This window comes from Ananas comosus, linkage group 16 (genome assembly GCF_001540865.1).
Source record: "Ananas comosus cultivar F153 linkage group 16, ASM154086v1, whole genome shotgun sequence".
NCBI classification, from domain to species: Eukaryota; Viridiplantae; Streptophyta; class Magnoliopsida; order Poales; family Bromeliaceae; genus Ananas; species Ananas comosus.
The window spans coordinates 11,012,093-11,152,283 of NC_033636.1; the positions used below are offsets into that span (position 1 = coordinate 11,012,093).

The 140,191-nt window shown below is 40.2% G+C and overlaps 16 protein-coding genes and 1 long non-coding RNA gene across 35 annotated transcripts in view; 7 read left to right on the top strand and 10 right to left on the bottom strand.

Annotated features, from left to right (window-relative positions):
- On the bottom strand, positions 5,319-7,990 carry LOC109722595 (transcription factor ABA-INDUCIBLE bHLH-TYPE-like). The gene has a single exon (XM_020250691.1). It carries the CDS (start codon positions 7,418-7,420, stop codon positions 5,615-5,617), a length of 1,806 nt encoding a protein of 601 aa, XP_020106280.1. The 5' UTR covers positions 7,421-7,990; the 3' UTR covers positions 5,319-5,614.
- Positions 17,555-20,828, bottom strand: LOC109722338 (B2 protein-like). The gene is made up of 5 exons (XM_020250363.1): positions 19,890-20,828; positions 19,214-19,314; positions 19,045-19,128; positions 18,317-18,427; positions 17,555-18,215 (listed from the first exon to the last, which is right to left on the bottom strand). Exons 1-5 carry the CDS (start codon positions 20,554-20,556, stop codon positions 18,174-18,176), a joined length of 1,005 nt encoding a protein of 334 aa, XP_020105952.1. The 5' UTR covers positions 20,557-20,828; the 3' UTR covers positions 17,555-18,173.
- LOC109722237 (PP2A regulatory subunit TAP46) lies at positions 23,003-27,539 on the bottom strand. Of its 2 annotated transcripts, XM_020250189.1 has the most exons (9): positions 27,325-27,538; positions 27,069-27,191; positions 26,575-26,661; positions 26,313-26,417; positions 25,537-25,698; positions 24,863-24,898; positions 24,659-24,730; positions 23,748-24,028; positions 23,003-23,453 (listed from the first exon to the last, which is right to left on the bottom strand). In XM_020250189.1, the coding sequence occupies exons 1-9, from the start codon at positions 27,403-27,405 to the stop codon at positions 23,219-23,221; spliced, it is 1,182 nt and encodes a 393-aa protein (XP_020105778.1). In that variant the 5' UTR covers positions 27,406-27,538; the 3' UTR covers positions 23,003-23,218. The 2 variants fall into 2 exon arrangements, with proteins under 2 accessions (XP_020105778.1, XP_020105779.1); XM_020250190.1 differs by lacking the exon at positions 24,863-24,898 and having other exon boundaries at positions 27,325-27,539.
- On the top strand, positions 27,795-29,853 carry LOC109722238 (30S ribosomal protein S6 alpha, chloroplastic). Its single transcript, XM_020250192.1, has 2 exons — positions 27,795-28,254; positions 29,437-29,853. Exons 1-2 carry the CDS (start codon positions 27,880-27,882, stop codon positions 29,674-29,676), a joined length of 615 nt encoding a protein of 204 aa, XP_020105781.1. The 5' UTR covers positions 27,795-27,879; the 3' UTR covers positions 29,677-29,853.
- LOC109722136 (protein RKD3) lies at positions 33,992-35,745 on the bottom strand. The gene is made up of 3 exons (XM_020250021.1): positions 35,693-35,745; positions 34,819-35,305; positions 33,992-34,183 (listed from the first exon to the last, which is right to left on the bottom strand). Exons 1-3 carry the CDS (start codon positions 35,743-35,745, stop codon positions 33,992-33,994), a joined length of 732 nt encoding a protein of 243 aa, XP_020105610.1.
- Positions 40,479-43,965, top strand: LOC109721983 (putative protein ABIL2). Of its 6 annotated transcripts, none has more exons than XM_020249826.1 (9): positions 40,479-41,022; positions 41,582-41,670; positions 41,820-41,898; positions 42,112-42,211; positions 42,399-42,497; positions 42,600-42,639; positions 42,746-42,858; positions 43,018-43,121; positions 43,524-43,965. In XM_020249826.1, the coding sequence occupies exons 1-9, from the start codon at positions 40,915-40,917 to the stop codon at positions 43,692-43,694; spliced, it is 903 nt and encodes a 300-aa protein (XP_020105415.1). In that variant the 5' UTR covers positions 40,479-40,914; the 3' UTR covers positions 43,695-43,965. The 6 variants fall into 6 exon arrangements, with proteins under 6 accessions (XP_020105415.1, XP_020105416.1, XP_020105412.1 ...); XM_020249827.1 differs by having other exon boundaries at positions 40,480-41,022; positions 41,582-41,664; XM_020249823.1 differs by having other exon boundaries at positions 40,486-41,022; positions 41,820-41,970.
- On the bottom strand, positions 44,067-47,992 carry LOC109721982. 4 transcript variants are annotated; one of them, XM_020249822.1, is made up of 3 exons: positions 47,888-47,992; positions 45,724-46,537; positions 44,067-44,879 (listed from the first exon to the last, which is right to left on the bottom strand). In XM_020249822.1, the coding sequence occupies exons 2-3, from the start codon at positions 46,515-46,517 to the stop codon at positions 44,384-44,386; spliced, it is 1,290 nt and encodes a 429-aa protein (XP_020105411.1). In that variant the 5' UTR covers positions 46,518-46,537; positions 47,888-47,992; the 3' UTR covers positions 44,067-44,383. The 4 variants fall into 4 exon arrangements, with proteins under 4 accessions (XP_020105411.1, XP_020105409.1, XP_020105407.1 ...); XM_020249820.1 differs by having other exon boundaries at positions 45,724-46,586; XM_020249818.1 differs by having other exon boundaries at positions 45,724-46,637.
- On the bottom strand, positions 49,893-65,429 carry LOC109722437 (the record flags this gene model as incomplete). Its single annotated transcript, XM_020250504.1, is given in 16 exon segments — positions 49,893-50,430; positions 50,546-50,724; positions 50,830-51,039; positions 51,578-51,711; positions 51,797-52,020; positions 52,496-52,927; positions 54,014-54,070; positions 54,252-55,580; positions 55,693-56,070; positions 56,382-56,621; positions 56,739-57,011; positions 57,879-57,961; positions 59,192-59,417; positions 60,692-61,154; positions 62,001-64,718; positions 64,943-65,429. Coding segments are annotated over 16 exon segments (7,454 nt in total), but the record flags the coding sequence as incomplete, so codon positions are not given.
- Positions 72,194-74,566, top strand: LOC109722137 (protein DYAD-like). The gene is made up of 5 exons (XM_020250022.1): positions 72,194-72,320; positions 72,522-72,613; positions 72,759-73,260; positions 73,366-73,891; positions 74,542-74,566. The coding sequence occupies exons 1-5, from the start codon at positions 72,194-72,196 to the stop codon at positions 74,564-74,566; spliced, it is 1,272 nt and encodes a 423-aa protein (XP_020105611.1).
- On the bottom strand, positions 74,716-75,477 carry LOC109721978. The gene is made up of 2 exons (XR_002219334.1): positions 75,232-75,477; positions 74,716-75,075 (listed from the first exon to the last, which is right to left on the bottom strand). It is a non-coding gene; the product is annotated as an uncharacterized LOC109721978 (long non-coding RNA).
- LOC109722015 (late embryogenesis abundant protein 7-like) lies at positions 85,841-87,360 on the top strand. Of its 2 annotated transcripts, none has more exons than XM_020249859.1 (3): positions 85,841-86,029; positions 86,174-86,593; positions 86,851-87,360. In XM_020249859.1, the coding sequence occupies exons 1-3, from the start codon at positions 85,973-85,975 to the stop codon at positions 86,983-86,985; spliced, it is 612 nt and encodes a 203-aa protein (XP_020105448.1). In that variant the 5' UTR covers positions 85,841-85,972; the 3' UTR covers positions 86,986-87,360. The 2 variants fall into 2 exon arrangements, with proteins under 2 accessions (XP_020105448.1, XP_020105447.1); XM_020249858.1 differs by having other exon boundaries at positions 86,839-87,319.
- LOC109722138 (germin-like protein 3-8) lies at positions 88,001-88,663 on the bottom strand. The gene has a single exon (XM_020250023.1). It carries the CDS (start codon positions 88,661-88,663, stop codon positions 88,001-88,003), a length of 663 nt encoding a protein of 220 aa, XP_020105612.1.
- LOC109722353 (zinc finger Ran-binding domain-containing protein 2-like) lies at positions 100,354-102,081 on the top strand. 2 transcript variants are annotated; one of them, XM_020250388.1, is made up of 4 exons: positions 100,354-100,714; positions 100,960-101,295; positions 101,633-101,703; positions 101,838-102,081. In XM_020250388.1, exons 2-4 carry the CDS (start codon positions 100,973-100,975, stop codon positions 101,840-101,842), a joined length of 399 nt encoding a protein of 132 aa, XP_020105977.1. In that variant the 5' UTR covers positions 100,354-100,714; positions 100,960-100,972; the 3' UTR covers positions 101,843-102,081. The 2 variants fall into 2 exon arrangements, with proteins under 2 accessions (XP_020105977.1, XP_020105976.1); XM_020250387.1 differs by having other exon boundaries at positions 100,363-100,714; positions 100,955-101,295.
- LOC109722068 (biotin carboxyl carrier protein of acetyl-CoA carboxylase 1, chloroplastic) lies at positions 103,990-121,792 on the top strand. 3 transcript variants are annotated; one of them, XM_020249951.1, is made up of 9 exons: positions 103,990-104,270; positions 117,426-117,650; positions 119,018-119,085; positions 119,723-119,782; positions 120,016-120,249; positions 120,324-120,386; positions 121,268-121,336; positions 121,446-121,491; positions 121,583-121,792. In XM_020249951.1, the coding sequence occupies exons 1-9, from the start codon at positions 104,261-104,263 to the stop codon at positions 121,648-121,650; spliced, it is 843 nt and encodes a 280-aa protein (XP_020105540.1). In that variant the 5' UTR covers positions 103,990-104,260; the 3' UTR covers positions 121,651-121,792. The 3 variants fall into 3 exon arrangements, with proteins under 3 accessions (XP_020105540.1, XP_020105541.1, XP_020105539.1); XM_020249950.1 differs by lacking the exon at positions 103,990-104,270 and adding an exon at positions 104,319-104,660; XM_020249952.1 differs by lacking the exon at positions 117,426-117,650 and having other exon boundaries at positions 103,993-104,270; positions 119,011-119,085.
- Positions 122,079-124,937, bottom strand: LOC109722067 (probable amino-acid racemase). Of its 4 annotated transcripts, none has more exons than XM_020249948.1 (3): positions 124,799-124,937; positions 123,431-124,604; positions 122,079-122,739 (listed from the first exon to the last, which is right to left on the bottom strand). In XM_020249948.1, the coding sequence occupies exons 2-3, from the start codon at positions 124,112-124,114 to the stop codon at positions 122,443-122,445; spliced, it is 981 nt and encodes a 326-aa protein (XP_020105537.1). In that variant the 5' UTR covers positions 124,115-124,604; positions 124,799-124,937; the 3' UTR covers positions 122,079-122,442. The 4 variants fall into 4 exon arrangements, with proteins under 4 accessions (XP_020105537.1, XP_020105538.1, XP_020105536.1 ...); XM_020249949.1 differs by having other exon boundaries at positions 123,431-124,631; positions 124,799-124,899; XM_020249947.1 differs by having other exon boundaries at positions 123,431-124,285; positions 124,410-124,893.
- Positions 125,580-129,291, bottom strand: LOC109722070. Of its 2 annotated transcripts, none has more exons than XM_020249954.1 (3): positions 129,066-129,291; positions 126,438-126,669; positions 125,580-126,340 (listed from the first exon to the last, which is right to left on the bottom strand). In XM_020249954.1, exons 2-3 carry the CDS (start codon positions 126,648-126,650, stop codon positions 126,044-126,046), a joined length of 510 nt encoding a protein of 169 aa, XP_020105543.1. In that variant the 5' UTR covers positions 126,651-126,669; positions 129,066-129,291; the 3' UTR covers positions 125,580-126,043. The 2 variants fall into 2 exon arrangements, with proteins under 2 accessions (XP_020105543.1, XP_020105542.1); XM_020249953.1 differs by having other exon boundaries at positions 129,052-129,291.
- LOC109722295 (mediator of RNA polymerase II transcription subunit 17) overlaps positions 133,512-140,191 on the top strand; it is an 8,563-nt gene continuing 1,883 nt past the window's right edge. Inside the window, exons 1-7 of one of the 2 annotated variants that reach the window (XM_020250293.1) lie at positions 133,512-133,676; positions 133,776-133,980; positions 134,789-134,902; positions 138,773-138,858; positions 138,928-139,324; positions 139,405-139,872; positions 140,098-140,191. The exon at positions 140,098-140,191 is cut by the window's right edge and continues 227 nt beyond it. In XM_020250293.1, the coding sequence (XP_020105882.1) occupies positions 133,564-133,676; positions 133,776-133,980; positions 134,789-134,902; positions 138,773-138,858; positions 138,928-139,324; positions 139,405-139,872; positions 140,098-140,191 (1,477 nt within the window). In that variant the 5' untranslated portion in view covers positions 133,512-133,563. Of the gene's footprint in view, positions 133,677-133,775; positions 133,981-134,776; positions 134,903-138,772; positions 138,859-138,927; positions 139,325-139,404; positions 139,873-140,097 lie in introns of those variants that run through there. The other variant, XM_020250294.1, reaches the window with a different exon arrangement.

Consider the following 140,191-nt stretch of genomic DNA (forward strand, 5'->3'; position numbering starts at 1 on the left):
AAACAAAACTTAGACATAACAAAATGTACATCACTCATGTGGGTCTCCTTTCTCTGCTACTGCTTCACCGATTAAGAAAGAAACGCTATAAGAAAGAATCCTACAACAGTTACCAGCAAGATCACGAAAATTAAAAGCTATAATTAATTATTTTTGAGAAAAAGGTAGCACGCTACTTGCTTCATTCATAGAGGATAAATTAGGCTTACATAATGGAGGCAGCCGGGGCCTCCGACGGGAGAAAGAGCGTCAAAAGCCAGAATAACAAAGACAAGAAACGAAAACGACAATAGACNTTTTTAAACCGTATTTTTCAACGAACTTAGAAATTAAGATACGAATTTTATTCATATTTTATCCGTATCGAATTTTTATCGTATTCAAATTAACTAACTATGGTTTAAAAACATGAGGTTTAATTTAGAAAAGGTAATAATACAAAGATGGAATATTGGAGGATAAGAATGAAGGAAGGTGGGATATTCTAAATTTAAAAAAATAACATGTTATGAGGATGAAAATTTACTAAAATACCCTCATTGCAAACTCCTTGTAATAAAAAATTTTTTGCCCTTATTAAAGTGGTGACCGGTACCTATACCCCGAAGTATCGGTCACCCTTTTTTAATAGATCTATCGTTACCGTCCATTTAAAGAATTTTAACGGTTGAGATTTGTTCGGTGCATAGAAGCATTGCTCTTATATTAATTTTGATATAATTGGTCACGTCAACTATAATAAAATCTTTTCTTGCTCGTATAGTTTATGGTCATAATCCGGTAGCCCACAATTAATTTCAGTATTAAATTTTTTTATATATTTTCCGAAAGAGTCTATTAGCACTTCCGACTCAGATGCTAGGGATGTTAACGACTAAAAAAAAACATGCAATAATAGACATCTTACGCAATATCGAGATAGTCGTAGACGTCTAAAAATTAAGACAATACAATACAATTAATTCGGCTTGATATGATGGGCGTGCATATAGAAAAAAGAAGTTAGAGGCCAAAGTTACAAAAAAAAAAAAAAAAAAAAAAAAAAAAAAAAAAAAGAAGAAATTTTAAAAGGCTAGGAACGATGAATAGAAGTTTGAAAACCAAAATCAAGGCAAAACAGAAAAGGGGAAAAAAAGGGGGTCAGAATCCAATAGTGCAATTAACGCAATTACTGAAAAAAGGTTGTTGCATGTAACTCGTGCTGCGGACGCATGCCACTCACTAACTTCCACTAAAAACGAGTATCATTTGTCGAATCAACGTACGATTGCATCAGATATTTCCTTGTTGGACAATTTTGTATCTTTTAGACTACATCACTTCTCCCAAACGTGTTTCTCGTTTCTCGTTTCTCGTTTCTCGTTGGGTGGGGAGCCTTTTTTTATTTTTATTTTTTATTTTGGTTGATTAAACAGGGATATACTATACCCTGTCTCAATTGGGTGGGGGAACTCTAGCAACAGCAGCAGGGAAGGAGCGTTGCAGCGTCGCCATCTACCGTCCTCGTCGACTGCAGTGCTGCCAACTATACTGAGGCTTGCAGCTTGCTATAAAAAGCAAGTGTTGGCAAAAGCGTCCGTACAGACGCGCTCTCTTTTTTTTTTTTTTTTTTTTTTTTTTTTTTTTTTTTAGAGATCTTTTTTTAAAAAAATATCCATTCAAAAACTATTCACTTAATTCAATTAGAAAAAGATAAACTGTAGCTATATGGATGTTTTGAGAGGGGCGGAAACAAAAAAAAAAAAAAAAAAAAAAAAAAAAAAACAGCAAAAGCTGGGTGTGAGGTCCATTCACAATGGCTACCACCAAGCACATCTTCACGGTTTGATTACCACACAGACAAAAGCGTAAACTCCAGCAGCCACGGCGAGGGACGCGTGGCAGGTGGGGAAGCGCCGCGGCAGGCAGGCTCAACTTGGCCACTTGGTATGTGATTTGGTATAACACCTGCTTCATCACCTTTGAATTTTGGCGATTAATGTACAGTCATCGTTGTAGATTTATAGTCCAATGATGACGCGGATTTAATGTCTAACAACCGCCGGAAGTGACGGGGAATTGCTTCCCGTTCAGCTTGGCCTTTATGTTGATATGCTCTTCGGTAGTCTTCTGTTAGGCATCTTCGAAATTGTGGTTGTTTTTTTATAGTTTGTTGATTTCTAGTCTTCTTTTAGTATACTAATTTTATATGAAAAATTAAAGACTTAGGTCAATACTTTTAATTTAGTCTCTTTTTGAAATAGATTCAAAGATGGTCTTGTTGTATTTTGCACTTTGGTTATTAATCGGAAGCTAATCAATTAGTTCGTTGCACTAGTTCTGGTATATAAGTCTCTATTTAATCATTATAGAATGTAAAAAATGTAAAGGCCAACAATAGTGATATTGAAGAGAGTAGCTACGAATCTCGGCCTCTCAACGTTGAATGGCGTGGCTTTGAATTATAGCAGAGTTTTGCTCGATATAGGACGCGCAATTATTTATCTGTTGTTTAAGTAAATTAAAAATACTAAGAATTTTCTTTTCTAAAGAGAATATTAAGACACAAGTTCTGGAATTTAGAATATCGTGTCTCCTCTCGAAAAGAAAGCGAAAAAGAATTGTAGAAGAGACACTACATGAAATTATTAATTTGACATTATCCCATTGTTTATTGCCAGTTTTAGTCGTGTATTCGTTGTGGATATCATTATCATGGACTAAGAAATCAAAAGAGAATAAGAATAAAAAGCCACTTAGCAACATAACGAGGTGTTAATGGTAAATATTATAAACGACGAAGTTGATTGGCAGAATCACAGAATAATTTCGCTACTCGTTTTTATAAACGAATGGCTTAGGGGAAATAGTTTTGATGATGTGCCGGACTCTCAAGACAAAAATGTTTTCAGGATTTGTTGACATGATGTAACGAATTACACATTACGACAAGTTAGCCGAGTAAAATATGCACAGGTGATGTTGCCGATGTTCAATGCTATTGCTTGTAGGATGAATGTGTTGTTATTATTATTTTATTATTATCCAAGGCAAATAGCATAATATTACAGTGCCCAATGCAGAAATAGAGAATTTAAATGCTCACTAATAGTACAACTGCTTGAGTGATTCTAATCTAAAAGAATCTAAAACGGAACATGCGATCAGATACTTATGCTTCTTCTAAGGCTAGAAGCTGCGAAACAGTTCTACTGAAAATTATTATTAATGCTTATTCTAATAGTCTCTCGGAAAAGACCTAACTAAGGTAAAAGCTTAGCTAGCCTGATTTTTGGAACTCGAGCGAGAGGTAAAAATTGAGCTTTAATAAATAAAAAAAAAAAGAAGGTTTTGGAAAAGTAGAGGGCATTAATGTTTGGGCTTTGAAAGTGAAACCTTCACTTAACTATGCTATGGGCTGATGGGATGCAGAGAGAGAGAGAGAGAGAGAGAGAGAGAGAGAGAGAGAGAGAGATCAGAAGCTTCCAAATAAGAAAAAAAAACAAAAGAAGTTTTCGATGCATAATTTTGCTCATCGGTCGTATTTAGCACATTTAACTAAGAATTTACTTATTGATACTCGAAATCTCAAATTTAAAATTAGTTATTTTACATTTCTAGCTGAACTTTACTATCTTTCTTTCTATCTCACAAAAATAAAAAATAAATTAATAGTTTAATTTTGCTCATTGCTAGCTAAATTTATTTTCGAAAAATAAATAAATTGAATAACTTGCCGTCTTTCTGTCATACAACAACAACAACAACAACAACAACAACAACAAAAAAAGAAGAAAAAAAAAAAGGTTTTGCTCAATGCTGCGTATGGCTCCGGCCGAACAATATTGACCCTTATTAGGATTAAGACACTGTGAGAGTTCGATTATGGATTCACTGGTTGTAGCGTTGTCCTCTTATACTGTGTTCTCATCGGTATCTGTAATTAATTGTTGACAATAACGATATTCTCTTTACATCACTATTCAAACAGGTGGTTACAGTAGCAAACAAAATCATTTTTGACACCGGAGGCAAAATTGCTTGGCAAGGGCTTCACAAATTATTCGTTTGAGAACGTAGAATCGATTTATTACATAAGCGTCGGGCTCCCAAATCTCCGGGCAACTTTAGTGTAAGATATAGCTTTAAGTTTTCCTTTCCTCAACTATTAGTGGGTTCAAAACTTTTTCAGATCCGAGATCCAAGTTCGAATCCTAATTGATTTACATTTTTAACTAAGTTTATTTCTAAATGAAATAAACAAAGCGGATAGTATACTTCCTATCTTTCAAAAAAAAAAAAAAAAAAAAAAAAAAANCATAATTGGTCCCTTAAAAATGAGGTTGTGATAAATCTTCAGACGCGGCATTTGAGCTAATTAAGATAAAAGCTTCTAAAAACCCAAATCCCTAATATGCATACAAAACTAGCACTTTGGCCTGCCAATAACATTAATTATTCCCAGCAGTACATGCCCATGTCGTTATGCAGAATTTTGCTGCAGAAATTATAAATCACAAAGTAATGAAACAAAACTTAGACATAACAAAATGTACATCACTCATGTGGGTCTCCTTTCTCTGCTACTGCTTCACTGATTAAGAAAGAAACGCTATAAGAAAGAATCCTACAACAGTTACCAGCAAGATCACAAAAATTAAAAGCTATAATTAATTATTAGTTCCCTGCAATTCATATATATATGCAAGCATTCAAGATTAGCACCAGCACCTCGGCGGTCGATTTAGCAATACATTCAATTTGAGAAAACCATAAAATTTCTTCCACACAATATTTACCATGGACATAATATAAAAGTTTTTTTTTTTTTGAGAAAAATGCAGCACGCTACCTGTTTCATTCATTCAGACAATAAATTTAGCTATATAGAGTGAGATAGCAGGAATCTCGAGAGAAGAAAAAAAAATAAAAATAAAAAAAAAATTAAAAGGACAAAATAAAAGAAGAGTAATAAAAATATAAAAAAAATAATTACAGCGTCAAATCAAATACACGAAAATATCACCCAGCATGATCCGTTGCCAGTTTCCCAATGCGTTGTAGTGTCAAATCAACATAATATAAAAGTTGATCATAAAATTAAGAACTCTGCTGCTAAAAATAAAAAATAAAAAAAATAAAATCATGAAAATTGATTTGTCATTCACCTCTACCATATTGAATATATATATATATATATCAGAAAAGGCAATGTTATTACACCGAGATAAAGCTCCCGCTAGACAAGCTTGTCTTGTTGGGGATCAGGGACTCAGGAGTTAAAAGAAAGAAAAGGAGAGCAGTTTACATATACGAACTAATTAAAGAGGAAGGCAAAATTAAAGAAAAGGAGATGAACTAATTAACGCTAAAGTAAAATTGCCCTCTTACACTGCATTATTATTTACATAAAGAAGACTATGCAGTTTTCGTCAGGAATACTACTAGTGGAATTTACTAAGCGCTATAAACCTCAACAAAAGATCAAAAGATCAAAAAAAAAAAAAAAAAAAAAAAAATCTGAATCTGCTCCGAGCCTTAAATTTGCTCGATCCTCTTTAAGTGAACAGCACAATTCGGTGCATGGCTGAGCATATATATATATAGAGAGAGAGAGAGAGAGAGAGAGAGATCATCACTGCGACTGGGACTGCGACGTGGTCATCTCACATGAAATGGCGGCGACAATCTTATCTCGCGTCGCTTGCTCGGAATCGGGCGGCGACTTCACGACGAAAGTATGCAGCACGGAGCCATTGGTGGCCAATACATTAGAATCGACGACACTGACGTTAGACTCGTTGAAAGCCTGGATGACTCTGGACAGGGGATGGCCATCCAAAGGACTGGTGACCCGAACAATCACCTCATCGTGCAGCGCTTGGATCTCGACCGAGGGCGGCTCGAGCTCGGGGGGTCTGGGTCCGAGGCCGGGGTTGTTCCAGCGGGCTCGGTCGGACTCGAACTCTTTGAGCCGGCTCTGGAGCTCTTGGATGTAGGCAATGGCGTCGCCCAGCAGGGAGGCCTTGTCCATCTTGGAGATGTTGGGCACCACGGCCCGGAGGGCGTAGAACCGCTGGTTCAGCTTCTCCCTCCGCTGCCGCTCCGCTTCCACGTGGTTGAGCGGCTCCTCCCGCCCATTGGCCGGCTTCCGCCCTCTCTTCCTCGGCCTACGCTCCTCCGCCGCCGCCGCCGCCGCCGCCGTAATCCTCCGATCATCCTTGCTCGACGATTCCACGTCCGGAAGGTCCGAGTCTAATGCTAATGCGCCGCCCGATTGGGCTGCAGCGGGGGACGCCGCCGCCGCCGCCGAAGTCGCCCCACCACCATTGCCGAAATCCACTGTCCCAAGCGGCGGCGGCGGCGGCGGCAGCTGTTGCGGACGCGGACGCGGACGCGGACGCGGCTTTTGAAGCAGGGATTGGCTGATGCGAGGGTGCTCCTCCGTGAACAGGTCGGCGGGGCGAGGGATCGGTCGCTGCAGCGACGGCGACGGCGACGGCGACGGCGACGGCGTTGAGCCCAATCGGTCGGCGCCGAACCCTCCTAGCACGCTGTTGAGGAACTTGTTATCATCCATCCGGTTCCAATTCAGCCCGTTAACACCGGCATGCACCGGCCTCTCTTCAGGCCCGGAGGCGGAGATCTGGGGCGGGCGACCGATGCTGGTGAAGTCCATTCCGAAGATTCTGGGAATGGACTCCTTCAAGCGATTTTCGCCGCGGGAGAACACGGACCGGATCATCTTCATGGCTTCGAAGCCCTCGGGCACACGATCGAGCGAGCCCAATTCGACGACCCCGCCGCCGTCGAGGGGCACGAACGCGACGGTGCGGAACCCCGCGGACCTCGCGAGGAACGCCCTGACGCAGAACTCCGAGGAGGAGGAGGACGACGACGTGGCCACGTCCGAGACCCAGAAGGGCTTCCCCGACGCGAGCGCCCTCCCGGGTCCCCCCTCCCCGAGGGGGAAGGAGAAGTACATGGAGATCAGGAAGTAGGCCTCGGCGTCGGTCACGCGGTCGAGGCGGATCGCCGCGTTCTCGTCGCCGCACCCGTACACCGCGTCCAGCTTCTGGAGCACGCGCTTGATCATCCGCTGCCGCCGCTCCTCCTCTCTTTCCGCCTCGCCGGCGCGGGCGACGATGCTGCGGCCGCGGCGGCGCGGCTCGGCGTCGCGGCAGTGGCCGTCGCCCCAGACGAGGAGGGCCTCGCCGGTCCTGGCCCGCGTGGCCTGCCAGAAGATGGCGTAGGTCCAGGGGCGGCCCGATGGGCCCTCCACCACCTCCTGCAGCTTCGTCTGGAGCTCCGCGTCCACGTCCCCCGCCACCACGCCCTCCGGGGACACGCGGCACCCCGACAGGTACTCGAACGCGCGGGGCCCCAACACCGCCGCCGCCATGGCCCGCTCCTCCTCGGACCATAGCCTCCCCATCACCATTAAAGCAACCCTCTTCCTCCTCCCTCCTCCCTCCTCCCTCCTCAATAGTCAATAGTTAATTCCTCCCCCTCCACCACTCACAATCAAACCCTAATCCGACCTTCTAACTACGACTGTATCCGGCGGGGGGTAATTATTAAGGAATAGCTTAAAAGAGGAGACGAAATGGAATCGGAGGGGGGCTAGAGTCATTCGTTTGAGGATCTCTTTTTCCGCAAGGTGTTACTTGTTAGGGGGCGGGCTAGGGTTTAATCTCGCCTCCTCCTCCTCCTCCTCCTCTTCCTCCTCTTCCTCCTACTCGCGTTTCGCGTAAAATTCGTGGAAACGAGGCGAGGCGGAGGAGTGCGTTAGGCGGAACCAAGTCGGCGAGGGCTTGGATTTAAATACGCGTGTCAGCACCTCGCTCCTCCTCGAACCACTACAATACACCGCACCGACCGCCAGTTATCCTTAGACCCGGTCTACAGACCCCGAGGAGCATCGAGCGGAATCAGTAGCTTTTGGAGGCGGTTCGAAAATGACGTGGTCCACCGGGTACAAACAACACTGTGGCGCTGCGAGCGACTGGCGAGCCGCGTGCTCGCCCACTAGCGTTTACACCGAGCCGATCCGCGCTGTGGAGTGTGGACCGAATATGGTTTTACATGGGCTTATTTGGGTCCTACTTCGCAGATGGGCCCCAGTCCTGTGCGACGGTTACATATCACGTTTGTTGGGGTCCCACAGGTCATTTTCACAATTTTGATTCGAGCGCGTTACCCCGTAGATTTTTGGGCCGCTGCACATGTTCGTGAGCCGTTGGTGCGCGTTACATTGTAGATTCATGCGGCATCGTACGCCAGTTGGTGAGCTTGTCTTTAAAAAAAAAAAAAAAAACACATTGTGCGCATGCATAATATAAAATATAGTTGTGTTGAAAATTTGGTACTTCTTCTTAAACATATTGAGATTCTGTAACAGAAACATTGAATCAAATTTTTACTATAAATCTGTCTCCTCAAATATGATATAATTATAAAAAAAAATAAAATAATATACGAATAAAATAAGATTTACTAAATAAAAAAAAATTATATCTGAATCCTCTTCTGTAACAGAGCAATGTCAATCTTTTTAAATCTATCGTATCTGTTTCTCGTCTTTTATAAACCAAAAAAACTACTCTTTTTTTTTTTTTTTTTTTTTTTTTTTTTTTTCTCCTCCCTTNGCCCGGGGCCCCAACACCGCCGCCGCCATGGCCCGCTCCTCCTCGGACCATAGCCTCCCCATCACCATTAAAGCAACCCTCTTCCTCCTCCCTCCTCCCTCCTCCCTCGTCAATAGTCAATAGTTAATTCCTCCCCCTCCTCCACCGCTCACAATCAAACCCTAATCCGACCTTCTAACTACGACTGTATCCGGCGGGGGGTAATTATTAAGGAATAGCTTAAAAGAGGAGACGAAATGGAATCGGAGGGGGGCTAGAGTCATTCGTTTGAGGATCTCTTTTCCCGCAAGGTGTTACTTGTTAGGGGGCGGGCTAGGGTTTAATCTCGCCTCCTCCTCCTCCTCCTCTTCCTCCTCTTCCTCCTACTCGCGTTTCGCGTAAAATTCGTGGAAACGAGGCGAGGCGGAGGAGCGCGTTAGGGCGGAACCAAGTCGGCGAGGGCTTGGATTTAAATACGCGTGTCAGCACCTCGCTCCTCCTCGAACCACTACAATACACCGCACCGACCGCCAGTTATCCTTAGACCCGGTCTACAGACCCCGAGGAGCATCGAGCGGAATCAGTAGCTTTTGGAGGCGGTTCGAAAATGACGTGGTCCACCGGGTACAAACAACAGTGGGGCGCTGCGAGCGACTGGCGAGCCGCGTGCTCGCCCACGAGCGTTTACACCGAGCCGATCCGCGGTGTGGACCGAATATGGTTTTACATGGGCTTATTTGGGTCCTACTTCGCAGATGGGCCCCAGTCCTGTGCGACGGTTATATATCACGTTTGTTGGCGTCCCACAGGTCATTTTCACAATTTTGATTCGAGCGCGTTACGCCGTAGATTTTTGGGCCGCTGCACATGTTCGTGAGCCGTTGGTGCGCGTTACATTGTAGATTCATGCGGCATCGTACGCGAGTTGGTGAGCTTGTCTTTAAAAAATAAAAAAAAATAAAAAAAACACATTGTGCGCATGCATAATATAAAATATAGTTGTGTTGAAAATTTGGTACTTCTTCTTAAACATATTGAGATTATGTAACACAAACATCGAATCGAATTTTTACTATAAATCTATCTTCTCAAATGTGATACAATTATAAAAAAATAATAATAATATATGAATAAAATAAGATTCACTAAATAAAAAAAAATTATATCTGAATCTTTTTCTGCAACAGAGCAATTTCAATCTTTTTAAATCTCTCATATCTATTTCTCGTCTTTTATAAACCTAAAAAACTACTCTCTTTTTCTTTCTTTTTTTTTCTCTCTCTCACATGCGCCCATACATTAGGTGCATGCAACCATGGACACGCCCATTTAGTACGATCCGCTGATGACTTCAAGATACCTCATCCTACACTCTTGTTGGAGAACCTCAACCGGGGGATAGCAACTTCAAGCTTTAACCATTTATAAATAATTTATATATAATGCTAGCTCCACTAAAACATACCTCCAAATCTAGTATAACTATAATTCTTACTCTAATTAATATTTAAATTTATATTAATTTATTTCTGATAAATTTAAATATTTATTCTATTTTATTTAGAAATAGACTACAAATTTTATCAAATTGTAATAAATTGTCATTTTCAATCCGTTTGAGAATTTTACTCGATATATATATATATATATTATACGATTGCAAATCAATTGACTGGGAGCTGATCTATTTTTTACTAACTTTTTATGTCGTAAGCTGATAACTAAACTAATCGAGACAATAGTAATTAAATGGTTAGTTTACAAACAAAAATAAAATTTGACTCGTATTAATCTATGCACTTTTAAAAGCCTCCAGATTCACTTTATTAATTTTTTAAGGGAAAACTTCAAAAACCCTCTCTGTGGTTTCACATTTTTTCATTTTAGTACCCTGTGGTTTAAAGTTTATCAAGTTAGTACCCTGTGGTTTCTCACTTTATCACTTTAGTACCCTGTGGTTTCACACTTTATCACTTTAGTACCCTGTGATTTAAAAAACCACAGGGTACTAACTTGATACAAATTAAAACCACAGGGTACTAAAGTGATAAAGTGAGAAACCACAGGGTACTAACTTGATACACTTTAAACCACAGGGTACTAAAGTGATGAAGTAAGAAACCACAGGGTACTAACTTGATACATTTTAAACCACAGGGTACTAAAGTGAGAAAAATTGAAACCATAAGGGGGGTTTTTGAAGTTTTCCCATTTTTTAATTTAGCAGTGCTGTTCCTCCACATATATTTGGATGATGGTCTCAAGTGGAGGGCGTGTGTTATCTTTCCAATTCATCTTCTAGAAATTATAGAAAAATCTCTCTTCCTCAAAGCAAATCTCACAAAAAGCCCACTACTTTGACAGTTTGCGCTGACAAATAGTCTAGATGAGCCACTTTTTCTCTGATCCCTATAAAAACCAACCAAACCAAGAAAATAAATAAATAAATATTCAACAAATTATGGTTTGACTTTAATTTGGTAGCAAAAGTTAGAAGCCCCCATTTCTTTTCGGTTGAAGTTTTCATAATTACAGCTGGGATGAAACCTCAATTTTTAGATGTTGATTTACGTACGCTAGGGTTCTAATTGCACGAATGACACATACCAAATTGTGCAGTAATGCTTTTATCGATTAGGAACTTTGACGAATCAATGCACTTTCCGAATACTCATAATTTATTACAGTAGGTATGGACTAAAAGAAACCCACACAAGGAAGAGATTTTTATTAATCGGTGAGTTAATTATTATTATTATGAAAAAGATAGCAAGCTATATATATAACCGTTTCGCTTATTTTTTAAAAAAGATCTCAGCTAATTAAATTGCGAAATAATTAGTTTTGAACTTGAAGTCTCAAGTACCAACAACTAAATTCGTAGTCAACAGTGCGGTCCCAAGCATGATCAATAATTAAATATTATTTTTAGTTCGCATCAAAACTTCACCTATAGTTATGATTAGTTCTATCCTAAGTTTGTTTCTCTTTTTGCATAATTTAAGTCCCTATTTACTCCCAATCCTTATATGAAAAGGCCCAAAATATTCTTTTATCACCCGTAAGGACGCAAATGGACGTGGGTTGGTAGCGCTTTTGCCCTAATTTGCTCGGGATGGGATGGTAATTAAGTGAGGGTCAAAAATAAAAATATAATAATATGTTCCGATTTCGTCTCAATCCTGCTAAGAAAATGGAGCGGAAGAGGCGGGAACCTTTGCTTGCTTTAATCAACCTTAATTTGTCAAAGATTTATATATTCCGGTCTCCCCCAATTTTGAAATTAAGAAGCGATAAATAAAAATAAAACACAGGATATATAAAAAGATATATATCCCGAATATGCTCGGAGCAACCAAGAAATAGGGCAGAAGGTGGTCCGTTTGCAGTCCCATTCGCTCTCTTGAGTTTCTCTAATTAAGAAACGAAAATTAATATATTTGAACGAGAGAGAGCAGATGGGGCCGAGTGGCCCAGATTGGAATTGTGGTCATTGATAACACCGTCCTTAAAGGGCGCATAGAGTTCATTAATTACTGCAACTGGACATGAACAGGTCCCAGTATTTCTCCTCCTAGGTTTTCTGGTGGTTTCTGCTGCGGCTCACGAATTTGATTGGCGCAGAAATAATTAGCCAGGAATTCTTTCTTTCTTTCTTTCTTGCTTGCTTGCTTGCTTGCTCGTTCGCTGCCGATCGATATATTCTGTTCGATCAGTCGAGGGATTGTCTTTCGCGTTGGGAATTGGGCACTCGCACTCTCGCAGTGGTGACTAGTGAAAGCGAGAGCTCCTACGTACATTGTTGTATCTTTCAGCGCACGTGAACGGTTCCCTCTGTTCCCCGAGCTTGCACCCACACCCCCACACCATTAATTATAATCAATTGTACCTAAGTGTCCTTAAATTCGTATGCGGAGCAATGAAATAAATATAATAATAATATACACAATGTTGTTTAGATAATTACTCTGAAATTTTTATTTTTTATTTTTACATTTAGTGCAGGCACATTCTATTTATAGGACCCCTTAAAGATCGATCATTCTATTTGTTCGCGTGGGTGCAAAGGGAGGCACCTTGTACATTTATTAAAAATTAGGTACAAATTATTTTAATACTCTTTCGTCTAAGAGTTAGTATTTTCTTCCTAAATTAATAAAATATTATAAAATTTATTTTTTTTAGATAGAAAAAATATGCATTGATTTTGTACTACGTATATATTTTTTTTTATATATATGTGGATGTATCGGAGACGTTACTGCAGCGCGCTCGCATCTCCGTCCGTTAACACCAAGGTTGTTGTGCCTTTATATAGTTCAAAAAGTTTATTGTGTCCCACTTACACCACATCATTAATAAATTGTCAATTATATTTTTATTTTTGAAAAAAAATATAATAAGATATTTTTATAATGATTATGATGAAATCTGTAAATTTAAAATATATATAATCTAATTAGTTGTGAATGCTACATCACACTCTAGATTAATTTTTTCTACCTAGGCACAGGCCAAATGGTGGGTCCCACTCGAGAAATCTTGGGAATGTCACTATCCTATTGTCTAGTAATTAATCATTTGGTTCCGATTGTAAAACACACGGTACTCAGCTACTTAATCTTCTCTCCACGTCAAGCGCCCCGTCCAATGAAAAAAATTTACTGTATTATACTTACACTATGTTACCGAAAATAAATCAATCATATTTTTCTTCTTGAAAAAAAAATATAATAAAAATATTATTTTATTAATTATAATAGTACGGGTGAATCTAAGGATATAATTTTATTGGTTAGAGATGTCACGTCAATAATATAATCGGTGCACTTTTTTAGGACCGTTTGGTTGCATGTGATTACAGCTGCAATGCAATTGTAATCGCATAGAAATACAAATTTAGTATTTGTTTTATATATTTAACTCCAACTATTGTAATAAAAACTGTAAGAAGAGGCCTCATTGCAACAGTTAAAACTACGCTCAAATTAGCCGCAATTCCAACTGCAATAGTTAGAGAAAACAACTTTAAACTTATCTTCTTAATTATTTTTTAAATAATTTTTTTTTTATATTGGTAGTAATCTTACCATCATATATATAAAATAATAAGTTTTTAAAATTTCTCAACTGCATGCAACCAGATAAATTATTTATAGTTACTACATCTAACTAAAAAGGATATATATAGTTATAACTGTTAAATTTTTAACTGCATTTATTTTCAACTATACTGTATTTATTATTATATCTAAACAAATGATCATAGATTTTTGGTTTTCCATCAAGGGTGACGAAAATGGCCTGTTTAATTACCTTTCCCTTTTTTCAGTTCTATTTTTTTAACTTGTGCGCTATTTTCTTTTTTGTTTTTTTTATTTGTTTATTTTTTTTGTGCGGTATAATAATTCTAGGAATCACGAGAGTGGTCGCGGATGTTGGCTCACGCTCCTACCTATTCTTTCACGTGAAATCGCTGGCGCGTAAGTAGCTCAATTTTCATCGCCATTTTCTACTCCTCCAGGCTCCAGCCGAGCCGAGCCGAGCCGAGCCGAGCCGATCGAAGAATCAAAAATCGTCTACATATGTTTCACAATTTTTTTATTTTTATTTTCATTTTTGTTGGCATTCGGAAAAGAGTGCCGAACATCTTGCGAAGCTTTTATAGCTTGGACCATGTGTGTGGATGGGGTTTACGTAAACGACCTTGTTGATGATCTCTATTGGTTGGAGAAACTATCTACATGGTTCAGAGTTTTTTAAGAAGGGAAAACTTCAAAAAAAACACTTCATGTGGTTTCGTGCTTTTTTATTTTAGTACATTATGATTTAAAGTGTATCAAATTAGAACCCTGTGATTTCGTACTTTCTCATTTTAGTATCCTGTGGTTTAAAGTGTATCAAGTTAATACTTTGTGATTTTATTTTTGTATCAAGTTAGTATCTTGTGGTTTTATTTTTGTATCAAGTTAGTACCATGTGGTTTAAATACCATGTGATTTTTAAACCACAGAGTACTAAAGTGAGAAAGCGTGAAACCACAGGATACTAACTTGATACACTTTAAACTACAGGGTACTAAAGTGAAAAAATACAAAACCACAGGGTACTAACTTAATATACTTTAAACTATAGGGTACTAAAGTGAAAAAATACAAAACTATAGGGTACTAATTTGATACACTTTAAATCACAGAATATTAAAGTAAAAAAAGTGAAACCACGAGAAAAATATTTGAAGTTTTTTTTTTCAAGAATAGAAGAAAAAAAAAAAGTATTAAAAGGAAAAGCGTGGCTCGACGCTATGAATGGAAGGTTCGGCGGACTCAGGGAAAGCACGTGAGGCAACACGTGAGGACAGCGTGGGCAGATTAAGTCAACGTGATCCGCATTGACCTTTATTGGTAACAAACTTCCTAATTTATTACGACCCGAAGAAGCACCACGGAACTGTTTAATGAGCTGATTAATTGGGGCGGGTTATACGTGGCGTTCCCCAAGGGGCGATTTTTTTGAGCTCTAAATTGGATCTTCAAAAAAAAAAAACAAAAACAAAAAAAAAAACTCTCTAGTTCCTTGCTGGATTGTAAATTCTATTTTTTAAAAAAATTTTAAATGCTTAATTTCTCGTATAGGATTTATTCCGCGTTGTTGGAGTGCTTAAATAAATGCCATCTTAAAAAAGACAGATATTTGAAAATACAATGGCGATTATCAATTGAATCTTGGCAATAATGAAAAATCCTGAGATTTAAAAGTCAAAGATTTAATAGTTGTCTCAAATAGAGAAATTACTTAAAAAAACCAAGCTAGTGAACAAAGACAAATTCTACAACTTGACGATGTCCTAGAAACACTCCCCAATGGCTCCACACTTGCTAACAGCGAAATTCGTCACTCGGTTGTCAGATTATTTGAATAATATTATAATTTTTTCACGAAATTACTCTTCATATATTGCTAAATACGTTGGCAAATAAATGCCGCATGTTGCGTGTACGAGCTAATTAGAAGTTATTTTATTTATTATACATTATTACAAGGCTAACATATACAGAGATAATATTGTAAAAAATTAAAATATTCTTCTATTTCTCTTTTAGGTGTTCTGAAGGAGAGAGGGGATGATGATTCAAAAAACGACAAAATCGGTCGTACGGACAGGCGAAGCATGTGAAAGGCGTGAGTGTGTAAGAGTTCCTTACCACCACGACACTGCCGTGAATCCTATCAATGAACTTTATATGGAAGCGTCCTTTGACACATAAATGGTAAATTATACCAGTACATCTATTTTAATTAGATGTATAAATTATACACCTTAGACTCTAAACAAGATCCAGATTTACTCACTTATTTATTTTTTTAATACTAAAAAAATTAAAAATTTTGGATCATGGAGTATAAGATGTATACCTTATAATAAATTATGCATAAAGCATTTTTCTAAAAATATAATAAGAGGAAAAAAAAAGAAGAACATGATGGGTTCATTTATTAAGGGCTAAAGTGCAGTGCTTCCATGAGTTAAAAGTATTGTGTCACTCCACGAGGGAGTGCATATATGCCTCCCTTGTGGAACTATTGCCTTGTCAGGTCTCCTTTGGGGGGGGGGGGNTCTTATTTCTCAATATGTCAAAAGTTACAAATTTACCATTATTCTTATTCTCATATTTTGGCAGCTGGTTCTACACGTGTAATAGACTATTCATTTATTATTGATAAATATTACTCTGTTGAGGCACTAACAATGATATGACGTCCTAAATTTAATCCTATAGCAGATAAGGATTATTGACAGCCATATTCTGATTATATCTTAATTCCAAACGAGTCTATGCGGAGGTCAAAGAAGAGTTGTCTAAAATCAGTATGGATTCGTAACGATATGGACATAAGAGAGAAGAAAGCGGATTATATATATGTGAAATGTGCAAACAGAAAGAATGTAATAGGCGAAAATGCCTTAGCCGAAAAAAATAAGGCTAGATTAGAGAAACGGAAGATGAGAGAGAAAAAAATAATCTCCCACCCACTAAACATATTAACCTATATAAAAGTTATTAACTTTTTTTTTTTCTAATCTATAAAAAATAAGACTAGATTAAGAATATTTTTTAAAAGAAGGCTAGATAGAAAAAAAATAAATAAATAAAAATTCTCTAAAGAGGCTAGAGATGGCAATAGTTCTCACTCGTGATCATTTTTAGATGGACCCCTAAAATTAAATGTAGGGTCATTGCTTGTTTTTGGGTCCAATTTTCGGACGATTTGCCCCGACTAAGGAATCTCCGTTTGCGTCCCCACTTTCAAATGAAACTTGTCTTAGCCAGCCTTTTATTTTCCTGTCCGGCTGTCCCCACCGCACCCCACCCCACTCATCCTGATTATGTTAACGCGGATGGATAAGCCCGAAGGGAGGCGACAAAGATGACGAACGGTGAGAGAGGTTTAAATGAAAGGGCATGCCTTGCTTTATTTTTATTTTTATTTTTATTTTTATTTGTTTATTTATTTTTGGGCGTGAACTGTGATGACGCCTGTGGACTTCACACGCCCATCCTGTCTGTTCTCACTTATAGCAGAATTTCGGAACTAGAAAGCTTAGCCTATCTGAATTCTGAAACCCATGATGTAGACCGAATATGAATGACTCTTTTGCGCTTTTCCTTTTGTTTCATGTACATTTCACTTCTCAATGTGAAAAATCCGAGACAATCCTGCTTTCTCTATACTTTTCAATTTTGGAAATTTATCTCTTCATAATTAGTACTCTAATTTTGGGATTTCAATCACAATAAACTTCTGCAAATTTTTTTTTTTTTTTCTTTTTTCCCACATCCTAATATAAGAAACAGCATTTAAACTGGATGAAGATAAACGTGCGATTAATTCCACCAATACGTCTCTGAGAGAGCAAATATCAATGCGAAAGGGAAGGCAAAAACTTTTCAAAGTCGATTTTTGTTTGTAACATTTGAATATGATTTCAAAGGAAACCTCGAAATAAATTAGGTAATTTGTCACGCTTGTTGAAGCATCGACTGAGATAGGAAGGACGATTAAGCCCAACGGGCCCAGGCCCAATTTGCGTAGACCACCGAACCTCAAACAGCTAAGCCCCAATTTACGTAGGCCACCAAGCCCAACGGGCTGGGCCCTAATTTTCGTTGCAAGCCCGGCCCACTGAGGCATTATCTTATTAGGCGGCACGGCTAATGAACTGATAAGAATTACAACCCTTCAGATCAACCAATCCAAGTCCAAATCCCACCATTTTGCATTACTTATCATGTGGTTTTCTATTTGATAATATATGAACTTCCTCTATCCACGCAAACACACAAGTTCTAGCCTCAGTGATCAGGGCTTCAGGGCTTCGGTGCTCGCGTACATGGCACAATATTATAGTTGTGAAACCTCAAAATATTTTTACAAGACAAGCCATGTTTATTCGACAATCCTATACAAAATTTATACAGCTATGTATTGTTTCCTCCTCTTCTGATTCTCTTTTAGTAAAAGTAGTAACTGCAAGAGTAGGCCCAGGTCGCTCATGCAAAAAACTCATGCATTTTGTTCTGCAAATATATCAAGAAGAGCTAGAGCCTGAAATACAGAGAACAGGTCCATTAGTTACACAATAAATTACCACCGAAATTAAGGTTGCTCGAAGTGGAAATATTTATAGGTGCTTGTAAATTATGTACCTCTTGAACATTGAGCTCGAGCCGGAACTTAGGGCCGTCGTAGTGATGGAGAATAGGCCGGAAAGCGTCCTCCTCTAACGGCTCACAGAGCTTCCTCGTCATTACTCTCACCTAATCAAAGAGAAATAAGCAACACAAACAAAGATTTTATATGCGCAGAGCTAATTATCTAATCCATCACTCGCTATATCAAGATTATGAGAAATAGAATCGAAAGACAAATGTAGAGGTTGGTATTGTCTGCCAGTTAACTTCTGATAAACAAGAAGCCCCTTCTATATAAAAGATAGATTGTTTAAGGCTGCTCTATATGCTTCAAAGTTCAAACAACATACTAGTAAATGAAGCCAGATGATCGAAAGACCAATCTCAATAGGATTCTAATTAATCAAATGCATGTGATTGAGGATAGCCTAAATCTCATCTAAGGCCTCTAAGCAAGCCAGAGAGAGAAACACACTTCAACTTCGACTAGCAAGTAAACCCAGAGACAGGCGACACGCATAACAGTCACGCACCGATAGCAAAGATAATTCTGTACAAGCTAATCCCAAAAGTACGACCCTTTACCTACGTGTAATTTTTTGCCTAGCCGTTTTATTACTGCTTACATATCTAAGTATCCAATTTCCGAACTGCGGATATCAGAAATCATTTCCTTAAAGCGAAGATGCAGGCCAATAGAACTAGCAAATTAGGCTGCACAAAATGAAAACAGGAACACAAACCTGGGCGGGGAAACGGGACTCTCCGGGGCATTTCTTGTCCTCCCAAGCTATTGGATCAATGTTGGTTCCTCCAAAGCTAGTAGCCTGCAAACCAAATTCAGAATCAATATACATAACATTCGCTAAAGTCAGTATTAAGACGGGAACGATGGATGGTCAAATGTCGCACCTCAAAAATACCGTGGAGCTGGTGTGTCGAGTAATTGTAGAGGAAAAGCGGCAACCCTGGTGTAATTGCTCTGACCGAGTCTCTATACCTTGGTGGAAGACCTGATACCAACCAAAAATGCAAAGAGTTTCATCCTTGGATCAATACTGGAATCATGAGGGTGTAGAATTTTTCGTCGACTATCATTCGAAATACGGAATTTCAAACAACAGTTCTAACACGATTCATGAAGCACTATATCACAGACATGAAAGACGCCTAACTTAGCTTGCGACATAGGGTCGCCAACATTCCTGGAAGAAACTGTACCAGTACTCAAGCATATGAAAAGTAAGCATCTCAAGTGTGAAACCACTCTTCACTAAATTATTATGAAATCATCTAATTAAGTTCCAATAGAGGGTTTAAGAACATATCTGACCAATTATTTATTTTTTCTCTTTATTTTTTTACCCGGCATTTACGGCTACAATTCAACTGATTTTTCATTATATACTACTATTATATTTGATCCGTCAAAACCATCTAACACCATATGAATTCGACGTACGCAATAGAAATACACATAAAATTGAACCTTAACCGAAAAAAATTCGATCTTTTTCAAAGAGATCATTTAAAAAAGAAGAAGAAGAAGAAGAAGAAGAAGAAGAAAGAAGTGATGTTGATCACGTACCAAAGAGTTGCCTCTGAAGATTCTCCTCCATGGTCTCGTTGTTGCAGACGAAGATGTAACCCCCCACCGCCTCATTCCTCGGCAGAGCTTCCGAGGGGGGCAGCGTCTTAAACCTCTTATCCACCGCTCCGTTATTCCCGTTACCGCCGCTGTTATTTTTCCCGTTACTGCCCTTCTTCTTCCCACTCCCTCCGATTCCATCGTTATTGTTCCCGATTCCATTCCTGCCGCCGCCATTCCCGTGCTTATTGAAGTAATAATTTTTGATCTCTCCGTTACTGTAGTTATTGTTATTATTGTAATAATTCCAATTTTTTATCCCATTACTAGCATCGCCGAATCCCTTCTTGCTAGAGTTGTTGTAAGCGCTGTTGTCGGCGGCGTTGTGGTTGTGGTTGTGGTTGTAGCTGTACCTGTCGGTGGCGGTGGCGGTGGCGAGCTTCTGAGGAAGGGCGAGGCCCAGCTTCCATCCGAATTCGGAGGATTGGGCGGAAAGCGGGCCGTCGAAGTTGCGGCGGTCGTCGGCCCGTTTGGCGAAGGAGGAGTCGCTCCAGATGCTGTCGCCGAGGGAGAGATTAGACAAGTTGGCGGTGGTCTCCAAACGCAGCTGGTCGCTGAACTGCCAAAACGAGCTTTGCTGATCCTTTCTGTTATACACCCCCTCCATCTCTTCGATTCTCCTGCTTCTGCTTCTGCTTCTGCTTCTGCTTCTGCTGCTAACTAATTACTATTATTATTATTATTAGTGAGGAGTGCGGGTGAGGAGAACCTTTGTTGTAATTATACGCTGGGGAAGTGGGGATAGTTGTGGAATGACATGGGAGGATTACGGGGATGGCATAAGCGGGGGGTGTTTATATACTTTATATATAGTTCATGCCTTCGGCCCGAGGTTAGGAAATTTCCGGGAAGGAGGGGGGAGAAGGAAAGCGCGTGCAGATGTCGCACGCGCGGGAGAGAAAGAGAAAGGGTGGAGGGCAGACGATGACGGGAGGGGGGAGGGAAAAAAAACAGAGAGTAATAATTACTTAATTAATTAATTAAGTAATTAGTGCGCTAATAGGTGATAGGATTAGATAGACAAATAGATAATTACAGTGGGCGTGGGATGTTAATTAGGACGGAGATTAGCGACGCCCTATCTGTCTCCGTCTCGTTCTCGTATAATACTATAATTAATTAATTAATTAATAACGCTTGCATATTAATATACAACCTGGGCGAGAGGCTGACATGTGGTCCCAAGCTGTGGTGGGCTCCACATTTCATTCGACGGCTTCGTTACGCTCGAACCTCAAAAATAACAATTCCGCGTTTCTACTTTTTGACTTGTGTGGCCTTAATCTCGACTTTGCTTCGTCGCTAAGACTCTCACTGCTGGCTCACTCACTGGACTTTCGTGGGTTGGNCCTAAGCGAAGACAAATGCACAGAACTTACGGTCCAGATCGCTTGGCACCTTTCGCCGTCGGTATGATTGAGACCGTTGATCTATCCAACTGCACCGCTTCTTGTTCTTAACGGGTCACCACCATCCTCCACGATCGACGGCGATCGGGCACGTGTACGCTCACCGACAAGCCACGTGTCCGCAACACCTGGCCCGATTGAATATTGCTAATTACAGATTTACAGTCAACCCAACCCACGAAAGTCCAGTGAGTGAGCCAGCAGTGAGAGTCTTAGCGACGAAGCAAAGTCGAGATTAAGGCCACACAAGTCAAAAAGTAGAAACGCGGAATTGTTATTTTTGAGGTTCGAGCGTAACGAAGCCGTCGAATGAGATGTGGAGCCCACCACAGCTTGGGACCACATGTCAGCCTCTCGCCCGGGTTGTATATTAACATGCAAGCGTTATTAATTAATTAATTAATTATAGTATTATACGAGAACGAGACGGAGACAGATAGGGCGTCGCTAATCTCCGTCCTAATTAACATCCCACGCCCACTGTAATTATCTATTTGTCTATCTAATCCTATCACCTATTAGCGCACTAATTACTTAATTAATTAATTAAGTAATTAGTGCGCTAATAGGTGATAGGATTAGATAGACAAATAGATAATTACAGTGGGCGTGGGATGTTAATTAGGACGGAGATTAGCGACGCCCTATCTGTCTCCGTCTCGTTCTCGTATAATACTATAATTAATTAATTAATTAATAACGCTTGCATGTTAATATACAACCCGGGCGAGAGGCTGACATGTGGTCCCAAGCTGTGGTGGGCTCCACATCTCATTCGACGGCTTCGTTACGCTCGAACCTCAAAAATAACAATTCCGCGTTTCTACTTTTTGACTTGTGTGGCCTTAATCTCGACTTTGCTTCGTCGCTAAGACTCTCACTGCTGGCTCACTCACTGGACTTTCGTGGGTTGGGTTGACTGTAAATCTGTAATTAGCAATATTCAATCGGGCCAGGTGTTGCGGACACGTGGCTTGTCGGTGAGCGTACACGTGCCCGATCGCCGTCGATCGTGGAGGATGGTGGTGACCCGTTAAGAACAAGAAGCGGTGCAGTTGGATAGATCAACGGTCTCAATCATACCGACGGCGAAAGGTGCCAAGCGATCTGGACCGTAAGTTCTGTGCATTTGTCTTCGCTTAGGTTTTGGTTGATCGCGAGCGACGACCGATGTAGGGTGTAGGTCCTCCCGTTAGAAGCCAAAACGTAGCAATGCGTGAGTTTGTTGCCACAAGTACGGTAGGAGTATACTTGAATCTTACACGCTCACCCGCGTGAATTTACACAACCGCTTTTAAAAAATTATTATTATTCTTATTGAAAAAATAACAATGAAAAATAAGAAATATTAAAACTTCAATAAAATGGGTGTAAAAATATAATAATAATAATAATAAACCTTAATAAACAAGTAAGATTCCTCGCTAATTAATCTGCACACTACAACAGGCCAAACAGAAGAGTTTTGCCTCTAATGCCACTTCACACCTTTGTAGTTTGTAGTTTGCAGTCGTTCTTATCTGGGAGTGGGTTATTCAACAAAAAATGCGTAGGACGCGGGGGAAAGGTGGCCGGTGTAACAAGTCTCGAGCTGTTGGTCGGCGAGGCTCAGGAAGTTTTTAAGAAGTCAACAAATACGACAGATTGGAACAACCGAAGCAAAAAAATTTCAGATACTCAAATGAACAGAAGAACAGGAGTAGTTGAACACTTGAACTACCATGACCCTCAGGTAAGGACTTATCCGCACTAAATTCCCCTACTAACATATGATAAACAAACTAGTAAACAAACACAAGTGCAAACTTTATTACTTGTTACACGAAGAAATTTAAGTGAAAGAGAAAGCATGCAACATTTTCAGCCACAGGGAGTGAGTTTCTTATTGCCTGCACCGCGAGGATTGTCATCTTTCCAATCATCCCACGCCCTAGCTCTCTCTTCTTCAGCTTCCTCGTCCTCCGCCGCTGACCTGGGACCGTCCTTGTGCCACGACGAATTTGCTTCTTCCATCAGCTTTGCATTTCTCTCTTGCCATTTCTTCATCATCTCCATTTCACGTAATCCAGCTTCCTCAATGCTCATGGTAGGCAACCTATTAGAAAGGGGGGGAAAAAACAAGAAAACCGGTGAAAAAAAATGGACAGAAGGGAATAGCCAACACAAAGTCATGCATGTGCTCGATTTCAATCAACATTCAATATTCAACAAGAAGATTAAAGCTATTTCTGTGCATAGTTCCATCTAGTTGTATGAACAGTCTTTTGGAACAAACAGTTCACAGTAGCCAAATGTTGAGTCGTGTAACTCCAACAACATAGATGGAGACAAGAATCAAGACATGAGAATCAAAATCCTAATCGTTATACACAACGAACTAGAGGCATACCTGTAACCTGGTTGGAACACTTGTGCAGCCATTCTCTCCCTTTCACTTGTTAATCGTCCCCCAACAAGACTCGCGGGTCCAAATATAAGTGGTTGATGTTTGTGCTCATGGGCCTGTGAAATGTTTGCTCTCCCTTCAATAACATCTTGAGCAAATGTTGCACATGTGATTGGTTCCACTGGTTTTGCCAATGGTGCTCGAGTGGCAGCATTTTGGTGCCAAGCTTCAGCTTTTTTCGTACGTTCGTCAAGGATCTCGCGAGCAAACTCCTTCTCCCCTTCCTGTAATATAGTTCAGTGAGCTTGACAATTAACATGTATGAAGAGTTTAAAACAGGTTGCGGGGTGAATAGATATATCACATGCATTATCTACACAACATGATTTCTGACCACCAGGTAGGTCATTATTTCTCAAATAATAGCACAATCCAACTGCATAATTGTGATATTTTAATTGATTACGTCAAAAAATGCACTAAAAATACCTACTTAGTCCTGAAAATCGACCGACAGAAGCTGACAATTATCTCGATGTTCCAAAGTTAATTCTTTCTATCACACACAGCTGGATCTCAAAAACCTAAAGCATATATCTGCCTTTTCTTTTGCTACTTAACTAGGAAAATATAGTAGTTAGAACTGCAAATATATTATTCAACAGTCAATCTCTCACAAAGGATAACAATATTAGGTAGCAAGAGGAAAAACGAAGTGAACCAATCAGCTGAAACCAGATCAACAGATGAAAATATCATCTACCAAATAACAAGTTGAGCAGCAAAGGCAGAATTACAAAATTCACCGACTATAAGTGCATATTACCGATGATCTAGATCTTAACCAGATAAATCCATAAACTATAGGCGATACAAAGTTAACACTCAAGACTTGTAAAGTCTGTATTAAATACCTTTGATTCTCGTTCCTTTACAGCAAGAAGCATTTCTTCTTCTTTCCTTAGCATGTCCAAGAGATCAAAAGCCTGTAAGGAATAAAAGAACAATAAATCACCCTTAAAGGAAACAAGGAGAAAAAAGGTTGTAAATGTAGCTTTACAAAACCAAGAGGATGGTTGCAAATAACTAATCAGCTTCCCAGGCTAAATCGGACTAACCTTGCAGACAGATAAGGAGATCGCAGTTAGCCAAGCCTGCAATTCATAGGAACTGACTAGTCAGACCAGAGGGAAGTTCCCACCCAAATTTAATCAAACATAAGCTTCAGCATTGGAACAGATAATACTGGATAAATATTGTACAATTTCCTAAACATGGCATGCTGCCGCAATAGGCATTGAATAATGTTGAGAACAAAACAAAAATTTAAACCGACGAGAGTACTTGAAAAACATATTGCAGGAAAAAGGCTAGAGATGTGACAAAGTGATTGTTCCCTAAAAGGTCAATATTAGATAAACTGGACACAAAATCAATAGCTTAGAAATGACCAACTAGAACCGACCGTCCCTAGCGCAAGTGGCAAAGGGCTTGGTGGTTGGTACCCGAGGTCCTAAGTTCAAATCCTAGTTGATTCACATTTCCAGCTAAGTTTATTTCTAAATGAAATAAATAAAGCGTGTAGCATACTACCTATCTCTCAAAAAAAAAAAGAAAAAGAAATGGCCAACTAGTGTGAGCACATGAAAGGAAACACATAGGTTCGTTTACAATTTCAAAGTCTGAATTTTCGCACAAACAGTTATGGCAACGCCTTGCCAAGGACACTTTCAATTCAATTCATCTATTTCTACTGAACTTGATCAAATCTCTCTTGCAAAAGGAATCAAACCTCTCTTTCTTCTTCTCCATCATCATCCACTGCATCTTCTTCCCCAGCTTCAATAGGTGTAGATAAAGCAGTTGCTCTTAAGGAGCGCCCACGCCTCTCCCTTCTCTCTTTAATTTCTTGCAATTTTGCTTCTGCGGCTCTCTGGCGCTTGAACCGGGCAATCTATCCACAATCAAATTACGAGATAAATATTGCATTGCCAGAAAAGAGGGCTCTTTTACCACAGTTTGGAAGCCAAGCAAATAAATACTTGCTGGATGGGTAATGTTGGTACATTCACAATATCATTTGACTTCAGAAAATCACACAAGCAACTCAACTTTTCCATATATTTAGGCAAATCATACTGTATACATAAAAGATAGAACTTGTGAACGTGAACGTTCATCTATTTCTTTAGTACTTCTGGGAAGAAAATCTAACATAAGGAGACAATATTATACAATCTCCTTTGCAAGGTGGAGCTATGACTATACATGATAAAATTAACAACAATTTGTCATTAAGATCCTTCCCGCTTTAGCAATTAGTCTAAGAAGTGAGATAAAAAAAACTATTTTATTCCCTCGACAATCCTGTGATATCACCAGCAGTATTTACGTGATTTGCAAAAATAGCACAAATGTTGCAAAACAACCTTATGAAGTCATCATACTGATTACACAAACCTTGCATGGTTATAATTTTAGATTTTTTAAAAGTCTGCCATAGCTAAATGTCTATGAACTTGAAATCATCTAATCAGAGAGAACAAGAAAACAGGTCAAAATAATAACCTTTTTCGCCCTTCGAGTTGCAAACGTATCTGGGCCTCCTTGCCCAGAAATTTCTAGTTCCTCTTCAGGAATGAGCTCTAGTGCCTCACAAATCGAAATAAATTCCTGCAGCACCCAACCGCAGTGTTTAAAAAAAAAAAAATCATCAAAATGACAGCTTATGTACCAGAATCACCGGCGAGCACCAATAATCTGATATATAGTATAACTGATCATTTTAGAAAAGGTTTCACCAAAGGTATCCTTTGGCGTAGGAGATCACCTTTAACTTATTCTGAGATAGTTTAAGAATCGAGATCCTATCCTCCTGTGCAAGTTTTTCGATTAACTCTCCGAGATAGAATGGCACCTGAAAGACGTGAGACATGTTAAGGTTTGACGACTACCAACAAACGCATAGACTTCTGCTAGTAAAATGTAGCTAAAAGACAATACATATGACAACTCATTAAGAGAGATGATTATGCCGGATACTGCGACATCGTTTCCTACATGCCAGTCTACTTTATTGTGCAATTTCAACTATAAAATCAGTGTATTTCTAAGTGACGACTACCCTCCAGCTATGTCTATGTCTTGATTCTACTACTACTACTACTACAGTCCCTCCATTCAATTTGACTGAATTTTGTAAACAGAAGTGCTTGCGACTACTGTTACAGCATGAATAAGGGATAACGCATAGGGTCCTTTTGTAAATTAAAACGTTGTGCGCTTGAGCAAATCATCGGAGGAGATGGAAACAGAAAAGCTTACGAGGAGATACTTGAGGTTGGCGGTGGTGACGTCGTCCTTGGTCTCGTTGAGGGAGAAGAGCCCCAGCTTGCTCACCATCTCGTCGCAGCGTTGCAGGGCCTCGATTCCCTTCCTCAGCGTCTCCTATTACAGCAATTTTTGAAGAAAAAGGAAATTAAAAACACTCAACCCAGTTGCTGAGTACTCGATGAATTCCACACTTGCGCCGATAACGGGGGGATTGGATGAGGAAGCGAGGGGTATATCTGCAGAATACCTGATCCACAGAGGAATCGGAAGCCACGGAATGGATCCTTCTTGCTTCCTCGAAGAGCGCGGGGAGCGACCACTCCTCCATCTTCCCCTTGCTATTGCGAAGAAGCTACTATGGATCGCAGCAGAGAAGCGTCGTCGCCTAGGACTAGGAGATGTGGAGGGGGGGGCGTAAGAAATAGGGCGGAGGAAGAGAAGCACGATCGCGGGAGCCAGGAGAGATTGAGAGAAGGGGAAAGCGCTAGAATAAGGCGGACAACGGGCCTGGCGACCGACTCTGCTGCACAGGGTCGGGTCTGGTCTGGTCTGTTCCGGTCCGGTCGGTTTATTTTATAGTTTTCTAATCAGTTCGATCCGATCCATCTTAGCCGTAGATCATCCCAGTGTACACCGCGGAACACTGGATAAGCAACGTACCATCATCCACGCCACGTGACGAGTCCACCCCCTTATCCCCTCTTCGCGCGGCGACACTCCTCTGTCATCTCTCCGGACTCTCCCGCACGCCCCTCCCCCCTTGACTGCTTATTCTCCCGCGCGCAAGGAGAGAGGAGGAGCCATGGCTTCGTTAGCTCTCTCTTCCTCCTCGACCACCCTCCGCCTCTCCTCCCTAGGGTTCCGCTCGCTTCCCTCGATCTCCTTCCTCCGCTCCCGCCGATCCCTCGCCCGAGCCGCGAGCCCCCATGGGCGGCGTCGCCCCCTCCTCGTCCGTGCCCTAACCCTCGACTTCACGGGGTCATTCTTCGAGGAGGGAGGGGACGAGGAGGGCGACGGGCGCTCGTCGGGGCCTTCGGCGGCGGCGGCGGCGGCTGTTATGGAGGACAAGGAGGAGCCGCAGTGCCCCCCGGGGCTTCGCCAGTACGAGTCCATGGCCGTGCTCCGCCCCGACATGACCGAGGACGAGCGCCTCGCCCTCATCCAACGATACGAAGAGGTGATCTCTCGATTTTTAAGTGTTCTTACCTTTTTACCCTTATTCCAAGTGTTCCTCTGTTTTAGAACCATCTACTCACGGCAGTTGGAAAAAAACTGTGTAGGTTTTAGCATAAAAGGCTTTAGATTTTGGATTGATCAGAACGCTTCGTAGAATAAGAATGTGCATCACATACCTTTGGACTAGAAAGTTTGATTCTTTGGACCAGTGACGAATTAGCTCGATTCAGGTAATGCGAGAGGTGAAAGGACAAGAATGTTTAAAGATTGTAGGCCAACTAGGATTGTTGCCCTGTTAGCAAGTGCTCAAAATTCTGCAAAAAATGGTGTTTATTGGACCCTCACACAGATTTCCCAGCATTGTGTTTGGGGGGTTCCAAGAAGGAAGCAAAATTCAGGAGTTGTTTCATACAAATGAGAACTTAAGTGTGGTTTTGGGGCTTTACAATGCATTTCCTGGTTTAGCTGCCAATGGGCATCTATCAATTTTTGAACTGGTCAGGCTTCAAATTATCGTTCTGTAATTTAACTAGATTTATACAAGGCCGTCTTTTTTTTCTTTTTTCTTTTTTCTTTTTTTTGCTATTTTCTGGAATAGAAAATGTCTATTGAATACATGATGATGTCTACTTTGGCTATTCAAATTGTTAGATGGCAGACTTGCTAAAGTTTGCTTCAGAATTGTAGAATCGGTTGATTCTATGTGCTGATTAGCTCTTCATTGTTCAGATGACCAAAACTCGGTTGCACTTCTTGAATTTAATTCCTTCACAGCTCTAGTTGTGTAACTTTCAGTATTTTTTCTTTGTTGATGGGGTTTGTCATGCAAATACGGTTGCATATTTACTTTTCATTTTCTTTGTCTGGGTATAAATTATTCATGGAACTCCATCTGTTTGTGAATTGTGTTTATTTGTTATATTCTGCTCATATGTCTAGATGGAGTAGTAGTAAGGTTGCATTTGGTTGGCAAGGCAATATCAGTGTTTCCTTGTTTGATATTGCTGTGAATTGTGAAGTCTCTTGCATTTACCCATTCATATCCAATTCAAGCTTGCTGATGTTGTTGATAGATTATCAACCTTTTTTGTGCAGTACTTTTCTCGTTTCCCTTACATTCCTCTAGATGAATGTACATATATTGCGGGCAAATGAGTCATGTTAGTTTCTGCTCTGTTTGCAGTTGCTTGTGGCGGGGGGTGGCATGTACATGGAGGTGTTCAACCGCGGAGTCATCCCTCTTGCATACAGCATCAAGAAAAAGAACAAGGCAGGTGAAACCAACACCTACTTAGACGGTATATACATCTTATTCACCTTTTTCACCAAGCCGGAATCCATCATTGTTCTTGAGACCCGGCTCAAGGCCGACGATGATGTTATTAGATCATCAACCTTCAAGATTCGCAAGAGGAAATATTAGCGCCCCTGCTTATAAGAGAATTGTGCGCCAGTTTGAGCCCCGTCGCTTTTCTGCTTCTCTCTTCTCTTCAATTTTTGACTACTTTTAAATTGTAAGAACACAATCCTGAGCTTATTTAATAACTTTTGAATAGGTATTCTTTGATTGAAGAGATGTGGTTACTTACAAGTTTCTTTATTGCACAGTATGCTTAGTCTTGTCTTATATTATTGCAGTTATGCAGTGTCGCTTATATTGTCCGGTCCTCCCATTTCAACGATGGCCCCGAGAAAAAAAAAAAAAAAATTAGAAGTAATACAAACCGATTTTTATACAACCCACTTTTAATCAACCCTATCCTCAACCTATTCATTAAGAAAAGAGATTATTTACCCTCAAGAGATTATTATTATGCCTTTCCAGTTGATAGCTTGTGGTCGCTCTACTGATAACCAGTATGATATGGCAGAAGGTTTCCGATAAACTTGTTGTAATTATTCTCGTGGGTGGCAAGGCTTCTTGATAGCATGGGTGGTAAGTTTCTTCTTATTATTCTCTTAATATTAAGAATTTTTTTTTTATCATATGACGACGAAATAAATAAATAAATAAATTTTCAACTTAATTTGATATTTAACTCTGTTGGCCTGGAGTATCTTTTTTTTTTTAGATGAATTATGTCATATATTATTATTATTAAGAAGTTTTCAATCACGGGGACGCACTCCCTCTAGGCACGTAGTCTGTTGCGGCAACTACACGTGGCTCCGGATGGCGTAAATTCTTAGGCGTCGTACTTAAAGTGTGAATCCAAAGTAAAATCCACTAGAGGGTACTAGTTGATTGTTTTAGTACTTTATTTATGGTTAGTTTACGTTGATGCCCGCGTGAAAGAATGCGGAGAGCCTCTCTCATGGCTACTTTTGCCTTTCTCTTTTACGTTAAGTATTGTGTAATACGGCATAGTGACCTTTTCTCTCCATCCGTTTTATTCTTCTCCTCTAGATGGAGTCATTTGTATGTTTTGTACAAGAATTCCGGCGTACCATGAGGTTATTTAAGGTCCCTATGTTTAATTTATGTTGTTGTCCTGTTACAGCTCATTGCACTCATTGCACTGGTAGTTTGGAAAACTGTTCCCATTATAAAACCTTAAATTAGAGCCAATTCTAGGCAGGATGTTTAAGATGTACTAATTTTCTAAAGAGAGTCCTTCTATTAAGTANAATAAAGATGATAAAAAGGAAAACTGAAATTGAGGCCTGCTTTTCTCGTGAGTACGTCATCACATTTTTATCCTATCTCGACAAGAATAATGCATGACTTGCTTTTTCCTCTCTAGAATAGAATGGAATAGAAGAAACGGAAAACGGAGCGTTTACTCATGCTGCGTACCTGCACCACACATTTATACGAGCATTTACATACGCGCGCACAACACCTCCCTCCGCGCCTCTTTTTTTTTCTATATGTTATTATTATGCATGCGTCGGGTTATACTTATATACACTTGTACATGCGCAGTTAATTAAGTTGGGCCCCGCCGTCATATCGTCGACCTCTCTTATATATATATATAAATAAAGCAGGAGCATTTCTTTCTTAATTTCTGTTGAAGTTCACCCCCCAACAACGAACGAACGAACGAACGAACGACCGACCGTCTCTCCTCGATCGTCCTCTCGCGATCCGTCCATCCATCCATGGCGAGCCGTAACAGCGCCGATCCCAGCAGCTGCTACAGCACTCCGCCGAAGCTGTGCTTCTACTCCCTCCCGAGCCTCCGCCCCGAGCCTCCGGGTTTGGCCACGCCCCCTCTCCACCTGCCGGCCTCCATCCCCTTCCTCTGGGAGGAGGCCCCCGGCAGGCCCAAGAGGGACAGGGACAGGGACGACCCCCCGCCGCTTGTAGATGATCTCATCGATGCCAGGAGGACCCCGCATCCCTATCCCTGGAAGAAGAACAGCAGCAGCAGCAGCAGCAGGCGGATCAGGAGCCAGCTGGAACTCCCCCCCGGGATGGCGGCGCTGCATGGGGCGTTGGCGGCGGCGGAGACGAAGGGCGAGGAGTACTCCCCCGCCGCCGTCCTCGATGGTCCCTACGCTCTCAACGAGCACGCACCGCCGGAGGAGTTCGAAGAGCGGAAAGTGCGGATCACCAGGTTCGGGAGCACCCGGAAGAGGACTCTCGCTAATGTATTATCCCTCCGCACCACCTCTCACCTCTGGGTAACTAACTCATTGCCACCATCAATACTTAACGCCTGGCTAGTAATTTAGTAACGAACTGTTAATTCTTCCTAATATCATTATTTTTATACTATAAAAAATTTAACATGTTTTTTTTTTTTTTTTTCCCGCTGGTGCTTTAAAATTATTTACTGTTACAAACAATCATCGCCAACAACATATAAAACTTTTTGAATTGTTAGTTTTTTTCTTTCGTAAAGATTGCAAGTGCAATTTAGAAATATTAAAAGAGGTAAGACTTATAAGCTAGCGCTTAATTTATTTATAGTATTAAAATGATACTCTTAACTAATAAATTATCGAACCAGGTCCTAATTGTATTGAATCTTTATTAATGCTTTTTCTTTTTCTCTCTCTTTTTCTCATTTCCAACACTAGCTCAGCTAATTCGATTAGATTTCTTTGTTTATGTTTTTGCTCTCTTCAATTTTCTCCACCTAATTCTATCCGACAAGCTATTAACTTTCAAACGCGTAACATGCCATTTCTATTAAATTAATTTTTCTTTGACATCATGTCGTTGCCACGCCATGGTCCGGTCTAAGTAGTAGCAGAGCAAATTAATCTTCTTTTCCCTTCTTTTTTTTTTTTTCTTTTTCGGTATTGTCCCTACCGGCCCCATAATTCTAACCTCATCCTAAACGACTTACTGTTAGCATGTCTAGGCTGGAGGAGGCTGGAGATCAAAATTTTGCATACAGATTCCGTCCCGTCTTACGACTCCTTCCAGATAAAAATCACTAAGGGCTGGTTTGGTTCATCTATTTTGGATATGGAATGAAAATCGATTTGATCAAATTCGGTTAATTTTATTTGGTTCGCATGAATCGTTTAGGATTTCTATTCCGAACTGCAATGGGAATGACCCATTAGCCTTCAACTTGATTCCGGTCTTTTAGTTCGGATTGAGATTTCATTCCGAAAACCTACTAAGNATAGCACTTCAAAGGCCTAGTATACGAAGTCTAATCTAGAGAGTACCACGACTTGTATAATTCCCCATATTGGGGACGAAATAAACTTTTATAACTTTTGTATATATATATATATAGACCGTCTAATTCGAAAACGATCTTTGTTTATCAATAAGGTGTAACGATATTTTTTCAGAGTGAAAGATCTGAAAACCTGTTTTGCTATAACCAAAATTAGTAGTAACTAAACACGTGTGTATGTCCGTAGGTTAATATGTTGGGTTTCAAAAGATTGTCTAAATATGAAAGTTTCTGTCTTCTTGCATAATATTAAGCGTCGACGTATATATAGCTGTCTATGTCTGAGATGTCATTAATCATTCAAACGAACATATGTCGTTTTTTCAAATTAATTAATCGGTTACAAGGTGATTGGGCGTAACTCCCCATAGATAAACAGTGGAAGTTTTTTGAACTCAAAAGGCTCGGGAAGAGGCGCTTTGCTGGACGAAGTCCGAGAGTATTTACAACCAGACGCAGGTGTTTGTTACTTTTATATTAAACCAGTGTTTAGTTGTTAGTGAAGTGTTTACTTTGCCACTCAGATGTCGTACCCCATATCATTTACGCGTATCACCTTCCCAGCGGTCAAAGCATTCGTCCACTTTCCTTTATCCCAGAGCCCAGGTAATATTAGTGCAGTACAGAATAGTTCCCAGTTCAGGAACTCGTCGGAGTCAGCCAACCATGTTTTGTCTCGATGGTTTACCGGTTTAATTAGTTTCTTAGTTTTCTTTTTAATTGTTGTTCTTTTTATAAACCTTCGCACTTAATGAGGATTAATTAAAAGTAGGATGACGTACTCTACGTACGTCATCATTGTTTTCAGTGTATTAAGACTCTTTTTATACGATCTTCTATTGAAAATGAGAAATACGGACTTAGTTATCTATATTTACGTAACCAATTTATTTACCTGATTCACTTGATTACACATCAAAAACTTTCTCTTTCTATAATGCAACACATGATGGTGATTTATAGATTGGGACTATACCTCACATAATAATAAGATATAATATGTAGGTATTACGTACGTACTATATAACAACGCAAAATATTCACACTTGTGATTGATTTAGGAGTAAATTGAATTTATGATTAGGGTGAGGATCAAAGTATACAAGGATGCTGCAATGCCCGCCGCTTCTTGTAATTAGCCTTGAAGCATGCCTGCCTCAGTTTCTTCGTTCTCTCCGTGAGTTGAACATCTGGGTTCTCCTCCATCAGCTGCCTGTGTAGTTCCAACATCTCCAGTTCTTTCTGGATGCTCTCCTCTGAATCTGGTGAACCCTTTCCCAACTCCTAATTAGATTAAATTAGACAACCATAGATTGCACATGTTGAAGAAATATTAGTACCCATCATATATATATACTGTTCCATCTTCAGATATAATAACTACAGAGATGTATATATATAGAATGTTCTGTTCCGTCATAAACTAGGATACAAGTATATGTGCATCATAATTGAGCATATTATATATATATATATATTTTTTGAGAAATAGATAGCACGCTACCCACTTCGTTTATTTCATTTAGAAATAAACTTAACTGCAGGAAATGTGAATTAACTAAGATTCAAACTTGGGTCTCGGGTACTAACCACCAATTCCTTTGCCACTTGTTCTAAGGACGGTAGCGCGTTATATAATTGATACATCTTAGCTGGAAATGTGAATTCACTAGAATTCGAACTTGAGTCTCGGGAACCAACCATCAAGCCCTTTTGCCACTTGTGCCAGAGACGGTCGGTATAATTGATACATCAATCTTATAAACTAGAGAGGGGAATGGCTTAATTTGTTTTTTGAGATGAAAGAGAATGGTGTTGTTGAATTATTTTTTTTTTTTTTGAGAAAAATGTTGTTGAATATTGTATATACTGATACGTAGATTAATGTATATAATAAAATAATAATAATAATGATATACCTGAACGTTGTGGATGAGAGAGCTCAAGCTCTTCATCTTCCTGTGAGGCCACCTTGGAATGCCCAGCTCCCTGCACCTCTTCTTCAGCACAGTCAAACCCACGTTCATCTCCTTTGCAGCTTTCGTTATTGGCATGTAGAAGTAGTTCCTTAACTCTTCGAATCCGATGTTACTCAGCCTCGACCGCCCCGTCGCTCTTCTCCTGACGACTCTCTCTTCTCGCATGCTAATGCTCGCACCACCACTGCTGCTAGGTACTATAACCTTGCACACAGCCACTTCTTTGTTTGGATCATCGCCATCAGAATTGGACGGTAAGCTTTGATTATTCCACGAGAAAGAATCAAGGTCGATATCGTCAATTGTCACATCATCGATAGTTTGTGACGGATACCATTGGTAGGAGAAGATGCCGGATGAGCAAAGCTGGGAGAGTTCATCATCGAACTGGTCGATGATCTTGGGAAGGGCGAGTGCATCTGCCTCACTGCAAATGTATACAAATTACCAAGCTCGATCTGTTATTAAACAAGTGCGATCGAAATGAAACGAACACAGATTAAGATCGGGGGTATATATAACGGAGAGAGGCTAAGGTGGTACAACGGCCGGTTGACCCTTAATAAGAGAGAAAGAGAGAAGAAGAAATAGATAGAAAAGAATGTGGGTACGTATAAGAGAACGACAATTAATATTAATATATTCATGGGTTTTATATTCAATTCGTCCGGGCGAGAAAAGGTACTCATGCCTGCAGAAGCTGGTACGGCTCCTGTTGCTTAAGCACACGCACCTCCTTGTTCTATATAAACTCACCGGAGCGTACTATGTACTGCTGAGTGAGGGAGTTGAGGAATCCACGTAATATATATACANCACGCACACGAATTCGTTGTCCTCGGCATGGTCGAAGACGTCCGTACTCATGGAAAAGAGCGGGCCTGCTTAACTTATATTTTGGGTACTTATATAATTATAATTAACAGCAAGAGAATATGCATGGGTGTAAGAAAAGATAGATAAAGAAGAAGAGAGAAAGAGAGAATAATTCCCAGTTGGCCGGCAACATGGTGGAATCGGAGAGAGGCAATATATATGGGGGAGAGAGAGAGAGAGAGAGAGAGAGAGAGAGAGAGAGAGAGAGAGAGAGAGATTTATAATTGGCACCTTTTCGGTGATTGAGTTTGGAGGAATTAACAAATAACACAAGTATCCATGCATGCATGCATGCATTCAACGGATGACGGAATATGCAGATAAAATTAAGACGGTGAAGGGGAATGTGTTTATGGATGCATTGTGGTGCGGCGTAATTAATTATTGTTGTGCGCATCCGTATTAATTACTAACCCAGATTAAAACGTACGAGCGAGCACTTCTCTCTTAATCAATCGTAAAACTTGTAATTAATGTATCGCTCCTGGTTTTTTGGCGATGCGGCCGGGGTTAGTCCTCTTATAAGAGCGGAAGATTTGGAGTCGCTTTGTACGTAATTCAATGATCCCACTCTGAACGATCAATCAAAATAATAAATGAATGATGAACAGGAATAGGAACTAGAGAGGGAAGAGAACAGTTATTAGGATAGTTAATTAGTGCGGAGAAATGTGTATATTTTGAGGATAGAAGCATATGTATATAATTTATAAGATTAAGGCAGTTTGTAAAATGATGTAGAACATATATATGTGTGTGTGTGTGTGTGTGTGTGTGTGTGTGTGTGTGTGTGTGTGTGTGTGTTAAGAATAAATTAATTATTAGCAAGGAAGAATTGGACAGAACAAACCAAACTAAGTATTCGTGGAGTTGACAGCGTGCAGATCCTCGGGCCAATGATCCAAACGGCTCAGCGTAGACCGGCTCTATTCTTTCTCGGCCCATTATATAGCATAGCGGTCCTGTAGGCCCGAAATGGTATAGAGCTTATGACGGGCCGGGCCTTGGCCTAATAAGTGCCAAGGAGAAGGCCTGCAACGTACGGGCTGTAGCTTACTTTGCCGGCTGGGCTTAGCAACCATTGGTGAAAGGGATGAGTTGGACTCTGCATCGAAGTCAAAAGCCCCAGAGAGATCTACGATGCACTCATGAGGCCCATTCCAACCGCTTCCTTTTCTTAGTATTTATGCCATAGAGAGCTTATACATATCACTTATAACTCAGACGTACAGATAGTGAAAGTAATCATAATCATCGTTGTCGAGACATCGTGGAGCCCAGATAATAGTTGTGCATAATCAAAGGAAAAGAGAACAAATAAGGGGTTAAAAAAAGATAAATAAATAAGCGAGGGGGGAGAGGTTCCGCTAGCTAGTCCATGTTAATTAATAAATTAATAAATAAATGCCAACGGTGGTGCTCCGTATATATACGTTGGTAGGTCGAGTCGTGGAAAGCTCTCCTCTCCTACTGCATCATTCATTGAATTAGTTAATAAGCTAGACTCGTCCGTATATGAAATGGTAGTGTTTTTTTTTCTTCAAAATAATAGAATGTATTCGAATTAATATTTCTATTTGTTAGTGAATTTATCAGCTGACCCTTTAAATACAAAAAAGAAAAGCAGGAGAAAAATAGCAAGACTCGTTCCCACCACTACCTTGTAGGTAGCTCAAACTTGGGTCCCATTACTACTCTCCCACCAAATAGTAATTCCGTGCATGAAATTAAATAAGGAGCGAGAGAGAGAGAGAGAGAGAGAGAGACCATAATGACGAGACATCAAATAGTACAAGTGGATAGTATTTGCGCATAGAGCAATGCTATCGACGTACCTAGATGGTACGTATAAACCTCTCAAAAATCAAAATATATTTTCAAAATTTATTTACTTATTTGTNATTATTATAGGAGGATTTCAATCTTATTATTGTGCTTGTTTGTTTTCCAAACTGTATGTATAAGACTGTATTGCGTCTCGCTATATATAATAGTTGTAGTAAAAATAGCTACGATTTTAATAGTTATTTTTATATATAGAATTATTTTAAATTTTGAAATCTCACATACATATTTTTCACATACATATTTTTCAGCCGTATGTAGTACGTGTTATGAAATGGACGGGCTGAGAGTAAAGTCATTTTGATAATTAGAATGAAGAGGTTAGGCCGAAGGGATATATAAAAACAAGGATGTGTGGCAAGGATCGTGACGGCCACTACGGCCACGTGGCCATTGACTAGCTTACAAGAGTGGGTCCCACCCTTCACGTCACACCGACTTTTTCGTATTGTAAGCGCCACTCATACACCCGTCCCCATCTGGAGTGTATGCCTAATATTTGCTCCTTTTTCTTACTCTTTTGTTTTTGTCTTAATTAGACCAATTCGCACCTCATCTGTTCAAATTCTCTTCCTCAATAATAATAATAAGAATAATAATAATAATAATAATAATAATAAGAAAGGAAGAGTACTAGCTAGCTAGCTAGCTAGGTCCCTGCGGATTTTTTGATCCAGAGGGGGTGCGACAAAGCGTCCGTGACCGAGACTACTGACTCAGGGGGAGGTGGCCCCGGGCAGGATGACCAACACAAACGCAATGATCGAGCTCAGTAGCACGGGTCCTCCTCCACATCACACAGAGCATTCCAATTTCAACACGTGGCCGGTTTTCATTGGCTTCCGGACCTCCGCAGCCTACTTTTATATACATACATATATAGTATTAGTATTTATATTAATAATTAATATTAAGGCGGCGACTTACGACGTGCCTCCCATGATGTTGTCCCCCCACCAAATGCCCTCAGCTACCGAGCCTGTAGATTTATTTATTAGTGTATATATATATATATATATACATATATATATATATATATATACACACACACTGTCATGCACTAAGTTGCAGGACTCATTTACATTTAGCATGTATCATTAAACAAATCACCATCTATCTTGTAGACAAATTGTGTTAATCCNTCATTAATTACATTGGAGAGTACCTTCTGTAGAGCATCAAGCAAATAGTGGTTTGGAATAGTGCATTCATATAGTTTCAGCAATTATAGGAGGATTTCAATCTTATTATTGTGCTTGTTTGTTTTCCAAACTGTATATATAAGAGTGTGTTGCGTCTCGCTATATGTAATAGTTGTAGTAAAAATAGCTACGATTTTAATAGTTATTTTTATATATAGAATTACTTTAAATTTTGAAATCTCACATATATATATATATATATATTTTTCAGCCGTATGTAGTACGTGTTATTAAATTAATGGACCGGCTGAGAGTAAAGTCATTTTGATAATTAGAATGAAGAGGTTAGGCCGAAGGGATATATAAAACAAGGATGTGTGGCAAGGATCGTGACGGCCACTACGGCCACGTGGCCATTGACTAGCTTACAACGGTGGGTCCCACCCTTCACGTCACACCGACTTTTTCGTATAATAAGCGCCACTCGTACACCCGTCCCCATCTGGAGTGTATGCCTAATATTGCTCCTTTTCTTACTCTTTTGTTTTTGTCTTAATTAGACCAATTCGCATCTCATCTGTTCAAATTCTCTTCCTTAATAATAATAATAATAATAATAAGAATAATAATAAGAAAGGAGGAGTACTAGCTAGCTAGCTAGCTAGGTCCCTGCGGATTTTTTGATCCAGAGGGGTGCGACAAAGCGTCCGTGACCGAGCCTACTGACTCAGGGGGAGGTGGCCCCGGGCAGAATGACCAACACAAACGCGATGATCGAGCTCAGTAGCACGGGTCCTCCTCCACATCGCACAGAGCATTCCAATTTCAACACGTGGCAGGTTTTCATTGGCTTCCGGACCTCCGCAGCCTACTTTTATATACATTACATATATAGTATTAGTATTTATATTAATAATTAATATTATGGCGGCGACTTACGACGTGCCTCGCATGATGTTGTCCCCCCACCAAATGCCCTCAGCTACCGAGCCTGTAGATTTATTTATTAGTGTATATATATATATATATATACACACACACACACTCTCGTGCATTAAGTTGCAGGACTCATTTACATTTAGCATGTATCTTTAAACAAATCACCATCTATCTTGTAGACAAATTGTGTTAATCCTACAGTGCTTCGTCATATACTTGAGATAATTAAGATAAGAGACTAAAAAAACAGAGACCGAATTGGAATGCAAATTAAGCATGTCACATATAAAGAATCAATGAAACTAAAACAGATTATACAGCTGCTTTTTAATTAGAGTAATAATCAGAATCGAGTGCATGTACTAACTATGTAGGGGATGTGGGAAAATGTGAGTTTGATGAACAAGTCCAACTTTCGAGTAGGGGTTGGAGGTTCGGATCTTGGAGATTGGACCCGACAGGTGTGACGAGAGCGGCACCAGGCGTACGACGTAGCGAGACACTTTTTCTTTTCCTTTCATCCGGAGACGAGTACAAGTTTGGATGAGTTTCTTTTCCTTTCATCTGGAGACGAGTACAAATTTGGGTGAAGAGCTCACGCCTCGCGGAGTCACGGGAGGGGATTGTTTGATCAGTATCCAAACTCAATCATGACCACCGGTTATATCTATATATATGACTAATAAAGGACAAAGGAATAGTATAAAGAGTAAAATTTCGGATTTTGGTGGTAGTTGCTTTGGTGAAAGAGGAAATGGATCCGAATAAATGAACCGAATTCATTACCAGAATTAATTCGGAAAAGAAAGAGAATATAATCTTATTATTAGGTTTTGCTGCTTTTGCTCGGATTCATCATTTATTTTAGCCTGGGAAACCCATCGCGGTCACGCCCAGGTTAAAAAGCGCCTCGTCCCGCTTACAAACACGACATGCCCTCTCTCTCTCTCTCTCTCTCTCTCTCTCTCTCTCTCTCTCTCCCTTCTTTATGTGAGTTGAGTGTGGGTTTCAGAGCTGAAGGAACAGGGAACCTTTTCCGTGCGAAGCGGAACTGATTAATTTGGAGAGAAGCAATTGAAGCTTGTCTGGTCCTCTCGGTGTTTGCACGAGACGGGAAGAAGCAATATAGATATATAGATAAAAGGGTCTTCAAAGTGCAAATTTGTTAGCGTGAAATTTGAGGTGCGTTAGAGGTTAGTTGCTGCGGCGGCTGCTAGATCCCATCCACCGATTAATGGAGACGTTCGTCGCGCCGTCGTCTCCGCTGGAACCGTCGGCGTCGGCGTCGACCGTGGACGAGCTCACCATGCAGCAGAGCCTTCTCTTCTCTGATAGCCTCGAGGTACCTACGGTTAATTAAATTTAAATTACTCCTCCTGATACTAACACCAACATCCATCCATCCATCCATCCATATCCATCACACCCTGAATCTGTTTCTTCACTCATTCACCCATGCATGATCTACTACGCCTTTTTTGATATATATAAAATCTTGTTCTTCACTTTATTTCCGTTCGAATTTCCAGATCACACCACGCATATGCAGCATCTGTTAAGAGAGCATCATCATCTTAATTAATTACGCGTGCCGGATTACACGACACGAAATTTGTTTGCCTCCCTCCTTAGGACGTAGAGGACTTTGCTGTTCTTTTTTTATTTTTATTTTTATACATGGGCTTTCCTCTTCTTCTGTTTCGCAAAATTGAACAGGAAACTAACTTGCTAGTAGGGTTTCTTCGCTTCATCTGAATTATTATATTATTCTACTCCGGAAGAGGAGGTGGCTATGCGTCATAATTAGTTAGTTAACCTTTTCCTGTGATTTCTCCGTGACATAAAAATGAGCTGTTTTTGCAATCCCTGAATGCCGCCGCATTTGCCTCCTCTGCTTCCAGGATTTGAAGACGCTGCGGTCGCAGCTGTACTCAGCAGCAGAGTATTTCGAGTCCACTTACACCAACGACGATCAGAAAGAGATGTATGTGTATGTGGATCCCATTGAGGGTCAGAATTTGCCTGCCTATATCGTTATATCGTTCCTTCCTTTCTCCGTCTTCTCCTTATTCTATCTTTGTTTTCTTACGAAGCTACTGCTGCTGCTGCTCCTGACTGATGAGTTGGTTTCTGGCATAGAGTGGTGAACACCTTGAAGGATTATGCAGTAAAGGCTCTCGTCAACACCGTAGATCATCTGGGATCCATATCATTCAAGGTCAACGGTCTTCTCCACCGCAAGTTTGATGAGGTCTCTGAGACGGAGCTTCGGGTTTCTTGCATTGAGCGGGTATGGAGAAATTGCTTTCCGTGTTTATGTATAGAGAGGGCATTGAATGCTTAGTTATGCTTAGAAGTTCAGATGCGTAGAGCCGTAGACTACATAATGCTGGCATTGAAAGTGCTCATTTCGTGATGAAACTACTTGTAGAGAATTCGGACGTGTCAGGAGCATACGGATCGACAAGGCCTTTCTCAACAGTCTCTAGTGATCACAGCCCCCAAGTTCTACAAGCGATACACTTTACCCGGTAATGTCCGGTCCGGTCCGGTCCTGTCCTGTCCTTCCCTTCACCGCCGCACAATATCTCTTACCAGATTGTTAGCTCGCTCTCGAATTTAAATCCAAAATTTGGAAATACTATGAAATTGCTGCTTTTATGCTCATAATAATTATTACATTGTTCCTTCCAATTTAATCTTCCACCTTCTTCGTAGTTGGCGGATCCATGCCCGAGTCTGGAAGCCAGGCTGTGCCGAAGCATCAAGAGTTGGATAGATTTCAGGATAGTGCCGAAGCTCATCAGTTTCAGGCTGGTATGCTCCGTTGGACTCACCGTCTCCTGAAGTCATTCCGCTCTATTAGGAATAACACTTGAGCATCTTTAACCTGTTGATTATCGCTCGATCCTTTTGCAGAAATTCGACAAAAAACAAAAGACAAACCACCTTCATTCAGGTCTACATTGAAACCCCAGTCCATGGAACTGTAGTTCTTGAAATATCAAGTCCGCACGATAAAAATGGCATACTGAAAATTTTGATCTATTGGTTTTCCTGTTCAGGAAGCTGCGATCTATTCGTATTAAACACTCCCAACGTGCTCGTTCCTCATCACCAGCTCAAAAAGTTCGTTCTCAGTCACCGTCCTCACAACCTGCAAAAGTTGCAGGTGGAGGTGAAACACTTTTTTTTTTTTTCTCTCTTTTAATGAAACACTTTGGTCTCTCAGTTATCTACTGATTCGTGTCCATATAGATGTGAAATTTGTTTTCACCATGTTTGAGTTGGCATGGCGTCCAGAAGTCTTCAATCTCGTAAGTTTCTTTGTAAACAGATAAAAGAGCAGACTCACCAATCCCAACCTCGAATCCAGTCACACATTCAGGATCGATCGTTAGAAAACCTTCATTGCTCAAATCATCGAGCGTCGGAGTGCAGGTAAGCAGTACTCTATGTAATTTACATTTCTACCTGGAAAGACGATGCACTGTTTGACAATGCCTTGTTGTTTCATGCTGTCTAGTTCAGAGAAACCAGATGTGGAAGTAAGAATTCGATTTTCAAAAGTTGAGAAGTTAGTTTTTGTGGGCTAAATTGATGCCCGAGTATATAATTTGATTATGACAAATGCATATACCTGTGTGTATTTACCGTAAAGTTTGTAATGATTTTTACCCAGCTTGAGTCCATGTATCACATCAAAAACTGGCTAAAAGTTTCTCCAACATTAGATTGTAACAAGCTTGCAGGATTAGTTATCCGATCCCTTTTGTTTTGCAGAGAAGGAAGTTTTTTTAAAGAAAGGTTATTCGTTTCCTTTGTTGTTTGTCGTGCGTGCAGTATCCTTCGGAGACCCAGAAGTTGGCATCAATGCGTTTACATGCGGAAAGAACGGATGATAAAGATGGTAAGCAGAACCCGAACAAGGGCAGGAAGTTCCTCAAATCCTTGCTTAGTCGGCGCAAGTCCAGGAAGGACGAGATGCTGTATAGTTACTTGGACGAATACTGAGGCACCGGGATTTGGAGATAGACATACGGGAAGGCGATGGATTTGTTCACCTATCTTCCCCTCACACTCCTCGTTATCTTTCTGTATTTATACCTTTCAGTCAACAGAAGATTTTTTTTTTTTTTTTCCTCCACAGTGAAAAGCTGATTGATATGAGACTCGATCTATGAACATCTTAGTGACTCTTACTTACTGGTAAGTCTGTATCATGGCAGATTATACAACCCGCACATTACGTATTCCGATCAATTCAATACTTTCTAATTGAGTATCTTGCCAAATTTCTTTACTTCGTCCATTGAACTACAACAGCTAAATCATAAATGGAATCAAAGTGAATTTGAACAGCTGCTCCAGAAACTTTTGGAACAATAATAATAATAATAATAATAACAATAATAATAATAATAATGAAATACTATAGTTTGTGTGAGGCAGGTGTAAAATCCAATCCTCACTCCCTACTTTAACACAAATTTCATCAGCCTATATGTACAACAGTAGCACAGAAACAGGAAGCAGTAGAGACAGTACTATGCACACAAACTTTTTCCCATATATACATTAAAAGTTGAATACCTGAGTTGAAAAAAAGAAGCAACATATGACCTAGCTCATCACAGACCCCAAACATTTGTAAGCTTACATTCACTGAACCCAAACATTTGTAAGCTTTCACACCGCAATATTCAGCGCTGGGGTATCAAGCAGCCAAGAGTCCAACCCAGAAGTATTCCCGCACCGGCAAGACTCAATCCAACAGCAAATACTACTGCATATCTGCAGAAGTTGCACTTCTTATTCTTCTTTTTCTTACCCCTCCTCCTGTTAGGGTTGCTGTTGTCTTTATCGTTTGATGGTTTCTCCTTCAATGGCATCCAGGGAAGAATAGGGAAAAGAGTCGCGATCTGATTATCTTTGATCTTGAGCTGGAGACACAGGCTCTCTAGCTGCAACATTTGTAGCCACTGCTTGTAGGCAAAAAGATGAGAAGCCTGTTTAAATAAGAGTTTCACTATATGGTCCTTCTCATTGTATGCTTTTTGGGCAGCCATTTCGGCTTTCCTGGCACGGGTCTGAGAGTGGCGGAGTGCTTCTAATAACTCGGCTCGGCTTGGGTCGCTCTGACCGGGAGTTTTACTTTCCGTTGGATCATTTCGGCTTGTGCCATAACTTCGTGTACCACTGCATTAATATTGATTTGAAATAATCCTTAGAGGAAATTGTTAAAGGAAGACCATCCATTGATAGGAAGAGTAGTTGATAACAGCAGAAGCAAAAGAAATGGAGCATTTCTGTATACAGGATAATACTAAAATTTTGCAATCTATGCAAATCAAATCATGAAAAATGCAACAAACTAAGAACACTAATAACTATGAAAAAAAAAAAAAAAGACAAAAGAAATGGCATAATGCATACGCAAGAAATGAGCTATGGGAAAGAAAAATTCTCGGATTTAGGAAAGGCTCAAATTATGAGTTCTTTAAATATCACTGCATATAGAATAATCAATTCATCATGCAATCAAGAATCAATTCATAGTTATTAATGCAAGTAAGCAGTATGCTCTTAAGTCTTAATCTTCAAACCAAGCGGCGCAACAGAAATCAATTTGAATTAACAAAAAATATTTTCTTAGTCACATTCTTCATAACAAAAATACGCACAATGAACAGATTATGTCCAATGAAATCTTGATTGCACATAAGGATTAGAAGGGAAAAAGAAAGAAAACCGTGCTTTTTGCTTGTTTGTCTGTCCTTGGTGATTGATGATCGTATTAAGGTTGACGGGACATAGTATGACTGAATTTGGGCAAAATTATTAAGTAGAAAACACCCAACACCTTGCTTACCACTCATTTTTAAAATGTAAATATGCTTCAAGATATGCATACATTACTACATAATTCACTTATCTCTGGGCAACAACAAAGTGGAAGAAAACAAAAGAAATAGTCATGCACGGGCCTATGAAATTAAAAAAAGCGGCAATGGAGTTAAAAAAAAAGGGACAAAATCAATACCTGTGCAGTTTCTCCTTGTCGTCAAAGAGCTTAGCCCCTCCGCCAGAAGACCAACTTCCAGAACTATAACTATCCTGTACATAATCAATGGGATCACTTAACCCAGAATTTGATTTCTGACCAGAGGATGATGAGAATAACACAGCATCATCCATACTCTCAAAACCAGACAATGGATCCCTTCTAACATGCATAGTTTGGGTGGGTCTTGGGAGATCACAGTTCTCAATATGCTCCATTGATTTTTGGGCAACTAATGAGGCCAACTCATCCTGGTCAGTAATTCGCCACCAAGGTTGGCACTTGTTACCTCCTCCCACCCAAGGTGCATCCACATCCATAGAAACCCTCTCTGTTTTCTTAGAAGTTAAAGGATCAACAATCTCAGAAGTATGCTTCATAAAAGCAGTTGAAACCATCCATGGGGTATCAAGAAAGGTCTCTGTGCTTCTAGAATCACTATCCACAGGTTCCATTTTCTTCTCATCGGGCTTGTTTTCTAATAAATTCGTCTGTTTGACTATAAAATCCTGCTGATACCCAAAATTGGGCTGCAATTGGAGCCACCATTTTGTGTCGGGGGGCAGATTAGAGTTTGTGGGGTTCCAGTTCAAAGGCATAAGACTGGGGATGGGATGATCTTGTGTGTTTGCAGCATTTTCATTGGTTGTTTCTTGATGCTCTGTAGATGATGACGGGCAGCAGGCCAGTTTTGGAGCTCTCTTTGCATCCTCCTGTACTAGGCAACGATTAGCAGTACGTTGCCAAGCAGCCCTTGCTTCTGCAGCTGCCATCACTCCCGCATTTTCCCGAACTTTGAAGTAAAAGAAATATACAAAAACGAAATTGCTCTTGAATTTGCCCTATATGGCACCAAAATAAGTTGATGAATATTCTCCAGAAGGTAAAATCATCTAAGACGGAAAAAACAAAAGGTCTTAGTCACTATATGTTATCAAGAAAGTGAGATCACACAATTCCTTTAAGAAAAGTTCCAGCTACACATGTATTGCAGCAGTCTCAACAGTTCGAAATGCCATAACAAATCAGGTACAGCACCAGTCTATTCCGATGGGTTATAAAAATTCCACAATTTAAGCACCATTAGACGCTATCAACTTAGTTCACAAAACAACCTGGAACTAGCGCATTACTCGAAATCAAAAGGCAATTGTCATTCATCGATGAAGGAACCTCAGCCCTTTCGCCCGAAAGCTATGTTACGTCCAAAGCCACCTCCGGAAGGTTCATCATCAGTGTCTACAATTAACTATGAAGAAAGCACAACATCCTTACTTGAGAATTATAAGACAAACAGATGTATCCGGGGAACAAAAAATATATCCTCTGTAATGTGGAGAGGACAGATAATCAAAAGAAATGCTTTACAGTTGATATGCTATTTTATATCATGAACTGGAATCCAACACTAATACAAGCCACATACATAAGCATGAAGTTACATGCAAAATCACCCTTGTCTCATTAATTTATCGGGTAAGACTAGCACAAGATTCCAAATCCAATAAGCATATAGCTCGAAGTAGGTCATGGAACTTTCTAGTTGAACAAAAAAAAAAAGGAGGCTCCGACATCAATCTATTGACTGATCATCTCTGTTTCTGCTAGAATACAACTACCCAACCCGGCCAAACACTATCTTGGCGTTATAACTAACGGCAAAAAGGGGCTAGCAATAGCATAGAGGTTTTCCTCAAAATCCACACACCCACGAAAAGAACTTGAGAATAAATAACATTCAAAGCATAGGTAGGTAGTTACGTGCTGTAACAAAGCAATTTTACTACCTAACATCCAAATCCCATTACCAAATCATCCGATACAGAAAATAATCAATATCAGATCCCAATCAGGCGCATACCACCACGTGATTACGGCGACATATAACAAATTTAACCCACAAAGTTCACGCCCCAGCAAATGAAGACGCGCGTACAGTTACAGCACCCAAAATTTGCAAAAGAAATCGTCAGAAATGGGAAACCCACATGACAAAACTTCACACACAGGTTTCACAATAACTGCACACATAAACTTACAGAGAAGAAAGAGATAGAGAACCCTATATACTTTCATGATCGGAAAAAAAACAGAGATGGGGAGGGAGAGGGAGAGGGAGAGGGAGAGGGAGAGGGAGAGATACCTTGTGGAAACGCTCAAAATTGGATCTTTCGCGAGGATAAGATCGCTGTCTCAGCAAGGTGAGATCCGGCAAAGAACAAAACTCTAGATTTGTTGAGAGAAAGGGGAGAGCCAACGGGGGTTGGAGGTGGGGTTACGAATTACGACATGGCGATCTCATTCTCTCGCTCTCTCACTTGAAGATTTTTTTTATTTTCTTCTTTTTTTATTTCCTTTTCCGCCTTCTTGGCAATGAGTTAATTTCTGTTCTTATTTACTTATATAGACGGCGTCCCCCTGCCAACCCGCTCTCAAATTAGATAACTGAAACCTGAATTATAGTTTATTTATTTATATTTATTTTTACTTTACATATGAAATATCAAATGATTATTAATTTACTCAATTTTACGACCTAAACATTTATATATTTATTTATTTATTTATTTATATTATTTTCTTTCCTTTTTTTTTTCCCTGTACAGCGCAGCACAGCCGTCGATCTGTGGTCCTCTTGGTGGGCCCCGTGGAATGGATGAGATGTTGCCGGGGTAACCGACCGCATGACTCGCACAGGGTCGGGGCACGTGAGATACACGTGGCCCCAAAAAACTAGGGGCCGCGCTCAAACTGATAATTAGAAAGGAAAACGCCCCTGTGATTAGTGGGAGTTCCGTGGGCATGATCGATGGGCTCCCACAATTAGCCAGGATATATATACATATATATATATATATTTTATTATGTTCTAAATTTCTACTACTATAAGAAGTACTACTAAACAAAACTGAAGTGGGCGTGGCGATTTGCGTGGGAGGGGTGGAAAGAGGACAAATGTTGGGGCCCCACGTGGCAGAGGGATAGGATATGGAGGATCCAAACCAGTGTGCTCTTTGATTAAAAATTTAAAACTAGTGTTACCCGTCTTTTATGAGGTCATTTTTGAAAAACATTGGGATTTTATGACGGACCGTCTATACAAGTGACACGAGTCCACCAACCACCACGGCTGCGGACGGCTTTAGCATTTTGCGCAAGCGAATAAACAGGTACAACTCTAAAATTTATAATAATAATAATAATCTTAAGATAACAGGTAGAATGTAGGGATCCTATTGAGTAAAAAATATTGCACGCACGAGAAGACTCTTCAGTAATCTGCAGCAGATAAAAATAGGATTGGGATACGATGCAATTTTGTTCAGATCGCGTATTATTTTATGGGTCTTCGTGACCGGAAAGCACGGGAGCACGAGTACGGGTCGCAGGCCACATGGGGGCCGCATTATGCACCCATCATTGAGGAGGTCTGTGTGCACAAATGCAATCGGAGTGGTTCTATCACTCATCTACAGCGGGTTGTATGCGAAGAAGATGAGCAGCAAGATTTGAATGATTGATCTGGATGGTCGTATTGATCAAGGCAGCAAACATTCAACCTTTCCATAAATGTGTGTGTGTGTGTGTGTGTGTGTGTGTGTGTTTTGACTTTTGAATGATTGATCTGGACGGTCGTATTGATCAAGGCAGCAAACATTCAACCTTCCTCATGGAAATCCGATTTGACAATCCCTTTATAATTTTTATTTAACCGGGCAATTCACAGTGCGTGGCGGAATCGTCCTGCTTGCTCTCTACTCTAATCCTGTTTGTCAGCATCTGGCAAGTAGTAACGTGACAGTGAAGTTCAGCATAATCCAAAGTGAACAGCTAAGCCAAACGTAAAAGCAGGATGGCTCAATGTGTCCCTTTCCTTTTTAATCTTCCAGCTTTCTTTGTTTATTTACCTCTTCCGACAAAGTGGGTCTTATCCTTAGCCACGCCCATTGACCAATTCGCTAATCAATTCCTAGCATACGTATCCCAGCGTATCAGTATACATTTGTAAGATCCAACTTCAAAAGAAAGTGGCCACGAAGCTGCAGCAAAATTTGTAAAACCGAAGCCCATCACTTTCATCTCCCCGTAATACTTCATATCCGATATAGCCGTGCTGAACAAAGCATTCCAGTTAATAAACAAATAAATAATGAGAAACATAGCATGTATCAAATCTCGAAGCTTGTGTTCCACCAATCATTTGCTGCTTCGGCGAGTCCGAAAAATTAAAACAGATCAGGCAAACAGCGGTGCACAGCAAAATTCCTCTGCCTGTATGTGTATTTCCATTGACAAGTCCTCAACTCCACCACTTGATGAAAGCTTTTGACGTTAAAATTGGTTAACAAAAAGTATTAAACCTGGTAACATACAAAAGAACAAACATCCCGAAAAAACCGCCCTCTATATATACGCAAGCAGTCTGCTTTTCACATCAATACGTAAGGAACAAGCGCGAGCGCATCTTTTAAAAGCTATACAAAATCTCCAATTGAAGTGCTAAGCCTTGGTCTGCAAATGCTTCCACAAAGAAACACCCGAAAGACCACGATTTAGAACTGTTTTTCTTTTTTTTCCCCTTTATATTTGGTGTTGCAAATTCCTGAGCTGGACAAGCTTTACAGAGCCATCTCCACCACACGAGAGAAAACCATGAGACAAGACCTGAATGTCTGTGACAGCAGCCTGCACAAATCAGTGGTTTAAATCAGCTAATAGCTTGAAAACAAAGCAATAGATTAAGGTATGACATTCTTTTTTTTCTTTTTTTTTCCCTGTTAGCTCCTGAGAAAGGGGATACCCTAACAACTCCGCCAAAGCCTCTCGAATTTGGCTGGAAAAAGGTATGCCGATCATGCAATTTTGGCCACTGGTGAACCAACTGGCATCTTTTGGCATCCCAGAGTTTAACATCTCCATCTTTACCACCGGTTAAGAACAAGCTGGTATTGGGAATAGTTGATATCTTGGTAATACTTCCTGAATTCATTTTAACAGGAATTAAAAAAAAAAAAGAAGACACAATTTAGCAAAAAGAAGCCAGCAGTTTAGAAGAAGAGCATTTGATAAAGGCGAGGAATGTACCTAGATGAGCCTTTGGTATATACCAGATCATCCCATTGGTACTCTTAAGATCCTGCTCTCTAGAACTCTTGTGATGCTTTGTCTTTCCGGTTGCAATGAAGCGGAAGTCATGCAACCCGACATCTCCACTCTTGCCACCAGTAACAATTATGGGTGAAATAGATCCATTTCCGATGTCATTATCAAGCACAGAAATAGAACGAGCTCCTCCTACAAGAAGAAAAGGACTGTTTTCACTTAAGCAATGCAGTCTTTCAATCTATTTAAGGAATCTTATCAAATCTCCGCAGAACAATACCTGATTCACCATATTCTACAAAACATAATGCACCCTTAGTTCTCAAATAATTTTTTCCAAAGACCTCTTTGGGCCTCAGCGTGTGTTCTAAAATATATACTCAATCACAAACAAATGCAACAAATGCCAAGAAAAGGATCAACAACATCAGATCTAAGTAGAGTTTCCTCTTCTAAGTACCTTTAAGATACACTTCAATAAATTCAATCAATCAATAGGTAAAATCGGGAGTGAAAATCTCGGAAGCAGGCTTCTAAATCTGCAGTAAGTATATGTAAATGGCAACTTCCGACAGAAAAAAAGTATCTGAATACTGCTGAAAACATTGCTCTCTTCGGCAGTTTTCTTTACAGTTTCATTGAACAAGCATCTTATGAAGTGTTTTTACATCACTAATACCCATCGAATGAAATTTTAGACTTGAAGAAATGCAGGCAAAAAAGGAAATACCTTCATGACAAACAACAGAAGCCTGACACGTGGATGGAGGAGCCAATGTGTCCCAGATGACAAGATTGACGCCGTTTGAGCTAAATCCAGCTGCAGCAACAATTGACCCATTTGCACCCACATATGCAACATCACTAAAGCAAGCAGTTAAATAGTATTTAGCAAAAAGTGAATGGAAACTTTATGGGGAAAAGTGTGAGGTTGTGCAAGGTTACATACGATGCATGGTTGTTGAAGCAAAGAGAGGATTCTATAGGCTGGACATTGCTTCTTCCCCCAACCTCAAGTTGCCATGTACAAACTGTTCCATCAAGTGCAGCACTAGCAAATCGGTGGCCATAGAAATCGAATTGGATGGCAGAGACCGACGCAAGCGCGTAAGGTGGAGGGACATTAGCAGCAGGCAGTACACCATATGTTGCCAGAGCTGTGTCCTTGCCAAACTGCAACATTAGTATCAAAACATATATAAGATAGTCCATCAGCATTAAATGTAAACATGTATAGTCTGCAAACTGTCTTAAGTTGGCATGCTAGCTATTCCTATATGAAAAATATATTCCCAGAAATATTTATGAGACAGTACATATATAGCTCTTGGAATATAAAAATCAGAATTTTTATACATACCCCTCGAAAGTGTAGTTTCTTACCAAAAAAAAAAAAAAAAAAAAAAACACCTTAAGCTGGGAAACCAAGTGCCATTCATTGCGCGAAGTTGATTTTGTATTAATCAAGTTTCTTAAGAAGTCGCCTTCTGGTTGCATGAGAGAATACAGTGTAGGCAATTTAGGATTTTAGGGGCATGTATAAAAATTCAGATTTTATAAGGGTATATATACAAATGGATGATTTTACAGGGACTAGGGGTATAAAGAGATGTAAACTTGATTAATATGTTAATTAAGGAAACATCACCTCCCATAGATACACATGCGTATTGCTAGAACCAACTAATAAAAGAGGCTGTGAGGGATGACAAGATAACGCCCGTGAATGCACATTCTCAACTGTCGGTGGTGGATCGATGAACTCTTCAAAATCTTCCTGTTCACCCCAACCCAGACCAGAGGCTCCAATACCAGCATAACCCGGAATTCCAAAAGCTCCACCACCTGTCAGATCTCTCCCTGGTCTAGCCAATGAACCTAAGCCCAATGTCGCTCCACCCAAACCAAGGTGGGCCCCTCTTTTGCTTCCAAGACCAATACCAGGAGAAACATATGTTGGAATAGGTGTGGATTCACCACCAGCCCATCCATCCGGTGGCCAATCAGATTCTGGCCAGAGGTAATCTGTCTGTTCTTCGTAATGTTGCTCATCATCCTTCCAGGTGAAAAAAAGAAGGCCCTGAGAAAAGGCTGAAACCTTGTCACCATTTTTGAAATTATTACCATAATACACCAACAGAGCAGGAAAAAAGAACCCAAGACACTACATTGTTTGCAAAGAATTTATTAAAAGAATAAAACAAAGGGCAACATTTGAAATTTTTTAAAAGTACTAAAATAAAATCATTGGGAGATACCGACCTTCTATGTATCTAACATAGCAAACTCAAGTCAATCTGCGTAATATGTCAATATAATACTTTGCAAGGTAATACGAGAGCATGTTTCTTACAGGATGATCTTAAAGTCTAGGAATATGATGTGTGTACCCAAAAGCAGAACCATAGAAATTTCAGAAGATGAAAATAGAGTATAGAGGTGTTGAAGTCAACGAAAACCAGAATGACGAGCAGTTGTTTGTTTCTCACAAATTCTAGGAAAACCTAAGTACGCCATGTATTAATTGAACCATGCCCAGAGATTGATTTATGATATATTTTGGCCATCTAGCAGAATGTTAATGCTTCAATCAGTTTCTGGTGTCTTTAAGGAATTTGCTTTTACATCCACAGCCACCTTAATAAGACTTCCAGTTATCTAGTATTTGAACATCATCTAGCATGGTGGTGGATTACAGAAATCTAGGAGAAAGCACATTGGAAATGACTTGTGGACCACTCCCAGTCACAGTTCACCAACCATCAGCCCACTCAAGAAAGAATACAGGACAGAGGGAAAACAAGAGAGGGAGAAGGGCAATGGGAGAAAGGAGAAAGCAGAAAATATGGACAGCAAAAGAAAAGAGGAAATAACACTCGGAGACACAATATTTCCTCCTGTCGTGCATTCCTAAACGATCGAGCATTTGTGGATGGCTGTGTAAATTTAAGATGTGCAGTCACCAACTTTAACATAAGCTTTTATCATAAATTAAACTATCATCATCGCTTGGCACAAAATCAGCAGAAAGCATTTTTAATTATATCAGAAATGTTAATTTGCATCGTCCCATGATGAAATTACTTCGAAGAAGAGAGAAAAGCAGCACACGAGAGTTTCTATTAACTATAAAAATGGGCATGTTTTACAGATGTAAAAAACACACCTTTCGGTTGCTTGCAACAGCTACTTGCTGCTCATTCATAGAGTTGAAACAAATTGCCTGCATGATGAGTGACTCAACTATTAGCCAGCATCAGGTACATAAGTTTACGGATACTTTGTTAAAGGAACAAGTTTGATCATAAAGCAGAATTTTAAAAATAACTAGATACAGAATAATTAACAGTTAAGCTTCTTTACACAATCCTGAAGATTAAAACTGCATTATAGTGAACAATTACCTCTAAAAGTTCTCCATTTCTCTTGATTAGTTCCCTTGGGTAGTTAAAGTAACTAATCGCTCTCTCATCACTTGGGTCTTTCCTCTCTGTATCTAGAGGGCCATCAGTAACTACGACCCTGCTATTAAGACCTCGTCCTGTTCCATTATTAGGAGCTGTACTATTAGATTTGTCTTCTGAGCTACCATTCAGAGAAGCATCACTTTTCTCTTCAACTAAAATACCTCTTTCCATGACTTTCCAGAATCCACAGAGTTTTGGATTGTTACAAGGGAAACAATCAACTCTTTCGTTCACAAAACCAGCACAAATATCCTGAGGTTTAACAGATATTTCCCATAATAAGTTGAACAGTGATTCGTCGTCCTTATTGTCAGGCACATCCAAATTACCAATCTGCTGACTTTGATAATAATTTAAAGACCCCGGCTGAGAGCAGTTATTTGCATCCAACAAGATAAGAATGTTTGAAGGTAAATTCTTCAACATTTTGTGCCTCAAGAATGATGCAAACTGCTTTGTCAATGAAGATGAAATGCAATCCAGTGAGTTCATTACAAACTTGGCAACAAGGAAAGGGGATAAATTAATCAAGTCTACATCCAGCATACTGCAGTCATCCTCAAGACTGTCTGTCACCAGAAAATTGCTCAAGTATTTCTTCACAAAGGTGGAAAGGTGTATCCAGAGGCAAGCACTTACCACATGCCACTTTTCATCAAGAGGTGGCATGGAATCCTCACTATGTGTAAGCAGTCTCCCTTGGCAGGAACCATTATTTGATGTACCACAAAAGTTTTGACGTAAGATTTTCATTAACTCGTCTAGTTTCACTGGTATAGAGGAGTCGCCTGTGACAACTGCATCTAAGATTGGACGGATTAACATAATTAGTTTTTTCACATCTTTTCTGAACCAAGTGAAAGCAAACTCTACACTGAATTCAAGAAGGTCAAAAATAGCAGAGATACTCAGAGCACTATCTTTTGAAAATATTTCTTTATCATAATGATTCAAAAGTGATTTACTGATCCTCAATAAGCAGATTAAATTTGCCAGGCAAAATCCTCCAGTACAATAATTTGCAAATGAGAAGCTTTCTTTGTGGATCAACTTCAATGTGGAATCAGTGAAACTGTAGAACACAATGCGTCCAGCAAAAAGAAAGCAGATATCTTTGCTCGCCTTTAAAAGCAGCCTTCGGAGAGTAGGAGTTAGGATAGAATCTTTAAGACCGTAATTATCCGCCTCATCTTTGCTAGATCTGTTGTGCTGTAACAACAGGTATGCAAGAAACAGCAATCCCTCGTTGCAGGTGAATACTAGGATCTGTAAACACAATCTATGAGTGAGTACCACAAAGAACAATCTCTAAACTTAGCCAGCTAGTAAAGGTAAAGAATTAAGGAAACTGATCTGCGCAGGTATTGCAACATGTTACCATTTCAGCCAAGTCGACAAACTTCAGTGCAAACTTCTTTTCAAATATTGAAACAACCATCTTGACACCACTGCTGAGCTCTTCTATTTGAAGATCATTATTCTCTTCATAGTTAGCTATTTCTCCCATTGAAGCTAGATCTCTTTGTGGCCATTGTGGATGACCCTTCATCAACTTTGATATGTATTCTAATGCCATGTTTAGTTTGAACTTCAAATCAAAGTAACTAACGGCATCTCCTGATAGCCAATTAGGACCAGAACCAAATAAACACTTAAGTATTTCAATAAAAATCTTATTATCTCCATCATATAATGAGTTGTCTTGATCTTTGGTATCCACATTTGACGTAGAGGATAAGCATTCCAATGCTTCAAGCTAAGAAACAATGTAAGGAATCACTTAATTTGCTTGAGGATTAAAAGCATAGAAAGCATTGTAAGCAAAAAATTTCTTAACAAAGAAAGTTGAAAATTCAATAATGCTCAGTTTGATCCCTATAACTAAATGTTGAAAAAGCAATTATCATAATAAAAACATGATACAAAGAACAAACTATGGTACTTGCAGACTCATTCTCAACTACTAGGCAATTCAAAACTACACTAACATATATTCTCAGCTGAAATCATGTAAAAAGGATGAACGACAAAGGCCAAGGCTAAATTTTCAGGTAAAAACAAACTTACAGAGAGTCCACATCTGTTCAAGGCGCTTGCAGTCAGTGATGTTGATAGTTTGGACAACCTTGTAGCCAAAGCATCACCAACAGAATTTCTAAAATTATTTTTGGTTGCAATTATTGCACAATACTGACTGATACCTGGGTCTGAACTGACAGCACGGTCACACAAATTGCAGGACTTATCAGTCACAGGTTTAGCGTCAAAAAGCCGCTGGAGTGACAGAAAGAAATTTCCCAATGTCCACTGCAGACATAAAACATTTTGGTATTAAGATGCCAGAGGCCTTAATAGTATCAAACCTAAAATACAAATGAGAAATTTCTGGAAAGAAAGACAATAGTTGTGACTGTTGACACGTACTTCAAGCAGGCTTGAAAGCCAGTAGTCACCTTTTTCGACTGAATTAGGAAGCAAAATATTTGAAATTAGAGAATGCTCTAGAGGTCCTCCATATCCCTCAGTAAGTCGACAAATTACAAGAGCAAGTTGTTCATCCCCAAGGTTCTTAGCACATACAGTCACAGCAGAGGACGGATCACCTCCTAAAATAAAAAAAGCAATAGCCAACTCCAACTGATGCCTTCCCATTAAAACATAAGCATTCTTCAGAGCAGCAGCTTTATTTTTCTCTTCCTACACAGATTAATTATGAAATTAGTGATAGAACAAACAGTAAAGTGGGACATATCTTGCCTCCTCTTTCTATGTAGATTAAGCAGGGCTAGCTAACATGTGGCCAGTACAAACTCATATTGGCAATTCCTAAGTTTCATAAAGTTCTCTATCTACACAAAAGCTGGACGGTTGAAGAGTTCAAATAAAAAATAGTAGTAATCCAGTAGGAAAGAGCTGACTTTTCTTCATCTTGGTCATACATGCAGAGACAAAGTCTAGCTGATTTAGACAAGATATTTTGCCGATGAAATCTGATCTAAGCTCAACATTCTTAACTCGGAAGGCTAATGTGTATGTAAAGTACTTAAATCAGAAAGCCCTCATGGTTATTTTTGGTTCCAGGAATAAAGGATAGTTTAAGATGTGAAGCTTTAATGACTTGAATACTATCACGAATCCACAGCTCTACAGCACTCATATTAAGGTGCTATGTAAAGAATTTGAATCAAATAGGAGGAAATAGAAAGTAAAATGGTTGGCATCTTTCAAATCTTTGATTACAAAGACACAAGTTATTTCTGATATAGACATGAGTGCCAGCATTCCAATTGTCCACCTCTATATACTTCAACCAAACAATTTTAACAACATCAAAGCATGCTGAATCTGCAGATCATGCAGGTTTAACTCATATAAGAAAATATGGACATACCTAGCTTTTATTATGACTTTGAAGACCTCTATGTGTAGTGAAAAAAAATATAAGCCATGATAAAGAAAGCAAATATGTTGGTACAAGTCAGCAATCAAACCAAGTCAGTTGGTGTGATTTACAATATACAGATAACAAAATTGCATACTATATACTCCTGTGTTCTGCAATACCTCAAAATTGCGTGAGAGAAATGCAAACAGTACTTTGTCTTTCTCATTTTTGCTAATCTTGAAGAGGCCAGCCAAAACTTGACNAAAAAAAAAAAAAAAAACAGTGCAGATTTCAGAACCGGATGAGAAAATGCTTTACAGAAGAAATAAGTTGACTATGGACTATCTTTCTAAAACTTGATAAATTTAAAACCCTCTGTCTGAGAATAGACTGAGATCTAGGTAATTTAGTAATTAGATGTTGTCATGTAACCGATATTATGCAGACTTCATTAAGAAAAATAATAATTTAAAGGAACTACAGCTACAGCAGTTGGAGAATTTTAATTCGAAGAAAAGTCACTAGTAAGTGCAGAAGTTGCTAGTGGGTACAAAATAGAGGCAAATTTGATTACCTCTATTTACTCAGAATCAAAGTCAATGACTCAGCATTGAAAACAAAATGGAGATTGATACTTAATTTAGGGAAAATTGAGAAAAAATGATATAACTTCGAGAAATTTGGGAAATATAATTAGCAAGATAGTCTAACTCAGGCTAATTAAATGAAGTTCTTGAGATTCAGTTAATGATAAATTAGGACTCATTTGGCTTAGTTTCAACCCCAAGTTTCTCCTCTTGAGCTTACTGGTCTCTTGGCCTCCATCTGCAACAGCAACTAGGAATGAGCCTATTTGTTTATCCAAACATATCGACTGTAGCTACTGCTTCAAACCTCAATATCAATAACATAAGAACATGGCGGAAGGCAGCTGGGGAAATGGGGCTGATCACGAGAGGGCAGACGTGGAGGTGGTTGGGGAGCTGTGTGAGGGTCAGAGGGACACAGGGTAGCGAGGGAGCAGTGGGGACAGCTTGGGGCAGGATGCGAGGAGGATACTTATTGTACGGCCCATGTGGTGATAACAGGGCCTAGCACCACTAAAACAAGAACTATCAGGAGGTCCAAGACCCACCAGCAGCCCTAATTGTAGCACTAGCACATCTCTTCTTATTTCCTATCCAGCCAAATGGGCCACACCTTTCCGCTGCTCTGGGGAATTGTTGGTGCAAAGAGTGAGTTTTTGAAGCTATCAAGAACGGCTGGACTCACTAAACAAGTGAAAGCTACAATCATCAGCAAGGCAAAGCATTTCCTTCATGATTCCATGAAAGATTCTCCACACTGTAGTTGTCATGAAATGGTCATGTATCTAAATTGTCATTTAAAATTATATAACTACCTCCAGAACGATTTTAGAAATAATAAAATACAAAGCAAAGAAGTCAAAAATTCCATGAAGTGAGACATGCCAGAAATAGTATATTCTTGCCTTTGCCCGCAGCTGTGGTATATTGGTGTACCATAGTCCTACACCAAGATTTCGCATTTCTTGCCAAGTTGGCTCTGGGGGCAGAACAGAATTAAGCAGATCATCTTGACAATCAGATTGGAAGGCCCATGCAATGGACGGTGAATCAACAAGCATTTCTTTCTGGGCTGAATTACCAACGTTTCGAAGCATATATAGATGCTGAAACCGCACAGCTACCCAGAACCTCCAGAAAAAGAAAATATCCAATAAATTCAATAATCTATACTTAATGTTGCATCTGATATTGCATTTTGTTGTGACTCGACAAAGAATGCAAGATTAAATCCCCCTAAAGCATACATCGGCATATCATTTGCATCTCACTTTTGAAATATTAAACGAGACATTGACAGGTCAAACCCTATTAGTTGAAACAGAGCAGGTATATCAGTTCACAGCCTACAAAAAATGAATTCAAGAAAATTTTCTACTTAACCCAGCTTAATCTTTGTGCAATTGTACAGGAACTTTAGGGGTTGATTCCTGGTTGTACCAGGTTAAACTAGGAAACATAGAACGTCTAGATAAAATAGAGCCTTATCTTTATTATGCAGGCATGCAATCATTGATGAGAGGGAAGTGGTCTGACATATTACATACATTGAAAGACTTGCTATTAAGAACTAATGGAACTTGCAAGAGTAGGCTTATCCGTGATCCTAATTATTTGAATCTCTCTCATACATCGAAGGTCAAGTTCTCTCGATGAAGTTAGTACATACACTAACATGTATATAACAAAGCAACAACCATAGAAGCAAACATGGCCTATGAATTCAGTGGTTCTGCAACACACACACACACACACACACACAAAAAGAAGTAAACTTATCAAATCATGTTTATTTGATATTTTTTTACAGAGTCCGGCTATTATACTCTTATAAATATGATCACCTTCGTACTCATAAGTCGTTTTCGATAATAGAGCTTCCGAATCGCCGATCCATACCGATAAACATTATCTAAAACATTTAAAACTTTAAGAAATCAAATTTTATAAATTTTTTACATCATTTACCTTACGATCAAAAGATCTCAAAATTGACAATTTTTAGCAGCCGGTATGAGATACTTGCTAGTTTAACAGTATAAAAGAATCGGAATCGGTTGAATTTTTTATAGAAAATTCTATTCACTATCTAGATAAAGATCAATAACTCCGATCTTAAATTGGAAGATCCGATCATTCATTTTTAGGACGTCATTCGATTTTGACTGTTCATTTTATGCCCGCTTGATGGACTTTATTATGATTTCGAAAAATTATGAAATTTATTTTTTAAAAGATTCAAATACTCGAGATCATATTTAATAGAGTGGATCGTCGATTCGAAAGCTCCATCATTGAAAACAACTAATGAGAACGAAGGGCTCTATATTTATAAGAGTATAGTAGCCCTACTCATTTTTTTACAAGCCTATGCATACACAAAAAGTGAAAGAAATCTAGCTTACCTCCGACCCGGTTCATCAAGGCTTTTGTATACAGAAGCATGAGCTGAATCACCGATTTCACCCAAAAGTTCAATGATTGCAAGGATTTGCGTTCTTTCTGTGTCAGCAATTGCAGCAATGGCACAGCAGTTCTGAAGAGTGTCAATGAAACTTACGATCTCAGATTTTTCAGAGTAGGTAGTGGAAACGTTCATCCCTGAACTACTCTCAATATTATGAAACACGTCTGAATGGAACTTTAATCCAGATATTCCAGTACTAATATTCTGACCCCATTGTAATCCTTCATTGGAAAAATTAGTGGAGGCAGTATCCATGAAATATTCGGACAAATCGATTTCAGGAACATCATGGCATGATTTACCACCTCTACTGCAAGCCAAATTTTTGTTGCTTGAAGTTTCATGGGTCTTTAGAGAATCTACAAGATGCTTCAGAACAACCTGTGCACGTTTCCAGTTACCTAAGAATGAGTGCCACCATATTTAGCGGAATGCAGTACAGAAAGAAGCTAAGAGCATTATATAAATCAAATGAAACTGAACTCTGATGCAATCCATTAGACCTATAAAAGTATTGACACCCAGCAGCTTCCTCAAGAAAATGTGCTGCATCTAATTAATAACCGACCAAGAAAGAGAGCTTACCCTAATCACAACAACAGCATAAAAGAACTGTCTGGAAACCAAAATAGATTAGTTGTAATGTTTCATATAAAGTCATTATTAAACAATGTAATAAACTAATTATCTCCATCTCATCAATCCTTACATTTTATTCCACAGGGCACAAGGCATTACTGAAATAAACACCAGGAAAAAATCAAAATTCTAATCGAGGTCAAATTTGATGTTGAAGTACATAATAAGCACTTTTCACAGGCATCTTGGTTCAAGAGAAAAGACCTGCTAGACAACCTAATAAGACTAGCAAGGCTAGGTAGACCTACCTTTAGTCAAAATCATGTGAGGTCAACAAGGAACCCGCCACAAGGCTGGTTTTGGCATAGCGGTGAGATCGCTAAATTGCAACCCAAATATCATGGGTACGAATCACTGAAGACTCCCCATATGTGGGGCAAGACTTCTTATATCTGACCATCACCTAACTCCACTGGTTTCGTTATAATGCTAACAGCTAAAGAAGTAAGCAGGCATTCAAAGAACATGTCAACACTCTAAAAAGGGAAGGGGCAAATTTTCACATCTATAATACAACAAACTGGCGGGCTATGGAGATTGAGAAAATCATCATTGCACCAAATAACCTTTTTACAATCCTCAATTATCACGGATGTTACATAAAGTACCTGAATAAAGATACTGAAAGAGTGCCTTGGGGTGATAGACTGGCAATGGTCCGCCCAATTTATCGGTTATATCCAGCAAATTATAAACTCCCTTAAGATAATCAGGAGTGCTTTTTTGATGGGACAAACTCGGAAGCAAACTGCAATATTTGTGACTGTTTTTCCACTCTCTAGAATTATCTGAAGATTGACTGTCACAGAAAGTATTTTCAGCACTATCTGCAGCAGAAGACAACTCATGCAATTTAGCAGCATAAGCAACAAAATCATCAATACTATCTCTGATATCTGTTCTGAATAACCACTGACTGAAGAGAGAAAGATGTTTCTCATGGACAAGCACAGGAGTTACCTTCGGACCCCAAAGAAAGTCCTTAATGTCAGAAGAAGAATGTGACATCGCAACACAAAACCAAAGATGCGTCTCTTCTGATTCCACTGGATGTACCGAATTCTGATCAGAAGGTCTTTTACGAAAATATACACGTAACTCATTTGGCATACAGACTCCAAGCAATAACTGGCCATTGCCCAAAGATGACCAACTTAAACCGAGAACAGTGGTTTGCAATGTTATTGCATCCTCCAACAAGAAACCCCCACCACCAACCAGACACACAGGCTCCCAGATATGAAGGTTGGTGATATTGGCTTGACCACTTGAGCTGACTGTAGCTATTTTACGGCCACAACTGGACAAAGCAACTCCACTAACAGGTCCTTGATGTGCAGTGAACATACCCATGAGCTCCCAGTGGAGGGTTTGTCTATCGGAGTGAGAATCGGAGTGAGAAACACTTTGAGCACCAGACATTTTCCAAAGTTTCAACGTGCCATCAAAGCAGCCTGTAGCCATATGATAACTTGGCGAGAGGCCACAAGACCTGTTGTAATAAGAAGCACATTGTTGCATAGATACCAAAGTGCTAGACGGAGAAATTACAGCAACAGAGGTTATTTGGTCACTATCGTGGGGAGCTGGTAAAACTGACGAGCCTGGGAATATGGTAGCATAATATGTTTTGCCTTCAAAAGAACTAACATATCTCCGTTTTTCCGAGACAGAAATTGGAATAGCGTCAAAACCACATTCACAATTGTTTCCGGATGATGTCTCAGAGTGCAGGATAACTTTCCATGATGAAGCTTGAAACCTCTTCCTCCAAATACAAAATAGCACAAAACTACAAGCGAAAAAAGCTGCCCCACAATTGGAAGCCAAAGGCGTAACATAAATACGATCTGGCGGCCCTTTTCCAAAATTGCCATCATCATAGAGGATTGTAAAAATCTTACAACATGAAATGTTTGCCCCTTTTCCAGGAATTCTAACAATAAAACAATCAATTCCATTTTCAGATCCCAAAAGAAGAAAACGCTTCTCATCTAGTACCGAAGGTGCCCAACTCAGACAAGAGTATCCAATATTTGGGGAAAATTCTCGTAAATCAACTTTACCCAAGAAACTCCACGGAGGATGCAAGAGTGTTAGAGAGTTCGAGGTAGAAGTAGAGAAGGTAGAAAGAGACCAGAAAAGAAGCCCACCACTAGAATCCAGCGACACAGCTAGCTCAATTTCAGAACCATATGGATGGACAGAGACTTGCATGATATTACCGGCGTGGCCATCTTTACACAGAAATCCCCTTTTATAACAAGAAAGGACTCTCTCGTTAACGCTTTTAGTTGAAACTCCATCTGCACTATCTACTTTTGGACCGTATATCATTGACCAACCAAATAAACTACCAGGCAGCAACTGAAGCAAAGAGCATGCGACAGGAGGACCAGAAAGTACTCTTCTATAAGTTATGACTTTCATAAGTATAGGCTGGTCGCCAGAATTTCGAAAGTTATGATTAACTTTATTTTCCTTGTCATAAGTAATATTCTGTTTCCTCCACAGAGTTACCCGTGGAAACCTGGCAGGAGACACGTCGTCAAGACAATGGACAGCCCAAAAGGTAACAGAGAATCCAGGGCCTACACTGATTAGCCATTCACACTTCCCAACCGGATGACGCTCGAGACGACCTGACGACAGTGTACACCTACCCCCTTCATCTTTAGAAATCACACCATCAAATTCTATGGCCCATTTTACAAATGTATCGGCCCCAAGAATCCCCTTCAAAATATTGTTTATCTCAATCGCTGCGACAACATGGAAAGATTTTCTCATAGCCTTAGGAGAATGCGCAGCTCTACCAAGTTTTCTAGGCCGACCATTGTCGTTCTCAGTCCAGAGTCTTACCGTGCCATCTACGCAGCATGTCAGAAGGACATCCCTCCATACATGTGAAACGCCTGCCTCCGATTCTGCCCTAGCAGACGGCCTCCATTGAATCATTGAGACAGCCTGAGGATGGCAGAGATGAACTTCTGTGAGCCCAGATTTATCATCAGTAAGATAGACTAAAACTTGCCCGCACTCCTCTCCAGACAAACAGAGTTCTTCATCAGCATCTGCACCAGCACGACGCACGGCCGAGCGAGCAGCTGTTGCAACTGGGCCCTCGGCAAACCTTGTTGCGGAGACAAGAGATTGAGGCACTCTTGCCTTTGACCTCCAACCCAGTCCCCAGGATTTTTGCTTCCGAACCCAGAGGACGACATCACTGCCAGCTGCTATAAGCCCGTCTCCAGAACCGGTCCATGCGACTGCCTCTACTCGAAAGGTCTCTTCAATGACCACAGCCTGCTTCCAAAAGAAAGAACCTGGAAATGGCAGATTCGGAATTACAGTGCATTACCTACAAATATCCAATTAAGAATTAGGGAAGTCGTTATAACACGCATACAGATAGATGGTTCGGTCGGTACTCATAAAAAATAAGCATAGAATCAGAGAGGACTGAACGAGACGCGATACGCTGAAACTCGACAGGTTGAGGTTGATAATGGGCGGGCGGGGGATTTGGTTTTCTTGAGAAGTAGCGTACCGGATCCGTCGGGGCTGGGGACGGGCGAATACACGCAGATGATGCTGCCGAGCGCGGCGGCGACCTCGCCCTCGGAGGGGACCGCGGGGCACCAGGAGACGGCGTTGACGAGGGCGGGGGACGGCGAAGGGAGCTCGATGGCCTGGTGGAAGAGAGGGCCGAGGTGGGACTCCGCGTGGGAGAGAGGGGAAGGGAAGTGGGAGATGACGAGGAGGGAGGCGGCGCCGTACGCCACCCACGAGGCCCCCCCGAATTCCGGGAGCCAGTCCAGCGCCGACTCGCCTCGGTTGGGCGCCGGAGCGATCAGCTGCGCCCGGACCAGCCCCAGGGGAAGGAGACTGACCACGTCATCGTCGCCGCCCACCGCGGCGGAGGAGGCCGTGTCCTCCGCCGGTGGCATCATCTCTCTTCCCTCTCGACGAGTCGCGTCCCGATCAGGATCAGGATCCGGATCGGCGTTGGGAGGGGTGGGCTATGCACGAGTACCACCGTCACAGAGAGGCTCGCATGTTAGTCTCTCAAAACGTTTCTTTGGGAGCAGTTCTACGGGCTGCATCTTATATTAAATTCATTCTAAAATTATTAATATATTAATATTAATATTTTATATGTCACTTTAATTTTTTTTAAATTAAAAATTATTTAAATTTTTATCAATCTTAAGAAGAAGGTGTGAAATTTATAATTTTTGAATATACGTGTAACATCCGAGCAATCTCCACCGCTTGCGCACAGGTACTCCGAGCCCAGCGACGATCAGGATGATGGGGAACCTCGATTAGAGGAATTGGGAAGGAAATAGAGGGAGATTTGGGAGAGAATTGAGGTGAGATAGAGAGGAAGAAGATGGGAGGGACAGGAGAAGGGGGAAGAAGCTTGGGGAAGAATTCTTTGTATTAATATTTTCATAACCTCTTACTTACATTCTCTGGCTTTTATAGCCTCTTACTACTTGCATTAATAGGGCTAATTAGCTATATCAATACTAAGCTAATTACCAAGTTTACTACAACTAATATCAATGTAAAGACAGATCTGTGGGCTGCAGTGGGCTCCATCGTCTCAGGCTTGGGCTGCCTCCGCTCGGTTCTCAGCCCATATCAGTATCGGATCGGATTCGGGTTGTCTCACTCCCCCCTCCTTCCCGGTTGCCGACCACCCGACCCGATATCACCCAGCTGCCCCTTATTCACTTGGGCCTTGGATACGGCAGACCCCCAATTCCTCCACCTACCCTGCTTCGACGCTACCCTACGCCGCTCTTCCCTTACCGGCGTTAGGTCGTTACAACTCCCCTCTCCATGAGCGGACCCTTGTCCTCAAGGGTCTCCGGGAACTGGGTCTTAACGGCCCAATAATCCTCCCAGGTAGCATCTTCCGCTGCCAAGTTGCTCCATTTGACGAGCACTTGAGTCACTGCCTTGTTACCTTTCTTCACCAGTCGCCGATCCATGATCTCCTCCGGTTGGGCCAGCAAGCGTCCGTCTTCATCGGCAAGGGGCACAGAGCTTGCCGCTTGCCGTGGGTCCGGAACCCCCCTTTTTAGTAGCGACACGTGAAATACCGAGTGTATCTTGGACCCCTCGGGAAGCTGCAGTCTATAGGCCACCGGTCCTATCCTCTCCAGAATTTTGAATTGCCCGAAATACCGTGAGGTGAGCTTAAGATGTCGTCGAAGTGCGACGCTGCTTTGCCGGTAGGGTTGCAGCTTAAGGTATACCGCCTCGCCTACTTGATACTCCTTGTCTACCCTTTTTTTGTCTGCGTTTTGTTTCATGCGATTTTGAGCCTCCCTGAGTCGTTCTCTGAGTAGCCGAGTCATCTTGTCTCTGTTTTTGCTCCACTCCTCCACTGTCTGTGTTGTCCCAGCTTCTAGACTAGCCAGTGGGTAGGCCGGGGGTGGGTGCCCGTATAGCGCTTGGAAGGGGGTCATCCCGATGGCGGAGTGGTGGTTGGTGTTGTACCACCATTCTGCCAGGGATAGCCATCGCTGCCATTTGCGGGGGCATTGGAAACACATACATCGTAGATAGGTTTCCAGGCAGCGGTTGACCCTCTCGGTTTGGCCGTCTGTCTGCGGGTGGTAAGCGGTACTCATCTGGAGCTTGGTCCCGAGTAATTTGAATATGCCTTGCCACACCTCGCTGGTAAAGATCCTGTCCCTATCTGAGATTATCCCCTTAGGTAGCCCATGCAGCTTGTATATAGTGTCGAAGAAGACTCTGGCTACAGTCTCCGCTGTGTAGGGATGCGTTAGGGCGGCGAAATGAGCATATTTCGTCAACCGATCAACCACGACCAGTATTGTATCTTTGCCTTCCGACTTGGGCAGGGCCTCGATGAAGTCCAAGCTGATCTCTTGCCATGCTTGGGTGGGGATGTTCAGAGGCCGTAACAGACCAGCATAGGGGTGCCATCCACCTTGTTTTGGATGCAAACCTCGCAATTCCGCACCCGATTCTCTATATCCTCTTTCATTCCTGGCCAATAGAAGAGTTGCTTAGTCCTTTTGTAAGTGTGATTCATTCCCGAATGTCCGCCTAGCGACGATGCGTGCATTAGATCCATGAGTTTCTGTTTCAGCTCTGCTTGCTTCCCTACATAAAGCCTCCCCTTGTACTTGAGTACTCCCTGCTGGTATGAATAGTTCGGCTATGAGGAGGGGTGTAAGAGAAGTTCCGTGATAATCTTTTGCACCTGTGCGTCCCCCTCGTAGCTATCTGTCAACTCCTTAACCCAGGTGGGTATTACAGCAGTGATAGCACACCCGCTTCCTTCTTCAAACCTGACCCTGGACAGGGCATCGGCTGCTAGGTGTTCTCTTCCCTTCTTGTACTGGATCGTGTAGTCTAATCCCATCAATTTCACCATCCCCTTCTGTTGAATAGCCGTAGTTATCCGTTGCTCCAAGAGGTACTTTAGACTCTCATGATCTGTCCTAATGATAAAAGGCTTTGAACTGAGGTAGTGCTTCCATTTAGCGACGGCCAAAAGTATCGCCAAGAACTCCTTTTCATACGTAGATAGCCCCAGATTTCGTTGACTGATCGCCTTACTTAAGTAGGCTATTGGTCGGCCTTCTTGGGACAGCACAGCCCCGATCCCATACCCACTCGCATCCACTTCTACAACGAACGGCTTCGAGTAATCGGGCATTGCCAAGACAGGTGTCGACGTCATGGCTTGCTTTAATCTGTCAAATGCTTCTATGGCCTGCTCACTCCAACTGAAATTATCCCTCTTCAAGAGCTCAGTAAGAGGTTTACTAATGCCCCCATATCCTCGAATAAATTTTCGGTAGTAGCCCGCCAAGCCTAGGAATCCCCTTAGCTCTCTCAGATTGGTTGGTAAGGGCCACCTTTTAATAGCCTCGATCTTGCTTGGATCAGTGGCTACTCCTTCCTTCGATATGATGTGTCCTAGGTATTCCACCCGCTCTTGTCCGAAGAAGCATTTAGATCGTTTCGCAAACAGTTGGTTTTTCCGTAGCGCCTCAAGCACCTTCTTCAAATGCCCTACATGTTCCCCCAACAGCTTACTGTATATAAGAATATCATCGAAAAACACAAGTACGAACCTTCGGAGGTAGGGTGCGAAGATGTCGTTCATTATGGCTTGAAAAGTTGCCGGCGCGTTGGTCAATCCGAAGGGCATCACTAGGAACTCATAGTGGCCCGAATGAGTGCGGAAAGCCGTCTTGTGAATGTCTTCTGGATTCATTCTCACTTGGTGATACCCTGACCTCAAGTCAATTTTTGAAAAATAGCGAGATCCTGCCAACTCGTCGAGTAAGTCGTCTATTAAGGGAATAGGGTATTTATCCTTCACCGTCGCTTGGTTTAGTTGGCGGTAGTCGATGCAAAACCGCCAGCTATTGTCCTTCTTCTTGACGAGTAAAACAGGGGATGCATAGGGGCTTGTGGTGGGCTGGATAATTGAGGATTGTAGCATCTCCCTGATCTGTCTTTCTATCTCGTTCTTCTGTTCCTGTGTGTATCGGTAGGGTCGGACGTTGACGGGGTTAGCCCCGGGCAACAGCGGAATCTTGTGATCCTGTGGCCGGCTCGGGGGCATCCCTTGAGGCTCTCGGAAGACATCCTTATATTGTTCTAGGACTTGTTGGATCTCTCCGGGAATAGTGACCTCCTCCTCACTCCATTCTGTTGGGATATAGCGTCCTATGGCACAGCAATTTCCGTCCACTCCTGCCTTGTACCATCGCTCTGCTGTTATGACCTTAAGGCTGGCAGTGTTCGCTTGTAACTTAGAACCCTCCACGATCCCCTTGAGTGTTGTCTGTTTGCCGTCCCTGCTGAAGGTCACTGAGTTGTCATTGTAATCAAAGGTAACCTTCCCGTACGCCTTTAGCCAATCTATGCCTAGGATGATGCTCGAACCGTCTAATCTAATTACCCGCAATTCGGCTTGATAAGGTTCCCCTTGCATAGTCCACTTAAAGTCGGTGCACTTCAATTTGCTAAGTTTCTTTTGGCCATTTGCCACCGTGACTATGAGCGAGGGGGCCGTGGTGATACTGGCCTTGACCTCCTTGGCAACTTGGAAATCTATGAAACTGTGTGTGCTCCCGGTGTCTATGAGTATGACCACAGTCTTACTTCCAACTTCCCCTTGTATTTTGATAGTCTCGGCTGTATTCTCTCCACTCAGAGCATGTATGGACATTCCCCTCTCTCCAGCCTCTTCTTCTGGCTCTTGGGGGTTTTCCTGACCTTCTTCATCTGCTTCCATTTGTAATCGGTATTCATCAAAGATCTCGTCCACCTCCATGTTGACAGTCAAGCAATTCAGTGCCTTAGCTTGGCACTTATGCCCTGGTTGGAATTTATCGCCGCACTTATAGCACAGCCCGGCTGCCTTCCTTTGTTCGAAAACTTCGCGGCTAATGCTCGGTTGCTAATTTCGCTCCCTTGGAGTGCTGTATCCTGGCTTGGTGGTGGATCATTTGGGGGGCGCTCCTTCTATGACCCTATTGCTTGTTCGACTTTTCCTCCACATGATGGAGAGGGCCTGTTCGTGTAGCCGCGCTTGCTCGTATACCTCCTCCAGCGTTACCGGGTGAGACAGATCTATAAATGGCACTAATTCTTCCTTGAGGCCGCTGATATAGCTTTGCACAAAATGCTCCTCGCTCATGGTCGGATTAAGGTAAAGCATCTTTGCCCTTAATTCCTCAAATTTCTCTTGATACTTCTCCACTGTGCTTGTTTGCATTAGTTTGTTGAACTCCCTTATTGAGGTTTTCATCCCCACTCCGTCATACCTCCTGTATACTGCCTCCACTAGCACTTCCCAAGTGATGTCTGGTTTATCGATTAAGTAGCCTTGTTTCCATTTGTGGGCTCTGCCTGTGAAGTGCATCGTGGCTACATCCACCCACTGTTGCTCTGGAATCTTGTGGAGGTTAAAGTATTGCTCACACCTATCTGCCCATTCTCTCGGTTCCTCGCCATCGAAGGTAGGAAACTTCAACTTCTGAAATGGAATTTGGTAAGGTGCACGTGGGGACGTGTGATTTGGGCTACCCTCATGAGTATCATACCCTCTGGGTGGAGTGGGTAAGATCCCCTTCCCTTTTTCTTCTTCAGTCCTCCTTAACGTACTGCTGCCAGGCTTCGGGTATGTGGGAAATTGCCCTTCTCTGACCCCCATTGCTGGTCCTCCCATTCCCCTTGTATGGTTGGTGTGTGTCGCGAGTAGCTCCATTAACTGTTGATGGCGCTTAGCCCCTTCCTGCTGCATACTCTCATGCCGCCTTGTAGCCTCGTTTTGCAAGGACTCATATCGATGCTGCCCTTCGTACTGTATCTCCTCAATCTGTCGCGCCAGTTCACCAATCTGCTTGTTACATTCTTCAGAGAACATTTGTAGCCTCTCCTCAACTCGGTTGTTGCAGTCCGAAGTGAGTTGTCGCAATCTCTCATCCAGATGGTGAATGTGCTCGCTCAGATCCTTAAGCCGAGTACCCTCTGCCATCTCCCACTCCTCCAGATATGCTTTACTATTGAATTTGAATCGATTTTTCTTCATGGCCCCAATTTTTTTTTGTTTATTTTCACTCAATTGCTATCGCTTCTTCAGTGGGGATCGAATTATAGTGCTACAATAACATGTTGAGGGTGCCAGTGATGTGAATTCTGAGGCCCGATGACTGTTCTTCTCAATAGAACAGTAACCGGTGGTAACCCCCCTCAATACATTCCTACCCTGTTGCCTTCTCAATTGAATTGAATGGAGTAGTGGGATAATTACCAGCTGCTCTTAGATGCTTGCCTTCCCGGGGATTGGCCTGCTCTGATACCAAATTGTAACATCCGAGCAATCTCCACCGCTTGCGCACAGGTACTCCGAGCCCAGCGACGATCAGGATGATGGGGAACCTCGATTAGAGGAATTGGGAAGGAAATAGAGGGAGATTTGGGAGAGAATTGAGGTGAGATAGAGAGGAAGAAGATGGGAGGGACAGGAGAAGGGGGAAGAAGCTTGGGGAAGAATTCTTTGTANATGGAAGCTCGTCCCAGTGTACCTGCATTTGCGGCTGAGACCAATACGGTATGTCCTTTATTCCCCATAATGGTAATGGATCGACATCTGGACAACACCCACCTCATCTTCTTCTTCTTCCATGCTAACACAATCTCTCTCTCTCTCTCTCTCTCTCTCCCTCTCTCTCCCCCCCTTTTTTTTTTGACTTAAACATTGCTTGTTGGATCAAGATGAAACGAGAGAGATTATAATTATTAAAACGAACTTGGGGAGTACTATAACTTAATCGATGTTCGAGTTAAATATACAGTTTCTTATTTTTCGAAAATGAATACTAAATTTGAATCACTGAAGAGGCCCTCGGTGCAGATTAAGCAACATTAATAATGAAACTGCTAGAGAATTAATCATTAACTGATGAGGTGTGTTTTCGAACGAGGGGCGAGGGGGGGTGCGTGGGTGGGTCGCTATCAGGAGAAGATCGTATATTCTCTTTTCTCCTGGCGCGGGAGATAACAGAAACGACGGGAGGGAGCGCGAGTGGAGGCAGTGCATGCTGGGTGATGTCGCTATTAATTATGATGATGAGGCGATGGGGTCTCGCTATGTAGGCACACTGCATGAATCTTTTTGTTACCATCTGAGATTATTGTTTTTATCTAAATTATTGCATACGTTTTTCCTATCTATTTTATTATCAATGGAAAAGTCCTTTTTTTAATTTTATTATATAACGAGCACAAAAGAATGTGGGGTCCACAGGTGAAGTGCTACTCAAAAAGGAATGAGCCCACCACCGTGGGCCTGAAAAGGTCGGCTTTGGGCAGACAGATGCTGTCCACTACCTATTTCAGCCATGCACCTCCATGCAACGGTACGAGTCCGCATGCCCACCACTAGCACCACCTTGTCTCTCTTCCGTTTTATATATTGTTGTTATTTCCGACTTTTGGCTGGTGTCCCGAAAATGCCCTCGCTGCAACAATGCAACAGTCGAAATTATAGGGGCAGCTTGGGAACTTAGCTTTCTATATTACTCCTCCATGCTAACGAGCTCTTCGGAACCCTCGGCCAGGTGGGTTCGAAATAGGCGCCTTCTACGAAATCGATCACGAAAAGCTTCCCCCCAAATCCCCCATCCAGCTCAAAGCCATACGCGTCGTAAAGGTAAGTTAAAGAGAGCTGCTCCTTGCTTTTGTCTCTGCTAATTAATTCGTCATCCCCAGTGCTGTTTCTAGCTAGCTAAGTACGTATTCTAACGGGCTGCTGTACGTACGTACTCCTCCTACCGCGTTCTAATTAATAATGGTAGGTTTGCGAAACGACGACTCTGGACGTGACCGTGAGCTTTCCCAGCAACCGCTCGCTGCGCCACTACTTCGCCTCCCAGTCCGACGAGAGAGGGCCCGAGCTTGACGAGAGGTTCGTGATGAGTTCGAACCACGCGGGCAAAATCCTTCGGAGATCGATACCGAGGCCGCAGCTGGAGGGGGAGAGGCACCTGGAGAGATTCTGGCTCGTAACGCCGGGGTCGTACAACTTGCGAAACCCGAGGATGTCGCCGAGCTCCGAGCCGGGCGCTGAAGATGTTAAGAGCTCCCAGAAGGCGATGAGCTCGTGCCTCCTTACCCTGAAGCACAGCGGAGCTCCTGGGTGGGGGATTCGTAGGAAGGTCAAGTATATAGGGAGGCATCGAGATCACTTGCCTTCTTCGAAGGAGGAGGACGAAGTAGTGGATTGCAAGGAGGTGAAGGAGGACGAGGAGAAGGTGCTGAGCGGGAGCGGACGCAAGAGGAAGCGGCCGCCGGAGACTAGTGCTGGAGATCAGAAGAAGAAGAAGAAGAAGAAGAAGAAGAAGGAGAAGGAGAAGGAGAAGGAGAAGGAGAAGGCGAAGAGGAAGGAGAAGAAAGAGAATAAAGGCCATGATAGGAAGGAGGCCAAGGAGCCGGGCCGTCTGCTGAGCGGCGTTCAGGAGGAGGAGGGGAAGAAGAGATGCAGAGAAGGGAGCCGGGTGAAGGCCGGGTACAAGGAGAGGTGGTCTCGCGAGAGGTACCAAGCGGCGGAGCTTAAGTTGCTGGATATAATGAGGGAGAAGGGTGCGGCGCTGGGGAGGCCTATTCTTCGGCAGTTGCTGAGGGAGGAGGCGAGGAAGCACATCGGGGACACGGGGCTGCTGGACCACCTCCTGAAGCACATGGCCGGGAAGGTGGTGTCGCAGGGGAAGGAGAGGTTCAGGAGGCGCCACAACGCGGAAGGCGCCATGGAGTACTGGCTGGAGCCCGCGGAGCTGGTGGAGATGCGCCGGATGGCCGGCGTGATGGACACCTACTGGGTCCCTCCTCCCGGCTGGAAGCTCGGCGACGCCACCTCCCCTTGCCCCTGCTCCGCCAAGTGCCAAGCTCAGCTGGATGAGCTCAGAGGGGAGCTCATGCGCAATCTGAAGAGGTGTGTGTGTGTGTGTGTGTGTGTGTGTTGCATGCCAGCCTAACCTAGCCCACCCTTCTCGATCCCNATATATAGGACTATCTAGGGTCTCACAACCAACCACCCACTCAACCCTTGGGGGCCCACATCATCCTAACCGCACATTTCTTAATCCAATGGCCAAAAACTTGGTAGCACCAATGACTTGGTGCTATTAATAATATATTAGCCTAGTTCTATATATATATATATATATCACCAGTTGAACAGTACTTTATTTATTAACAATATTACACTCTTAAAAACACCTCTAAACAACCCAAAGTGACGCGAGGTATGGAGATATCTTCTAATGCTTGATAGGTTGAGATGGAGAGGAAGCCGATGGGTTGAGATAGAGGTTCAAAGTTTAACGAATAAAAATAACATGAGTCATAAACAACAATATATTATAACACCCTAAAAAAAAAAAAATCACAAATACAACATATACAGAGAGAACATATGTCAATATTCAGCACCTTCGCTCGCGTTCCTACTAAGTATTTTATTTATTCTCAGGAAGTAATTATTCACTGACAAAATTGCCTGAGCAAAAACAAAAATTAAAATTTAATGCTTTAATTAAAATACATTGAAGTTTGACAATTTAAGTAAATTTTTTCTTTTAGCCGCTTTGTTACTTGGTTTTCTTAGCCTAGAAAACCAAAAGTTAAATCCTTGCCCTTTGCAGACTTAGAATCGGGAACATATTCGCCTCGCCTAGGCGATTGGCTTCAGCAACAGTTATAATTTTTGTAAATACGTTGCACGTTAGTACTCAATTGGTGAAAGTAACTCAGAGATCAAGCCAATAACTCCAGAAAATTCATTAAACACTGCACAATTAGCAGAGACGACATTTTTTTCGAGGGTAATTAGCCAAAGTACTTGGTTGAGCAGGCTGATAACAAAGTTTGCACCGTGGCTACCGATCATTACACTGTGTTTAAAGGAATATAAAGTGGAATGGATTGGACGTATATGGAAGAGACGAGGATCTGATCTGCCGATCCTCTTCATCTATGAGCGGTGACGAGGGTCTCGATGAAGCGCAGGCCATCAAATCGCGGAGAGAATCGGCCTGCTGTAGGAGGAAAACGCTGCTGCTGCTGCTGCTGCTGCTGCTGCTGCTGTTCCTGTTGTTCGCGAGACCATCCTCCTTCCTATATATATATATATTATATATATATATAGTCACGAAAGAGTTCATTAATTCTGTATGCATGCATGTATGTATGCGGCAATAACAGGAGAAGAAATCAGAGGTGCTCAAGCCAAAATTAATTTAATGCAACAGGACAAGGGATGCTCGTAGAAACCAGAACGGGGGTCTGGAAAGCTGGGCCGGAAAGCACGGTGGAGTAGGAAGCGACGACAGTAATCGCCGCGGCGCAGGACGTGACGGCGGCCACCAGCGCTGCTCCGCTCCTGCTCATAATCGCTCGCTCGGTACGAATAGCTAGCAAAAAAGATTAAGAAAAGAAAAATCTCTCTCTTCTTTCGCGCCTCCCTCGCTTTCTGCTCCCCAATTCCCTCTCCTAAATATTTTCGTATTACTTAGCTCTTTATGATGAGCCTTCTAGATATTTATATATATATATATATTTTAAAGTAGCCCTGAAAACAGACGTCCCCTGTAGCTGTAGCTGTAGCTGTAGCTGTAGCTGTTATGTATGACAGGGCGTTTAATTCGAATTCACGCGGGGCTAGACGACCACGTTATTTGTTGCCCTGTTTTTCCCAATCTGGCCCGCACGATGGCGACGGGTGCGGGGAGTTCGCAGGGATAAAACGGGCGAGGCAGGGTGGAGCAGCTGCTTTCACGTGAACGAAGGGCGCGGGCATCGAGCTGTGTGAGGTTCTTGCATCAGGACACGTGTACGGTGAGCAGAATTGCCACGATGACTCGGGCACCATCCCATGCGGGCAATGCCACGGCTTGTGCGCTTCCGTGGCTAGCAGGGGCGGACGAGGGAGCGGTTGTTGTTAGTTCTGTGGCCGCAACATCAGAAAAATAGGTTACGGCATCGTCAACAATGAGTGGGATTTGCGATCTTTATTAAGCATCAAACACGTCATCAACCTCCGATCAATTCTCTGTCCCTCACCAGTCACCAATCCACCCCATCATCTCTCATGGATAGACAAAGATAGATTCGAATTGGCCCATCTACTGAGAGGGCCCATCTAAGTTTGAGAAACTAATCCGGGCCAGCTTACCCATTCGGGAGTTCCGAGTATGGGCCCATCCTCTGACTTAGTAATTTCTCCGACAGATGAGCCCACTAACCCATGCTATGGCCCTCAGGTCCATATTTGACTACTATATATTTGAGATTGGATGTTTGAATTTCCGCGGGCACATTTTAAAGTCGGGAGGTTCATCGCTCAAGAGTGACTCAGACGTCTCAGGGATTATTTACTACCAGTTCTAGAGAAGATCCTGGAGTTAATCAGAAGCCTACAAACAACTCCAACAATAAATAAATAAATAAATAAATGAATTTCTAATCCTCGGTCTTGTAAAATATTTCATAAGTATCAACACAAATAGTCATAATGTTGTCGTCTTTGACCATATATCAAAACACTTTTTTTTTTTGGTGGAGCTTTTGCAACATATATATTAATTAGTTTGCATTTTTTAAATGTATCGAGGCCAACGAAATAATAATATGTCTTCAAATTTTGCTTTAGGAAGATAAATTATTAGAAAATAAATAGTAACTGATTGAGCAGCATACGCCCTCAAACTTCAGTCCAATTTAGTTTTAGCTTAAGATCGAGCATAAAAAAGCTTATCAAGCCGTTGTTTGAACCTTGAGCTAAAATTTAACTCCATGTGATTTGGATCAGACGTTTAATCAGCTGGTGGATTCATCATGAATTCGATGAGGCTCGGATTGCACCAAGCATGAGGCGCCGCTCATCAAGTCACAAAACTCCATAAATTAAGGTCAAGGTTGTAAATATATATAAAGCACAGAATTGAACATATGTGTAATTTGGAATCATAATACACGATTATTGGCCAAGCAGCTAGCACGTGTACCTTGTAACCTGAATAATCACAAAAATAATAATATTTCGCCCTTTCCCGTGCTTTTGTTACAAAGCGAGCTTCCTAGCTAGCTACTAGCTAGCGTCGTTGCACCCCCTTTCCCACCTCACCACGTTTGTTAGAATGTTCCACTCTCACTCATAAACTACCTCCCTACTCAGATAACCTCTCTCCCACTCCTCTCTCTCTCTCTCTCTCTCTCTCTCACACACACACCATAGCTAAGCTCCTACTAATTAGAACGAGAGCGAGAAAAGCAAAGGGATGGGGAAACGAAAAAAAGGAGCTCCAAATTCCCCCATCATCAGCGTTTCAGAGATCCCAAGATTCTTTTGTCCCCAATTTCCCATAACTTCTCAATCGTCTTCGATGATAAAGACGAATTAGGGTTTGTTCCACAACTCTTAATTAATCTTCTCCTTTTTCTCTTCTATATCTCTCCTCCTTTTTTTTTTGCCTCATTTGATCTAGCTCAGAGCTTCTTTCTCATCTGATGTTAAAGCTTCTGCTCGGTTAATTTTTGGTAGCTTTATTTGCTGCTTATTTGGATCACCTGGACTCGCGGCTTATCAGAAGGTCGTGTCGCGTGATCCCTTTTTCCTATTTTAGCTTTGATATCATGCTATGCAATTAATTCCGATCTCAAAACAAGATGGATCATGATGCTTATGAACTCACATCTCTTCTTTCTGTTAACTTGAGTTACGATCGAGACGCTTCTTTAGGTGAGAAAAGGAGCAGATCTCAGCGCCGATTGCTGAGATGTTGATCCAATTAGCTCACTGCTACTTAAATTCAATTAGTACGATTTTTTCTGCCCATCTATTGGAGCATTTGAATCCAGATCTCTTTCTTACCGCAGTCTTGTTTGGTTTAGTAATGTAAAGCGAGGAGCAGTTTAGCACGGCTTTAGGCTTCTGTTGCTACTGTTTTGTGTACCAGATGGTCTGATCGGGCTCGTTTTCTTTTTCATCGTTTCTTTCCATCTTTCTTAATGAGGATGCTTACGAATTGCCTTTTTCTTCTTTGATTCAAGCGACTGTTTGCTTTGAGCTTTTCGAGATTTATTTTTGCTTTAATTATATATTTTATTTCCTTAGTATTATTAGTATTATTTTAATCAACGACAAATTTCTATTCGTTCAGAAGGAATGGAAGCTCGTCCAGTGTACCTGCATTTGCGGCTGAGACCAATACGGTATGTCCTTTATTCCCATAATGTAATGGATCGACATCTGGACAACACCCACTCATCTTTCTTCTTCCATGCTAACACAATCTCTCTTCTCTCTCTCTCTCTCTCTCTCTCTCTCTCTCTCTCCCCCCCCTTTTTGTTTGTTCTATGGTTTTTTTTTTTTTTTTTTTGACTTAAACATTGCTTGTTGGATCAAAGATGACGGAGAGAGATTATAATTATTAAACGAACTTGGAGTACATATACTTAATCGTATGTTCGAGTTAAATATACAGTTTCTTATTTTTTCGAAAATGAATACTAATATTGATCACTGAAGAGGCCTCGGTGCAGATTAAGCAACAATTAATATGAAAACTTGCTAGAGAATTAATTCATTAACTGATGAGGTGTGTTTTCGAACGGAGGGGGAGGGGCGTGCGTGGGGTCGCTATCAGGAGAAGATCGTATATTCTCTTTTCTCTGGCGCGGGAGATACAGAAACGACGGCGAGGGGCGCGAGTGGAGGCAGTGCATGCTGGGTGATGTCGGTATTAATTATGATGATGAGGCGATGGGGTCTCGCTATGTAGGCACACTGCCATGAATCTTTTTGTTACATCTGAGATTATTGTTTTATCTAAATTATTGCATACGTTTTCTTATTATTTATTATCAATGGAAAAGTCCTTTCTTTTAATTTTATCACTTATAACGAGCACAAAAGAATGTGGGGTCCACGGTGAAGTGCTACTCAAAAAGGAATGAGCCACCACCGTGGCCTGAAAAGGTCGGCTTTGGGCAGACAGATTGCTGTTCCACTACCTATTTCAGCCATGCACCTCCATGCAACGGTACGAAGTCCGCATGCCACACTAGACACCCCTTGCTCCTTCCGTTTTATATATTGTTGTATTTCGACTTTTGGCTGGTCCCGAAAATGCCCTCGCTGGCAACAATGCAACAGTCGAAATTATAGGGGCAGCTGAGGAACTTAGCTTTCTATATTACTCCTCCATGCTAACGAGCTCTTCGCGAAACCTCGGGCAGGTGTTCGCAAATAGGCGCCTTCTTACGAAATCGATCACGAAAAGCTTCCCCCAAATCCCCCATCCAGCTCAAAGCCATACGCCGTCGAAGGTAAGTTAAAGAGAGCTGCTCCTTGTTTTGTCTCTGCTAATTAATTCGTCCATCCCAGTGTGTTTCTAGTAGCTAAGCTAGTTATTCTAACGGAGCTGTGTACGTACGTCTCCTACGCTCTATCTAATATAATGGTAGGTTTGCGAAACGACGACTCTGACGTGACGTGAGCTTTCCCAGCAACCGCTCGCTTGCGCCACTACTTCGCCTCCCAGTCCGACGAGAGAGGGCCCGAGCTTTGACGAGAGAGGTTCGTGATGAGTTCGAACACGCGGGCAAAATCCTTCGGAGATCGATACCGAGGCCGCAGCTGGAGGGAGAAGGCACTGGAGAGATTCTTGGCTCGTAACGCCGGCGTCGTACAACTCTGAAACCCGAGGATGTCGCCGAGCTCCGACGGGCCCTGAAGATGTTAAGAGCTCCAGGCGATGAGCTCGTGCCTCTTCACCTTAAGCACAGCGAGTCCTGGGTGGGGGATTCGTAGGAAGGTCAAGTATATAGGGAGGCATCGAATCACTTGCCTTCTTCGAAGGAGAGGACGGAAGTAGTGGATTGCAAGGAGGTGAAGGAGGACGAGGAGAAGGTGCTGAGCGGGAGCGACGCAAGAGAGACGGCCGCCGGATACTAGTGCTGGAGATCAGAAGAGAGAAGAAGAAGAAAGAGAAGAGAAGAGAGAACGAGAAGGAGAAGGCGAAGAGGAAGGAGAAGAAAGAGAATAAAGCATGATAGGAAGGAGGCAAGGGAGCCCGGCCGTCTGCTGAGCGGCGTTCAGGAGGAGGAGGGGAAGAGAATGCATAGAAGGAGAGCGGCGGAAGGCCGGGTACAAGGAGAGGTGGTCTTCGCGGAGGAAACCAAGCGCGCGAGCTTAAGTTGCTGGATTAATGAGGAGAAGGGTGCGGCGCTTGGGGAGCTATTTTCGGCAGTTGCTGAGGGGAGGAGGCGAGGAAGCACATCGGGGCACGGGGCTGCTGGACACCTCCTGAAGCACATGGCCGGAAGGTGTGTCGCAGGGGAAGGAGAGTTCAGGAGGCGCCACAACGCGGAAGGCCCATGGAGTACTGGTGGAGCCCGGAGCTGTGGAGATGCGCGGATGGCCGGCGTGATGGACACCTACTGCGGTCCTCCTCCCGGCTGGAAGTCGGCGACGCCACCTCCCTTGCCCTGTCTCGCAAGTGCCAAGCTCAGCTGGATGAGCTCAGAGGCAGTCCATGCGCAATCTGAAGAGTGTTGTGGTGTGTGTGTGTGTGTGTGTTGCATGCAGCCTAACCTAAGCCACCCTTCTGATTCCTTTCTGTTTTTTTTTTTTTATTTGAATTCTTATAGCCAAATATCCGCGATTCGCCGAGTCGCACTATATTATGTATTTATGATAATAATTTTCAATGGCTTTTTATAATTGATCAGGGAGATGGAGGAACTTCTGAGCTCTTTTAAGTGTTGGAGAAGGCGGCTTCGGACATCAAGTCCGAAGTCAAATCCGTTCGATAGCACTTTTGGCAGGTACTTGTTCATTTTACTTTACCTTTCTTTTTTCATGAAAACCTTCGCAACTTTAGTACGCGTCATGAGAAGAAAGATAGCGTGTTTGTTTAAATAAGCATTAATTAGTGACGAACTTTTTACACGTGAGGGCGGCACCCTGCAACTCAGTGTTGGAGCCCAACATTGAAATTAATGATTGTCTACTTTCTATGTCATTGATGGCTTATTTAATGATGTATGGCAATGTGTTTATGGAGGATGTGTTGTGCAGGAGAAATACGAGATACCTGCTGAATCAAAATTGTGGAAGTTGAGAGAGATAGCTGTCATCTCAGTTCCTGTTAGCACTGAAGGTACGTTTAGCGTTGTAAGCCTATGTATTTATATCGGGTGGAAACGAGACATGCTTGTGTTAACCATTCCATGCATGCAAGTTTTCATTAATCCTTACAGGTCTTTTCCCACAGTTTGTCTTACAAATGCTTAATTCTATAATCTAAAAAATTTCTGCACCGCCCCTCCTCCAAAAAAAAAAAATAAAAATCGTGCATGCGTTTCTTATAATTTAAAATATATTTTTCTGTATTCTTATAATAAAAAAATAATAATAAGATTAGTATAAATAAATAAATAAAAAAATAAATTCTTGCATGATAAAGTTGTAGGTTCATAATCAAAGATTGTTCTTATAAGGCGAGATTAGTATATGACACTGCTTTTTGAGTGTTACTGGTTTAGAGGAGAAATAGCAAGACAAATTAATAAAACGCGTAACTGAATTGAATTTGCGTCTTGCTGGAAAATTGTGCAGGAAGACGTACGCGCGTGTAAGGAGAAACGAGCGGAAAGAGAGAACGAGAAGAGAGGGCGTGTGTGGAAGACAGCAGAGAAAGATTTCGGGAGAGGACAATGAGCGAGGGATCTGCGGAGGAGCGAGGAGGCTGCCGGACCGGACTCCAATGTTACTGTCAAGCGGCAGCAAGCGACAGCCGTTCAAGCCTCGAGAGTTACGGGAATAACGCCAACCTAGCGCCACTGATAATTACAAGGAGGCGGAGGGTAAGCCCTTGGCACTAGCGGAAGGGTGTCTCTGCTGCGGGCCTGAGAAGAGAAGGACGCCCGCAAGAGCGGTTTTCAAAATATGCAAGCCGCAGGGAGCGTTCCTGTGGCCGAACATGGGTGGGAACTTCATCAACCGAACGCGCAGCACTGCACCATTATAAGCAGCGTCAACGCAGCAGCAGCAGGAGTACTGCGCGTCTCCCACGACGGCCATCACTAGTGCAGAGAGGTGGGGTTGGTCCCCACCAGCACCCACCAGCACTACGACCACTAGCACAGCAGCAGCATACGCCTCCTCCTCCTCCGCAGCGCGTCTTCGTCCTCTCGACTAGCATTGTCGGTGGAGGATCAAGGGGTGTTGATGATGGGGGGTGCCCACGCCCCCTCTTCCTCGTCCGCCTCCGCCTCCGCCTCCACCGCCGAACCTGTCCTGCATCTGCCCACCCCGCCGCCCCTCCTCCTGCGCCCGCCACCATCTGCTGCTGCTGCGAAGCTGGCGGAGTGGTGCCCCAACCACTAATTACTCCTCACCCCTCCCGGCCTTCTCCCTTCCCTCTCCCTCTCCAGCCGCAGCAGCTCCAGAAGAGCCTGGCTTTGCCCAGGCCCAGCAGCAGCAGCAGCTGGTTCAGGTTCAGGCGTCTCTGCCGATTTTCGATCGTCACGCGCATTCCATGTTCCAACACGTGCCCGCGTATGACTCCGCCTCCTCCCTCATTTTTTTTTTTCCTTTTTTTTCACCTTCCTTTTATTAATAATATCAGACCCCGCCCACCCCTCCCCCCCCTCCCCTCCCTTCTTTCTTTTTCCCGTTTGCCACGTACGGGTAGTTCTTTTTGAAAAATTTTCACTTTTGAAAAAGCTTTTCTCTTTTTTTTACCCCAAAACCTTCGAAAGAGGATAAGTCGAATATCAAAGAAAAGCCAGTGTTCTCTCTCTCTTTCTCCTAATTTACGTTTCACTCACCATATAAATTTGGGAAACTTCAAAAACCCCTTTTATAATTTCTTAGTTTCTCACTTTGCCACTTTGTAATTTAAAATGTATCAATTTGCTTCCCTATGATTTCTTTTTTTTCTTTTCCTTATCAATTTTATTATTATTTTTTCTTAAATCAGTAATAAAGTTAAAATTAAAGGGTGCTAAAGTGAATATTTGATAAATCTAGATATGTATCTAAAGTTTTTTGTATATAGTTTAATAAAATATTAACGAAAAAGCTACCGAAAAGATAAAAACGAAACCACAGGGGAACAATTTGATACATTTTAAACCACAGGGGGACAAAGTGAGAAACTATGAAACCACCGGGGGGGTTTTTAAAGTTTTCCCTATAAATTTTGAGCAAGGCTAGTCATACATCTCAAAATAAGTGAAAATTCCTATTTAATTCGATTCTAGGCCATTTTTTCACACCAGTTCTGCTGCCTTTTATTTTTTAATGCTAAAAATTTAAAAGTATTTGTATAAAGTTTTGCCTGATGGATGTAAGATTTGTATCCATACAATTGAGTCTACAACTAGTATATATATATATTTGTAAATTTCAGTGGTCTCAAACTTCCTGGATCATGAAAGGAAAGCGTGGAAAAAATATAATGGTATCGGCAAGTAACTATATACGATCTCAAAATAATCGGCACGTTGCCTGCTGGTGGTTATTTACATAGACCTATCTAGCTACTACGTATCCTGCTTTCCGCCATAACTTATGAATGATTGATAGTTATTATTGATTATTAGCATTCATCTGATGAGCTTGACCCATAATCAGGAAATGGCGTCATTGGTGGCACGTCCGGGAGGCGGAGGTAGCCCGGTGGCAGAGAAAAACAAGTGGGGTACCGACACGATGGACGCAGCCGCTGTCGCATGGAGCAGTAATATTGTTACCACGGATCTGGCGCTAGCCACCCCCTCCCCGCACTAGACAGCTGGCACGTTTACTTTAATAATAATTCGCTCCGTATCTACTAATTTTGCGGCAAAGATTAACCGGGCGAGCGAGTGGATCAATATCATCCTAGCTTAGCTAAATTGCAATTCGTGATGCACAGGCATTTGCAATTCCTAACTTGTATATTGCACTATTAACTACGTTCCTCCTCCTGTCTCTGCAGTCATTTTTCTAGTATTACTATACTATTACTACGTACCGCTACTACATACTTAGCTAGCCCTTCCCTCCATATAGTGCCGTTTCCTAGCTAATTTGATTTTCTGTAATTCCAGTGTACACGTAACAACCATGCATGTATATATATGTACGTGCGCTTAATGGCTTCATTTCTGTAATATACCTGTTGATGTGCTGGGAGTTAATCTTCACTTATTCTTTATGCTGACAAAAATAGGTCTCTTGCGGTAGACTTTCTTTAATCTTCTCCCAACTTGAAGACGATTTGTGGCCTAATTAATGGAGACTTCAGACTAGTATGGAGATGAAAATGTATTCCAATTGATCATTACACATCTAAAGACGTTGCTAGGCGCTAGCTTGGTATTTTTGAGAGTAACACGAATCTGAGTGTTACTATTTATTTATTTATTTGAAATGTGATTTAAGATCTTATTTTTGCCCATGGGGCTCCTAGGTGGCCGAACATCAAATAGGCTCTATCTAGAAGCACGTGCATAACTTACTATACGAGAGGAGGAAAGGCGAGGAGGGTTGAATTAATATTTTTTTTTTGAGAAAAAGATAGCACGCTACCTGCTTCATTCATTGAATAAATAAACTAGACTATAAGAGTGAGGCAATCTGGACTCCTTGAAAAAAAAAAAGAAATGAAAAAGTGATAAGCTCAGAGTTCAAAATGAGAGAAGTGAATCCCATTCGTTCACCAGCAGAAAAAAAGGAGTGAATTAATGTTAAATTGCTAAAATGATGGAGTATGTTAAAATGTACTTAATAGCAGAAAAAAGGAGTGCATTTTAATCTTTTATAGCATTCTTGCTTGGGGCGTACTTGTCAAGTCGATGCCTACTTTTTCGGATATTAGTCTCTATCCTTAGATTGCTTATGAGAATAAAAAACAAATCCACACTCTTTTCACTGGACTAAAGTTGGTTTAACTGATGTGAGCGGTGAGCCAAAATAATTAGGATTTAACTAATGTTAGCCAGAACAATCCGGAAGAAAGCGCCGGCCTAAATTAAATACAGCTGGAGTGCGTAATGAACAAAAAATAATAATAATTCTATTGAAAGCTCACCCCCCAATGGCGAATCAAGTAAGAGGATCCACTTGGGCTTTGATGCTTTTCATTTAATTATTCTTTTCAATTAGATCTTCTATTTTTTTTTTCTTAATATTTAGAGTAGCAATTAATGAACTAAATTTAAAGGTGGTGTTGTAGATAAGTACTATCAAACTAATACCTCACCATGCTATGTAATATATGGTTAATTTTTCGATTGAACTGTTCTTTCTTTTTTTGTTTTTTTACTTGTGTTTAACCGTATCAACCAGACAATTCTAAATTTTGCTATCGAAATGAGACGGAAATAATTTTATTGTGTTTTGTTTGTTTGTTCTTTTTCTCTTTTGGGGTATGCTAAGCCAATTCGGCTACTTAATTAATTAGGAGGAGATAAATTAATAATAATTTTCAACGGGATAGAATAGCATTATCTTTCTAAAAGTGGAAAGGGCCACCCTAACACGGGGACCAAACGCAGATCGATGCGGGCCGCGTGGTAGCATCTTGACCGTTCATAAGGGTCGTCTCGAATCGGTCGGTATTCATCCGACGCTGGTCCTGCTGCCACCGCTCTAGCTTACGGTCAGTTGAAAAAAAAAGAAAGAAAAAGAAAAGGGTAGCATGCATCCAGCGTGGCGGAAGGGTTTGGAAGCGCTACGACATGGGATTTGGGGAAGCTGAATGGACCCGAGACAGGTGTCCCAAAACGTGTCACGTCGTCGGTAGAACCGGAGGACACGCGTCACTCGTCCTCGTCGCCGCTGAACCCTATAAATTCCCCACGACCACGCCCTCCCCTTGCCACCGCAGTAGCAGCAACAGCAGCAATTTCTTCCTGAAAAAAATTTATCTCGAGCGAGTGAGAGAGGCAGTGCCGATTCACTTTTAACTTTGCTAGCAGGAGGAGGAGAAGAAGAGAAGAAGAGGGAAATCACAGAGAAATGGCATCTCATGGGCAGTCGAACTACGCGGCGGGCGAAACCAAAGGCCGTGCCGAGGTGATCGAGTGTGCTCGTCTATTTTCTCCTCCGCTTTTTTTTTTTTTTTTTTTTTGTTCCCCTTCAATCTCTCTTCCGAACATAACAAACAGTAGTAGGTACATGCATTTTAATTTAATTTAATTATTGTGGGCATATATGCAGGAGAAGACGGGGCAGATGATGGGGAAAGGGAGGGAGGCGACGGACGCCACGAAGGAGAAGGCTCACGAGACGAAGGAGCGAGCGCAGGAGGGGAAGGACAAGAGCGGCGGCTACCTGGGCGAGAAGACGGAGGCCGCCAAGCAGAAGGCGTCCGAGGCCGCGGAGTCCGCCAGGGAGACCGCCGTCTCCGGCAAGGACAAGACCGGCAACTACGTCGGCGATAAGACCGAGGCCACCAAACACAAGGTGTCCGACGCCGCCGACACCGCCAAAGACTCCGCCCGGTCCGGCAAGGACAAGACCGGCAGCTACGTCGGCGACACGGCCGAGGCCGCCAAGCAGAAGGCGTCCGAGGCCGCGGAGTCCGCCAAAGAGACCACCCAGGCCGGCAAGGACAGGACCGCCACCTTCTTCCAGCAGGTCGGTTTAACTCCATCGACATTGAGTTTTTAGAGCCTCAACGGTCGATCGCTCTCTCTCTCTCTCTCTCTCTCTCTCTCTCTCTCTCTCTCTCTCTCTCTCTCTCTCTCTATATATATATATATATATATATATATTCTGTTCTGTGTTTTTTTTTTTGCTTCTTCAAAACCTTATGCTTATAGGCTAGAAATTCAAGTTGATAAACGGTTGCATTGATTGATTGGTTGATTGATATTGTTTAGGCGGGTGAGCAGGTGGTGAACGCAGCACAGGGAGCGACGGAAGCAGTAAAGAACACGCTGGGGTTGGGGGCAGAAAACGATCCCAACAAGGCTGCCGGAGACAAGTCCACCGTCAAAGATGCAGCCCACGGCGCAGTCAGGGATTAGTTACGCCGACGGAACGGATTTACTATTGCCCTCAGTTGTCCGATGGACGCATCATTATGTTTTATTCGAATAAAGTATTTTGACTACTATATATATATATATATATATATATTTCCTTGTATGTGTCGATGTCCATTCGTGGTCTTGTGTCGTAAGTGTCGTTGTCCGATCGAGTCTGTATTTGGGTCTCTCAATGTTGAGAAAGTGTCGGGCCCTGTGTCCGCTCGTTGATCGTTCTAGTTTTTGCTCGTCGGGCGAGGGGGGTTACTGGGAGGCCGCTTTCTTTGTAGTAATAACGCTTTTGAATTTGTCACTTGGGTATGTTGGTTGTTAATTTGTTTACTCTTTTAACCAGCCCCGAGGGGTTTCTGCTTTTCTTTATTAATCGTTTCGTACGTTTAATTTGGATGTCATTATCTTTGATGCGTATTTGATCGCACAAGTGCTAGCTGTTGTTGGAAATGGTGGTGGGGGTTCCAAGTCTCATACCGGTGATCTGCTTGTCTAAACACCTTCTCTTCTTCACGTTCTTAATATTTTTTTAACAAACCGAGAAGGCTGTGAGAAGAACTTTTATTTATATTTTGTATGTATGAGATGATAAATTGAATGAACAGAGGATCGAGTCAATTAATTAAAGACGAGGTAGCTAGTTGTGCACCATTTCCGTATAAATTCAACTTTTCCGCGGACAGCAAATTAAATTACAAGCAGCAATAAAATGATGATCATATATATATATATATATTGTAGTGTAGAAGCTAGGGAACAAACAGATAAACATATAGCAGGGCAATGATCGAGGACCCGAGAAGAAAAAAAAATTAAGAGACCAGATAGGACGTGATCAGATACTGCTCAATGATCTGCAGGGCTTGAAATTATATAAAAACGAGCAGTCTAATTATACGTACGTGTAAACGAATTAATATGGGACTAATATATATTAATATATATATATATATATATATATATATATATATATATATATATATATATATATATATATAGTCGATCAGTTGCCAAACTTGGCCTTGAGGGTGGCGACGAGCGCTTCGTCCGCAAAGAGGGACTTGGCAAGCACCTGGTTGGGAATAGCAGGCTTGGACCCGAACATCGCAAGCGGCGCACCTACTCCTCCGGGCGATTGGCTATCGAACGCCACGACGAAGGAAGCCTTGCTCCTCCCCACGTTGAACTGGAAGTGCATCATCCCCCTCGGCACCACGAACAGCTCGCCTTTGCCTATCACCTTGGAGTAGTACACGTTGCTGCTCGTGACGAAGCCCACCAGCACCCTCCCCTCGAGGCCCAGCACCAGCTCGGTGGCGCGGGGGTGGGTGTGCGGCACGTTCACCCCGCCGGGGCCGAGGTCGATGCGCGCCATCGACAGCCCCAGCGTGTTCAGGGCAGGGAACTCGCTCACCGTGGCGCGTGTGATGTTGAAGCCCAGGGCGTTGTCGGTGTCTCCCTCCACGGCCAGGCCCCCGAAGAAGAAGTCGTCATCCGCCACTGCGGACGGCGGCTTGCAGGGGATTCCGTTGGACGTGAGCGTGTCCGCTGCCGGGAGGTCGGCGACGCAGAAGTCACGGAGAGGATTGGGGTCCGAACGGCAGACCGCCAAGAGCAGGAAGAGTAATGCAGTGGAGATCGCACGATCACTTAACTTGGCCTCCATGGGGAAGACTTAGGAAGCTAATTATTGGTCGAATACTAGCTAGTGGCTCTGTTTCCAGATTTGTAAACTAATTAGTTGGTATGAAAAAATTAATGTTGGAGTACAGGTGACTGCTTGAAGAGTATGTAGACCTTCAGCTTCTTAATCATTTATATAGATATATACACGGAGGAGATCGATATGGTGTGGAGTGCGTGCGTGTGCGTGCGTGTGTGTCTACGATGAAGGATTGGTTGCAGGCCTTTACTCGGTCTTCCTAATAGATAAAAGGAACTGGGGATATCCATCTGGCTGGCCGGGAGGAACCAGCCGGGGGGTCGCAGGATTTAGGGGAGAGAGAGAGAGAGAGAGAGAGAGAGAGAGAGTTGCCTTAATTTAAACAAGGCCTGCACAACCATCTTAACTGTATCCTATCGTCGATTTCAGTTGATATGGACTTGCAAAACGAAGGCCACATGGCGTCGTCAACAGAAAACTTTCTTAGTTATAGGCCTTTACTCGAGCGAGCTTAATTGACCTGGCCCACTATATATCCAACCTTGCGCGTAGGCCGACATTATCCGGCCTTCTGGGATCTGACCTTTAGAGGATGGAGAGGATTGTTAGGCAGTCCACGAGTCAACTGGACTGGGCCAGCTTCAGCAGCTTTCATCCTACGAAAGGTCTCTGATGCATCTAATCTAACCGGACCAACCTGGGCCGAGTTAGACCAGGGCCTTTCCAACGACCGGTTCATGCAATTAACTAATTCTTCTTGAACTCCTGGACCTGGTAGTTGCAATTTTATACAAGACTCACAAATAATGTACCTGGTGGGCATTTGTGCTTGTAAATGGGCAAGATCGCAAAGGAAAGGAGGTTTTGCCTGTGTTGGACATACGCACGGTTCGAGCAGACCTGGGAGAGGGACTACTCTGTTATTCTGTACTGCCTAGCTTTTCGTGTATTTTGGGTCATTCACGGCCGCGCTCGCTATCTTGTAGAGCTAGCGCAGCAGCACCCATCAATTTGGGCACTATTCATTTTGGGTAAGTGTTGTGTCCAATCTGCAAAGCCGGTCCGTTGCGGCTGATGCCGGACAGGTCGGTCCACTAATTATCCCAACTTTTTGACACCCCTGATTTTCACATTATTCACGTTAATGTTTTAAGCAGACGATGGAGTTATTATTACTTGAATTAATTCTCCTCGTGTTTCGTTACGATACGGAACGAAGGCATGGTGGCTTTTTTCTTTTTCTTTTTCTTTTTCCATCATATACTCATGTTTGAATCACGGGCTAAACGTGAGCATCCAAATCCAGTAAGGATTTCTTAATTAATAAGCCTTCCCACTCATGGAGCGCGCTTAGGTACATATGAGGATGGTCCTGATTCCTGAGGCTATTGGCGATTTAAAAAAATAAAAAAATAAAAAACAAATTTTGAGATCCCCTGGATATCGATTAAGCAGCAAAATGCAGCAAAATAATTATTTGCATACATAAATATATTTCATATGTTAGAGTTTTTTAAAATTATAAGTGATTTCGAATTTTCAGCAAAATCAATTTTATATAACAAAGGCGCAAGAAGCATACCAATTTTTTTTTAGCTCAAAAATATAATAGTTTGTTACCATAGGTATATTATCGGGTACATTTTTATGTATGCATGCTAAAGAAGAAATTCACCACTTTCTCTTTGATGCACTTTCTTGCTCTTGAAGCTGAGCAACCAGAGGAGTTGATGGGTTGCGACCTTGACTCGAGTGCCGACGTTGGCAGGCAAGACGGCGTCGATAGTGTGCACGGCCGCAGCTCTGGCGGCTCTGGCGACGATGTCGAAGGACCCGGCAGCAGCGGCTTCTTGCCAGAGTCTCCTCCTCATTCTCCTTCTTCTTCTCCTGTTACTCCTATCTCTCTCTCTCTCTTTTTCTCTCTCTTTTTTTTTTGTTACTCTTTCTTTTTTTTTGTTTGGCTTGCTCTCAGCGTGCGTGTGGATGGATTGTGCGTGCCTCCGCCCCCCCTTTTGCCTGCCTTCCCGAGGCCATTTAGAGGACTTAGGGGAACTGAATCCCAAGATACCCCGCCGGTGTTGACGGCGACAGGACGAGCTTGGCGCGATCTGCGGCTGGATCTATGGGATCTATGTACGGCGACGGGAATGGGAGACGCGAGATGTGACGGCGACGATGATGGCTCGTAGTGGCGGGATTTCCGGCAGGATCTAAGGGGCTCGACGAGACTTGAAGGTATGGCCGGCGGGATATGTGGGATTTGCGAGATTTCCCTGCGAGACTGACGGCGGCGGGCGCGATCTCCGGGATACGCGTACGGGACGGCGGATCGATTTGAGGCGACGACAGATGGCGCGGGATTTCCGGGATTTGCCGGCGTGATTTGGGGCAACAGACGCGCGATTTGGTGTACGGCGGGATTGGGGGTATCGGCGGGATCCTGTGAAGAGAGGACCCACGCCTCAGAGGGAAAGAGAAAGAGAGAGGTATTTGGGACCCACCTCCGAAATCACGGAGGAGCTGTAGAGAAGGTTTTCGATTCGCCCTTTAATGTATTTGTATTGATATATATATATATATATATATATATATATATTATGCTTCTGGAAGCACGGAGCGCTCCGTGCTTCCAAGTTGTTTTTGATGTTCGGACCTTCAAATCGACGATCGGCTACGTTAGACTTGATCTAGAGTATTTGAAGTATCTAGAAAATAAATTTTGCGATTTTTCGATATCATTTGCCTAGTGATCGAAATGGCTCAAAATCAACGGCTAAAAATAAAAATCTTACAAAATATGATTGATATGACATTAAATTTTAGATCAAATTATTGATCTATTTTATATGGTATAAAGAATTTTCTATCAAAATTTTAGTGATTTGGATATTTTTACACCGTTAACATTGCAAACGGCTCACCACGGCCATTAAAATTATTGATTTGAGCCCTTCGATCACTAGGCAATGATATCGAGAAATCACAAAATTTATTTTCTAGATACTTCAAATACTCTAGATCAAGTCTAACGGAGCCGATCGTCGATTCGAAAGTCCGAACATCGAAAACAACTTGAAACACGGAGGGCTCCGTGCTTCCAAAAGCATACCAACCCTCTCTCTCTCTCTCTCTCTCTCTCTCTCTTCTCTCTCTCTCTCTATTATATAATATATATATATATATAAGAGAGAGAGAGAGAGAGAGAGAGAGAGAGAGAGAAAGAGAGAGAGAGAGGATGTTGAGCTAGAATACTCTCAAAAGCACCAAGTGGGTGGTGCTTTTGAGTTTTTAACCATTGGATGAAGAGATGTAGGGTTGAGATGATGATGGTAGGTTGTAACACACTGGATCTTTGTAAATTGTGAGGTTCGAGTGTTTGATCTGTGTTCTGAGTTTTTTCAGATATTCTGGAAGATCGTTCACAGTGTTTCGACCTATGACTCGCATCCCGAGAATCAAGATTTAAAGCTTAGCGCCGAAGTCTCTCAAGTGAAGACTGTTGGCTGCTCTCGGGTTGCATTCTGCAGAGTGATGTACCGGTACAACATTGAAGTTGTACCGGAACAAGGGATTGTACCAGTACAACATTGGGTTTATACCGGTACAAAAGGCTGTTTTTTGCCAACTCGATGCTCGGGTTGCTGTCTGGCTGATTTTGTACCGGTACACTTTTTCGTGTACTGGTACACAATGCAGTGCAGATTGCACGTTATTGGAGGGGGTTTTTGCAAATGTTGCAACTCTATATAACCCCACCACAGCCCCTTGAGGACTCCTTTGAGCCCTATTTCGTGGAGAACCAGGTGAGATTTCTTTCCTTTGGTTTTTCTCTCATTTTCTCTTGATTTTTGTGGTTTTAATATCTCCTTTCTTCTCCTTCTTGCTCTATGTTGGACTACTACCATTAGAGAAGCTTTGAGGTTTTGGTTGGAGCTTGTTTGGAGGAAGAGCTTCAACTCTAGCACCATCCAAGCTTGGTTTGGAACATCTAGAGAGGTTAGTAACCATGATTCCCCTTTTGGATCATGATTTGATGGATTTTTGTTGTTGTAACCCTAGAATGTGAAATTTATGGTTTAAATTGGAGATTTTTGATTTAGGGCTTTTGGAGCTCAATTGTTTGAATTGGAACCTTCATTTAGATTAGATTGGAAGGGTTCTTACTCTCATTTGGAGATTGAGAGAGTTTTTCACCATTTAAGGTGAGTTTTTGCCCTATTCTTTGGGTTGGTTAATGTTTAACCTATGTGTTATTCGTTTCGTTCGTGTAACTCTTTTAGAATTATCTTTAGGGAGCTGGAAGACTCGAGGACAACTTCTTTTACCCAAATGAGGGATTCTGAGGAGACTTCGTGGGTTTGGCCTCACCAAAATGAGATAAATTTCTCATATGGTGGTTACACTTGTCGTAAAATGAAGCTTCATGCATATTCATGCTAGATAGAATATTTGTGAATTTTAGAATGCTTAAAATGCACATGTTAAGTACAATACATATTTGGACCTCTATATAGTAGAGAGTTGTTCATGTTGAGCTTATGCATATGGTTAGTATTCTTATACGTGGCTTGGGATCATATTTTCTATAGTGAAAATGACAAGTACAATACGCTCTTGAACTTAGAACTCATACGTGGCATAGAAGGAAGCCTAATGTCATGAAGTGACATTAGTCTTGATATATATATATGGACTTGGAATGTATCTTGTCATAAAGTGGTATTGGACCTAGAATATGCTTAGGCATAATAAAACTTAATGTCATCAAGTGGCATTAGTGTTGGAACGAGATTGGGACATAATGAGATGTAATGTTATAAAGGGGCATTGAACATGATGTATGACTAAACCTTTACCTTGGGACATTAAACTAGAACTTTGGGTTGCTAGTGACTATTTTTATGTTAGAGGCATGATGACCGGATCCTTGAGATGATGACTATACTTGCTTGCCATTTGTGCTCATTCGCACATATTTGTGAGGGTCGCTCCCTACAAGCCGGCACTCCGGCGTTAGCCTTTGCGACAGCAGTTCGCTCGTGCGGAATTGAGAAGCCTACCGGGCCGAGTAGGATAGACTCATTCCAACGTGGGATAACAGGTTACCACAGACAGTTAGGCGGCGCAAGCCGAACTACACTCGTGTAGGTCCTGAATGAGATCGGACATTGACATTAAACTATAATATGACAATCACTACTCGATAGATTATAATAGATGAGTTCCTTGGACGAGCTTATGGCATAGTATTGGACATATGGACATGTAGTATACTTGATAGTATTGTTTTTGCATTATAGTATACTTGATGACATGTTGGAGCATACCAGTTACATATTGGGCATATTGATCATGATAGAATAGATGTACACCATGTTGACATGTTATATTTATGACATAGTAGTTTAGCATTTCAATTCATACTTTCATATCTGCAGTTTATTGGTAGTTCCTCATATCTACTTATACTTTTGGGCCTAGTGGTGCATTTTGCTAAGATCAGTAATTGTCCACTAGGAACTATAAATTATAGTTCTCACGCCTCCTATTTGATGTTTTCTTTCAGAGCCTTCCATCCCGGGAGAGACTAGAGACCGCGGCAAGGGTGTCGCTTCGAGCTAGCGAGCGAGGGAGTCTTCTTGTTAGGTGGATCATTTTCTTCTTTTGTTTTAGTTGAAGAGGATGGGAGTGATTTGTACCCAGTATAGAGACCACCATTTTGTTTTCAGATATTACTTGTGGGTCTCTTGATGCATGTATCTCCATTTGTGGATTATTATAATTGTTAGTTTTACTGTTTCTACTTGTTGATAGATGTTAGCTGTACACATGTTTTGATATCTCTAGATATTTAATATCTTTTCTTTATTCATCACTTTTGTTGTAAACGCCTTGAATGTGCAGGCATATAGCTGGTCTGGGCACGCACCGGGCGGGCCTCCGCAGTGTCCCGGGGCGTGACATAGGTGGTGGTAGGTGGAATAGTATTTGATCCAAGGGATATTAGTAATTAAGAAGTAGATCCAAGGACTAAAAACTTAGAAACACCAAGGGGTTGATGCTTTTAAAGTATTCTAGCTCAATTATATATATATATATATAGAGAGAGAGAGAGAGAGAGAGAGAGAGAGAGAGAGAGAGAGAGAAAGAGAGAGAAAGAGAGAGAGAGAGAGTCCGGCTACTATGCTATTAATAGCACGGAGCACTTGGTGCTACCAAGTTTTCCGCCGTTAGATCTACTCTTTTGATCATTTTCACCCGTTAGATCATACTATTCAACCAACCACCCACTCAACCCTAGGAGGCCCACATCATCCTAACTACACATTTCTTAATTCAATGGCCAAAAACTTGGTAGCACCAATGACTTGGTGCTATTAATAGCATAGTAGCCTAGTTCTCTCTCTCTCTCTCTCTCTCTCTATATATATATATANTGGTGCTATTAATAGCATAGTAGCCTAGTTCTCTCTCTCTCTCTCTCTCTCTCTCTCTCTCTCTCTCTCTCTCTCTCTCTATATATATATATATATATATATATATATATATTTGCAATTTAAAAATTTGCTCTTGAACCAGTGAGTTGAAAAGACATCAAGTTTTATTTTTTAAAAAAAGTATTTTGCCCTAAGTTGCTTCATCCCTCTCATAAACTTAGCAATGAAAATTTTTCTAAGAGAAACCAAAGCAGATCGAATTAATGGCCGGACTTACTAATGAAAATGCAACAAAGTTTGTTTACCTCATCCCAATCAGTTGTCATCACAGATCACGAAAATGATAAATTAAATAGTCATTTGGTAAGTTTTGACCAATCGAGGGATATATTTATCAGTTTTGTAGAAGAATTAAAATATTCCAGAAGTTTAGAGGAATAAATACATAATATTTCTATTTTGTAGCGATATATATGCAATTATTATTATTATTATTATTATCATTATTTAAAAAAAGTTGGATTGATGGTGTTAGGAATCTGACCCTTTTTTCCCGTAATTAATTAATTCAGAGATCCCCGTAGAACTTTTGCTGTTGTTATGGAACAGTTGGTGACCGTTGCAAGATAGTTTTCAGCGAAATAACTACTTTGACCACTTAAAAGGAATAAGTGGGCCCCTCATGTCCAAGGTTGCTAAAGGTGTAGGGGCAGGGAATATGTTCATCCAATCCTGCGAGATTGGAGTGCTCATGATGATCATATGGGTAATCTTAATTAATTAATTTTATGCATGGGGTGGGGTTGGGGTTCCTCCTTATCCAGCAATCCCCTACCCCCAACACCTGATCAGATGATATATAAAAACCATGCATACATGATATACATAAACACACACACACAAACATACACATATAGAGAAAAGCGACACATCAATTAAACCACATGATCGATGAGCTAGGCATCTAGCTACATATATATATATATATATATATAATCTATCTAGCTACCCATAACATATATATAAATAATCTATCTAGCTACCCATTCTGTATGCATGCATGTATAGATGAACTACTCGGGGAAGGCGTATCCTGTAGCTCCGTCGCAATCCACAAGTAGTGGGGATCAAATTAAAGTCTGGGGAATCAATGAAGACATTGTTGATGACGGAGATGCCCTCTTTATTAGCTCCTTCCTTCCACAAATATTATTGCGCTTTTGTTGACAGGCTGAGTCAACCTGGTTGTATATACAATAACTTTACATTATTTTGCGTTTACCCAAGGCTAGCGAATCTCACATCTGTACCAACAGAAAAAGAACGTGCTTCATTTATAGCTAGCCCAATTATTTCAGGTGAACTACGCGATCATCGATGTAGCTGATTTGTATGCCTTAATTTTTCAGTTTTTGTTCTTTGGAATATTTAACTATAACTAGCTGAGTCACCAGGAATCAACATGATTCGTACATTTTTCATCTCTACAAAAAAAAAAAATAAAAGATCATAGATTTAGGGCTAATAGTTGGAATAAATTAATACATACATACTACGTACCTCTTCTCATTTTTTTCATGTGCGCATGCGAACAATCCAACAATCCAACAATCCCCCGTTCCATTTATACATATATTCCAGTTGCTGGAGAGATGACGTGAGGCTCAAGCCCAGTGATTGAAGGGCGTGTACCATTCATCCAAAAAATTTAAGCAACAAACAGATCTTCTCACCAACTGCACTTATCATAGTTGGCTAAGAACTTTGATGATTAATATTCAAAGTTCACCGACTGTCCCGAGTGCAAGTGACAAAGGGCTTGGTGGTTGATACCCGAGTACCCAAGTTCGAATCATAGTTGATTCACATTTCTAGCTAAGTTTATTTTTAAATGAAATAAACGAAACGGATAGTATGCTACCTATTTCTAAAAAAAATATATATATATTCGAAGTTCTGAATTCGATCTCTAGTAGCTTCATATTTTTAGTTAAATTTATTTATAAAAAATAAATAAAATGTATAGCATATTATTTTTTTCCGCATCATTATCAATAGCATCAAGCACATGGTGTAGAAATATTATTTGCCTAGTGATCGAAGGGGCTCAAAATCAATAATTTTAATGGCCGTAGTGAGCCATTTGCAAGTTTAACGGTGCAGAAATATTCAAATCATGTGAAATTTTGATAGAAAATTCTTTATATTAAATAAAACAAGATCAATTTTTTTGATCTAAAATTTTAATGTCATATTATCACATTTTGTAAGATTTTTATTTTCAGCCGTTGATTTTGAGCCCCTTCATTTACTAGGCAAATAATATCGAAAAATCGCATAATTTATTTTCTAGGTACTTCAAATACTCTAGATCAAGTTTTACTGAGCCGATCGACGATTCGAAAGTCGCAATATGAAAAACGTCCTGGAAGCACGGAAGGCTCCATGCTTCCAGAAGCATAGTAGCCTCACTCATATATATGTGTGTGTGTGTGTGTGTGTGTATATATATATATATAGAGTCCGGCTACTTTACTATTATGAGTACGATCGCCCTTTACTCATAAGTTGTTTTCGATGATAGAGCTTCCGAATCGACGGATCCACACCATTAAATATTATCTGAGCATTTGAAGCATCTAGAAATCAAATTTCATAATTTTCGAAATCTATTTACTTACAATCAAAAGCTCACAAAATGAATTTTAACGCCGTATGGAATACTTGCTAGTTTAACGGTGTAAAAGAAATCCGAATAGGTTGAAATTTTGTATATATATAAATATATACATATATATATATATTATATATAATACATATACATAATATATATATATATATACATACATACATACATATATATATATATATACATACATACATACATATATATATATATATACATACATACATAACATCATATATATATATATATATTATATATATTAGAGAGAGAGAGAGAGAGAGAGAGAGAGAGAGAGACGAGAGAGAGAGAGTTTGGGCTACTATCCGTAGTAAACTTGCTCGTTACTACGTATTTGTTTTTATCGATAGGAGAATAGAGCTTCCAAATCGACGATCGGCACCGTTGAACATGATCTAGACCATTTAAATTATCTAGAAATCAAATTTCATGATTTTTTGGCATCACTAACTGAACGATTAAAGGATCACAAAATCTATAATTTTAATAGCCGATATGGTGCGTTTGCTCGTTTAACGGCATAGAAGAGTTCAAATCAACTAAATTTTTGTTAAAAAATTTTTTAAACTATTTAAAATAAGATCTAGACTCTAGATCTCAAATATAAAAATTGTATCAACACTTTTTGAAGGATATTCATTTCCAGCCATTCATTTTTTTGTTCACTTGATGGACAAGAGAACAATATCGAAAACGTGTAAAATTTGATTTTAAGATAGTTTAAATAGTTTAGATCATGTTTAACGGTGCCGATCATCAATTTGGAAGCTCTATCATCGAAAACAAATCGGTAGTAAACCGAGCCGTTTACTACGGATAGTATTCTAGCAAAACTATATATATATATATATATATATATAACAATCCTATGACTGAATTTGATCTTCTTAAAATTAAGGGTTTGTTTGGTTCAAGGGTGCGTGGAATTGGCATGAATAATGAAATGAGAATGAATTGGAATGGTAATTGGATTGGCTCACTCCCCCAAAACGTTTGGTTCATTTGCGGATTGGAAATTGGAATGAGTTACTCACATTTCATTATTTGGTTCGTATAAACTAAAAAATTATAGAATACTGTAATACTAATTTTACTCTCAAATATAAGTTTATATTATTTAAAATTTATGAAAAATATAATACTATTCTTTAATAAGTTTTCCAAAAAAAATAACAAATTTATTTTTAAAAATTTTTATTGATGTGGGTTAGGGATAGGATTTTGAGAGATGATAGAATTTTTTTTTTTTTTTTCGATGAGAGAGGGATGAAGAGATCGTATATAGGAGAGGAGGGTGAGATGGTTGCATTGGCCTTGAAAACTTAGTGGGCTTCCGGAATGAAATCTCAATCCGGACTAGAAGACTGGAATCAAGTTGAAGGCTAATGGGCCATTCCTATTCCAGTTCGGAATAGAAATCTCAAACCGATTCCTGCGAACCTAACAAAATTAATCGGATTTGATCAAACCGATTTCCATTCCATATCCAAAATGGATGAACCAAACAAGCTCTAAATTCGACCTCATATACATGCCGGTAGGACTCCTCCGGCTAAAAGGTCTTATTTGCCATATATGGCATTTTATCTGAGTATCTAATTTCTAATTGGTGACCAGACGCATTTTGGTCGGTAAGAGAACAGAATATTAATGATGGAAATTTTTTAAGATGAGTCGCAATTTTATATGGTTCAATTCGATCACCAATAATGTAGTGGACCATATGCAGTCAAAAATTTTTGGCATAAAATCCTCCCCATAGATAATCAGCACTGATCATAAAATAAAATAGAAATTAAAGAAAGTACTCGTAATACCGAAGAGGAGAGAATTTCTAGGTAATTAACTTACCCACCAATTTGCATTGGCGAGGAACTTGGTAAACGGTCAGTTGCCCAGTCAGCACGCCGTTTTGACGTACGTCTGGGCTGAGCTAATTTGCTAGCCCAGTTAACCCACCCGCTTTCCTTTTCCCCCAAAGATTTTATTCCTTCGACAGTACTTTAATAAATATGTTTATTTATTTATTTATATTTATATATAGTTATATCAGATCGATGTCCTCCCAGAAATGCCACACCATAATCATTAACGGAGCTAGAGCATCCGCCCGCACCATATGGCAATTGCTTGCAGGTGTTGGCGGGCACTGTTGTTGTATGATGGAGTAGTGATTTTATCGGAACCCCCATCCCCACATAAAACCTTCCTTGCAGTACTCCTTAATTGGATGTTCTTTTTTTGTTGCCGAAGACGTGCAGGGGAATGGGAATCACATAAAGGGGAGATGATCATTCAGGGGCCGGAACTCGTGAAAATGTGATATATATTCTTCTAATCATAGTGTGCCCATGCCCTCCTCCCACAAAGGGACCTCGGAAAGAGATTGACATGAAATTGAAAGCCCTGCCCTACCCTGCCCTGCCCTGCCCTGCCCAGCTCCCCCTCTCACATCGATCCTCTTAATTCAGAATTTTATTCTCCTTCCTCTTTCGCTCTCTCTCCCCCCTCCCCCTCTCTCTCTTTTCTTCTTCTTCTTCTTCTTTTTTTTTTCTTTTTTTTTTTACATTTTCAATTAATTCCTATCTTTAATTAATTGTTCAGCTCCCCCTTGCTCTCTCGCTCTATCTCTTGTCCCCATCTCCTTGATTCCCTTCTCTTTCTTATAAACAGGGCAGCAGACTGAAAAGATAGATGGATGCATCGATCCTTCGGGCCCCACACCTAGCTAACCTTGTATATGCGCGCGCGCGCACACACACATGTGTATCTATATATACCCACAAAAACCATCAGCAACTCAAACGCAAACTAATAATTAGCTCATTAGCAAACGCACGGTCCAATTCTGCCTTCTTCACCTCCCTTCTTCTGCTAGCTAGCATAACTTCTTATTTATATATATATCTCCAAGTGAGTTCACCTTCTAATTAATTTCATACTAGAGAGAGAGAGAGAGAGAGAGAGAGAGAGAGAGAGTTTATGTGTAATATGAAATTCATATATATATATATATATATATATATATATATATATATATAGTTAAATTCTTCGATCGTTAATTAATTANATATATATATATATATATATATATATATATATATATATATATAGTTAAATTCTTCGATCGTTAATTAATTAATAGGCGCGCAGGTCAGGTTGGCAGAGAAAATGAGCAGCTGGAAGCCAGGAGACTGGAACTGCAGGTCGTGCCAATACGTTAACTTCTGCAAGAGGGACTCCTGCCAGAGATGCGGGGAGCCCAAGCTGGGCGTGCCGCTGCATGAGAGGACCGACTACACCAGCGCCGGCGGTGCCGCTTGGGATGTCAAGCCCGGCGACTGGTACTGCTCTTGCGGAGTGCACAACTACGCCTGCCGCTCCAATTGCTTCAAGTGCGGAGCTGTCAAGAACGACTCCGGCGTCACCCATTCCTGGGGATTCGCCTGCCCTGGCCAGCATGGCTGGAAGTCTGGCGACTGGACATGTACCAGGTACATATATACATACATACATATATCCTTGTACTACTGTACACGCACTTGTTACATCGATATATATATATATATATATATATATATGTTTACCTGCATGCGTGGATTTAAGCCATTCTTTTAAGGTCGTGATACGCTAATTAAATTTGCATGCAGTCATACTTGGCCTTAATTCACGTATTCAACACTGCTTATTTCATAGCTCATATTTACATTCATTTTAATTTGTTCGTACTATATTAACTGTGCATACACTCTGAATTTTTACTTGTGTTGTTGATTCCAATCCATTAATGTATACGATATTGATCTAGTGTATATATGCACGTCACTTCAGGTTGGGCTGCAATGAGCACAATTACGCGAGCAGGACCGAATGCTTTCGGTGCAACGCCCCTAGGAACTACGGTGTGTTTGGCCTCAATATTTTCTTTTGACTTATATGCATTACTTCTCTCTTACTTAGTTATAACAGGTTGTTAATCACATACATATCTCACGTTTTCTTATAGTTTGCATTTTTTTTTTTTTTTTAAATACAGGCTGAACATGCACCAAAACCAAGAAAAGAGCTCACCACTGAAAGCTTCAATGCAGACTTTTCTTTCTTTCTTTCTTTTTCCCCCCTTCTATGTATGTGAGGCATCCCGATATTAAGGGAGAATATATGGGATCTATATATCAATGTAACTCCAGATTTTCTGCACCTTGATTTCTTTCTCACCATATGATCGATGTATTAACCAACCTTAATTTTCCATATAGCATATAACTGGGGTGTCTTGATCCGGTACATTAAGCACTTCATCATGATGGATCTACGTATATAACGATTACAAAAAGGTTTTTTCTGGGGTTGGGGGGTGGGGGGAGAAATTACAAAAAGGTTTCTAGTGAAAGAAAATTATAATAAGCTTGTTCTTCAGTGCTATCAACAAGTGTTTTAATGTTGTCCTTCTTGTTGGTGTTGTGTTGGTTTGTTTTATTATGATTATTACTATTGTTGTTGCTGTTTTTGTGGAAATGCAAATGTTTACATGGTTAATTTGCCGTAAAGAGAGTAAATAGGAGTTTGCAGAGTGAAATCATGCGGCATCATGATGCACAATATAGATCAATCGTGTACATAACTTAAAAGAACTTTTCTCTAGTGCTCAAAAGTAAGTATTTTTTTTGTGGTCCCTCAAAATTAATTATGCTCTATTTCATTTGGAATCAGTTCGTTTCTAAATCTTGCCCAAATAGGCTTGTTCGGTGCCCTGCTGGGCCAGAAATTATTAAGGCTACTCAAGGAGCATTTTTTGCTTCCTTTTAGTAAGATAAAGAAAAAAGAAAGAAAGAAAGAAAGAAAGATTAGATTAGAAATAACTAAATTTCTATTTTGTTATATGCAATTACGTACGTGTAGTCAATCTGATCACATTTGTATACGCGGCCCCTCGTCCATGTACGTGTCCCAGGAATGAATGTTGTGGCCTATATATGATCTCATGCAGCTGATCGATGATCAGCTAGGCGTCGATGGGCGCTGGAGAGAAGTGATCGATCACCGGAAAAGCCAGCTGATCACGTCTTTAAAGCGTGGAGAGGGACAGACATAGCAAGCTAGAATAACAGATAAGAAGATTCCACCAACAATTATGACTTACTTTTTTATTTTACATCTAAAAGTGGGCTTGATTGGGAGCATGCATGATTACCGCGCGCTATTGGCCAGGCATCAGAATCAGATGTACATGCGTATTGCGTATGCATACAGGAGTACTCGAAAAGGCTTGCTTTAAAACGTGGCAGCTAGGTAAGTGCATGACCGATAAAACCTCAATTTCAACTTGGTGCGGATATATATATATATATATGATCACCGGATCATGAAGCAGCGCTTTCCTAATTAATTAAAGAAGACGTATGTGCGTCTAACTTGTAGATCAATCGGTGGGGCCTAGCTTGTCCATGATCTATATTGGTCCAGTCGAAATGCAGTGTCGGATGCAGAGCGTAACTAATCTACATTTAGCGCTTCTCGATCCTCACTCATAGATTGAGCGATTCACAATCCTCCAGCTTGGATTTGAAATAAAATAAAAGAATTAAGGCACGATTAGTATCTTCTGTTTTGTTTCGTGGGGCCGTAACCAATTGTTCAATCCGCCTTTGCGACTAGCATTGCGCTGCCGCAGCCAGCGTTACTACCGTTACTGCATGTACCGATCATTACCATTGGAGGTCTCAGGTCTGCTAAGAAAATGTAATAAAGAAAAGAAAAAGTTACAACGTTTAAGTACATGTATACATACATATATATATATATATATATATATATATATATATATATATATATATATATATATATATATATATATATATATATATATATATATATATATATATATATATATATATCTATCTTTACATTATTATGCTTCCTTTCTACTATGTTTGGGCCGACTGGTGTCATGTTGTCCGCAATTCCAGGAGCCCACTCTTTCACTTGTTACTGAGGCACAAAGTGTTGATCCACGGCGGGCCGGGCTTTGGTTGTTGGGCTTTTTCTTTTTGCCCTTTTCGATTTGGCTAGCCGGCTGGGCTGGTGTTGTCTCCCTTATAAGCTAGCTTACAGCAGCGACGAAGAATCCTCTTTAAGTGGACCTGCTTGCTCCCGAGGCCTGGGCCATCAGTTGAACAACTTGTCCCAAAAGTCATCTCTGCCTCACTCAGCGAGTCGAGTTCTGGACCTTCTGGTCGATGAGCTTGGATCCCAATTTCCTGCTAGTCCTGAATCCTGATCACCGAGACGAGCGTCTCGTAGTTTTTCTCGCAAGTCGGAACAGGAGGAAAAGCATTGCTCCTTGTATTTATTTATTTATTAATTATTATTATTATTATAAGAAGGAAACAAAAGCGGAAGAGGAGAAAAGCGCGAGTTCAGGAGGGTGGGCGGCCAGCAAGGGACGGGTCGGCAGCTATGGATGCTTGTAAGTGTTTTCTCCGACCTCTCTCTCGTCCAAAGACTGAAACCCTCTTCTTCTCTTCTTTATCCCGTCCACATCCCTTGTGAATACCTAATCCTAAACGGGATAAAGTTTTTTTTTCACAAATATTCTTCCTTCTCTTTTCACTTTTTGATACATAAATGCGATAAATTTCACTAGCCAAATCTCAATTTATTTACCTCTGAGGAAGATCGAGAGAGAAAAAAAAAAAGAAAAGAAAAGAAAGAAAGAAGACAAGAAAAATCTCTGGGCAGTGTGTGCTCTCTTTCAGCAACCCGATTATTGTTATGTAGTCTGGCGCTCGTGAGGTTCATCCGCCTCTGCCTTCTCTCCTTCGAAACTGAAGAATGGGGCCAACGTGCTTATCACTATGCATGAACTCAACTCTTGCTTTTCTAATTGATCCGATTGTTGTTGGAATGCGCTTCTTCCAAGTTTTATGATGTCGCGGTGCTTCTATCCCAAAGAGAGAGAGAGAGAGAGAGAGAGAGAGAGAGAAAAGGCAACTCAGCTTGCTAGTTCCTTTACCAAATTTGCTGTTTTTCGACCCATGAATTTGTTGGAAAAAATTAGTTCTCTTTCGAAATCTTTAGTCAAATATTTGTATAAACAATTTTGTTTGAAAACAACTTAGCCACTAGTCTAGCCTTATACTTTTCTACAGAACCATCAGGTCTCAACTTCTTCTTAAAGATCCATCTACAGCCTACAGGCTTACATCCTATAGGTAAATCTGTTAATTCCCAAGTATGATTCTGTAGAATAGATTGCATCTCAAGATTAATAGCCTCTTTCCAAAAAGATGCATCTACAGACTTCATAGCTTGGTCAAAGGTAGAAGGAGTATCTTCAACTAGTAGGACACAAAAATCATCTCCAAAAGTTTTCTCTACTCTAGGACGCTTACTTCTCCTAGGTTCAACCTCTACTGTAGGCTCACTAACTCTAGGACCACTAGAGCTACCTACATGCTCAACTGGAGTAGGTCTATCTACTCTAGTCCTAAAAGGAAAGATATCCTCAAAATACACTGCATCTCTAGCTTCAATAATGGTATTATTAGAAATCTCACTAATCTCAGAATTCACCACTAGAAATCTGTTGGTGTTACTATCTAAAACAAAGCCTATAAAAACTTATCTAAGTCTTAGGAACCAATCTTCCTTCCTGTTCAGGTAATCTTTAACTTTAGCTAGCGCACCCACATTTAAATATAAGTCAAATTAAGCTTCCCTCCTCTTCCATAAGCTCATAACGAGAAATACTAGAATCTTGTGGTATCCATTTAAAAATCACACAATGCATTGAAATTCAAAGCTCCCCCCACAATTCCGTTGCACCTGAACTAATAAATCATGAAATTACCAATAACATCCATTCCAAAGTTCTATTGTTTTTGCGTTCAGCAACTCCATTAATGAGGTGTATAAGGTGCAGGTCAATTGATTAACAATTCCAAATTCTTAGACAGAAAATAGTCTCTCATTTGAAGTAATTCACGCTCCTCGCATCAGATCTCAAAATTCTTGATTTTCTTATCTTAATTGATCATTCAACCTTCCATGCTTTATAAATCTTTAAATCTGCATCAAAAACCTCATCTTTTTCTTGATCAAATAAACAAAACAAAACTTCCGAATGAATCACTATGAAAAGTCACAAAATTATTTATTTTCCAACCTCTAGTAGGTGCTATATCCGATCACAAACATTGCACTATTCCACAAGTTTATAACATATCCAATCTCTATCTACTGATTTAAAAAAGTTTCTAGCTCCTTTAAGCCTGCACACAAATTCACATTTAAAACGATTAGACAAATAAATTTATAAATCAACATCTAGATCATTAATCTCTTAACAAACTATTATAATTCACATGCCCAATCTCCATGCCCAACAATCCATTGAAAACCAACATTCAAAACATAATGCAACTTTCATTAATTAGCGGGAGGATATACAAATAATTAAATACAAACATCACTTCAAAAATCTTTCCTAAACAAAAATCCCACATCCTCAGTAATAACTATCCATTCATTCAATAATAAACTTAAAACCCTGCTGAACATAAAAGAGACTCACTAAATCAAAGCTTTCCCACTAAATATCCGGAACATGGTGGAGTCTCCGTGCAAGTTAGGGTCTTCCACAGAAGTCAGTACTCAAATCCACTTCGAGCCGGGTCCCAAGACGCAGAAACTCATTCCCCATTTCACCACCTCCAAAGAGTCCTGATAAGTGGCAAAAACCAAGAGCCGATCAGAACATCAATGAATAGTTTGCTCCGTATCTATCCCACCAATCAAAGAATAAAGGTAAGGTTAACTTTCAGCTAAACTAATCCTAATCTTCAGCAGGAGACATAATATCAGTCCAGCAGTCAACATATTCCATCTGGCGCTCCAGCGTGGATTTACCCCGTTCTTTCTTCTCTTGGGTCTAGAAGGCCGACTCTTGTCTAAATACATCCCTTACGCAAAGTGGTTTGTCTTCCCCGCACACAAAGAATCCAGATGTTGCCCCACTCCCAATCAGTTTAGGCTTCTTTAAGTTTGGGTAACTTTTCATGATGGAAAGCTCTCTTAAAGTTCCCTATGAGCTGAAATTCTACCCTTATCGTTTTTTAGGATTTCCTCCTACTAGTTTGGCTTGTAGTGGGGTTCCAATAAGTTCCTTACCTTGCTCGGCTTCGACTCCTTCTTATCCTATATCGGATCTTAGGACATATTCAGGAAAGCTCTCTCTGATTATGGTTAAGAATCATTCACTGGTTAACCAGAGTGCAAACTTATCTAAAGTGCTATTAAAAAACTCTCATCAAAAGATTTCTACCCACTAGATCTAAGCTGCTTCAGATCAATATACTCAAAATCATGGAGCTGGTCAACTAGTTTAACTATCCATAATTTGAATTTAATCAAATCTGAAGCTTGTATCTCTTCTGATGTCCTCATTTCTACTTATTTCTCACGTTCCATCCCAAATGTTTCTTTACTGATTGGGCCCCACTTACAGAATTGTCATTATCATTTATGGTCAATGATCGGGTACTAAAATCGTCAGCAAATGAAAGTGTTATCACGTTAAGGATTCACAAAGGGTACATACATGGTGGATGTGGTTTTTCCTTCTGGTGCAGTTGGCCGGCTTTTTCATGCAGGCGGCCGAACGCAGCGGATCGGCTTGGGCTTGCGCTCTAGTAACGTCCGCTTTTGTCGTGTTTTGTAGGCTTTCATCTCTGAAGCGTCCATTTGCTATCTCTGCGACAGATCCAGATGCAACAGCAAGCCAAGTGTGAGGCTCACGACCTCAATTTGGGTTCGCCGACCTTTCTAAATTACGATCCATTCAGAAACGCCTCTCGCCTGAATAAGTCTCTCATATAATTGAATAATTCTGTTTTCAGCAAGTAATCATAAATAATACACCACCAAGACTTCGTGTTCCAGAGTTTTCCAGATACATTTGTAAGTAGGCACAAAAAAAAATAAATTTTCTATCTAATCAATGTTTTGACGTAATGAGTACTGATCTATGCAGAATAAATATATATTATAATAATATTACATAATACAATCTAATTATCAGCAAGTATTCACAGTAAACCAAAAAAAAAAAAAAACACAATGCATATCATTTAGTTTAATATATCCGAATTACTCAGCAAATCAGTTATCCACATAATATTATCCTAGGCACGCCAAAAAATAGAATTTAACCGAGTAAACAAACTAAGGAAGAAAAACAAAAGTAGAAAATAAAATCTTGCTTCTAGAAATCGCTTGAGGGAAAAAATTATTCTCCTTTCGATAATCTTTCAGTCAAATTTAGTATAAACAATTTTGTTTGACAAACAACTTAGCCACTACTTTTTAGAAAACTTGATTAAGAACGAAACTAATAAATAATGTATGAGAATAAAGGATAGATGAGCCTGTATCAAAGGCGTCGATTCATGTCCAGAACAAAATTCCCTCCACTACAGGCGCCGGCTAACACTCCTACGATAAACAACGACCTTCGTCCACCGCCCGTCGCAAGGCTTCATGTGCGCAAGAAACGAAACCGTCCCATTTACAGTGCCTTCATGCTTTCAAGATCCAGCAAAACAGGAACGAAGAAGGAAAGAGAAAAAGTCAGAATCTACTGGCTTAGGAGTTTTCTGTATGATATCACTATTCTGTCCTAACCCTGCCACTCACCCTAGAAATAGGAGGCAAAAGAAGGTTCCAACGGCAAACCACCTTCCCGAGTAGATCCTTGGGCTGTTTGAGTCCTCGAGGTGCACCCTTCGATACTAGGACCATAATCTGGACCTACTCAGGTAAGCCAAAAAAAATAAAAGAAAAGTAGACAAAAATAAAATAACCGGTTCACGGCTGTCGTAATTGGCGCCGCCGCCCGCTCGGCTCGGCTCGCCGTGCGCGCGAGCGTGATTTAGACGAAGCTCTCACCTCACACTTCCAAGTAATACTCACATGAGAATATAAGTAAATTATAAACCAGAGCAAGTAGGTCTCTTTTCCAATGTGGTAGCAAAGCACCCCATAAAAGAGACCAAACTGCCTCTTCCAGGTAAGGCCCATTACAGGGATCTGCCCACAAAAGTCCAAAGCCAAATGAAGTTTTTAAAACATATACATATAAAGAAATTTTAAAATCACTTGTTTAAAATCAAGTAGCTCAAGGTTTTGCACAGAAGCCAGGTGTAGATTATTTTGATGTGTATGCACCTGTTGCTAGAATTACCTCTATCAGGATATTGTTGGCCTTAGCTTCTGTCCACAGTTTGATTGTGCATCAGATGGATGTTAAGACAGCTTTTCTGAATGGTGATTTAGATGAGGAGATCTATATGAAGCAACCTGAAGGATTTGTAGTTTCTGGACATAAAAATAAAGTGTGCAAATTGACGAGATCTTTATATGGACTTAAACAAGCTCCTAAGCAGTGGCACTTGAAATTTGATTCTTTAGTTGTATCAAATGGATTTCATGTAAACATGTCTGATGAATGTGTATATTCAAAGGAATATGATGTACAGATTGTGATCCTGTGTTTATATGTTGATGATATTTTGATTTTTGGTACCAATATAAATGTGATACATGATGTGAAGAAATTACTGAATGAGAATTTTGATATGAAAGATCTTGGGCAAGCAGATGTAATTCTCAATATGAAGATCATTAGAGAATCAAAAGAAATTGTTATGAGCCAATCACACTATAGTGAACAGTTATTGAAGAAGTTTGGATATTTTGATGTTAAACCTGTAGTGACACCTTATGATTCTAGTGTACATCTTAAGAAGAATAGAGGTGATCCAATTGGTCAGAATAGATATGCACAGATTATAGGATCTTTGGGATATCTAGTAGACTATACTAGACCTGATATGGCTTATGCTGTAAACAGATTGAGAAGATATACCCATAATCCGAATAGAGATCATTGGAATACTTTAGAAAGAGTTTTGAGGTATCTAAAGGGAACTATATCTTATGGATTACATTACAGTGACTTTCCTGCAGTACTAGAAGGATATAGTGATGCAAATTGGATTAGTGATACAGCTGATGTAAAGTCTACTACTGGATTTATTTTTCTCCTAGGAGGAGCAGCTGTTTCTTGGAAGTCAACCAAACAATCTTTGATTGCTAGAAGTACTATGGAATCTGAACTTATAGCATTAGATACCACTGTAAAAGAGGCTAAGTGGATAAGAGAATTTCTTTATGATTTGCCACTGATGGAGCGACCTTTAGCACTAGTGTGTATTCATTGTGATTGTAGATCTGCAATTGATAAATGTGCCCAAGAGAATGTGGAGACTAAGATGAATAGATTTATGAAAGTGAGACATAAGTTCATTCGACAGAATATGAAGGAGAATGTAATTGCTTTGGAATTTGTGAGATCTGCAAAGAATCTGGCTGATCAGCTCACCAAGGGATTGTCTAGGACTGTGATCCTAGAATCGTCGAGGGGGATGGGGCTGAGCCCACAATGAAAGTTACCGGCGACGGCAACCCAACCTGTTGCAGGTTCAATGGGTAGAAACAAGTCGAACAGGTAGCTGTGAGGAGCACTGTTTTTGTATCCTCATCCCTATGGCGACAGTGCTCATTTCTGCAANAAAAAATAGGGCTTAGAAAATCAAACTAACCACGAATGGAGTGATTACGAGGTAATTGGTACCTCCGAGCTCAAGGTTCTAGTTTAAAATATTAAAATTTAGACAAACAACAATCTGAAAAGAAAAAAAAAGGCTCTATTAAAGTTTTAGCAACACAAATTTACAAAGAATTACAAGCTACAGTTCAATTCTCTCTATTAAAGTTTTGGCAACATAAATTTAAAAACAATTACAAGTTACGATTCAATGCAATTATGTTTCAATTTTTTTACGATTTAGTTCATTCCATTAGTTTAAAATTAGAGAGAGAGAGAGAGAGAGAGAGAGAGAGAGAGTTGACCTGAAGGTTAGAGAAGCTTGCAATTTTTTGGGTTGGAATTGAAACTAGAGGAGAAAGAGATGCAGATCAATCGAAGCAGAACGAGATATTGAGTTGGAAATTTAAAAGAAGCTTTTTTTACCTGACATGCTTTGGTTGTTGGCAAAACCTCCTTCAATATCTTCGTCGGCTAGTAGCAACAAGGTTCTATCGCTCATTCACTTCCTTTTTTTTTGTCATTCAAATCTCAGAGCAATCTAAAAACTAAAAATTGGATAGTATCCATAGCTAGATACTTTTCAACCCAACTATCTCTATATTTAATGTAAGGGTGGAATTTTTCAATCAGTTTTTTCTTCTAGAAAAATATATTATAACCAATGAAATATAGTCAGTGACCTCTTGATCATATTGCAAGAGAGTGAGATTACATGCTTTGAAAATCATCCCCATCCTAACTCATTCAATGAAACAGATCACAACACAGGCCAATATATAGGTTGTAAGGGCGACATTTTTCAATTAGTTTTTTCTTCTAGAAAAGTATAGAATAACTAGCCAAGCAAGAGAGTAAGATTCCATACTTTGAAAACCATTCCTAGCCTAAGTCATTTAATGAAACACACCACAACATAAACCTATTAAGGAAAGAGAAATACTAAGTTTACGATTGAAAAAGAATTGTAATTCCTACCATCTCTTATCCAAATACTAATTCCTATTTGGTTTAAAAACAAAAAATGACAATGATAAAACAGTAGATAAAAATTAACTTTCATATGACAGTGTTACAGGATGATAATTCAATTTGGATTGTAAAATACTTCAACAGAGAAAGTTATAAATGAAGGCACTTGCATTAAACATTGGGTATTGAATGAAAATAGAACCAATTTTCGTTTTGCTTATTAAAAATAGCTTTTGAATAAGAATATTGTAGAATTACAGTTTATTTTCGATTGTAGATCTAGCATCCTTTTTCAAAAAAAGCAAATAAACAAAAGACTACATATGAAGGCGAAGGTTCTCTTATTAGATATCAGGTATTGAATGATAAAAAAAAAAAAATAGATTATAGTTTTATCTGAAATAGCAGATCCATATCTATATATCATCTTAAGTAATTTACAAATATCAAACAATTTTTGTTTGTTTGGCTTGGTACAACTATTCAATTCTTACTCATAGTCACAATATTCTACATTTTTTTTTTAGAAACTCATGAATAGTTCACGTATTTTTTATTGTTCAAATATTTTGCCAAATCTTTCACTAACCTGCAGAGATTGACCAAATGATCATAGACTACGAATAATCGATGAATATATTGTTTTCTGACTTTTTGACTGCACAGAAATTTTCTACTTGTTTTACTATTTCAAGAAAGCTATTGCCAAAATTTTCTATATTCTCCTATTATCACCAAAACTTATTAAAACTTGTGATAAATTATGTTACAATCGGCCATAAAATCAAAAGGTATATAACAAAAGAAATACACAAGAAAGGAAAAATCCTAGACATTTTCACTTGGTAAAGTAAAGGAAGCCGCTACTATCAAATCTAAGAACCAAGCAATTAAGCAAACAAAAAGCGATTTCAAGATCATATTTTGCATGCAAATTCGAACAGATCTTAGGGTTACGAGGATTAAACCAACTACCTATTCAGTGATTACAGCGAAAAACCAAAAAATTAATAATACAAAAAAAGGAAGAAAAACGACTTTAATCTTATGCAAGGCATAAATAATAGGGTTAATTGCATACAGCTTCATGTAAACATAGAGAATTGCAAATATATCCCTACAAAGTTTAACTTTCTTATGTGTTATCCCTGCAAAAGTCCTTATGTTTTCAAAATATCACCCGACCATTTAAATTTTAATATTTTAAACTAGAACCACGAGCTCGGAGGTGCCAATAACCCCGTAATCACTCAATTTGTGGTTAGTTTGATTTTCTAAGCCCTAATTCTTTTTTAATGTTGTTTTTCATTTGCTTTGTTCATTAATTCTTCGCCCTAATGTCTCGATTAGTGGTTGGTTTGATCCTTTTAGCCCTAAGATCTGTCCTAAATCTGGTTGTCTCAATAGGATCTAGAAGAACCTCGTCAGTTAGAATTGCTAAGTCTTTGGAAAACCATATACCGTGAAAGATGCCAAAACGTATCTTGGGACAACAAAGTAATCCCCACGAAGTAGGGAAGACTAGAAGGCAGTGATTGGAGTGACTCTAGATGAAGAGTACAGGCTTCTGTTTTCTGTTCGAGCACTTCGGGGAATCGAGACGTTAGGGCGAAGAATCAGCGAACTAAGCAAGCAAAAAGGAACATAAAAAAAAAATAATTAGGGCTTAGAAAATCAAACTAAACACGAATTGAGTGATTACGGCATAATTGGCACCTCCGAGCTCGTGGTTCTAGTTTACAATATTAAAATTAAAACAAACAACAATCTGAAAAGAAAAAAAAAGGCTCTATTAAAGTTTTAGCAACACAAATTTATAAAGAATTACAAGCTACAGTTCAATTCTCTCTATTAAAGTTTTGGCAACATAAAGTTAAAAACAATTACAAGTTACGATTCAATCCAATCAAGTTTCAATTTTTTTACGATTTAGTTCATTCCATTAGTTTAAAATTAGAGAGAGAGAGAGAGAGTTGACCTGAAGATTAGAGGAGCTTGAAATTTTTTGGGCTGGAATAGAAACTGGAGGAGAAAGAGATGGAGATCGATCGAAGGAGAACGAGATGTTGAGATGGAAATTTAAAAGAAAATTTTTTACCTGACATGCTTTGGTTGTTGGCAAAACCTCCTTCAATATCTTCGTCGGCTAGTAGCAACAAGATTCTATCGCTCATTCACTTCCCTCTTTTTTTGTCGCTCAAATCTCAAGGCAATCTAAAAACTAAAAACTGGATAGCATCTATAGCTAGATACTTTTCAGCCCAACTCCCTCTATATATAATGTAAGGGCTGAATTTTTCTATCAGTTTTTTCTTCTAGAAAAGTATATTATAACCAGTGAAATATAGTCAGTGACCTATTGATCAATGATCAAATTGCAAGAGAGTGACCTAACTCATTCAATGAAACAGATCACAACATAAGCCTATATATAGGATGTAAGGGCGGCATTTCTAACTAATTCAATGAAATAGATCACAACATAAGCCTATATATAGGATGTAAGGGCGGCATTTTTCAATCAGTTTTTCTTCCAGAAAAGTATAGAATAACTAGCCAAGCAAGAGAGTAAGATTCCATACTTTGAAAACCATTCCTATCCTAACTCATTTAATGAAACACACCACAAAATAAGCCTATTAAGGAAAGAGAAATACTAAGTTTACGATCAAAAAAGAATTGTAATTCCTACCATCACTCATCCAAATGCTAATTCTTATTTATGTTTAAAAACAAAAATGACAATGATAAAACAGTAGATAAAAATTAGCTTTCATAAGACAAGTGTTATTGGATTATATTCAGTTTGGATTGTAAAATAGTTTAACAGAGAAAGTTATAAATGAAAGCTTTTGCATTAAACATTGGGTATTGAATGACAATAGAGCCAATTTTTGTTTTATTTATAAAAATAGCTTTTGGATGAGAATATTGCAGAATTATAGATTATGACTTGGAATATGTGCTTTGGAACATAGTTGCCATGTTTTGACATAGATCTAGCATCACTTTCACAAAAAAAAAAAAAGACAAAAAAATACAAATGAAGGTGAAGGTTTTTTTATTAAACATCAGACACTGTATGACAAAAAAAATTGATTTTTTTAAAAAAAAACTCTCAATTTTATCATAGTTGCTATAGATATGTAAATAAAGTAAATTGCATCTATGATCTCAAACTATGAAATGGATGATATTTTAGTCCTTAAATTTTAATTTGTTATAAATTTTGGCTCGAACTTTCAAAATTATTATAGTTAAGTCACAATCTAATTTAATTGACTAAATATTGAAACATGAGTGATATATAAACAATATGACATCTTAATGATTGTCGCATCATCAATCGTAATATTGTTATATCAGTTATATTTACGTTAGCGATACATTAATATTTAGCCAACTAAATTAAAATGTAGAACTTAATTACGACAACACTAAAAGTTTGAAAAAGAAATTATAACAAATAAAACATGCAATTTATTCTATTGGAATATATTCATATACGTGCGTATTGTATTAGCTGCAACTAAAGTAGGTAGTACTAGCATCACCAGAAGATCGGGAGCACGTATCTTGGGCGGTCGTCGACGACGACGAAGGCTGCGGCGGCAGCGGAGACAGCAGCCTGACGACAACGTTTGACCCAGAGGGCAGCACCCCTTGGTACACAGTGGCGGAGGCGCCGTGGCCCAAGATGTTGCTGTCGTGGAATTCTGTGGTCGCAGACATTACCTCGTCCAAAGAAATCCTCGTCGGCACTTTCATCCTTGGTTCACCGTTCACCGAGCTGCGTTTTCTGCTCCTGGTGCTGCTGGCCCCGTCATCACCGCCGCAGTTGCAGTCGCCGCAGTCCAAGTTCCATCGGAAACGGCACCAGAGAGTCACCGTGGTCGATGCTGCAATCAAGAAGAGAACGCCGGCAATGCCCCCGATGACCAGACCCAACCGAGGCAGACAGGGAGGCGGAGGACTGATCTCATCGCCAGGATTCAGTGATTCATCGCTGCCGGTGCTGCTGTCCTTGCCGTCGGCTGGTGAAGAAGGTGGTGGAGGAGCGGAACGTGAAGAGGAGGAGAAGCCGAAGGTGCGGAAGCTCCAGTTGCCGACGAGGTGAAGGGCGGCGCCGCGGCCGTTGGAGGCGGAGAAGCCGACGTACATGAACTCTCGGAGGAGCGCGGAGAGGTCGACGGGTGAGACCCGCAGCGTCTTGCGGGCGGCGCGGTAGTCGACCCACGCCGTCATGGGCACCCCCCGCTTGAGGTCGACGCCGGCGTTGCGGGCGGGGGCGGCGGCGGTGGAGAAGATGGCGCCGCCGTCGACGCCCACGTGGTTGTCGTCGATGTCGCGGAGCAGGGGGTCGAGGTTGGTGTCGAACTCTACGGCGACGGTGGCGGGGTCGGCGGCGGCGGATCTGTCGGAGAAGAGGCCCAAGAAGCCGTTGGCGGCGCCGAGGAAGCGGGGGTCGGAGGTGAGGAGGAAGGCGAGGCCGTCGCCGAAGCAGGGGAAGGGGGCGAGGTGGTGGGCGGAGTCTGCGGAGGAGGATGAGCAGGTGGTGGGTCGGATGGAGAATGTGAAGGTGGTGGCGAAGGAGGCCGGGGCGCGGGTGGCGCGATCAAGAAAGCGGACGGGGCGGGAGTAGAGGGCTCGGCCGGCGCCGATGCCGGTGGTGAGGGTGTCGCAGGTGAGGCTGATGGTGCCGTTCTTGAGGGACGCGTCGCCGAGGAGGGTCATATTGCTGTCCCATGCGACGCTGCTGCCGCTGCCGCTCGTGCCCCGCACCCTCGCCGCCGTCAAGATGTACGTCCCGGCTTCGCCGGAGGAAGCTGCAGGGTACGGGGCGAGTAAGAGGACGAGGAGACACAGCAGAAGAGCAAGACCTGAACGTCGGAGGGGAAGGAATGCCGAGCGGGGTTCCTCCATCTCCTTCGCTCTCTCTCTCTCTCTCTTCTTGCTCTGTCCCAGAATCAGAAAAGAAGCTGTGCGGATGTGAAGAGGGTTTGAACTTTGATTGAAGGAGGGGAGAAACGAAAGCGAAAATGATTTAACGATGGTAGTGTCCGGACCATTTATTTATATAAACGGTTGAATCCAAGCCGACAGTTTGGAGCGGGCAAAATAAAAATATAAATATAAATATAAATAAAAATTTGAAATGAAATTTTTAATTTAAATTCAAGTTCAAATTATAAAGACAAGTTTTAAAATTTTAAATTTAAATTTAGATTTTAAATTTAATTTTTAATTTATATTCATCAAATTTAGATTTTGAATAAAATTTTAAATTTTCTTTTGGATTTTGATTTCAAATTTCAAAATCAAAATTTCAATTTGATTTAAAATGTCAAATTCAAATTCAATCTCAAATTTTATAGTCAAACTTTTCNAGATTTGGTCCAGTCGAAGGGTCGCACCTCGGGACTCAACCAGCCCCAACGGTCTACCTCGGGAAGGTGGTCTTCCCGTTGGAACCCTTCTTTTGCTCTCCTATTTACTAGGGTAAGTGGCGGGGTTAGGACAGTAGTGATATACAGAAACCCTAACCAGAGCTTCTCTCCTTTTCTCTCTTCTCCTTTTTCTTCACTGTTTTGCTGGATCTTTGAAAAGCTGTGACGGTTCGTTCTTGCGCCACCCTGAAGCCGTGCCGACGGGGTGGACGAAGGTCGTTGTATCGCTAGGAGTGATTGCCGGCGCCTTGTACGTGGAGGGGCAATCTTGCTTCTAGGACAGTGCAATCGCACGCCTCGACTCACAGGCTCCATCTAATCCTTTATTCTCTATAGTTTTTATTTATTTCGTTCTTAATCAACGTTTCTAAAAACAGTGGCTAAGTTGTTTTCAAACAAAATTGTTTATACAAATATTTGACTAAAGATTTCGAAAGAGAACTAATTTTTTCCAACAGAATTGCTTTCTTTCTCTTCTTTCTACTCTCACACTATGACTTAAAGTTATTGGAATCATATTAATTTATTTCATTTTCAGGTAGATTTGGGGGTGTCTCGAATGTTAAACTGTTTAATTTACATTCGGAATTTGGCAAGTTTAGGTGCAGTTGGTTATTTACTCCGTGCATGACCAAATACAGCGGGGTCGAGAGGCTCTCTAGTTGCAGAAAAACTCCGGCTTGGTATGAAACTATGCGTAGTGTAAGATATGATAGACAGCTTCAGGGATCCTCATTATCAATGAGCTGTGCATCATCTTCAGGTAGAATGCGCTTTTCTTGTCTTCTTATTGGAACTCTAGATATTAAATTACATCCTTCGTAATTATGAGGTGCATGATATCACTCAGACACGACACGTGCAGCTAAATGATTTCGCTGATATGTATATTTGCGATTAATCCTACTTTCAGATATTTGCTACTTTTTTGTTGCAGCGTTGTTTCCTTCTCATTTGTAGGTTGGGAAATGTTTTAGGACTTGTTTATTTTTGAAGGAAGCAGAATGGTCGAGCAATTTAGATGCTACCCTTCGGGATACTTAGAGAAACTCTGGTCGGGCACTCAGAAGCGAGAAAAGTATGAGTTCTCATGTGGGCCACGTCGCAAATTGCTGATAGTATCTTATATGGAAAAGATATTTCTATTCCTACTCTATCGTACCCTATGACAACCAATAGGGGTGTCCTAATTGATAGAAAGACTGAAGAAACAATTTCATGTTTAGGTATGGCAGGGCATGGTAAAAGAAATATTGGCAAACACTATGAAACTAAAAAAGAACTCTACATCTAAAAGTTAATCTAGGCACCGAAAAGATAGCTGCTCTAAAGTTCAATTAAAAAGGTCACCAAAACCATGAATGAGATGGCTGATCTGCTATATCCTTTGAATACACTACGTGATGTTCCTATTTGTTCTACCTAGCACAAGTTGGGGGCTCGAGCTATTGTTTTTGAGCTAAAAGAGCAAGCTTCTTTTAGAAATACGTGATTGAGAGAGTACCTTGTAGTTGGGGCAGAAACTAAGAACTAAATTGTCGAGTCCTCATCCATCCAAAGTAGGTCTGACTCTTGGACTTCTGCACTACCTTCAAAAGGCACTTTGCTTTCAACATATCTTGTATAAGAAAAAGAAGCATTGGTGCTTCTAGCTTGATAACTTAGTAGGCGGAACAAATGTAATTTTCTCGCCTAAACTAAAATAGAACACTAAGTTGCATCCTGCATTCCTGCATCGCACCCATTCTCTTAGTTACTCTTTACACGCTTCATTAAGACTAAAGTTCCTTCCATTTTCTTGTGCCCTAATTAGAGAAGTGAGAACCTAAGCTACAAACATCTATTCTTTCACTTTAAATATTATTGTCTAAAAGTACCTTCTCATCATGTAATAAAGCACTGTAGAATTGTGAGTATTTTATACAATCTATAATTCTATATATTGTATTCCCCGAACTTAGCTATTGATGGGATGTTTATTTTCTTAGCTCATAAGAAATGCTTCATAGAAATCCTTTGTGTGAATATAGAATTGGTATGAATGTCAAATTAATTGCCTTTTAAGAGTTAGTCTTTTTTTCCTACTATATCATTTACTAGTTAATGCATTTGTGATTTCTGAGAAATCAGAAAATATCTCAGAAGCTATTGAGTTGGAGAAAAGCAAAGCTATTAGGAGCCAAATCATCCCACAAGAGGCAAGTATCTGACAGTGTGCAGTGTACCTCGTGTAGTTTTGGTCATGTACTTCGTCCTTGTCTTTTTTTTATCACTGCATATATGTTTTCTCATGCATAGTGATTGTGAACGAATTTCTTGTTTAATTTTTTAGCATTATTTTGTAAGAAAAATGTTACTTGGATCAAATGACGAATTTGGTTTCTACAAAAGCAGGTCCCTTACAAGTTTTATGAGAGCTATTTACTTTAAAATTTCATAGCTTGGATATCAGATATCCGAGTCCCGTAGCAGATCCGGTTCATTTTGGTACTGACCCAGGCACATGATGATCATGCTAGCATTCTAACAGAGAGCAGAAAAATATTTATATAAACATCATACATGGATTTACTGTTCCAGTAAAATGACCTGATTGTGTAGTTTAGAACATTTTCTTCTACTCTGTTTTCATCTTAGTTACTGAAGTAGTCATAATTTAAAGAAAGATGCCCGCAATACAATCTAATATACAAAGAGAATGATGACGATGATGGATTTGCTATATCCTAGATCTCATGCTGGCATATTTTTCTGATGAGTAGCAAAAATTTTCTTTTCTTGTCATTTTTTCGAGTGAAGTCTATAACCTTTAACTATACTGCGTTACATTTACAGGTGGAGTCGTTTATCTCAACTCTTTGCGACACTTCTTCTATTGTGGAGGTTAAACTGAAAGTGAGTAATCAAACCTTTTAATACGTTTTAGAGATTCTTTATCTATGAGTACCTTTTCTTGAGTTATAAGAGGAAAGCTTTGAGGCCATCACTTGCTGGGTTGTGTAAACAGCCTTTCCTGTAAAGGGATTAGGCTTTCTATAGCACACTTTTGCACTTACATTAATGGTTGATTTGCTTCTAAACTCCCTAGTTGTCTTATTTTACTCTTTTTGCTGTTATTGGTTAAGCAGAGAACAGGCTTTCAGCTTTATGTGAAAAGGAGTGTTGAGCAGAAAGACCTACCTGCACCTCTTCCATATCTCCCTGCAGTTCAACCTGACAATGTAAACCAAGTATCTCATTCAAATGGGTCTGCTGCTGCAACACCCTTAGCTATTTCCCCTGCAAAATCTTCAGCAGGAGGCATTCAGAGAATCCTTGATACAGCTTCAGATGAAGGGTTGGTAATTCTTCAATCACCAAAGGTATGTATCATGCTTTCTCCTTTTCTTCTTGTTGGTACTTGTTAATGCATCTTTATATTGTTGTCATATTCCAGGTTGGTTATTTTAGAAGATCCCGAACCATTAAAGGAAAACGAGCTCCTCCATCATGTAAAGAGGTAATACTTTTTAAGTATAATGACTACAATTTGGATGATATATGTGTTCTTCACAGAACGTCTGTCATGTCGAACATGTATAGTAAATTTTCCTGTATCAACAAATCCATGTCAACCAAGCAACAACCCTTCAAATTCTTCTATTTAGATTTGTGCACTGGACATGTTACAGGCAATTTTTGTTACCAACTTAATAATGATTATAATTAAGTCCAGTTTCTTGAGCAATTTAGTCCATTAGTATTAGTATTGTGATATTTGATACCTGAGAGTCAATCTTGGAAGTACTTTTTAACTAGAGCTCTATGTCATGAAGTAGCTGATTGGCATCTACATTATCCCAATACACAACCTAAACCTGATAATTGTATGGCTTGATACTTGCCCTTGTACGGAAAACCTAAATATCAGATGGTAACTGACAGCCCTGAATATAATAGGTAAGATTTGTGCTGAGACATTGTCTAATATCTAAACACCACTAGCTCTGGGTATTGGCATTGGTGCTACCAACTCCAAAACTAAAACCTGAGCTCGTCGTACTTATAACAAGCATGGCATTGCTTAATAAATTCTTTTTTCTCCTTTTTCCTATCCAATTTTCTCCTTTCGAACAGCTGGAAGAAAGTTATGTGTTGTTTAGGCATGTGTAAAGTCCAAGAGATAACTCTAGTCTGCATGGCTTACTGTCATTACCTCAAAAATAAAATAAAATAAAATAAAATCTTTAATCTGCATGAATTCCTTTGTATTATTAAGTTGTTTTCCTTTTTCTCTCACATTTTCATAAAATAAATAATTTTCTAGATTTTTTCTCTTTTAATTCAATAGTCTTGTCAAAAGGCATCTAGTTAATTTAGTAAAAAGCATGCTCTTGGCAGAAGCAAGAAGTGAAGGAAGGTCAAGTGCTTTGTTACATTGAACAACTTGGTGGTGAGATTCCAATTGAGGTACTATCATCGACTAGCTATTGAACTTGCATTTCCTATTCCACTGCTGTTGGAAATTCAGTGACATTGATGGCTTTGATTTCCATCTTATTTTTGATACTCTTTACAGTCTGATGTTTCTGGGGAAGTTATCAAGATATTGAGAGAAGATGGTGGTAAGGAGCCCAAACTTTCACCTAATTATTTTTTTGTTACAGTTGCATTGCCTGCTCAGCTCCTGAGTAGCTTTTGTGCCATCTTTCGCAGAACCTGTTGGGTATGGTGATGCCCTTATAGCAATTCTCCCTTCCTTCCCAGGGATTAAGCTCCAGTAGACTGGTTCTTCTTTCTTAATTTAAGTTGTTTTTTTTCCTGAGTTAGTGAGCAATCAAATGATACGGCAAGAATTTTAACTGTACAATTTGCAAGTAATTAATCTAAATTGATGATTATTTATTTGGGTTCAATTTGAAAGTAGTAACACTGTGGATGACACATGCTTGCTTGCTGGATGCGTGAACTTCCCATTCAGCTCAGTTACATGATAAGCCATATATTCTTTACAAGATTTCTTTTCCGAGTGTAATATCAAGCTTTCTTTTCTGAGTTTAATGTCGAGCTTTCTTTTCTTCATCAAGCTTTCTATACCCACATAGATAGCGCTCGTATTCTCCATCAATGTTGTGCTATCGGCATGGATAGAGAAAGAGAGACACTCTAATATTTGGCGAACAAGTGTTTGCGTAGCTTGAAACACACCAAATTTGGAACACAACTGAAGGCTCTCCCCGGAAACTTTAAATTCAAGTATTCAACTAAACCTAATGGATTTGCTTACAAATGAACAAGACCGTCGTAAAACTGATATGAGCAGAAAAGCTGACAAGGCCTTGATTTGCATTGTAACCTAGAAGACAAGTATCAAGCTAAAGAACAAACCAACAAACTATATTCTATGATTACATGACTGCTGCGTGTTTTATGCCGATTGATTACAGAAAATCTGGTCTATCCACAATTCTGTGCCAATTGATTACGGAAAATCTGGTCTATCCACAATTCTGTGCAACCATTGAGGATACGCTCTTTAAAAGGGTTTCTCCTATAAGATGAATACAGGATGTACATCATTCAACCACATTAGGGTCGTTTCCTTCTAATGATTTGGCCCATGCTATAGTCTCCCTTGCCAAAATATCCATAGGGTCGATGCATTTCTCAAGAAGGGGATCATCTCGAGGTAAGATTCTGGTAATATCATCGGAGGCAAGAACTATGGTGTTGACAGCCCTCACTAAAAGAACTTGGAGTGCTATCCGTGAAAGAGTTCTTGCACCCTCCATGTCCTTTCTTCTAAATGCACTGACAGCTGGTACAACAATGTGCTCCATGGTTGCTTTGTCTGGATACACTACCTCAAAGCCCTGATGAAGAACATAACAAAATAGTATAGTCAAATAGCTGTGTCGTCCGGGTTTCAATAGATCTTGCAATATAGATAATGATAATGCTCAGAGATTGCCAGTGAAATTTACTTTCTTGGCTGCAGAGACTGCTGTATGGTCACTTTACATTGCGGTCAGTGCTGATCCAAAATTAGGGCACAAATAATGATCGATATTTTCCTGTTTTAATTGGAATGGTTTCAAAGAAGCCTGATCGGTACATCTTAAAACAGAAATGACCAAACCTAGTTTATGAAGCCAAACTATCTTTACCCATGTGTTATTAGTGTTATTTCTTTTTGCTGTGATTTGGTCCATTTTAGGACAACAATGCCAAAATTAGCTATATTTTTATAAGAACTGCACAAAGGAATACTTTACTATAGCAAATTGTTTTAAAACAAAGTGTCATTAACGTAATCTTGTTTATTCAAATCTTTTGGAAAAATGGGGAGACTTTTCACTCAGTATGAGAAACTGAAGCGTGAAATGTTAACATCCAAAACTATAGAAATTGAAACTGTTGGAGCAATTTCGAGCACTCTGCTTAAACCACTTAAAATCAGAACTTCAAATGACAGTAGTACACACATTCCTGCCGGTTGAGAAACTAAAGAGCTCTGTTGATTAAGAACAATGCTCAAAACTAAGATAAGCGGGGTATGCTTACCTCGTTCTGCAGTTTCTCCTGATAGAAGCTAGCGGTTAGAGGATAATCTGTAGCAATAAGCCCTATACGCACATTGCTTCCAGCTTCAATTGGCTTCAGGTCGGCCGCCTTGAGTTCCTTGGCAACACAGTCGCCCACATGAAGAAATGGCACTGAACAGTCATTTGAAATTTCCTCATGCCACCTATGAGATGCATGACACGGCATAACAATGCAACGAGCTCCAGATCTCTCCAAGAAAACTCGCTTCCTCCGTAAACTCCTCACGATCGAAGTATAATCGGTTTGGCCGTTGTTGTCTCTTGAGCTAGCATTTACATACTCTCTGGTGAGAGTTGGATCGTTGCAAACGATAAAAGGAAGTGATTCCTGACTCTCTTGAGAAGACCATGCGACAAGCTTCTCCAAGAAAGCGAGAGTAAGAGCAGCAGACACCCCTCCTATGACACCTACTGTGTAGGGTAGACTGAGCACAGGGCCACTGATGAGAGCAGCTGCTGCAGATGAAGGGGAACCCGTGTCCAAGTTCTTCGATTCAGAAAGTACTCTGCCATTCCCATCAGTCTTCACAAGGAGTGATGATTGTTTTGAATTAGAAACAGAACAACAAGGCCGAGATTTGCGATGGGTTCTATTGTTCCAAAACATTGAAGCTAACGGGTAACTCAACAATTGGCATGACATTACTATGCTCCTGTCGAGAGCACCCTGGGCACCCCCACCCTCCTGTGTTAGTGGTATTCGTAGACCTGTTGCGTTGCTTCTTTTGTTAATTCCTGAGCAAGCTAATCACATCTTTGCCGTCGTCCGTTCCGGGAGCTACCGAGATATCTCGGCGATGAAAACCAAAGGCAACTGGTGATTTCACTCACATACGTTTTACCAAGGAAACAGTCAGGTATTATGCCATAGATAGGATCACCAACATTAGTAATTAGAGAAGGCTCACCTATGCTACCAAGTTTGAAATTATCACTACCTGAGATGACCCTTTCGCTGGTGTTGTCTTCTTTTGGACTGAAAAGCTTTAGACCTCACGCCCCACGCGCGCACGCGCGCGCGCGCTGAGAGGGAGAGAATTAAGAGAGCCAATAAAGTAGCCTTCTCTTGAATCTCTTGATATGCAAATTTTGGCCAGGGCGACCAAAGAAATCCACCTCAGATGAGTGATGGCCTAAGAAAAGAGAAAAGGATCACCTCGCTGAACCCCCAGAGAGCCAAAAGAAACAAAGAAAAAGAAAAAAAACCACAGTAATGAGCGAAGAAACTCTAATAAGCTAGAAGTAGACAAAGCAAAACATCATCAGCAAGTTTGATTTTTATAAGGGTGGGTGTGGGCGGAATAGCATGGAGACTGAAAGAGCCTACTTTCGAGGGCCTTCCTTGTGGATGGAAAATCTGACAAAGAAGAATCTCAATAATGCGAGAAGATATCTTGGGTTCTGCTGCATATAGATAAATCCAAGGGAGAAACTGCAGTAGGAGAGAGAAAGCGAGAAGAACCCAAACCAACCCATCATTATTTGATGACGTCTCTCTCCTGGGCTCTGTCATTAAACTAGATCCCTCGGCAGGGCCAGGTTTACACGGTCGTAACGCTGGTAGAGGAAGAGGGAGAGGTTCCGGGCCTAGTGACTCTAATCACTGTGGCTTTGCCTGTGGTAAAAGTTCCTTCCCGATACAGAAACCTAAGTCCCCCCAGGCCCCAGCTAGTTTAATAGTACGGGAGGACTATCTCATCAGTCCCTCTTTGGCGACCACTTTTAAATCTCGGGATGAAGAGGACGTGATGTGCAACGCTAAACGAACATTTTCACACCACGGTAAATTCATATCTACTCTAATCAAATATGTAAGCCTACGCTAAACCCATGGTGCAGCCCGCCAGTTTGAATTTCAGTACTATGTAGTCCGAAGCGCGCTCTGTTTCATCCTTCTGTACGTTTGTTCATTCCTTTTTCTTCTTTTCTTCTTCTTCTTTTTTCATTAAAATCTGAACATGATAAATAAGGATTGTTTCCACATGGTCAGCACTATAGGTGACTCCTGACTCAGGATAATGTCAATGCGAGAGGTGACTTGTGGATAAGTAAGCACACGATGACCCAATATTCACGCAAAGATAAACATAATAATAAGGACGGGACAATTTCCAATCCGACAAATTTCACATGATAAGTTTGTTTCAGTACCAAAGTAGCCCAATAATTGATATAAAACAGGCACATGCTTTGCCATTCTCATCGCTGGAGAAGGCACAATTGGACAAGCAAATGGTGAACATTATTTTGTCTTAGAGCAAAAAAGACAAAAAGTGAAACCCAATCAACTGTGTAAGAAAAGTTCCTTTCACTTAGAAAGGAGCCCCACCATCATGCAATATATTCCCATTTAATCCGAGATCAACAGGCACTTGCAGTGTAATGTTTGAGACGATAAAATCAAATCAGAGATGTGCAGGAACTATGTTACAAAAATTGCATGCAGTGCACCATAGATAGTCATGATTTATACTGTAAAACCTCCAGTAATAAATTTCCAAGCCAGGAAGAAAAGAGGAGACGAAACGATTAACTAGCAAGAGGGAAGAGACCGTGAGTCACCATGAAGCAACTATTTCAGTTTGGACTTGGCCGAACTTTTCAGTGGTTTCGCTACAGAAACAGGTTGAGTACTCCTAGCTGCCTTCTTTATACTGTATGTTATAGATGAGAAGGCACAAACGAGTGCAATCAGAATAGTTGGGTAGACATAAACAGCTTTTGCGGGATCTGTGTTCGCTGGCTTCCCAAGAATTCCTTCTTTCACTAGGCCCCAAACGACCAAAAGGGTCCCAAATAAAGTCATCCTCCCTGGATTCACTACGCCAACCAGTGCTCCAGCAACACAGAAGTAGCTTCCAGCAAGAATCTGATGGTTTGACAAAGTTGGCTTTTTCAGTTCAGTCAAAATGCAAAAAAACAATAAGCACTTGATTATATCAAAATGCATGTATCAAAGAAGATACCTCTAGACGCTGGAGATCAAGCAGCGCCGAAGCATTTTTGGCTTCTGTAAGGTTGTACATATGAAGCAGATTGCTCCAGCTTGGAAGAGTCATGTTTGTGACGAGAGAACTGGCTACAGCTCCAGGATAGAGTAGAGCCTTCACAACAGCTGGAGGGAATATCTCATTTGCAATCAATTGAGAAGAAGTCACCTGTATTGGTGTTGTACACATCCCTGATCTGCATGGAACCCTGGAATCTCACGAAAAAGAAAGAGTCTAAAGTATCCACCGTATCTGCCTAAGTCAGTTGAAGTTAGGAATATAAAAGTTGCAAAGATTTGAGTAATGCAAGAATGCAACAGACACTCCAGGCACGATTTGATACAAAATAGGAATCGAAATAGGAATCGAAATCGGAATGGAAATGAGAGAACCGGAATAGAAAACGGAATGATGAAAACTCTAATTTATGTGGTTCATAAGAGGAATCAAAATCGGAATCATATTCAGGTTGAAATTCAAAAAAATATAAATATAAATATAAATATAAATTTACTATTCAAATTCGTAATCAAAATTTGAATCCAAATTTGAACATAAAATTTGAATTTACAGTTCAAATTCAAGTTCAAAGTCAAAATCTAAATTTAAACCTAAATTCAAATATCAAAGTTCTAATAGAATTTGAACTTAAACTTTAGAAATTCATTATTCAAATTCAAATATAAAGTCATAATTTATTCTAAAATTAGATCTAGATTTATTGTTAGTGAAGAAAAAAGGAGTTCTTTTCTCTATCCCTTCTGGAAAATCAAATTTCATTCCCACCTCTATGGTGGAAATCATTTTGAAGGGATTGGATTCTACCGGAATGAAAATCGGTATGCCAATCCCTCAAAGCAAACACTAGCAATAGGAATGGATCATTCCAATTCTCATTCTAAGTCTCCAATCCTTCAAACCAAACACGCCTTCACAGTATAGGACACTCTGAAAAGCAAGTGACGAGAACATTCAAGGTTTTACTCTCTACAGTTGAATCAGAGTTCAGATCAAACACGCTACCTTGCCATGAAAACATACTATCATCAAAATGATGGGAGCAATGTTACATCACATTAGAATAAGCAGGGAATGCAATTTAAAAAGCTACAACTGAAAAATATTATGCTACCAACTAATATTGAATATGTAATAGTGGAAGGGAAACCCTCCATGGATTCATAGAATTAAGAAGTAATTATAAGACCAAAATAGAGGCAAACAAAGATTCTTTCCGGTATGTGTTGTGTGTAACTGAAGTATATTGTCATCTAATACTAGAATACGTGTAAACTTGGACCTCCACAGAGGTCCAGAACTCGCAACAATGAAAGCGAAGCCTTATGCTTTATTTTAGTTTTCTATTTCTGGGAGAATCGTCAGGTCAAATCAATTACAAGCTACCAATATTTCTACCTAAAATATGACTCAGGTAACTTCAAACAAAATTTGAGCATTTGGATTTCTTAATACACAATTATCGATGTACAAAATTGATCATTTGGAATTCTTAATACACATATTGCGTAAGGCACATGAATCTGGAAGAAACAAGATTTCACATATCAAAACTAGAATCAGATGACAAACATATAAATCAATGTGAAAGCATTGGGATCTTCAATTAGGAAGAGATTTTAGAGCGTACTGTTTTAACACTTTGACTAATAATAAGATGCACAATGGTATTGATGAATGCTGTGAGAGATGAAGATATGAGTGGATTAGTCAGATCATTTTCTGAGCAGGTCTAGAGTAGCATATGCATTTGATGCGGTCGTCTATTGATAGTTGTTTTAAAGCAAAAACGCCGGTTCCATCTCTGGAGGTTAAATTTTTTTAAAAAAGAGAAGTTTACTTCGTCAATTTGATTTGCGTCAACCATGGTCACTGAATATAGATGCCCGGTGTGGAAGTGAACAAACTGTGGCTAAAGTATGGAAAAGACTAATGCCAGATCATGAGAAAATCAGCTATTTGCAACAAAACGGGAGTTTGGCTTACAATTACGAAGGATCGAGGAGAATGTATTCCTAAGGATTATCAACTACAGATTAAATAAGCCATCATTTTCTATTCTCTCTCTGTGCCTTTCCCGCTACCTTCTCTTTCTTGGAGGTTCAATACCTTGTAGTGATCGTTTATCCTTTTTGATACCACAGAACTGTATCATTTAGCATACGACACGATTAATTGAGAGAGAGAGAGAGAGACTAAAAATTCGAACTTTAGTGACGATACTCTCTGACAACAAAAGAGAATAGATCCCCCATTTTCTTCTCCTAGATAAATCCATCTTAAAGGACGACAATTACCAAATCTAGGGCGAAACTCCCTCGTCCAACGAATAATCTGGTTGAATTTAGGAGAGCGTGACGCTTCGGTACCTCGAATTTCAATACTGAACCGGAAAATAAAAGGAAAACCCAAGTTCCAGAACAAATGTTTCGAGGAGAGCCCCAAACGAAAGCAATAGAAGTCTATGATACGGTTCTCGACAGCCATAGAAAAATAACATGAAAAGCATCAAAAGATGTCCGAAGAAGGTGATGAGATCTGGTTTTGTAAGCGAGAGCTAGTTGTTATTTACCTGAAGAGAGGTACCTGGAAGATGATGATAACGAAGTAAATGAGAGAGGCGTAGTAGGAGATCCTGCGGCTCGTCAGTCGCTGGCTAGAAGCAGCGGCAGGGGCCATCGGAAAACTTCTCTTCACCTTTTTCTTCGTCCGATCTGCAGGCGACGAAACAGCCGGAGCCCGAAGGCGAGTATCATTGTATTCTTTCCCTTTTTTTGTTTATAATATATATCTTTTGAGAGAAAATATCTTTGTATCGACGAGTCCCCAATCTTTTGTACAATTCCATTTTTGTTCTCTGAGCGATTTTTTGGGCCTTTATTTTTGTTTTGCCTCGGCTAGTTTTAACTGGTTTCATGGCTCTAGGTCCAAATGTGACTTAACTGTAAACAAAACAATTACCTTAAATTAGTTGTGCCTTATTTTTATTTTTTTATTTTTCACATTCTACCCATCTAAAGAATAGAACATGGTTCACTTTGCTTATCTTTAAATTCTTCGGTGTTTATTGTTTGAACTCCAGATGCAATTTTTATTTTGGACTTTCTAAGTCTCGCTAAAGTTTTTATCTAAAATGACCTTTGATGTGTTATGTACTATCGAACTAAACTCTTTTGCCTAAGTCACATTTCTAAATAGCCTTTGGTCTAGTTGTCTATGAAAATTCGAATCTTATGCTGAACCAAAGCCTTTTTGGGCGCTAAGCGTCGTTTTCGGATTCATCTTCGTTTTAATGGCAAAATTAGGTGTCAGTAAAATCAAACTAATTTTGAAAAAATAGATTTCTAGTTTCGTTATTGAGATTTTGGTTCGGTTGAACAACTTTATTGAGAACTTTAACCTTAACATTTAAAATTTTGAAAATCTTTAAAATGTTTAATTTTCCATGTATTTTAATTTTTATTTAATATTAAAGAAAATCATTACCTTCTAGATCCAATGCATCTCTACATTCATGCACCGTGCACCTAACGGTTTGTTGGATATTTTTCACTAATCATATCATTTCTTGGACTGCAGGAACTTTCATACATAAAATTAGTATTTGATCCGTGCGATACACAAATAATATAATAATATAAAATAACAAAAATTATTATGTGATGATAAAAAAAATATTCTAATTAATATTATATTTTTTTAACAAATAAAGAAATATACTATTAATCTTAATTCTAGTACATATTAAAGTACAAAAGCAAGAGAAAAAAAATTATGGACCAAAGTAAATACTCAAGTAAAAAGCAAAATTCAACCATGCACTATTATCTATGAATTGGTGTGCAAAATAATTTGCATTACATATTGATGTGCAAAACAAAATGATAATTAAAATTGATATGAAAAATTACAAATGATATTAATATTTAAACTTTTATATTTGACACAAATTAGAGTAAGCACACACATATGAGAGACATACAAACTTTCAAGACTAAAAAATATATAGATGTTGGTCTTCAAGAAAATATAAAGAAAAAAAAACTTTGTTGCCTACTTATTATAAAGTTATCTACAATATAATTTGTTTTGAATATAACTGTCAATCTAGCCATATTTAGAGAATCTATATTTGTATTTGAGCTTGACACGTGGCAAACATATAGAAAGCCACGTGTCAGCTTCTCACATAGGGTTCATAAAGGGGTCTATTTTAGTATATAATAATAGATAATAGATAATAGATAATAGATAGATTTAGAAAATCTATATTTGTATTTGACATTGACACGTGGCAAGCATATAGAAAGCCACGTGTCAGCTTCTCACGTAGGGTTCATAAAGGGTTCTACTTTAGTATATAGTAATAGAAAATCTATATTTGTATTCAAGCTTAACATGTGGCAAGCATATAGAAAATCATGTGTCAACTTCTCACATAGGGTTCATAAAAGGGTCTACTTTAGTATATAGTAATAGATAGATTTAGAAAATCTATATTTATATTTGACCTTGACACGTGACAAGCATATAGAATGTCACGTGTCAGCTTCTTACATAGGGTTTATAAAGTGTCATACTTTAGTATATAGTAATAATATCCTAGAAAATCTATATTTGTAATTGAGCTTGACACGTGGCAAGCATATAGAAAGCCACGTGTCAGCTTCTCACATAGGGTTCATAAAGGGGTCTACTTTAATATATAGTAATCGATATCCGCACCTGCCAATATCCGTGAATTTTGCAATATCTCATTTTCTCAATATCTCATTAATCCACCTACCATTTGAATTTGAGAATATAGTTTTTCCTTCTTACGCGTAATATCCACACCCGCCAATTCTTTCGCAACGTAAAATCCATGAATTTCGCAATATCTTATAGAATAGTAAATAGAATAGATATGTAATTTAGAAAATTTATATTTATATTTGAGCTTGACACGTGGTAAGCATATAGAAAGCCACGTGTCAGTTTCTCACAAAGGGTTCATAAAGGGTTCAACTTTAGTATATAGTAAATATAGTAATATCCGCACCTGCCAATATCCGTGAATTTTGCAATATCTCATTTTCTCAAATATCATTAATCCACCTACCATTTGAATTTAAGAATATAGTTTTTCCTTCTCACGTGTAATATTCTCATCTGCCAATTTTTCCGCAATGTAATATTCGTGAATTTCACAATATCTCATAGAATAGTAAATAGAATAGATATGTAATTTAGAAAATCTATATTTATATTTGAGCTTGACACGTGGCAAGCATATAGAAAGCCACGTGTCAGTTTATTATATAGGGTTCATAAAGGGTTCTAATTAGGTGTCAGTAAAATCAAACTGATTTTGAAAAAATAGATTTTTAGTTTCGTTATTGAAATTTTGGTTCGGTTGAACAACTTTATTGAGAACTTTAACCTTAACATTTAAAATTTGAAAATTTTAAAATGTTTAATTTTCCAAGTATTTTAATTTTTATTTAATATTAAAGAAAATCATTACCTTCTAGATCCAATGCATCTCTACATTCATGCACCGTGCACCTAACGGTTTGTTGGATATTTTTCACTAATCATATCATTTCTTGGACTGCAGGAACTTTCATACATAAAATTAGATTATAGATTAAACTCATAAGAAAAATAAAGGATAACTATGTACATGATGCTTGTGCAAATAATAGTTTATCTTCCAAAGTAAGAATTTATGTAAAACAATTTAAAAACTGTGGAGATGTAAATATTAAAATCAAAAATTTGAGAAGCAGAATAAAAATTAACTAAAAGCTTGGCAATATCTCCACGCATATTATAAATAGAATTGAGCTAGAATACTTTTAGAAGTATCACCCCCTTTTTACTTCTAAGTTTCTAGCCGTTGAATCTATTCCTTGATTGCTAATAATCTTTGGATCAAATACTATTCCACCTACTATCATCTATCACCACCTACCATCATCATCCAAACCTTACATTTCTCCATCCAATAGTTAAAAACTCAAAAACACCAACCTCTTGGTGCTTTTGAGAGTATTCTAACTTAACTCTTATAAATACAAATTAGCCAAACTGTAAAGTATAAAATAAAACGCCTTGAGGAAAAAGAAAAATTTAATGACAACACTAGCCCTCTTAATTATTCTCTGCATAAAAATAATAAATATTGAAAATTAAAAATTGCATGCAAAATTTACGAAAATGGGTTGGGTGGCACATGGGCCGCCCAGCTTGGCACAGCCTGGGACGGGCTACAGCACGGCTACGGTACTGTAGCACCCGTGTTGGGCCGGCTCGGCTTAGCCCGAGCCTTTGGGCTGTGCTGGGCCGCTCCTTTATGGCCCGATAGTCCGGCATGGCAAGACAGGACCCACTTGGGCCGTACAAGTCGGGCCAGCACGACTCAAACTGCTAAGTGCCGTAGGCCTTGGGGCATGATCTCCTGGGGCCTCCTCCCCATGAGCTCTCCTCCACAGGTCTAACCTTGGGAGGAAAGGTGCCTGTGGCGCTTCCTACAGTGCCCCTGCCCGTGGCCCTGACAGGGGCCCCCGAGGACCACGCGTCCCCCCCCCCGTGGCCTCCCCTCCGGTACCCAAGGCCATGGCCCCGGCCCCCAAATCTAGGGCCCCCACACAGTCCCCCTCCACCTCCCCGACCTCCTCCCCCCAATGCACCCTACCTCCTCCCCGGCTCCCTCTTCCGAGACCCCTTCCTCCCTAGAAACCCCCACCTTCTCCGCTATTGGACCAAAATTCTCATTTCATTTTTCTTTTCAAAAAAACAATACAAATTTATTTATTTATTTAAAAAGTTAAATATTTACTATATTATAATTATTTTTACAAAATTTTAATGATTTAATCAAATTTAAACTAAATATTTTTAAAAAATTCAAAAAATAAATACTTTAAGAGGCCAGCCCGGCCCGTGCCTTCTGGGCCGAAGAGCCATGCCGGGCCGTAGGCAGCTCGGGCCCAGCCCGGCATGCGCGGCGGGGATCTGTATTCTGTAGTAGGGTTTTCGTTCCTCCGCTCGCTCGCTCGCTCGCTCTCTCTCTCTCTCTCTCTCTCCGTCCCCTCTTACGATGATGGGATCGAGCTCCACGGAGGGAAGTAGAAGCATGGGAATCGATCTCGACAAGCTCCCCATCAAGCGACTGGAATCCATCGATGAATTTGGGAACGAGCAATTCCCCCCGTACGAGCAATCCCCGCCCTGCTGTCTTATGGATTGATTTCTGCTTTTTACTGTTCACTCTCTGATCGACGGGCATCCGTCCGTTTGCTTTTCCGGCAGCGATAGGAGCAACGAGGAGCAGCGGCTGGCCCAGATTCGGCGCATCGACTTCTCTTCCGTGGTGGAGAAGGACGCGAAGAAGGCGAAGAAGACGAGCAGCTCCGCCTCAAAGGAGGCGCCGCAGGCTTGGCCTTGGCAGGGCCTGGTGGACAACCTCCACCTCGCCCACCAGGAGTTATCCGTCATCATCGACCTCATCAACACGGTATTTCTCTCTCCCTCTCTCTCTTTTCTTGTTTTGTTTTTGTGCGCGCGCGCGCGCGCTCTCTCTCTCTCTCTCTCTCTCTCTCTCTCTTCCCGTCCCTCTCCTCTCCTCCTTTCTCTCTTCGCTGCTTCATTTGGCTATCGAGCCAAGATAAATTTAGAATGCTGAATAAAATCAACACATTTCGGAGATGTCCGTCTGCTTTGTCTGTGCACGGTGCTCGAGGACCTATTATATATTGGTCGGCCTTTCGAAATCCTCTTGGCTTCCAATTATATGAATCGAATGGTTGGTCGAGATGGTTTGCCTTCGACCAGCTCTGTTTTACGAATTGGGAAATGATAAAATGAAATATCAACATGGCTTCCAACGGATCAACTCATTCGTTTCTAGTTTTTCCAATATAATTCTTCTGGGCGTCCCTTTTCTTTTCGCTCTCAAATGCCATGCTTAGGACTGATCATGTTGTAGAACCATGCATATTATATATAGATTCTAAGCTGACGCATAATCCTTCTTAAGGGAGACCTCAGGTTTTTGTTTCTGTTTTGTTTAATTTTGTTTTGTCTCCTCCTTGTTAGTTGATCATGTTGCAGATCTGTTGGATTTAACAGAAAGGATAACACAAAACCTTTTGTGATTTTAGAGCTGATAACCTCAGAGGAGCTCTTGAGCGAGCAACCACAAACTGCTAGTTTTCGAATTTAAGTGATTAATCTCCTCGTTGCTGTTAGGAATTTTGTAGTTGTGATGATTTTATTCAAGATTGTCTGCACTCATTTCCTTCTTTTTGAAGATAATCTCCTAGGTTGAAGCAAATGATGCTGTAGCAGTTGCTGGAATGCAAAGACCAAAGCAGTTGCCTAGTGAAGCTTTAGCAGATCTTGCTGTGTCTGCAGCAACTAAACTTCACCGTCTTCGGGTATGTCTTAGCGTAAATTTGCTGCTGCCAAATGTGTGTCTTTTTTCTTTTTTCTACAGGTAAATCAGTAGCCGTTATTCTGTCTTTTCTATTTGTCCAAAATATATACACTATCTTGATTGAGTGTTGTGCAGTTCCATTTGTTAATCCCTTTTCTAAATATATCTGAGAATATGAATATATATATATATATATATATATATATATAGAGAGAGAGAGAGAGAGAGAGAGAGAGAGAGAGAGAGAGTAGGGCTACTATACTTTTATGAGTATAGCGCCCTTCGTACTCATAAGTTGTTTTCGATGTTGAGGCTTCCAAATTGACGATCCACACCGTTAAACATGATCTAGAGTATTTGAAACTTCTAGAAAATAAATTTTGTAATTTTTCGAAATTATTATAAAGTTCATCAAGCGGATATAAAATGAACGGTCAAAATCGAACGACGTCCTAAAAATGAATGATCGGATTCTTCAATTTAAGATCGGGATTATTGATCTTTATCTAGGTAGTGAATAGAATTTTCTATAAAAAATTCAAGCTATTTCGATTCTTTTATACCGTTAAACTAGCAAGTATCACATACCGGCCGTTAAAAATTGTCAATTTTGTGAGCTTTTGATCGTAAGGTAAATGATATCGAAAAATTATAAAATTTGATTTCTAGAAATTTTATATGCTCTAGAAAATGTTTAACGGTATGGATCGTCGATTCGGAAGCTCTTTCATCGAAATCAACTTATGAGTACGAAGGCGATCGTACTCATAAGAGTATAGTAGCCGGACTCTATATATATATATATATAGGCTAGGGCTACTACACTCTTATGAGTATAGAATTCTTTATACTCATAAGTTGTTTTCAACGATGGAGCTTCCGAATCGACGATCCACTCCATTAAATATGATCTAGAGTATTTGAAACTTCTAGAAAATAAATTTCGTAATTTTTCGAAATTATAATAAAGTTCATCAAACGAGTATAAAATGAATGGTCAAAATCGAACGACGTCTTAAAAATGGATGTTCGGATCCATCAATTTAAGATCGGAGTTATTGATCTTTATCTATGTAGTGAATAGAATTTTCTATCAAAAATTCAACCGATTTCGAATCTTTTTCACCGTTAAACTAGTAAATATCCCATACCAGCCGTTAAAAATTGTCAATTTTGTGACCTTTTGATCGTAAGGTAAATAATGTTGAAAAATTATAAAATTTGATTTCTAGACGTTTTAAATGCTTTAGATAACGTTTAATGGTGTGGATCGTTGATTCGGAAGCTCTATCATCGAAAACAACTTATGAGTACGAGGGCAATCGTACTCATAAGAGTATAGCAGCCGGACTCTCTCTTTCTCTCTCTCTCTCTCTCTCTCTCTCTCTTCTCTCTCTCTCCTCTCCTATATATATATATATAATATATATATATATAGAGCTAGCTACTATACTATCTATAGTTCCGAGCTCCGGTATTATAGTGTTGGTTTTCGATCTTAGGGTGTTCAAATCAACGATCCACACCGTTAAAACTGATCTAGGGTATTTAAAGTTTCTAGAAATAAATTTATATTTTTTCGGCATAGTTTACTTTATGATCAAACTATTTCAAAATTGTCATTTTCAATGGCTATTATGACGAGTTTGGAGTTTAACGGTGTAGAAGAATCTAAATTTCTTCAAATTTGATAGAAAATACTTTAAACTATATTAAATTAAGGTTAACATTCTTGATCTTGAATTTAAAAGTCCTATGCTCAAGTTTTAAAGATTATTCAATGTCCACCGTCCATTTTGATATAATTTATTTACTAAGTAAACGATATCGAAAAAAACTAAAATTTTATTCCTAAGAAATTCATATACCCTAGATCATATTTAACGGTGTGGATCGTTGATTTGAACGCCTCTAAGATCGAAAACAAACACTTAGTACCGGAGCTCGGTACTATAGATAGTATAGTAGCTAATTTTATATATATTATATATATATATATATATATATATATATATTATATAATAATGAGTCCGGCTGGGATACTATCAATAGCACCATGCATTTGGTGCTATCAAGTTTCCCCGTTAGATTTGACCCTTTGACTATTTTCACCAATTAGATTATACTATTAAAACCAACATCACTCAACCTAGGGCCCACATCATCCTAACCGTACATTTTTTAATCCAAGGGCCGAAAATCTAATAGCACAAATGCTTGGTGCTATTGATAGGATTCCAGCCTAAGTGTATATATATAATAATATATATATATATATATATAATATATAATATATAACATTTCTAGAAGTTTTAAATGCTCTAGATAACATTTACGGTATGGATCGTCGATTCAGAAACTCTATTATCGAAAATGACTTATGAGTACGAGTGCGATCGTACTCATAAAAGTATAGTAGCGGACTCTCTCTCTCTCTTCTCTCTCTCCTCTCTCTCTTCTCATATATATATATATATATATATATACTTATAATATATATATAGCATGTATTTTAAATTTGGATTGGCCGACAAACCCACTTTTGAGGGGAAAAGAAGTTTGGTTTCTTTTTTTTTTCTTACACAAAACAAATAACATAACGAAACAAGCTTTAAATTTCTTTCTTTTCCCCTCTAATGGAGAACCTTTTCTTTTTTACTAAATATTTCTATATCATTCTGTGCCTTTTTTTTAAGTGAATATTTTCAGATTATCTCAACACTATCTACTAATATTTAATTGTTATATTAACTTTTTTATTGATTTGCCACCAATAATCAAATTTGAATTTAATTTTAAATATATATATATAAATTTTAATCTTATGTACTTTAAATTTAAATTTAATGAATTTTTAAACTGAAATTAGAATTTGAGTTTAAATCGTAAATTAAATTTCATTTTTGATATCAAATTTGAATTAACAATTAAAAGTTTCAGTTAAAGTGGATCAAAGTTATATGTTAATTTTTTAAATTAATGTGAATTACAATTTTGATACTTTTCGTCTAAAACACAATTAAATTTTGGACTCATATTGTCAATTTTTGAATAAATATGATGCAACAATTTATGTTGATTTGAAATAACAATTAAAATAGTGTGACATGCAAATATATACACACACACATATGTATATATATGTGTATATGAATGTTCAGAGAATAAATACTAGAAAATAGTAGCACTCTACAGCTAGTTTCACAAGCTCTAACTACGTCTAATGTCTTGAACACTCATCCTGCATAATTATTTTTTATACATCCTCTATTTACAACTATGGGCCCATTTGGTACACGATTTGCAATATTCTAGTACTCCATATTTTCTATTGAAAATATTCAAATCATTACCATTCAACTCCAGTCGGGTAGTTGTAAAAGATGTTAGTAAAGTAGCAGGATCATTGTAAATTTCTAGGCTGTTGGAATACTAGGTTATCATGGGTTAGGAGGTCTTTTCATTTTCATGTATGATGAGAGTCATTAGTAGTCAATTAATAACAATACACTACTCCTTAAGAAGCTCCCGACCCAAACGGCTTGGTAAGTTAGTAACAAACATGCTATTCGAAATATAAAATATATAACATTTCCGGGGTATTACAAACCTTGAATCAAACAGCCCCTTCGAGTTGTTAGCAGCTTTTATCTTTTAAGCCTAATTTGGGAAAGCATAATTATAATGATTTGTCAGAATAACACTTCTTTGGTTAGTCCTATATTTGTGCATTTGACTAGAACAACGATCCTAAGCCCCTTTTTTTTCTTTTGGTCCTTCTACATTTTATGCTTCTTTCTTTCCCTTTTCAGTAGCTCTTCACTAAAACTCATTGGACTTATTAATGGGCCTTGTGTTATGCTTCACTTAGAATCTTGGAAGGTACTTCAGACAGTCATCTAAAGCACTGGAGCAGCAGGTTTTACGGGAAGCCAGATTCTATGGTTCACTGATCAGGTAAACCAGAATTTTATGTTAGCTACTCTACTATTATATGAATGTGAGTCACTAGCAATTACCTGACAGATTGCAGCAGAATTGGAAAGTGAAACGACAGCGGTTGGCGACAAGTGGTCCAGGCAGTGAGGGTTTCTCATTTGATCTACTCGACAGTAGTGCTCTGTCAGATCTGGCTGCAATATCTCGCCCATTATCTATGGCCACAGTCCGTATTGATCACGACTCTGCAGGCAATTTAGCTATACAAGTACCAAAAAAATCATGCCGTTCCTTATCTGTGCAATTTCTTGGGGCTGATACCAGTTGCAAAAGAAGCTTCTTTAGTAAAGGGGAAGTATATAACTCAAGCGTGCTTGCTCAAGCGGCTAAGAGAGAAGCATTGACTGATGAAGATGTCAATAAATGCGTAAAAGGAGCACATTCAGTTCTTCGGGAAATTCATCGGTCAATATTTGAAGAGCAGGTGTATATGAATTATATCTATATTGTTCAATTGTATTTTCTGTTGATTTATGCTTAATTGGGTCAATCTCTTGTGTTTAGGTTTTTGATGTGTTGAACCTTGAGACATATAACCCATCACAGGGTATAAATGTGACTGGGATGCGAGAAGATTTTTTACAGTTAGCAATTGGTCAAGAGAATTCCTTATGTATTTGTCTTGTACCCTCTGGCGGTGAAGATGTCTCTCAGATGATCCTTACAGGGCATACACATAGTGAGGAAAGTGAATTTTCAAGCTCTGAGCTTGCTGTCACTGATGAGAAGCATGATCCTTTTAAGAAGAAATTGTTGGATGTTCCTAGTCCAATAAGTTTAGAGACCTATTTGCTATATATTTTTCATGAATATTTCCTGACAAGAGCAAAAGAAAGGCATTATCACGTCAATCACCGTCCTCAGTTGTCTGGTCAGCCTCCTGGTAGCAGTTATGCTTTGCTGGATCATTTCTGCATGACAGTGGCTCATAGGATGTTTTCCAACAAAGTTCTCTCAGAGATAGAACGGCTGGTAACAATCGTATTACTTTCATAGACATAAGCAGAAATAAAGATTAAACTCACGGGTTTCTCTCTTCTTTTTCGTATGAGGAAAAAACAGTTTTTTTTTTTTTTTTTTTTTTTCTTATTTTGGCCTGGAGGTTTAGGGTTTAGGGAGCCTAGGCAAGGTGGGGGGTGGTAAAAGACCTAGGCAACACAGTTGTTTGATAGCAGTAATTTCTTTCTTTGAATTCAGGTGAGCAGGGTTCCTTATCTTCACTTGATATCTCAATTTACCTGGCATTCTCGAACTTCATCGTGGTCTCTGTGTCTGAAAGTTCCGGAGCCGT

Coding starts and splice junctions, on each gene's coding strand:
- LOC109722353 (XM_020250387.1), top strand. CDS start 100,496: ATGGATGCATCGATCCTTCGGGCCCCACACCTAGCTAACCTTGTATAT. Junction 100,715..100,954: donor ATTTATATATATATCTCCAA/GTGAGTTCACCT, acceptor ATAGGCGCGCAG/GTCAGGTTGGCAGAGAAAAT. Junction 101,296..101,632: donor GGCGACTGGACATGTACCAG/GTACATATATAC, acceptor ACGTCACTTCAG/GTTGGGCTGCAATGAGCACA.
- LOC109722338 (XM_020250363.1), bottom strand. CDS start 20,556: ATGGAGGGGGTGTATAACAGAAAGGATCAGCAAAGCTCGTTTTGGCAG. Junction 19,315..19,889: donor TCTTCAGAGGCAACTCTTTG/GTACGTGATCAA, acceptor GGTTGGTATCAG/GTCTTCCACCAAGGTATAGA. Junction 18,428..19,044: donor AGTCCCGTTTCCCCGCCCAG/GTTTGTGTTCCT, acceptor CTCTTTGATTAG/GTGAGAGTAATGACGAGGAA.
- LOC109721983 (XM_020249823.1), top strand. CDS start 40,915: ATGGAGACGTTCGTCGCGCCGTCGTCTCCGCTGGAACCGTCGGCGTCG. Junction 41,671..41,819: donor GATCAGAAAGAGATGTATGT/GTATGTGGATCC, acceptor TTTCTGGCATAG/AGTGGTGAACACCTTGAAGG. Junction 42,498..42,599: donor AGCTCATCAGTTTCAGGCTG/GTATGCTCCGTT, acceptor ATCCTTTTGCAG/AAATTCGACAAAAAACAAAA.
- LOC109722067 (XM_020249948.1), bottom strand. CDS start 124,114: ATGTCATGCCAATTGTTGAGTTACCCGTTAGCTTCAATGTTTTGGAAC. Junction 122,740..123,430: donor AGGAGAAACTGCAGAACGAG/GTAAGCATACCC, acceptor GTTCTTCATCAG/GGCTTTGAGGTAGTGTATCC.
- LOC109721982 (XM_020249822.1), bottom strand. CDS start 46,517: ATGGCAGCTGCAGAAGCAAGGGCTGCTTGGCAACGTACTGCTAATCGT. Junction 44,880..45,723: donor GACAAGGAGAAACTGCACAG/GTATTGATTTTG, acceptor ATATTAATGCAG/TGGTACACGAAGTTATGGCA.
- LOC109722070 (XM_020249953.1), bottom strand. CDS start 129,158: ATGGCCCCTGCCGCTGCTTCTAGCCAGCGACTGACGAGCCGCAGGATC. Junction 126,670..129,051: donor TTCCAGGTACCTCTCTTCAG/GTAAATAACAAC, acceptor GTGAGATTCCAG/GGTTCCATGCAGATCAGGGA. Junction 126,341..126,437: donor TTGATCTCCAGCGTCTAGAG/GTATCTTCTTTG, acceptor TCAAACCATCAG/ATTCTTGCTGGAAGCTACTT.
- LOC109722137 (XM_020250022.1), top strand. CDS start 72,194: ATGTGGGGTCCACAGGTGAAGTGCTACTCAAAAAGGAATGAGCCCACC. Junction 73,261..73,365: donor GAAGCGGCCGCCGGAGACTA/GTGCTGGAGATC, acceptor AAGAGAATAAAG/GCCATGATAGGAAGGAGGCC. Junction 73,892..74,541: donor CTCATGCGCAATCTGAAGAG/GTGTGTGTGTGT, acceptor TTTTTCTTTTAG/CCGCTTTGTTACTTGGTTTT.
- LOC109722068 (XM_020249950.1), top strand. CDS start 104,636: ATGGGGCCAACGTGCTTATCACTAT. Junction 119,783..120,015: donor TTGTGGAGGTTAAACTGAAA/GTGAGTAATCAA, acceptor TTGGTTAAGCAG/AGAACAGGCTTTCAGCTTTA. Junction 121,492..121,582: donor GATATTGAGAGAAGATGGTG/GTAAGGAGCCCA, acceptor CATCTTTCGCAG/AACCTGTTGGGTATGGTGAT.
- LOC109722015 (XM_020249858.1), top strand. CDS start 85,973: ATGGCATCTCATGGGCAGTCGAACTACGCGGCGGGCGAAACCAAAGGC. Junction 86,030..86,173: donor AAACCAAAGGCCGTGCCGAG/GTGATCGAGTGT, acceptor GCATATATGCAG/GAGAAGACGGGGCAGATGAT. Junction 86,594..86,838: donor CCGCCACCTTCTTCCAGCAG/GTCGGTTTAACT, acceptor GATATTGTTTAG/GCGGGTGAGCAGGTGGTGAA.
- LOC109722595 (XM_020250691.1), bottom strand. CDS start 7,420: ATGGTGATGGGGAGGCTATGGTCCGAGGAGGAGCGGGCCATGGCGGCG.
- LOC109722238 (XM_020250192.1), top strand. CDS start 27,880: ATGGCTTCGTTAGCTCTCTCTTCCTCCTCGACCACCCTCCGCCTCTCC. Junction 28,255..29,436: donor TCATCCAACGATACGAAGAG/GTGATCTCTCGA, acceptor CTCTGTTTGCAG/TTGCTTGTGGCGGGGGGTGG.
- LOC109722237 (XM_020250189.1), bottom strand. CDS start 27,405: ATGGAGGAGTGGTCGCTCCCCGCGCTCTTCGAGGAAGCAAGAAGGATC. Junction 27,192..27,324: donor CCGATTCCTCTGTGGATCAG/GTATTCTGCAGA, acceptor TTGCTGTAATAG/GAGACGCTGAGGAAGGGAAT. Junction 24,731..24,862: donor TCTCCTTATCTGTCTGCAAG/GTTAGTCCGATT, acceptor TATTCCTTACAG/GCTTTTGATCTCTTGGACAT.
- LOC109722138 (XM_020250023.1), bottom strand. CDS start 88,663: ATGGAGGCCAAGTTAAGTGATCGTGCGATCTCCACTGCATTACTCTTC.